The sequence below is a fragment of the Cibotium barometz genome, chromosome 48 (assembly GCF_041138505.1).
Source record: "Cibotium barometz isolate CiBa-2024 chromosome 48, ASM4113850v1, whole genome shotgun sequence".
Classification (NCBI taxonomy): domain Eukaryota; kingdom Viridiplantae; phylum Streptophyta; class Polypodiopsida; order Cyatheales; family Cibotiaceae; genus Cibotium; species Cibotium barometz.
The window spans coordinates 45,113,928-45,258,106 of NC_141093.1; the positions used below are offsets into that span (position 1 = coordinate 45,113,928).

The 144,179-nt window shown below is 42.0% G+C and overlaps 1 protein-coding gene across 1 annotated transcript; it reads left to right on the forward strand.

The window, feature by feature from the left end:
• Nucleotides 1-15,521: 15,521 nt before the first annotated feature.
• On the forward strand, nucleotides 15,522-70,855 carry LOC147611211 (WD repeat-containing protein LWD1-like). Its single transcript, XM_086785878.1, has 2 exons — nucleotides 15,522-15,855; nucleotides 69,474-70,855. Exon 2 carries the CDS (start codon nucleotides 69,494-69,496, stop codon nucleotides 70,517-70,519), a length of 1,026 nt encoding a protein of 341 aa, XP_086642004.1. The 5' UTR covers nucleotides 15,522-15,855; nucleotides 69,474-69,493; the 3' UTR covers nucleotides 70,520-70,855.
• The last annotated feature ends 73,324 nt before the right edge of the window (nucleotides 70,856-144,179 follow it).

A 144,179-nucleotide genomic window follows, 5' to 3' on the forward strand; every position in this document is an offset into this window, starting at 1 on the left:
TTAGGAAAAAAGTGTTGATTCCTTCAAGTTAAGTCTGTTATAGTTTTCTTTCTATCCGGTTTATTTAGATGAAGGTTAGTTCAGTCTTGACCTCGTTAGAAAAAATCGTTAAGAAATTCAAAATGGTGGAATCGTCCCCGCTTTTCGAGCATGGGAAATTTTTCGGTTTCGGTTTTCGGAATGACCACCAGCTTAGTCTCGTGCCCGGACATTTTAGGGCAAGGCCTCGAGTGAGAAACCCTGCCCCGCGCAAGAGGGAGCTGCTTCTGCTCCCAGCAATCGGGAATCCGGTGCATGGGGAGGAAATTAGAATGAGAAAAATTAGAAAGGTCAGCCATACAAAGGAGGTTATGGTAAAAATTTTCCAAAATTTTGTGGAAAAGAAAGTTTATTTTTTATGTTATTCCAAAAGAGTAATTCCCACCGTTTGTGCATTCTAAAAGAAATATTCTAATTACTCCATGTACATATTCACCTATGAATATGCATGGATATCACTGATTTTATGCATAGAAAGATGCATAAAGGATTTATTTTTATTTCAAAAGTGCTATTCTCATTAAAATTGATTTTATGCATAGAAAGATGCATAAAGGATTTATTTTTATTTCAAAAGTGTTATTCTCATTAAAATTGATTTTATGCATAGAAAGATGCATAAAGGATTTATTTTTATTTCAAAAGTGCTATTCTCATTAAAATTGATTTTATGCATAGAAAAAATAGAATTCTCTTAAATTCTATGTTAAAATTTTATGAATAGATGTGATGAGATGTGATGTGAATCAGATAGATGTGAATGAATGGATGGATGGATGTGATGTGAATAGAGGTGATGAGATGTGAGGTGAATAGATGTGATGAGATGTGATGTGAATCGGATAGATGTGACTGAATGGATGGATGGATGTGATGTGAATAGAGGTGATGAGATGTGAAGTGAATAGGGGTGATGAGATGTGATGTGAATCATATAGATGAAATGAATGGATGGATGGATGTGATGTGAATAGAGGTGATGAGATGTGAGGTGAATAGATGTGATGAGATGTGATGTGAATCAGATAGATGTGAATGAATGGATGGATGGATAAGATGTGAATAGAGGTGATGAGATGTGAGGTGGATAGATGTGATGAGATGTGAGGTGGATAGATGTGATGAGATGTGATGTGAATCAGATGGATCTGAATGGATGGATGATGGATGTGATGTGAATAGATGAAATGAAATGTGAGGTAAATAGATGTGATGTGAATCAGATCGATGTGAATGAATGGATGGATAGATGTGATATGAATAGAGGTGATGAGATGTGAGGTGGATAGATGTGATGAGATGTGATGTGAATGAGATGGATGTGAATGAATGGATGGATGGATGTGATGTGAATAGAGGTGATGAGATGTGAGGTGAATAGAGGTGATGAGATGTGAGGTGAATCAGATAGATGTGAGTGAATGGATGGATGGATGTGATGTGAATAGAGGTGATGAGATGTGATGTGAATAGAGGTGATGAAATGTGAGGTGAATAGATGTGATGAGATGTGATGTGAATCAGATAGATGTGAATGATTCATGTGAATGAATGGATGGATGGATGCGATGTGAATAGAGGTGATGAGATGTGAGGTGAATAGATGTGATGAGATGTGATGTGAATCAGATAGATGTGAATGATTCGATGGATGGATGCGATGTGAATAGAGGTGATGAGATGTGAGGTGAATAGATGTGATGAGATGTGATGTGAATCAGATAGATGTGAATGTGAAAACATTCACATCTATTTCACATTCACATCTATCTGATTCACATCACATCTCATCACATCTATTCACCTCACATCTCATCACCTCTATTCACATCGCATCCATCCATCGAATCATTCACATCTATCTGATTCACATCACATCTCATCACCTCTATTCACCTCACATCTCATCACCTCTATTCATATCACATCCATCCATCCATTCATTCACATATATCTGATTCACATCACATCTCATCACCTCTATTCACCTCACATCTCATCACCTTTATTCACATCACATCCATCCATCCATCCATTCACATCTCATCACCTTTATTCACATCACATCCATCCATCCATCCATTCATTCACATCTATCTGATTCACATCATATATCCATCCATCCATCCATCCATTCATTCACATCTATCTGATTCACATCACATCTCATCACCTCTATTCACCTCACATCTCATCACCTCTATTCACATCACATCCATTCATTCACATCTATCTGATTCACATCACATCTCATCACATCTATTCACCTCATATCTCATCACCTCTATTCACATCACATCCATCCATCTATTCATTCACATCCATCTGATTCGCATCACATCTCATCACATCTATTCACCTCACATCTCATCATCTCTATTCACATCACATCCATCCATCCATTCATTCACATCTATCTGATTCACATAACATCTCATCACATCTATTCACCTCTCATCTCATCATCTCTATTCACATCACATCCATCCATCCATTCATTCACATCTATCTGATTCACATAACATCTCATCACATCTATCCACCTCACATCTCATCACCTCTATTCACATCACATCCATCCATCCATTCATTCACATCCATCTGATTCACATTACATCTCATCACATCTATCCACCTCACATCTCATCACCTCTATTCACATCACATCAATCCATCCATTCATTCACATCTATCTGATTCACATCACATCTCATCACATCTATTCACCTCACATCTCATCACCTCTTTTCACATCACATCCATCCATCCATTCATTCACATCTATCTGATTTACATCACATCTCATCACCTCTATTCACCTCACATCTCATCACCTCTATTCACATCACATCACATCCGTCTATCTATTCATTCTCACATCTATCTGAATGGATGGATGTGATGTGAATAGAGGTGATGAGATGTGAATCAGATAGATGTGAATGAATGGATGGATGTGATGTGAATAGAGGTGATGAGATGTGAGGTGAATAGAGGTGATGAGATGTGATGTGAATCAAGTAGATGTGAATGAATGGATGGATGGTTGTGATGTGAATAGAGTTGATGAGATGTGAGGTGAATAGAGGTGATGAGATGTGATGTGAATTAGGTAGATTTGAACGAATGAATGTGATAGATATGAATGAATGTGATGTGATGTAAATGGAGATAGATGTGATGTGTGATGTGAACGAATATGATGTGTTCGATACGGATAAATGAGAAAAAGATGTGATGAGATGGAAAATGATGTGATGAGAATGGGAATATATATGAAATAAATGAGAATTGATGTGGAACAATATTGAAAGACAAGAGTTCGTTATAGAAATTGTATTTATGACCTGTTTTTAAATGACTGTTTTATGTCAAGAATGCTGGGGACGCATTTTGACCGTCTTGTGAATGAGGTCGTGGAGACCTAATCTGATTAAGTTGCAACAGCTGATGGAGAGTCAATGGAGGACATCTTGCGTAGCAAGGTCTCGGCTGAGGTCTTGACCAACCTCGGTTTGATTTGAATGGTGAGCTTCCCGGTACGATGGATGAGGGACCAAGGATGTGGCCTATGAGTGAAGGGCTAGGTGAACTACGAAGGATCCTAGGGGGTGCTGACCATACAGTGCTCGGGCTTTGGGTCACCCACACGTGCGTCGGGGAAGATATTAGAACAAGGAGTAAGAGTTGTTTTTTGAATTCGGGCATGGGTCTGGTTGATTGACCTTGCTGGTCCTCAACGGATAAGTCCATGGCTCTTTTATATGGATCTATTGGTTGATCTTGCTGATCTTCAATGGAGATTCCATTTTGATTTTTATAAGTGAAAATATTTCCGTTTACTATGAGCTTGGAACTATCGAAAAGGCCCCTGAGTGGACAGGTGGTGAGCATTCTGGTTGCCAATGATGCCATAGGTACACCCCGATGAAGAAAAAATTAGAAATTAGGATTCAACCAGATATTCTGGAGGATTATGATCAGTGACACTATGGTTTCATTAAATGATTGTTTTAAAGACAACTGATTCTGTGAAAAAGGCAATTTCATATTGGGTGTGTAAGTGGTGTGACTAGTTTTAAGTTTGCATGAATATCTGGCTAGGGGACCTAGAAACTCTTTTCCTTAGTACCCAGGACAAAACCTAACCAAATTCTTAAATGGATCCCATCACTACAGCGGTTGGGTGGTTGGCTAACCTACGGGACTGGATGGGGTTAGGCTGGATTGATGGGTTCCTAAAATGAGACTCAATTATGTTATGGTACGATAGATGAAGTAAATCCCAGATAAAAAAATTGTTCTATGTAAAAGAATCAACGGCTGTGCCTCTCATTGAGGAAAAAAGCGTTGGTCTCTATGATCCGAGTGCAATCTTTTCCTTGATCTGACTATGGGACTTACTGGTTCGATCAGATCACTTCAGTTAGTTAAGGCTTTTGACAACGTTAGAGTAAAATTATCCTGGAGGAATCGCCCGTGCTTTTCGAGCGAGGGAAGTTTTTCCGGGTTCGATTTTGGAAGAACCGAGGGATTAGTCTCTTGTCCGGATATCCGTGGGTGAGGCCCCAAGTGAGGGACCCTGCCCCGCGCAAGAAGTGCTACTTTTGTGGCTAGCACCCCTGAATTCATTGCGCGGTGGGGACAAGGATCTTTCACTCGATGTCAACTTGTGCCAGTTGCACTATGTGCTGGCATGTTAGGTAGTAACATGTGTGAGACTTAAATGACCGCGTCCAACTTGTCATAGTGTGTGGACAATAGCTAGGGTTAGCTGTGTGTGGACACAACAGAGAGAGAGAGAGAGAGAGAGAGAGAGAGAGAGAGAGAGAAGTTACATGTAAGATGCATTTATTTGAAAGTGAGCACAACTCACCACACATCCCTACCTATTAAAATTTAACTATTTAAAATTACATGTGTATGTGTGTGTATATATAAATTTATTTATATTTATAAATACACATATATATGTCTAAATATATAAAACATAGCATTATATATAATATATATATGCATGTGTGTGTGTGTGTGTGTGTGTGAGAGAGAGAGAGAGAGAGAGAGAGAGTGGGGGGGGGGTGTGTGTATGCATGTTGTGTAAGAGAGAGAGAGAGAGTGTGTGTGTGTTTCTATGTGTGGGAGAGTGTGTGTGAGAAGAGAGAGGGTGTGTGTGTGTGTGTAGGCATGAGAGAGAGAGAGAGAGAGAGAGAGAGAGAGATAAATTCTGTGTGAGAAAGTGTATGTGGGAGGAAAGAGTGTGGGTTTGCATTAGTACATGTGCGGGTGTGTACATGTGTGTGTGTGTGTGTGTGTGTGTGTGTGTGAGAGAGAGAGAGAGAGAGAGAGAGAGAGGGTTTCAACATTTGAGAGAGAGTGTGTGTGTATGAAAGAGAGAGAGAGAGAGTGAGTGAGATGGCAGTAGGCCTGGGAGAGAGAGAGAGAGAGAGAGAGAGAGAAACCGAGAGTGAGATGGCAGCAGGCCTAGAGAGAGGGGGGAGAGAGAGAATAAAAGTAGATTTTAATAAAATATATAAATTAACTTAAATAGATATATGTATATGTGTGTATACATGTCTGTGTTTTATGTTAAGAGAAGAAAATATAAATAAATAATATAACACAAAAATATAAGAATATATATTAAATAAGTATAATTTATATTTATAATATATATATATATAATAAGTAATAATTTTAAATAAATCTATTTTAAACTTATACTAATATTATAATATAATGTTATATATATATATATAAGAAAATTAAAGATATATAGTAAATATATAAAGTATAATGTAATATAAAAATATACAAAATAAAAACATTAAAATATATATATTGTAAATATATAATAATGATATATAAATAAATATATTTACATTGAATATATAATAATAATATATTACTACTAAGATATATAAACACACTCACACACATAAACGTGTGTGTACACACAGTCATACACATGCATGTGGAGAGAGGAGGTTGCGTGTACATATACGCGCATGTGAGTGTGTGAGAGAAAGAGAGACATTACATATAAGATGAGAGTGAGCACACCTCACCACGCATCCCGACCCATTAAAATTTAATCTAAAAATTTAATTAATTAAGATTATATGTGTATGTATAAATAAATTGATTTATATTTATAAATATAGATATATATGTACATATAGGTATATGTTTCTAAATATAATAAATAATTATATTATATATAATATATGTTTGCATGTGTTTTGTGTGTGTTGTGTGTGCATGTGCGAGAGAGAGAGAGAGAGAGAGAGAGAGAGAGAGAGAGAGAGAGAGAGAGAGAGTACATGCCTATACATGCATCTGTAAGAGGGAGAAAGTTTTTATGTGTGTGGGAGAGCGAGAGAGGGAGAGAGAGAGAGTGTGTGTGTGTGGGGGAGAGAGAGAGAGAGAGAGAGAGAGAGAGAGAGAGAGAGAGAGAGAGAGTGTGTGTGTGTGTGTATGTGCATGTGCATGTGCGAGCATGTGTGTAAGAGTGGGAGAGAGTTTTTATGTGTGGGAGTGTGTGTGAGAAGAGATGTAGTATGTGTGTGTAAGAAAGAGATATACATAAAATTTTGATGGGTGAATGAGTGTATGTGGGGGAGAGAGTGTGCATTTGCATTAGTGCATGTGTGGGTGTGTACGTGTGTGTGTGTGTTTGCACGAGAGAGAGAGAGAGAGAGAGAGAGAGAGAGAGAGAGAGAGAGACGGGTAGAAGAGAGAGAGTGCATGTGTGTGTGTTTGCACGAGAGAGAGAGAGAGAGAGAGAGAGAGAGAGAGAGAGAGAGAGAGGAGAGAGAGAGACGGGTAGAAGAGAGAGAGTGCATGTGTGTAAGAGAGAGAGAGAGAGAGAGTATCTATTTGTGGGAGAGAAGAGAGAGGCGGTGTGTGTGTGTGTGAGAGAGAGAGAGAGAGAGAGAGAGAGATTATTTATGCACAAGCGTGCATAAATAATTTGTACAAACATTTGGCACGTGGCCAACAAAAATAACTCATAAAAAACCTTCTGCACATTCGCACATTCCATTGAGCTGATTTTTGTACAGTTCTTTTGCACGTGTGTTTCTTTGCAAGTCCTATTTGCTGGTTTTTTTAATTTACAGCCATTCTTTCAGTGTGTTCATACCACTAACGATACACTTGACTAGACTCTAGACTAACTTTGAAATACCCAACAAACCCTCCTAAACGACACACTTGACTAGGGTGCTTACACCTATTGTGTTCATACCACTAACGACACACTTGACTAGACTCTAGACTGACTCTGAAATACCCAACAAACCCCCCATTGATGGTGGAGTTGCATGCATAACCTTCAAGTCCCATACTCTAACACAAGCAAATACTAGACTTAGACCCCGCAATTGGGCTCACTGGTCCATGAACATAGCTTAGAGGCTAAAAGCATGTCTTAGAGGTTCATAACACATAGCCTAGTGCAAAGGAATTGGGGGAAAAAGACCACTTACATCGGTATACCAAAACAACCTCCCCCCCTTGCCCACCTACTAAAGTAGGGACAAAAAGGGGATGATGGAGAGGAGCCTTTTATAACATGGAAGAGGGCTACCAAGTTACTTCATCTTGAGGTAAACCTTTCGATTCAATAAGTTATTCTTGCAAAGTACAGTTGCAAAGAACCCTCTCTCTCATGCCCAACACTTTCTTTGAAACATATTCAACTATACCATCCTCATTCATAGGAGGTAACTTATCCAAAACATGCAATTCCAGGCCTACATATTATTTCAAAAGTGAGATATGTGAGAGACATTATGTATCCTTGTGGTGGAAGGGAGTAGCAATTAATATGCCACTTCTCCAAGTTGCACTTCAAGATCTACATATTCTTTTCAAGTGAGATACATGAAAGAAATTCTGTATCCTTGTGGGTGGAAGGCAGTAGCAATTGATATGCCACTTCTCCAACTCTCCTCAACACCTTGTGTGGAGAAGGACCATAGAAACAGTGAGTAAGTTTAGTGTTGGTGCTACCCTTTTGAGAGATACATATCTTGTCTCCCCCTCTTTGAATTCCAATGGTCTTCTATGTGCATCTTCATGATGCTTCATCTTCATAATGCTTCTTGATGTTATCTTTGCATGTTTCCAAGAGGGTTCGCATCCTTTACACTTCATCCTTAGCATGATGATTCATATTTTCTTGCTTGAAAGCCACATAGGAACACATGCACCTTGTAGCCATACATAGCCTCAAAAGGTGACATTCCAATGCTCACATGGTAAGTGCTATTATAAGCAAATTTTGCTAAATGCAACCACTCATCCCATGCATGCTACATCTCATAGTAGTAGTCCTCAAATAAGTCTCAAGCCACTTGTTAGCTCTTTCCATTTGACCATTAGTTTTTGGGTGATAAGCTATACTAGGAGTCAATTGGTACCCATGCTCTCACAAGTAGTGTATGCCAAACAGTGCCCATGAATTTCACATCTCGACTACTCACTATTTGTTACGGCATCCCATGCAACTTAAACACATACTCCATAAATTGGTGTACAACTTAAACATATACTCCATAGATTGGTGTGTAACCTTGGATGCCAAGTATCTCATCTTTCTAGGCATTGTGATCAACCACCACATAAACACTATCCCATCCCCTCTTGGTAAACAGGAAGGCCGATAATGAAACCCATTGCAATATGAGTCTACTTACCTTCTGGAATAAGTAAAGGTTGAACCACTGGGTCTTTATGTGGGATCCTTGTTGAGTTAACAAGGCATACACTCGGAGACAAACTCACATGTATCTCTCCATAGGTCTTGCTAATGAGAGCTCTTTCTTATTACATCATAGGTCTTAAAAAGACGTAAGTGTCTTGCCATTTGTGAATAATTTATGTTAACCAAAACTTCTTGTTTAAACGCTGAGTGAGGTATAAGATACACTCTTTCCTGAAGTATAATAGTCCATAATACAGCTGAAAATGAGGTAAATCATCACATTTACCATGCTATAATTTTTGTACCATATGTGGTGCCTCTTCTTCATAGCATGTACCCATCTTGGATACAATCCTTATGAACTTGTGCAATGGGTGCCAATGAACATGCCCACATCCTTGAAAGTGAATTGACCCACCACATTGTTCTTTACCTTCATGTAAGTGATCTTAAAGTCATAATTTTGAAGGGTTTCCAACCATCTTCTTTATTTGGGGGAGAGATTGGGTTAAGATAAGAAGTACTTGAGCACCCTATAATCACTTCTCACGTAAAACTTGCTTCCATAGAGATAGTGATGCCACTTCTTGATTGCATGCAAGATAGCAATCATCTCTTGATCATACACATGCATCTCTTGATCATACACATGCATCTCCATCTCTGTCATCAAGTTTGCGAATCTCAAAAATGCAATCACGCCATGGTCTTGATATAACAAGGCATTAAAGCCTCTTCCACATGCATCCGCCCTTATACTAAAAGGCTTGGAAAGGGGCAGTATGGTAAGCATACTTTTAAGCTCTTATGGGGTTACAACATGCTAAAAGAAAGCTTCCCTCTTAAGCTTATCCATCTCAATAGAGCCACAATGTCAGCATACTTCTCAATAAATCTCCTATAGAAAGCATACTTTTCAGCTCTTATAGGGTTATAGAATCCTAAAAGAAAGCTTCCCTCTTAAGCTTATCCATCAATGGATCTGTAATGTAAGCATACTTTTCAGCTCTTATAGGGTTATAGAATCCTAAAAGAAAGCTTCCCTCTTAAGCTTATCCATAAATGGATCTGTAATGTAAGCATACTTCTCAATAAACCTCCTATAGAAATATGGTAAGCCTAAGAAACCCCTCAATTGTGTAATCAGCCCTTTGATGTACTTAACAATCTTGAAGTTCCCACTAAACCCATCAACATATATCATGTGTATTTTCCTCATGCAATCTATCATCATGTACATCATCCCCGTGAAACCTTGAGAAATGTCCTTTATGACTCTGATTACCATAATAGAAAGAAGAATCAAAGGCAATGCCCTTGCCCTTGGCATACCCTAGAGATAAAGAATGCATTTGGTGATGCAAATTTCCCATGGATGACGGAAAATGTGGCTAATTTTTTAATCAACCTCATCCAGGTCTCTAAACACTAAGCTCTTTGATGGCCTATCATAATCTCCCATGTCCCTGCTTGGGTTGGTGCATCCTAAATTCATGAGAAACTCTCTCCTTATCCGAGCCTTGCAAAGGAGCATCGCCTTTGGATGTTGCCAACCTAGCATCTTGGCTTGGCTATGGCACACCTCCATTCTTGAATTCACTTCCCAAAACTGACATCTCACTCTTAAAGCCTCTAGAGAAGAGCTTAAATTTGGGATTGTTGTTGATTGAAGTTCTCCATCATAGATCTCACCATTAACATGACTATTTGCATATCATTGGTAATGGAAGGACAAACATTTGCATATCATTGGTAATGGAAGGACAAACATTTGCATTTTATACACCCACATTGGTATGTACATTACCTTCATTTGCATGCTTAGCATCACCCACATTGGCATGTGCATTGCTTTCATTGGTATGCTTAGCATTTATGCATACATTCTCACCTTCATTTTCAACATATTACACAACCTCAACGTCATCCACATAATCTACATTGTCATGATGCATGAGCTCTTGAAGTATGTCCGGATTCTTACAAGCTCTACCTCTCGACATGGATACAAATTTGTATCTCCTAGATGACCAATGCAAGGTTGTCAGAATTCAAAGATCTAAGGCTTGTTCCTTTTTGTTTCAAACAATGTAAGGGTGTCAAAATTTAGAGATCTAAGTCTTATTCTCTTGGTACCTATTTTCCAAATATGTACTCCTTTTTGTTTCAGTCAATGGCCTATATGCCTCTATTTTAAATTTTAGGAAAAGTCAACCGCTTCAAGTCATACTCAATTAAACTATCTCCCATTGACCTAGAATTTGGTGTGTCCAATTAGTAAGGTTGATGACTCATCTTGTAGCTCTTAGGTAGTACTTTCCAACCATCATATGCATCTCATAATAAACCCGAAGCATCTGTTGTACTAAATTAGGGTTTCGTACCTTAGCTGATATGAACGATCTTTGCCTTTGTTCATGAGCATCCATACATTCCCATGTGAACCAAGTATGTGATGAGGACAAGTTTTGGAGTTTAACGTTGATGATGAGGTCAATCTCGTCTTCCTCCACAACTCTCACCTACCACCTTTTCCAAGGCACTCAATGGTAGCGAAATTCAAGAAAACTCTCCTACTTGGCTCCTCTTCCCCCTCTAGCCAAGAGTACCCTCACAATATACTAAATTCTATGAGCTTGGAATTGAAGTTGTAATGTATAGAGATCGCAAATGAGATTTATATGAGAGTTCACTTACAATCCGCAGAGCTCCTCTTCCCCATCTAGCCAAGAGTACCCTCACAATATACTAAATTCTATGAGCTTGGAATTGAAAGTTGTAATGTACAAAGATCGCAAATGAGATTTATATGAGAGTTCACTTTACAATCCCTAGCATGGACTCATGCTTCATGGTTTATGAATCAATTTCTCTAACCATTGATCACCACACTCAACTAAAAGTATGTAGATCAACTCAAATGCCCTTGCTAAGGCATGTACAACCATAAGCATCAAATCAATGGCTCAAGTAGATTCAAGAACCAATAGATGATGCATAGAAGCCATAAAACTGCATTTTCCCCATCCTTATGCTTGCCAATGCAAAGCAAGACTAGATAACACCAAAAGGAGAAAAGTGATTTTTGAATTTTGCCATAAGCTAAAAAATTCACATGGGCAGCCATGGAGAGGTTCAAGCATATGTGGTTGAGTTAGGGTTTGAAAGAGTAGCCAAAAAACCTCATTAATGTGCTAAAGGTAGTTACTAAGAGCTTGATTGAAGACTAATCTCTATTAGGGTTTGTAAAATGGGTGAAAAGCATGAAATGTTCAAAAATTAGGGGAAATAAAAAAAAATAGAGCTCAAGAGTATCAAGAAATACCCTAAAATGCTCCCGAAAATTGCCCCATAGCTATTTGCAAGAGGTAAAGCTAGGGTTGCAATGTTTGTGAAAAATCTTGGAAAGAAATTAGGGTAACACAAAATTTTAGGTTCCTATGGGTCAAGAGCATGACTCTGATACCATTGCAAGAAAGTGATGAAGGAGAGGTTGCACTTACAACATGGAGTACACACATGCACTATCTCATGAGGGAGGTGGTCATGCTTAACTAAGAAAGTGATTATTAAAATGATTAGTGATTATGATTTAATTATAATTAGGGCTTATACTTGTCTTATATATGCTTGTCCCTTTTCACACTCACTTATTCACTTGGTCCCCACATTTGGCCTTGTGATTATGAGTTAATTATGATTAGGGATTTTACTTGTCTTATATACTCTTGCATCACTTATTCACTTGGCCCCCCCATTTGGCCATGTGCATGGCCAAATTGGCCCATTATTTACAAGGCTTGACCACCTTTACAAAGCATATGAATTTGCTACATAACACCAGTAACAATACTAAAAGCTCAAGGCTACTATGAAAATGTAGCACAAATTTAGATACTAAAGCAAAAAGAAGATCAAAGGGTCCCCTAAGCAAAAGTACAACCAAGGAAGGGAGACCTAAAACCAAGCTGGAGAAGAAAAGTGCTCACAAGAACCTCAAAAGATATGGAGAAAAAATGCACAAGAGCGTTCTTTTGCAGAATACAAACTAAGTAAAACATGTAAATGCATGCTCCAAAAAAGGAAAGGAAAAGGTAGTAGAAACACAAGGAATGGAACCACGACAAGAAAGTGCTACAATGTTTATGGACATCTTAATATAATGAATGGAGGAAGAGATACATTGTTCAAACAAGAGTTCAAGAACCTTCAAATTACAATCACCATTGGTTGGGTCCAAATACCCAACATAACCATAAGGATGTCAGAGATCCAAAGAGAACACGATAAAAAACATCATGAAAAACTCACTTTTACGACTCAGAGGTTTACCACACCATAAGAGGAAACTAAAAAAAGTTATATTGAAAGCCTCCTTAACCTCTTCATCACTTTAAGACACTCAAAAGAAGAAAATGAAGCAAACGATCAACTGTAAAAAACTAGTTGGTTTTTCATGGCCATGAAAAACAAGGAGTTTTTCACACCTTTAAAGGCCAATAGGATGTTCAACACACTAACACTTTCTAATTTTAACCCCTCAAAGTCATAACATTAAAAAATCTTTATCTTTTTGCACCGTTGAAAAACTCATAGTTTTCATTACCATGAAAAACATACTTGCGTTTTCACATTTCCATGCATTCATGATTTTGGCATATATTTTGAGATGAATGCATTTCATGAACATTAAATCAAAAATCAAAAGGAAAAGGGTAGAAAAAATTTAAGTTTTTCATTTCATGGAAAACTTTGGTTTTTCATGATCATGAAAATGCCGAGTTTCGAATGCAAGCTGACATGTGTCAATGAATTTAAAAAAGGGTGTTGCCTACTAGCCACTATAAAAAATATGTCGCCTAATCATGTCATGATTTCTAAAACTAGCAATTTGATTCTTCGTTTCCTTCAATATTTTGCTTCTTGCTTCATTGCTTTCTTTCATATTTTGTCATCAAACATTCGCCTAGTGCTTGCCGTGCTTTCATTTGTTGGCTTCCATCACTCATGAGCGGTAGTTGGTTCATCATCATCATGGTGTGGAGTGACATCACAAGCTCACCATACACTTACATCGCGTAGGAACATATCGCCTCATTTTCTTGTTTTTTGATTTTTTTGCAACTTCTCTTTTTGCAACTTCTCTCTTTTGTGGCTATATGCTGCATGCCAAAAGGTTATCTATTGCATATCACAAGATCAAAACATCAAAATCCCTAAAAATTGAAAACTCTGATATCAAAATCTAATATCATTTCTCATGTTTCTTCTCTTCTTCGTGTGCAAAAGACCTATCTACATGATGCTAACACTCTCAAAACATCTATTACAGTTACATGATGCTAACACTCTCAAAACACTTATACGATGCTAACACTCTCAAAATCCCTAAAAACTAAAAACCCTGATATCAAAATTTAATAACATGCATCATTCCCCATGTTTCTTATCTTCTTCATGTGCAAATCACCTATCACACTTACATCATGCTAACACTCTCAAAACACTCATAGGATGCTAACACTCTTAGAAAACCAAGAAATAGAACTAACATGTTATGCCGTGAAAATCCAAAAAGTTTTTTTATGCATTAAAAAATTGATTGGTTTTTCACGTCAAGATCATTTCTTCAGGTCCAAAATCAAAATTGACATCACAACCAACTAATTGGAATTGCAAATTAGCAAATTCCATGATTAAAACTTATCGTGAAAAAATAATGGTTTATCACGCCTAATCGTGCTAACCCATATAAGCTTGCAAAAGTGTCAAAATCAAGTTCACTTGCTATCTTGAAAAACCAGGTGGCTTTTCACACCATGAAAAACATGAGATTTTCACGTTACATACTAACTTTTTTTAAAAAACCTTTAACCTTGCTCCTTTACATGTATAAAAACTTATCATCATGAAAAGCATATATTTTTCATGACGGTGAACTTGTTTTTTCGTACCGAGGGAAATTCATCAAAAACAGGTTTCACAAGTTTGTTTAGTGCTTCCCACATGATGTGCATGTTCCAATGTGTGTTTCCAATGGACCACATACAATTCCAATGGGGTTTCCAATGGTATGTGTTTTGTTTCAAAACAAACCGTGTATAACTTCATGAAATATGAACTAAGTGGGTCATGTCTTCACATTCATATGTTTTGAAGACTGGTGAAAACTCTGGCAAATTTGTTCCAACTCTCTAAATGCCTACAAGCCATCTTCAATCAATCCTCATCCCATCTTTCTTCGCACGTATCAATAAAACCCTATTAATATTTCCCTTTGTTACATTAGAAACACATCCAAAAAGGGGGATTAGGGCCTCTAAAAGCTTCCAGCACATCACTTGGATCAAGGCAAATCATCATCTTCATGAAGAGGAGGAATATTACAATGATGAGCCATGGAGATCCACAAGCCTCAAAACCATTGCCGTAAGAGCAAGGACAACAATAAATCCAAGAGCCATCGCAACAACCAAAGTTAAGTACCTAAGTAAGCCACACCACAAACGACCACTTCACAAAGTGGGTGTTAAATAATCCTAGTGTATGTCCCCATGACTTGTGTCAAAGATCGTAACCTTGGTTTTTTTGGGATTCACCTTCAATAGTGTGTGTGTGTGCGCGCGCGCGTGAGAGAGAGAAAGAAAGAGACAGAGAGAGAGTGAGTTTTAGCATTGTAGCCAAGCCAATGGACCACATATGATCCATATGGCGACATTGATATGCATTTGATCCTGCTAGCACTTCGCTCTATGTGTGTGTATGTGAGAGAGAGAGATGTGCTTGACTCGTGCAAGCACCTACCTACTTATATGCATCACAAAAGAACGGTGCAAGAAAGAATGAGGGTCCTTTTATAATGAAGCCAGGACCGTGTCCGCACTGACCAACGTAAAAAAAGATCCGAATATTCGATGGGGCTGCTGACTCTATGAAGTGCGAAGCTATGTCCGAGGGTCAATGAAAAACAGAATTATTGAAGCGGGGGACCTGCGTTTCAGCACAGGCTCAGCAGAAACCTTAAGAAGCCACAGGGAAATCTCATCTGCAGCAGTTCTACGTGCAGGCTTCTTCATCTCCTCTATGGTCAAGCTCACTGCACCTCTCAGGTTCGTGTTTCTTCAACCTCTTGGCTCTACGCAGTTTGTTTATGGAAATTGGTGAACCGCAAACCGGAAGCTTTACGCAATTCACACCTAGGCATATATATGTTTTGGTACTTTTGTGTTTTTTCAAAATGTGGAACCCTAAAAAACAGTAGGAACTGTTCGGTTTTTTCTGGTATAGACCTTGATTGATTGTATATGTTTCCTAAAGATACCTTTTAGGCGTCACCCGTCTTATGCAGAGTGTTTTTCCTCTTGCCTGCACTATTGTGATATCTCATGTGCATTTTTTATGTTCAAGCACCATGGTAAGTCTCCAAAGTATTCTGTCTCTCTGGCCTTCTTGATGACTACCTTAGCATATTTCACTACGGATCCTTATAAAAGTGCTAATGGTATTTTGTAGCGCTTGAGATGAGCACGAGCAACAAGAAACTATGATTAATGAGCCAATGGGCACGTAGTGTACCGGTGTGGGCTTGTGATTTGGGGAGGGGAGGTCCCCTGTTCAGATCGTTGCAGGCCCTTGTTGGTATTGTGTCCTGTTTGTTGTAACGCCTCCAGGTGGGAAGATCAAGCCACCTTTAGGCGGGTACCAAATTGTGACGACGTAGGGATCTACTCAAGGGGAAAAAAAACTATGATAAATTGATAGTAATTTTAAAAGGATGGAAAGATTGGAGTCTGGACATGGAGTGATAATGAGCGTGGGACAATTTTGTAATGGGAGCATGCCATCATATATCTCAATTATTCACTTAATCAAGCTACACAATGCAAGATGGCATGGATGCAAAGATAATGACAGCTACATGTGTTGTGTTGTACACCACATTGGGCCCCAAAGATGGGCCAACTTGCCCCCACCCCCTTTCCCTGCACCTACATACCTACGTACCTCCGTACCTTTTTGTCTTTTAATTTCTAGAGAGAAGTTACAAAGCTCTAAAAGAACTTGGTGATTTCTCACCCAAGCACCATAATTTCTACGATAAAGTAGAACAATCGACAATAGTTGCCAATGTAGATTCCTAGGTCCACCAATAGTTGTAACTACACCAGCTAGGTGTGAACGCCATCTCGTGAACAATATTCACGTCACACTTAAAATGTAAAAGCCACATTGCACATAACAACTAAATGATACATCATTGCACGAGATAATCTGCAAAAGAGACAAGCATTGCATGGTACACCACCACTCAGGCCGCAAACGGGCCGATCCCACGGCGCATTGAACGCAGGTCTTTTTTCGGAACCCTTTGATTTTGGAGGTGCCCACCAATTTTTAATGGTGGGCACCTTCCTTTAGAGCTCACACACTAATGTGTGTTTATGTGGTCAAATGGGTACCCAAAGATTGGGTTGCCCATACAGAGCCTTGGGCACTGGCTAGTGGCCGGCACCCAATTTTAATGAATGTGAACTGCTAAGGTTATAAAGTCTTAGAGAAATAAACAAAGGTTTAAATGAATAATTACCACCTGTTCACATGCCAGAAACCATGTCAGAATATAGGACATTTGCACTTCCGTTGCTCGTGAACTGGACACGTCATAGTAGGTAGTGTTTGACATCATCTCCTTCTTGCTAGCTTCCTGTTTGGTGTCCTATTTTAGCCTCTAGGGCTGACCATGTTAGTCAGAGGGGTTGGTCACCCCTCACATATATTTTCCCACATTATTCCCCATATTATGGAGTCTTGGGTATTTTCCCAGTCGTGGAGGTTTTTTATCACCAGTCGGTTGCCTACTCATGGGCGTATATATAGCTGGCTTGTCTCCCTCATTTCTCACTGCTTGCTTAGCATTGTTTGCTGCAGTCCCTCACATACGAGGTTCTCCCCTCTTGCTCGGGACATGTATTCCTTTTGGTGATGATATTGAGAGCAGGTTCTCACCTGTGTTTCCTCTCTCTCTCTCTCTCTCTCTCTCTCTCTCTCAGGAGTTGAGTAGATGGGCAGAGAGAGAGGGCATACGTGCATCAGGGCAGGCAGGGTTCAGGAGAGGTTTCTCCACTCTTGACCATATCTTGACACTCAGAGCTATTATTGAGGAGGGTAGATTATATGGCAGGAGGATTTACTGTTGCTTTGTGGATTTCCGCAAAGCTTTTGACACGGTACCGAGAGCCAGACTGATGCGCAGACTACAGGAGATGGGAGTGCCCACAGAGCTGATTTGGGGAATCATGGCTTTATACAGGACAGTTGTGGGGCAGGTACGTACTACCCAGGGTGTATCTGAGATGGTTCACTCCACTATTGGGGTGAAACAGGGCTGCCCCCTTTCCCCCACCTTATTTGGGATGTATGTGGATGAGGTTTCGGACTATGTAGAGCGGGCGGGTGACAGAGGAGCACAGCTAGCAGGGACATGGATTCCGCTGTTATTGTATGCTGATGATATTGTGCTGATCTCAGATTCTCCAGAGGGGATGCAGCGTCATTTGGATGCATTGCACATGTTTGCAGAGGACAGTGGATTGTCTGTTAACCTTGGTAAAACCAAGGTGATGGTGTTTAACACCACAGCACAGTGGGTTAGGAGGTCAATGCCCACCTTTACATATGGTCAGGAGACAGTGGAGTATACAGATGCATATACTTACCTTGGTGTGGTTTTTAGTGGCCCACTATTTTCCTTGAGGAGAGCAGCGGAGACCAGATTGACCAGAGCTTATGCAGCATTGGGGAGACTAGAGAGGATGTGTTCGCAGGTTCAGTTTCAGGAACCTCGAACAAAGCTCTGGCTCTTTGACACTTTGGTCACTTCAGCCATGCTGTATGGAGTGGAGATATGGGGACCCTCAGTGGATCACCACAGCCGAGCTGGTAGCACTGATGGATGGAGACGTATGGAGAGGTCCTTGGTTTCTATGATTTCCCGGATGATTAGGGCCAAGGCCTCCGTACCACATGATATTATCCGTGCAGAGATGGCTGCCCCCCCATTGGTAGTAGAGGCACTCACTCGATCAGTCTCCTTTATACATAGCACTTGGGCTCTCCCTAGAGACAGATATGCTCGCTTAGCCCTGGAGTCTTCACGACAGTTGGCATCACAGGGAGACGAATCATGTTGGTATGCACAGATGACAGCTTGGTTCCAACTGCATGGCTTTAGTATGGACAGGCTACCTCCATTTCAGTACTCCCTGGATGCACCCTCCCTCTCTCTCACACGGGCAGAGATTACCAGACTTATCAGGCTAGACTTGACTCAGCTGGATACTAGGAGGACATGGATACAGCCGACACACGAGCTTGGTACGAAGATGGCTTTCTATAGAGATCATCTTCTCCAGCTCACGGAGGATGGGTTTGTGATTAGACCCAGCTACATGGATACTCATCTTTCTCATGGGGTACGGTGTGCTATTGGTCAGATGCGCACATCCTCACACCAGCTAGAGATTGAGACTGGCAGATTCAGAGGAGTACCAGCTGAGGCCAGGATTTGTCAGCTGTGCCAGATGGAGCCAGAGACAGAGTTACATTACATATGTCACTGTCCGGTATATTATGAGATACGAGGCCGTTTTCACTGCCTGTTCAGAGAGGGCTTTGGACCACTTTCTAGAGTCATGAGATACCAGGATCAGAGATGCCTCGGATTGTACTTGCTAGAGCTGCGTAGACATAGAGAGGGTCTCCTGAGAGGGAGGGGATCAGAGAGGGAGAGACACCTACAGAGGCAGATTACAGACTTCTTTCGACCAGAGATTGAGCAGTCAGGTCAGCAGGCATTGCAGCTAGCCCCAGAGTACAGCCGCACCAGAGGTACACTGATTGATCGGGCTATAGAGCTGGGGCGGTCCAGGCGCCCCAAGATGAGAGGTCCATCTCGACACCGGCGGAGACTACAACAGAGGATCAGGACCATACTAGCACGGCATGGGAGACGTCTAGTCAGAGTACTCACCATGGAGGACATTGAGGATATCCGCCATCGACCGATGAGAGACATCTTTGGATAGTGATGTGTATGATGCTTACCTTTGTTGCTGGAGTTTTCCTCCCACATGTTATCCATTAGGAGCTCCTGGTACCGTACTTTTCCTCATAGTTGTTTCAGTTTCAGTTAGTTGTTTAATTGTTTTTAGCTTTCCTTACACAGACATTGTATCAGATCCACCAATTGTTGTAACCTTTTTGGTCTCATAGGTCATTTTGGCCTTTTGAAGACGTTAATATATCATTTCATTTCATTTCTCTCTCTCTCTCTCTCTCTCTCTCTCTCTCTCTCTCTCTGTGTTTCCACTTTCCCTTCTTCCGTTGCATCAGAGCGCCGGTGATCTTCAGTGTTGGATGCTCCCTTCTCTACCTCCTGCGTTTTTGCGTTTTTCAGTCGGTGGACAGATCTGTGTTTTCATGCGAAGAAGCTTGTGTTTCAAGGCAAACGAGGGCAGATTCATCCCCAATTTAGTGGGCTGTAGACCCTCTACATCAGGGTGTCGGTTGGCAGCCTCCAGGTGGACTGACGGGTGTTTTTTCCATGGCGACAGACCTGTTCTTCAGGCGGCATCTACCAGGGTTCCCAGGCGGCTGTTTTCAGGGAGTGGGCGGCAACTGAGTGTCCCAACCGGCTGCCTGTTTGGCCTGCTAGGGCCTGCCTTCCCTCGCCCTGTTCTTGGGGCTCTTTGGGCTCCCCTTTTGGCCTCTTCAAAGGGCCTTCTACTAGGCCCTAGGCAAGCGCCTTTCCTTTTTGGTTATCATGTGCCATCGCCCCCCTGATTGTACTTGTTCTTTGTAGCAGCTTTTGATCTGAGGCTTCAACGTTTCCATACTCTGCCCTTTCTACTGTCCCGAATACCTCTGTGTTTTCAGATTTGCAACCATGGTTGCTGCGTTTTTCTAAACTGCTCTTGCTGGTAGCTCTACCTTCACTTGGGCTTCATCTGATGGACCCGAAGGTACCTTCTCTTCAGCGTTTTTCCTCATAGGAGGTGTGGACACTGGTTGGCCTGAATTTTCAGGTTTGTAGCCCTTGATTGTGTTTTCTTCTCTAGTAGACACATATCACTTGCAGAGGGGGTTTCTTGTTTGGATTATGGCTATGGAGGCAGTTTGGTACTTGAGGAGGATTCTGAATTTCTGATTTCAGTCAGCGTTTTGCTGATTTTGGAGCATCTATACCTGTGTTTTGTTCCTGGCCTACACGGTTTCCCGGTTTCTTCATGTTCCTTGCCTTTTGTTGGCGGTGGAGTTCTGTTTTTTGCTGGACAGCAGTGTTTTGTCTACGTTTCGCTTCCCAAAGGAGTTTTCTACACTCAGAGGGGGCCTATTTCCAGCTACTTCACTTGAGGATCAGTTTCGGGAGCTGTTTTGTATTTGTGGAGACTTTCTTCTGTGACAAGAGTTTACAGATTTTGGAGGAGAGCAGTGATCTTTTCAGAGATCCCGAGTAGAGTTTATTTTGTCTGAGTCTATGTTCTTTGCAGTGTTTTCAAAACAAGGAGGGTGTTTTGCCCTTGAGGTGTGATCCTCTCACATGGATCATTTATTTGTTGCTGATTCTACTTATGGAACAGTCTTCTGCTCTCAATGATGCTTTTGAGGACTTTGTTACCACTCCGGTTTATATTCTTGCTTCCCTTTCTCATTGTGAGGAGTCTCCCTCTGCCTCTCTTTGTGATGCTTCTGAGGATGCCCCTCCCCCTGCCAGTTCTGCAGGTTTGTTGTTTTGGAGGATGGTTTTTTGGACCCAGTGGGATGCTTTGGATATGTGGTTGCTAACTGTGCTTGGGGCAAAGTGGTACTTCCAGAGTTTTTTGGATTTGGATCAGAATCAGGTTGGGCTTGTACCAGTCCGACGACATTTTTTTTTTAACAGAGGAGGATGTGGAGTCCTTTCATCTTGCGATGCCTACCTCAGTGGCATGTACTTATGTACAGCATTGGGCAACTCATGGTACAGAGTTTGGGCAGATGGACCCCATCTTTTCTACAGAGTCTTTACATCTTGCAATGCCGACCTTTTCAGAGGATGCTTTTGTACAACATTTGGCTACTCTTGGTACAGAGTTGGAGCAGATTGACTCTTTCTTTTGAGGTTTCCAGTGAGGAGCAGTTTGCTTCTCCCAAGATTGATTATATACAGGATCTAATCTTGGTTGGTTATGAGGTTTTTCATACCTTCTCCAGGCTAGATACACGACATTCAACTTCGGGGAGTGTTCTTACACTTGGGTTTGGAACCATTATTTGGAGCAGCACGTCGCAGCCTATATGGTTGTTTTCTTCCAGAGGAGCGGTGTACCTGGCAACTTGTTCTGTTGCTTTTGTAGCTAAGTTGGTGAGGAGATTGCTTGTGGACCTTTCTTGGTACCTGTTTCTACAGTCTTTCATCTTTGATCGAGGACGGCGTCTCTGGCTTCTTGGAGTTCACTCAGCATTCGGTGCTGAGAGGGGGTGTTAGACATCATCTCCTTCTTGCTGGCTCCTGTTTGATGTCCTATTTTAGCCTCTAGGACTGACCATGTTAGTCAGAGGGGCTGGTCACCCCTCACATATATTTTCCCACATTATTCTCCATATTATGGAGTCTTGGGTATTTTCCCAATCGTGGAGGTTTTTATCACCAGTCGGCTGCCTACTCATGGGCATATATATAGCTGGCTTGCCTCCCTCATTTCTCACTGCTTGCTTAGCATTGTTTGCTGCAGTCCCTCACATACGAGGTTCTCCCCTCTTGCTCGGGACATGTATTCCTTTTGGTGATGATATTGAGAGCAGGTTCTCACCTGTGTTTCCTCTCTCTCTCTCTCTCTCTCTCTCTCTCTCTCTCCCGTGTTTCCACTTTTCCTTTTTCCGTTGCACATTCTATCAAGTAGTCACATGAAAACAAGTCATGCGAAATCAGTTTCAAGCAAGTAGAGATGTGTGCATATGTGTTGCAATGGATATAACTCCCATTTTGTAAATAGTAGGTATTTCTGAGCATGGAACTGGCTCAGTGGGAAGCCTAAACTGGGATCCTTGACAGTGGGTTCCACATCCTGGCCACACTACGGGTGACAAGAGGCCTAGCCTCCCGTAGGTGACAGGAGTCCTGGCCTCAGTACGGGCGACATGAAGCTCCCTAGCCTCCCATACCTTTGCACGAAATAGGGGAAGACCAACTTGGGTGGCGGGAGGTTATATAGAGGCAATTAACTATGTAGGTAGGAGGTTGTGGCAATCTCTTCCTCCCAATAACAGTTGCCCTTAGCTAAAAAGCCTCCAAATACACCTGAGGAAGCTGTGGGTTATCTTTGAAGTAGTCTTTATCAACCCATTTTGTGTCGATAGGCAAATAGTTCTTGAACTTCGCAAGGTATCGCCTTGGAAGCTTGCTAGCAAGTAGCTTTCTCTCCTTATGAAACATAATTTGTTCAAGCCTTGCTTTTGCCAAAAAGCTATGCTTTTGCTTTTGCTCTTTCCTTTTTCTCTTTTTACTTTTATTAATAAAATATTACTCACCTTTTGATAAAGTTCTCGTGTTTTGCTTTTCTTGCCTTGGTTTTTGGCCTTAGAGTTGCTTTCTGAGAAAGCGGCTTTTAGCTTTTTGGTTCGGCTCATTCTCCTCTTGCCAGTGGTGCCCCTGGCTCGCGGTCAACGCAGTTTGACTTTTTGCTTTTTCTTGCTTTTTGACCAAGTCTGGTGCTTTTTCTTGAGCAAACATTAAGGTCCTTGTTCCCATGTTTTCTAGTGTCCAGGCAAGGGTTCCATCATGTGAAATAGAGCTAGGAGGGCCAAATAGTTACATAAGCTTTGAAAGGCAACAGATAAAGAGAAGATTTAGGTCATGAGTAGGGCATAGGAGGATCCCAGAAGGCATCCTATGGATGCAAGAACTTGTCGACAAGGCACTGGAGGTGCTAGTGGGTTGGTCAGCAGCAAAAGGTATTTTATTGTCTCTTCTACTGGTGGACAGCAGGTCGGCTAGATTGGGGACTCTCATGGGGCCTATAAAAAGCTTTGCCAAGGAACCGTTTGGTCATCTGACATCTTAAAGGTGTTGGGTCATAGAATAGGGCATGCCTAGGGTTGCCAAAAACATGTACCTATGTACTATATGAATATGGATGCAAGAACTGGTCGGCAGGGCATTGGAGGTGCGGCTGGTCAGGAGCAAAAGGTATTTTATTGTCTCTTCTGCTGGCGGACAGCAGGTCGGGTAGATTGGGGACTCTCATGGGGCTTATAAAAGGCTTTGCCAAGGAACCTTTTGGTCATCCAACATCTTCAAGGTGTCACGTCATAGAATAGGGCATGCCTCGGGCTGCCAAGAACATGTACCTTTTTGTACTATATGAATATACTGAAAACACAGCTCTCTCTCTCTCTCTCTCTCTCTCTCTCTCTCTCTCTCTCTCCATCTCTTCTTTGCGATTTGCATTAGGTTGTTCTTATGAAAGGTGTTTAGGGCTCACAGACCTTCTGCACATGTAACAAATATGTCATGTCCACCCTAAATCGGGCCAAGTACACCCTAAATCGGGCCAGTTCCACCCTCAATTGGGCAAAGTCTACCCTCAGTTGTTCCAAGTCCCATATTTTGTCAAATCAGCAATCACCTTCTCCATACAGTTATAATCAGCAATCAAATCGCTAACAGAGGCTTTGGGCTGCGTGTTGTAGAGCCTTGCATTATGTGCAGGATTGTCTGTACAGCTCTGTCCATGCTAGAGAAACATACAGTTCTTTTGTACTTCTCTCAGATTGTGTGCGATTTTTTTTTCCCAGCTAAGCGCAGGTGTCAGGTTGCTTATAAGATGTTGGGCTGCTTTTCATTATTGCTTTACCCAAAATGCTTTTTCAATTTCTACTTTTCTTTCCCACTTTGGCTCAAGCATTTACTATTAGCTTTTCATTCTGCTTTACCCTTAGCACCTGCACACACACTCTTAAGGTTAGAACATAAAAATAACAATTGAATTAGGTGCTACACGCGGAAGCTTTGAGAGTCTTCTTTCAGCCCTAAACACCACTTAGAACATGCTGATGCAAAAACGCGGACAGAAGGGAGAGTAGAGCGAGAGAGAGATAGCTGGAAATTCAATATATTCATATGGTACAAAAAGGTACCTAGGTTCTATAGCCATAGGCTGCCTTCCATGAAAAGGTGGAAACACCCCAAAATAGTCCTAATGCTGATCCACTCCCTGGTGGAGTGAATGAATCAATCAATGAGCACATATGCCTATTTATAGGCCTCTTGGACACTTGGAGTGCTGGCCGACTACTGGTCGGCCAGCTGACTGGACTATAAATCATATATGTTGATGCGCCTGCAGCTGACACACCTCTGGTACAGCTGACAGCATCCTTCATGCAGCCGACAGTCCTTTCATGCAGCCGACAGCATTCATCTTGCTCTTCTACGCATGTCTGGTCCCCTTGGTCCTTCTCCTAGTCCAACGCTTGCCACTTCTGCACTTTACGCTCCAAGTCCTGGTTCTAATGATCTTTTTCTGGTTGCCCCTTCTGGACCAGCTCCAGAGAATGTTCATGGCAATTCTTGCACATGACATCCCCCTCTGCTAAACTTGATGACAGGATTCCAACTTGTTCTTGGATGACTGTCATCATCCCATTCTGTTCCCTGAGTCCCTCTGCATCCATCCATCTATGGCAACCCTTTTCACTGAAAACTCGGCCCGGTCTCCAAAACCACTTTGACTCTGAAAAAGATCTATGCATCTGTTCCATCCAGTCCCCAATCCGTTCTTGCCCCGACTCTGAACACCCTCTTGGTCTTCATTCCTGAGAGATGAGTCTGGCACTCCACCCCTTGGAGGATAATCCTCCCTTGGGACCATTGCCCGAGAACCTATCTGGCTCACAGGATTGCCATCCCCTCTGGCTTTGTGGAACATCAGCAACAAACCTCTTGGGAGCTCTTGCCGATCTCGTGTTCCTTGCCTTGGGCTTCGTACCCATGCACTTTCTTGTACCTTGGACGTGTACACCTTCATATGGGACCGAAAACAGCCTTTAGCCTTGTTGAGCCTGATGCTCTGATACCAATGTTACATGTGAAAGCTCTGAGAGTCTACAAACCTCTTGGGAGCTCTTGCCGATCTCGTGTTCCTTGCCTTGGGCTTCGTACCCATGCACTTTCTTGTACCTTGGACGTGTACACCTTCATATGGGACCGAAAACAGCCTTTAGCCTTGTTGAGCCTGATGCTCTGATACCAATGTTACATGTGGAAGCTCTGAGAGTCTTCTTTCAGCCCTAAACACCACTTAGAACATGCTGACGCAAAAACGCAAATAGAAGGGAGAGTAGAGAGAGAGAGAGATAGCTGGAAATTCAGTATATTCATATGGTACAAAAAGGTACGTAGGTTCTACAGCCATAGGCTGCCTTCCATGAAAAGGTGGAAACACCCCAAAATAGTCCTAATGCTGGGCCCACTCCCTAGTGGAGTGAATGAATCAATCAATGAGCACGTATGCCTATTTATAGGCCTCTTGGACACTTGGAGTGCTGACCGACCTGACTGGACTATAAATCATATATGTTGATGCGCCTGCAGCTGACACACCTTTGGTACAGCTGACAGCATCCTTCATGCAGCCGACAGCATGTCTGGTCCCCTTGGTCCTTCTTCTCCTAGTCCAACGCTTGCCACTTTTGCACTTTATGCTCCAAGTTTTGGTTCTAATGATCTTTTTATGGCTGCCCCTTCTGGACTAGCTCCAGAGAATGTCTATGGCAATTCTTGCACATGACATTAGGGTTCGGATTTATACCTACCTCCTGCAAAACATAAAGAGCAAATCTTTAGTGAACCATAAGGTTAGATGCACAGGTTTTTTGTTTTTCACAAGTCAGACACTATGTTGCCACGCTAGTTAGTGTCAAAGTCACGCAGCAGCAGCACGCACACCACCCTAGGGCACTGAGCAACGTCGGTGGCTAGGCTCCCATCTCCTAGTTGTTGCTCCCCCCCAAAATCTTGGCCGGAGGAGATATCTATGACAAGGTGCCACCACACCCTATATATGGCTCTTCGACTTCCCATGCTCTTGCATATGGGATAATCCACCACAAATTCTAGTCATGCGATAACCCGAGAGTAGCTACAAGAATTGCCACCTCCAACACCCTCCTTCAATTCAAGCACCACGATCCAATAGAAGTTAGGACTGCCCAGGACCACAAAGGCTGAGCTCTGATACTGTCATGTGCATACACATGTACATGCTAATCTCAGGGCTAATCCTGGAAGCAACATGATAAAGACTCACTAGAACCAGATATTTTGGAGCATTGAAGTGCAGGTTATGGCAAGGGATGGACTGGAGTGGACACAGGGACCTGTCGGCTGAGTGGAAAACCTGAAGAATTTGAGTCAGCTGTAGTAGAGTAGGTCGGGTGCTTCATTGAAGAGATTGGTGTCCAGGCGGCTGGCCGAGTAGCAGTCGGCTAGATCTCTAGTTGTTCCAAGGCCTATAAAAGGCACTTTTGCTCATCGTTTTGTTCTTTCACTCCCTCTTGGGTGTGGGTGTAACATGTAGCGAAAGTATTTGTAATTTAAGGATCCTGGCACACAAATTCTCACACCGTCTTCTCTGTATCCTGAGTTTCGCGAGTTTAGCAATCCACTTTTATGACTTCAAACTTTAAGAGATTTGAGAGAGAGAGAGATAGAAACTGTACGCCGTATGGGGTCCCGAATTACCCCTAAAGGGTCCCCTATCCTCTTACTGGAATAATATTTGCTTTATTTCTTTGAAGAGACTGACTATGGATTGACGATAAGCCAAACCCAAGATCTCTGAGGACCAAGAGTCGGGCTGAACTGTACACGGCTGTAGAAGCACCAATGATGATCAATCTCGAGCTTATGCACTCTTCCCAATGGATGTAGGAAGGCTGCAAATCTGAGGCTGAGAGAAGGGGCTGATTGGGACTGTTCTAGGCTATGTATGAATGCTGTGTTTTACCTTCACCAAGTGGCTGTAGCAAAACGATGCAAACAAGGATGCTGAAAACTGTATGAATGCTGAAAATGCAAGAGGATTTGTAGGCTGAATGCTGTAGATGCTGCGTTTTACTGAATGAAGGCTGAATTGCTCAAACGTTGATGCTCCTATATGTTGATGGGGAAAACGCTGAAGGTTGATGTGCTGAATTCTACAATCGCTTACACTCCTTGTGCTGAAGGCTGCAAGTGTTGAGGTCTTCAAGGCTGATTATGATATGAATGATGTGCGCAACTATTTATATGGACAAATGATGTTGGTCGGTTGGCTACAAAGCTGGTTGATTGCATCTGTCCTGGATAAAATGGATAAATGATGTAAAAATGCCCAATTATACAACTCTGGTTATCGCATTGGATGATTGTGGGCTCCTTCTGTGGAAACCCAATCTCGCCTAGCAGCCTCCGCAGCCACACAACCTCACAAGCAGCACCACAAGCAGCCCGGTACTCTGCCTCTGTCGAAGAAAGGGCAATAGTTGGCTGCCTCTTGCTGCTCCAAGAAACTGCTCCTGAGCCGAGGGTAAAACTGTATCCTGAAGTAGATCTCCTCGTGTCTGGATCTCCTCCCCAATCTGAGTCACTCCAACCTTGGAGCCTGACTCCATCCCCTCCTGTGTAAAAGAGTCCTAGATCCTTTGTACTTTGCAGATACCGCAAGATCCGCAATCCTGCATCCCAATGAGACTTCAATGGCGTCTGCATAAAAGAGCTCAACAGCCCCACGGAGAAGCTCAAGTCCAATCTGGTGTTCAACAACCAGATCAATGAACCAACCAACTTCCGGTACTGCGAGGCATCAACTGGCTCACAAGGATCAATAACGGTTAACTTTGTGTTCAGGTCCATCGGCGAAGTAATAGGCTTGCAGTTCTCAAGCAACTCATGAACATACCGCTGCTAAGAGACGAAAAACCCCCTTTGGGTCTGCCAGATCTCCAATCCCAAAAAGAAGTGGAGTAAGCCTAAGTCAGTCATCTCAAACTCCTTTGACAAGGCGGCCTTCGTCACTCCAATGTGCTCCACATGACTGCCAGCGAGAATGAGATCATCCACATAAAGGATGATAGTCGTGACCATGCCGCGTTCCCGAAAGAGATACAGGTTCGGATCTGCAACCGATCTCTGAAATCCAGTCCGAACAAAGAATGAATCAATCTTCTGATTCCAAGCCCTGGGAGCCTGCTTAAGGTCTTACGTAACCTGTAAACCATCCCTTTAGATTTTGGAGCAATAAAGCCTGGAGGCTGCTCAACATACACCTCCTCCTGCAGGTCATACAAGGCCTTACGTAACCTGTAAACCATACAAGGCCTTACGTAACCTGTAAACCATCCCTTCAGATCCTGGAGCAATAAAGCTTGGAGGTTGCTCAACATACAAGGCCTTACGTAACCTGTAAACCATCCCTTCAGATCCTGGAGCAATAAAGCCTGGAGGCTGCTTAACATACACCTCCTCCTACAGGTCACTACAGGTCACCATTAAGGAACGTAGATTTTACATCCATTTGATACACGGGCCACCTCTGAGAAGAAGCAAGGGCAAGAACTGTCCGAATTGTGGACATCCGTGCTGTCGGTGCAAAGGTATCCTCGTAGTCGATGCCTGGCCACTGAGCATAACCTTTAGCCACAAGTCTGGCTTTGTGTTTGTCCACCGACCCATTAGACGCATATTTGGTCTTAAAGACCCATTTGACACCAATGACTGACCGCTTCGACGGCCTCGGTACCAACTCCCAAGTGTTGTTCTTCTCGATGGCATCAAGTTCCACCTGCATGGCTTTCCTCCAAGTATCTTGTGAAAGGGCTTCCTTTACGGAAGTGGGCTCTTTGTCCCGCATAATACGAGACATCAAAGCATAGTTCACCTGAAGAAGCTCCGCTGTATTGCTTTTATCCTGGACTCTGTGTGATCTTCGAGGGCCGTCCTCTGTGGTCCACTCGGAGGGTAACTCCGTGACACCTGACTCCCGAAGGGTGTCTAACAACCACCTAGGTACTCGAACAGATCGTGGAGCCTCCTGCGGTCGCGGGGGCTCTACTCCAGCTGCGGGCTCAACCTCCTGTACTGACTGAGGTTGATCAACTGGAATGATGGTCTGGGAATCATCATCAGACTCCTCTGGATCTCCAAGAAGTGGCTGCTCCTCGACAGTGGATACTGGAACATGCTCGTCAAAGACCACATCCCGGCTAACAACAATCTCGTTCCTGTCTGGATTATACAACCGGTATCCCTTGGAAAGAGAATTATACCCCACAAATACAAGCTTGCGGGACTTGGAGTCAAGCTTCCCCCTCTGCTTCTTCGGAATATGTACATATGCGTCACTCCCAAAGACACGGAAGTGCGAGACATCAGGTTTCTTGCCAAAGTATGCCTCAAATGGAGTCATATGGGGTACTGAAGTCGTCGGAGATCGGTTGAGGGTATGGACAGCCATTGCCACAGCCTCTCCCCAAAGTGGACGAGGAAGATCACGATGCTCCAGCATGGTCCTCGCCATCTCCACCACAGTCCTGTTCTTGCGTTCGACAACTCCATTCTCCGAAGGCGATCCAGTATTGGCCAGTTCCCTTTTTATGCCATGATCTGCACAAAATCTGAGAAATACAGTCGAGGAGAATTCACCTCCTTTATCAGCCCTGAGAGTCTTGACCTGAAATCCAGACTCTTTCTCCACCATCACGTGCCAATCCTTGAACCGTGCAAAAGCTTGGTCCTTCTGGGAAAGAAAGTAAACCCACGTGAATCTGGTACAATCATCAACAAGCAGCATAAAGTAGAGAGATCCTCCCAAAGATGGTGTCTGCTGAGGTCCACACAAGTCAGTGTGAATCAACTCCAATGGTTTCGAAGCCCGCCTGGAAGCCTGCTTCGGAAAGGATTCACTGTGCTGCTTACCACGTATGCAAGAACTGCAACGCCCTTGCCTACTACCAACATTTGGCAAGCCAACCACCATTTGGTCTTGGAAAGCTCGCCTCAATGCATCCACATTTAAGTGGCCAAAACGAAAGTGCCACAAATCTCCGACCTGAGAACCTGTCAACGAGGAGAGTGCAGAGAGCTTGTAGATACCATTCTCCACACCGCCTTCCCAAACAACTTGGCCAGTCTCACGGTCCCGTAGAGCAACTGAATGCTCCTCAAATTCCACCCGAAAGCCAGTCTTGCATACTTCATGCACTGACAGAAGATGAAAGCCCATAGCAGGGACATAAAGAACACGGGAAGCATGCTTGCCCCCCTTGCCGTCGGGAATAATCTCCATCCGGTCCTCACTATGTATCGGAATAGTGGAGTTGTCGCCAATAAAGATGCGACCTGACTGCCGTTTCAGATGCAGAAAGAAGTCACGGGATGGAGTCATGTGCCTGGAAGCACCACTATCAAGAATCCATTCTCGGGTATCCTTCGTGGTGAAGCCAACTGCCTCCTCGCTCGAAGATGATGAAGCGTCGGAGTCCATCATCTCTAAGTGCACAAATGTCGGAGTCTTTGCAGCTGAGGCTGAGGAATCAGCACTCTTCCCTGTCCGCTTAGGGCACTTCCTCCAATAGTGGCCTTTCTCGTCACAATCATTGCAGAATCTTTCGGTCTTCAGCTTCTCTCGTTCTGAGTTAGGCTTCTTCTCAGAAGACTTCTCCGGTGAAGCCTTCCCTTTGCCCTTGTTGTTATTCTGGCCTTTTGACCGTTGGCCAGTTAAGGCCTCCGAACCGCGACTGTGAGGAGGGTTCGTGAAACGTTCCTCCTGGTCCAAGACCATTGGCACAAGCTCCTCCCAGGTAATGGTGCTGAGCCTGCCACTCGTAATCAACGAGGAATAGAAAGCAGAATACTGAGCAGGCAAGTGGGACAGCAAAGTGATGGCCATGTCTTCAGATGATATCTCTTTCCCAGCTTGTAGGACTTCCTGCTGAAGGGCCTGCAGCTTGTTAATGTGTTCCCGCATCGTCGAGGACTTTGCAGGGTTCATAACCCGCATCTGCACTTCCAAGGAGATCCGGTTCATGGGTGATACCCTGTTATAAAGAGAAGCCAGCCTCTCGCCAGCATCATGTGCTTTACATGATTGATCACTTGTGGTGTGCAGTTGAGGAAAATAAATGACCGGACCCTCGCGTTGACACGATCCCACATGTGTGCCTGTGCCTCTCGGTCCTTCCTCATCGACATTAACTCCCCTTCCTCTGCTTCCGGCCGTGGAACCCCAATGATGATGAAATCAGCACGATCATATGACTCGAGCACAGACTCCATCATGACCTTCCAGATGCGTCTATTGGACCCGTCCAATAGACGGTCCACTGGGAACGTGGGGAGAGTCGGAATCTTCATGTGCTTCTCAGCTATCTCTAGTAAATCTGCCATCGCGGGGAGTAAACTGAAAGGGTGGGTGGATGGGAAAAAAAAATCTGTAAAACCTGCAAGTGGCTGTCCAGCACCTTAGCCCGCCTTCCTCTTGCAACTTCTCTTCCCGAACAGTCCACCAATCAGCAACCTAACGCTCCCCCTCTTGCTCAGAAAACTCCCAAGATCTATCACGAGCCCAGGGCTCTGATACCATGTCAGAATATGTAGCGGAAATGATAACCAAACTTGGGTTGACAAGAGCAAGTAGAATGCAGAAAATAGACAGCACAAGAAACACAGAGAAATAGGTGTGTAAACTCTTCTCTATACACAAGATCCCGCAAACAAGTGAATGAGAAAGTGGTGGGGGGCATGGGGCCTATTTATATGCCCCATGCAAGCAGTCGGCCTGCTCTAGAGGTTCTCCACAACTGCATAAAGCAGTCGGCCAGCAGCAAATGCCTCCACGACTGCATGAAGCAGTTGGCCAGCAGAGAAAACTCCACGACTGCTGTTTAGGCAGTCGGCCAGCCACACGACTGCTGAATGGGCAGAGTCAGCCAGCCACCAGAGACTTCTGCCAAGACCTAGCATCCATCCCCACCACGGAAAAATGGGGAAAAATAGGGAAAAAATACGGGGAGTGAGGAAAATTGATAAAACACCTCATAAGGGCGGGCACACCCACAACAAAGGCCCTGGTGTATAAAAATAGACAGGAGATGACTTCTAACATGCCCTCATGGGGTTTTCACTGACTCATGTGCCCGATACAAAAATGATAAGAAATATGAAGGGAGAGGAAGATCCCCCTCTCAATGTGCGGAGGATGGTGGTGGTGGACCGATGCCGATCCGATTGCGAAGATGCTCCAGAATGGGACGGTTGACAGACTTTGTAAGGATGTCTGCATGGTTGTCTGCCGTGGGAATGTACTGGAGTCGGATGGTACCAAGCTCAACTTGCTCCCTGGTAAAGTGAAAATGGACACCCACATGCTTGGTACGGTTAGAAAAAATAGGGTTGCCAGCAAGGTCAATGAAGATGATAGAGGCGGTGTCAAGGGGGACGCACATGTCGAAAAGAAGCTGACAAAGATACATAGCCTCAGTGGTGGCGTCATAGAGGGCCCGGTATTCGGCTTCTGCGGAAGAACCTGCAATGGTGTCGTGCTTTTTGCTAGACCAAGAGAAAGGGGCAGATCCGAGGGAGTACAAATAACCACCATGAGAACCTCGGGAATCGAGATCACCAGCCCAGTCGGAGTCCGTGTAACCACGTAGGGTGATCCCACGACTGTAGTGAAGTCCATACAATTAGGTACCTGCTAGATAGCGAACATACCCTCATTGCTGAACTCCAATGTGGCCCCTTAGGAGCATTGAAATACTGACTTAAAATGGATGTGCAATAGATCAATCCAGCAGGAGAAGGAGAGTAAAACCCTCATGAGCAGTCCTGGAGTAGACGCCCAGATGATCAGTATTCGTGTGTGGGCAAAGAGATTTAGGAGGCGCCTCATATTTATATGAAGGCAGGGTGCTGGTCGGCCAGCATAAGGAGTCGGCCATCAGATAAATCAAATAAATGATAAAGTGGCCCTTTTTGGGTTGGGTTAAATACCCTTTTTGGGTATATTTTCACACACATGGGAGTCGACATACTGGTCTTTCATGCTATCTAAGTCCTTTCCCATGATTTCGAGAATGGTAGACTCTTGCACTGCCTGGATGCTGGCCTTTCGGCTAAGAGCATCTGTAATTAGGTTATGCTTACCAGGGATGTACTCAATCATTCCTCCAAATTGTTGGAAGAGTTAACTCCACTTGGCTTGCCGATCACTCCACTGGGCACTTGGCATGGTTTGAAGCCACTTAAGTGCTTGGTGGTCTGTTTTGACTGTGAAGACCTGTCCATAAAGGAAAGGCTTCCAATGTTTGAGCGCTGTGATCACACCCAAAAGCTCTTTGTCATAAATCGAATAATTCTTTTCGGCGACATCCAACTTTCGACTATAGTAGGCCACGGGTCTATTGTCCTGTTGGAGAACTGCACCTATGGCTACATTGCTTGCATCGGTAATGACCTCAAAAGGTTCATTGCAAGATGCTAACTTCAAAACAGGCGCTTTTGAGGCAGCTTTTTGGAGTGCACGGAATGCATCAAGTGCCTTGCCTGTGACTGAGACTTTTTGTTTACGAGTCTTCACCCCCTTGAGCAAGTCGGTGAGAGGTGCTGCAAGGTTAGAAAACTGGTGAACATGGGTGCTGTAGGCTTGACAAAGACCTACGAAAGAACGGATCTCTTGGGCGGTCTGAGGGATGTCCCAATCTAAGATCTCTTGAACCTTTGAGGGGTCCAATCGAATTCCATCGGAACCGATGATATAGCCCAAGTATTGAACCTCTTTAACGCTGAAGATAGGCTTTTTGGCGTTTATGTAGAGCCCATTATCTCGCAAAAGTTGCAAGACTTTCTCCACATCTTTCTCATGCTGCCCCGCAGAGCAGTGGCTGAAAATACAAGTATGTCATCAAGAAAGATGAAGACACACTTACTAATGAGGACTGCGAAAATCCTGGATATCATTTTATTGAAGGTTGCGAGTGCATTTGTAAGCTTTAAGGCATGACTACGAACTCGTAGTGACTACGCTCTGTCCAAAAAGTTGTTTTTGGAATGTCAGCTTCAAAAATGCGGACTTGATGGTAACCTCTCTTGAGGTCGATCTCAGTGAAAAATTTTGCACCGTCTAGATGCTCCAAAATGTACTCAAATCCTTGGCATAGGAAACTTATTCTTAATGCCCTGTAGTCTCCACAAAGGCGTGTAGACTTGTCCTTCTTTTGGACAAATAGGATGGGTGCAGCAAATGGTGAGGAAGAAGGCCGAACGAATCCGGCTCGGAGGAGCTCAGATAACTGTCTTTCTAGCTTGCCCTCTAAAGTCTTGGAAAGATGATAGGGGAACCTGCTAGGAGGTTCTAAGCCAGGGACCAAATTGATATGATGGTCCTGAGGACGTGATGGAGGGAGACTGGGTGTGGAAGATCATTCCTAAGCATAATATCCTGATGTCTAGACAGGAGGTCTGCTAACTGTGGGACTGAAGATGAGATAGTTGCTACCGATGAGGTAAAGGCTAGCTGAGCACGAACATAAAGTAGTGCCCCTTCCAGTGGATAGCTCGTCCGGCTTGGAAGTGCGAAATCCATGGGATGCCAAGAATGCTTCTATCCCCACGAATCATGACGGGCTTAGGAAAACCTTTACAGATAGTAAAAGTGTCTTGTCCCCAATCGGGAATAGGCTTATATTGACGAAACCGCTGGATTCCTAAGATCATGTCTCACCCCGAAAGAGGCGAGACAATGAAATCTCGTTGGAATGAGGCCTTTTGAACTTCAAAGGCAAACTGCTACGCCTTTTGAGATATGTGGGTGCAGAGACCAGGTGTGAACCCGTCCACATCCAAATGATATGGTACTAATGTGCAGCTCATCTTGTTAACCAACTGGGGAGAGATGGCATCCTCAGAACTGCTCATGTCAAACAGGACTATAAACTGCCGGCCCTTGGCAGAGCATAAGCTCGGATGAGGCTTTTCTGTGCAGCATCGCTCTCACCCTCTTGCTGAGCATCAAATACCACGGATGGCATCAGATGCATAGAAGGTGAAAACTGAACAACGTTTGTGGTAGTAGGCGGGGTTGGAGGAGCTGGTAATGCAGTGGCAACTGTGGCGGAAGGAGCTTTGGAGGCTTGCTCTGCTTGCCATTTGTGGAAATCCTTCTTACCATTCCCTATGGTATGACAGAAAAAGCATATGTTTTTTGATTGGTATTTCCTTTGCTTCTCTGGAGGAAGATAACCTCAAGTGATGCTTGCTTTAGCCTTTTCCTCGGGGGTTTTCTTAGGCTTGGATTCTTTATCCTTCTTACCCCTTGAACTGGAGCTATTCCTTCTTAGCATCTTTAGAAGATGCATTACCTTTCCCTAGCTGCGCAGTAGATTGTTGCTGTGGGGGTTTGGTACTGGACTGTGATAACTGCTTGGGCTTGCCTCCGTTCATCTTAATTTCTTCATTTTGAGCAAGAGTCAAAGCCCGGTCATATGTATTGGGTTCAAAGTTGCGAATTGTGAACCGGATGTTGGGATCTAATCCACGAATGAATTGATCCATTTTGGCTTGCTAAGATAACCCTAACTGTTGTGCTAAAGTGATAACCTTTTCGGAAAACTGAAGCACTGCTGACCCGTTCTGTTTGAGTCCATAAAACTCATCTGCCAGGATGGTCATATATTGGGGTGGGAGAAATCTGGTCTTAAGGTCATGAACAAATGTATCCCAGCTAAAAGCTGTGACACCTGTGGTTTGGTCTGTATGAAGACTAGACCAATGCTGCCGCCAAGTGACTGCCTCACCTGCAAGGTGGGGAGCCGCTACTTGGACTCTGTCCCGAGGATCTATAATCCTAGCTAATGGAAAATGAGCAGTAAATTGATGAATAAACTGATTAACTGCTAAATGATCACACTTACCATGTCACTAGCTTGGACATTCCTAGCTTTCGGAATGGGGGATTATCCTAGAATACAAAGGACCACACTCCTAAAATTTAGGAGAGTTGCTATTTTTGGCCCGACTCCGATGGAAATTCTGTTCGCGTCATTACATCTGGAATTGAGCAGATACCAAGAGTTGGCAAAGTGCCTATGACAGAATGTCTACCAGTTGGGATACTTTTAGAGATAAAGTTTATGGAAGGACCCATCTCTTAGATTGGGACATGTGGCAAGAAAGTGGAGCAAAGTGAGACCAGTGGCCTAACACTTGTTAGAAAGTGGATCAAAGTGAGACAAGTGGCCTCACACTTGTCACTTCAGCTATTGTGTGGCTCTCTACTTGTCATTGTAGCCTTCTCTTGCCATTTTAGCTCATGGGAGGCCCAAAGCTATAAATTGGAGTCCTCTCTTTTCATTGATAGATGCTCTCTTGCTGCACACTAGCCTCTACCACCGTTACAGGCTGCCCTAATGATGGCTACTCTTTTTTTCTCTCTCTTGAAGGCTGCCCATGAAGAATACCGGCTGTTGGGGACTGTTTTGGAGGCTTCCATCGCGAAGAAATACTGAAGGCAAGGGTATTTAATCATTTATTATGATTTCTAGCCATTGTACTTGTACCAGCCTTTGTACCTACTGTACCAGCCATTGTATTGGCTGTACCAGTCCTTGTACTTGTTGTACCACCCATTGTATTGAATGTACCAACTTGTGTACTTACTGTACCAGCCACTGTACCTACTGTACTAGTCACTGTACATATTGTACCAACATTTGTACTTATTGTACCTGTTGTACCAACAACCGTACCGATTGTACCTGCCATTGTACTTGCTATACTAGCCATTGTACCTATTGTACCGGCTGAATGGAGAGTTGTACTTGTTGTACCAGCTCTATTGCATGAAGACCCGTGGTTTTTGGGGAAGAATCAGTATCCACACGAAGGTATATGGATTATGTTGTCGGCTCGGCATTTCTACAGCCTATGTTCTGGCTAAGTTGCCTCGTGTTGGGCTGTGTTATGGCATTTGTATATGGATAATCCGGCATCTCCCGTGGGGAGAGTAAGGCCCCTCAAAGCTTGTACATGATATTATTTCTCCTTGGGTAATAAAATACTCCAAGGGGGGGGGGGGTCGGCCCATTCCGGCCTCTATGTGGTGTCACACGTGCAAGCTCCATTTTCAGCATTTGTGGATGTTTTGTCTAGCTTTTATGTTTTATGCAAAGTGATGATGGATATGTGTTAAGGCTGTGGCCATGTTTAAGTGTTTTCATATGCATTGATGGTATCAACAAGTGTGTCGAAGGCCCTAGTCCCCCGGGCACCGCTGCGAGTTACATTGGTATCAGAGCATAGGCTTTCTTGGAAGCGGAGGCTTCCTTCTATCAATAAGGAAGAGAAAAGATCTCAAGTCACTTACCATCATTGCTGTTAAGCATGGCCAACCGCTTCATAGTTTATGAAGCAAGAGCATGAGCAGTAGACAGCTTGTTGATCTAAGGATTTATAAATTCACAAAATTTTATCTTGGAAGTGTGGAGTTGGCTTTATGTGCACACGTTTAGGACTCTTTTCAGATGGATATTGTGGATTATATTATCAAGCTTACAGGCAAGCTATATGGAGATATATCTCGGGATATCTTAAGGATATGGTGAGGAGATATTTCTTTTGGCTTCATGACCAACCTGGCAAAGAAAAGCTAAGTATACTTTGAGTTTGCAAAGTTAGTGCTTTTGCTATGAAGTGTTTTTGATGTTCACTAACCCTTGTATAGTTATGCAACAAGAAAGGTGTTGTTGTTTGCCTTGAGATGGTTTCAGGGAAACATTGTTATGGCTCCCTTTAATGGGATGAATTCTTTTCATGGCTCCCTTTATTGGGATGGATTATATCTATGGAGATTTCTTTCTTGGACGAGATTTATATAGATATTGGGCTTCACAAGCAATTTCTATAGACGAATCTGTCGGAGTTTATAGAGAAGAAATCTTTGGATATCTCATGGATATGATGCTTTTATGGATAAAGTCCACCTCTACTCCAAGGTGTGTGGTTAGCACGGAGTATGTGGTAAGAGTTATGGTATACAGGTCTATGGATTCCTGGACTTCTTTTCTAGGGATTTGGATCCATCCTCAGGTTTATGGATTATGTTTATGACTCTCTTTTACTAGGATGGATTATTCTTTATAGCTTCCTTTATTTGGGATGCACTGGACTTATGAAACTCATGGTTCACATACCCTGTGTAGTGTTCTCTTGTCCTACGTGCTCTCTTGAAGATTGTTTCTACCATGTGTGGGTGGAACAATAGAGAGCAGATGAAAGGGAACATGGGCACTTCAGAGGGTAGTGTCGAGCACAACATGCCGTGTGTAGTGTTCTCTTGTCCTACGTGCTCTCTTGAAGATTGTTTCTACCATGTGTGGGTGGAACAATAGAGAGCAGATGGAAGGGAACATGGGCACTTGAGAGGGTAGTATGAGTTGGTGGCCGAAATGCCTAGAAACTGTGTGTAGCAGAAATGCTTACGGAACACCAGGTTATTTTATCTATGCCTGCGAGTGATTGTTTTATCTTGTTACTTGAGCCCACCTCTCATCCAAGGTGTGTGGTCAGAGTACCAACACGGAGTGCAAGTGGTAAAGTGGACATGACGCTTGGTTGGCACGGGACTTATGTATACGCCAAGGGTCATGTGGATTGGCACATGTTTGTGTGCTTTGAGCTTGGATTATGATATCTGGACTTATTGGAATCACTATCTCCGCATACAGGGCCAAGAGGTTCATTGTTCATCTCACCATGCATGTGGATTCATGTTGGGACTGTGAGAGGGCAATTCAATGAACACTCCACCATACACGTGGATTTGTGTTGCGATTGTGGAGTGAGTGTTTCATTGTTTCCACACCATGCTTGCTGATCAGAGTTGGGATTGTATGGGAGAACATGGGAACTGTTGGGATTGGGAGAAAGGATTGCCAGAACTATGGAGAACCAGCTTTTTTGTCACCATGGTTTGTGCTCTTGAATGGCACCAGTTTGTGTGCATAGCACATGTTTCTGTGCGAGGCACTAGTTTTTTGTGCATGGCACTTATTTAAGTGTCTTAGCACCTGGTTGGTGATTTTCATTAGCATATGATTATCTCATTGATATTGGTGATTGAGACACAATTGGCTCTTGTGCCTGTGTCTAGTATATCTTCCATGAAATTGTCGCCCATTTTTTTTGGGACATGATTTTGATATTGGTATTATGGAGACTTATTTAGTCTCACCTATTTCTTTGGGACACGGATTCTTCAGTTATATTGGATTTTTGAGACTGTCTTGTCTCGCCCACTTGATGGGACGTGATTATATCTTGAATATATGGCTTGAAGCTTAAAGTTGCGGACAACTTTTAAGAAGCTGGGGAGGATGTCACTAGCCTGGATATTTCCCAGTATGAAAGGGGTCTGGTGGACTCCAAGATGCCTAAATATTTGGAAAGTAGGAATGGGGGATTATCCTAGAATACAAAGGACCACACTCCTAAAATTTAGGAGAGTTGCTATTTTTGGCCCGACTCCGATGGAAATTCTGTTCGCGTGATTACAAATGGAATTGAGCAGATATAGAGTTGGCAAAGTGCCTATGACGACAGAATGTCTACCAGTTGGGATAGTTTTAGAGATAAAGTTTATGGAAGGACCCATCTCTTAGATTGGGACATGTGGCAAGGAAGTGGAGCAAAGTGAGACAAGTGGCTTGACACTTGTTAGAAAGTGGATCGAAGTGAGACAAGTGGCCTTACACTTGTCACTTCAGCTATTGTGTGGCTCTCCACTTGTCATTGTAGCCTTCTCTTGCCATTTTAGCTCATGGGAGGCCCAAATCTATAAATTGGAGTCCTCTCTCTTCATTGATAGAGGCTCTCTTGCTGCACACTAGCCTCTACCACCGTTATAGGCTGCCCCAATGATGGCTACTCTCTTTCTCTCTCTCTTGAAGGCTGCCCATGAAGAATACCGACTGTTGGGGACTGTTTTGGAGGCTTCCATGGCGAAGAAATACTGAAGGCAAGGGTATTTAATCATTTATTATGATTTCTAGCCATTGTACTTGTTGTACCAGCCTTTGTACCTGATGTACCTGCCATTGTACTGGCTGTACCAGTCCTTGTACTTGCTGTACCACCCATTGTACTGGCTGTACCAGTTTTTGTACTTGTTGTACCAGCCATTGCACCTACTGTACTAGTCACTGTACATGCTGTACTAGCATTTATACTTGTTGTACCTGTTGTATCAACCACCGTACCAACTGTACCAACCACCGTATCGGCTGTACCAGCCATTGTACCTATTGTACCGGCTGAATGGAGAGTTGTACTTGCTGTACCAGCTCTATTGCATGAAGACCCGTGGTTTTTGGGGAAGAATCAGTACCCACACGAAGGTATATGGATTATGTTGTCGGCTCGGCATTTCTACAGCCTATGTTCTGGCTCAGTTGCCTCGTGTTGGGCTGTGTTATGGCATTTGTATATGGATAATCCGGCATCTCCCGTGGGGAGAGTAAGGCCCCTCAAAGCTTGTACATGATATTATTTCTCCTTGGGTAATAAAATACTCCAAGGGGGGGGGGGGGGTCGGCCCATTCCGGCCTCTATGTGGTGTCACACGTGCAAGCTCCATTTTCAGCATTTGTGGATGTTTTATCCAGCTTTTATGTTTTATGCAAAGTGATGATGGATATGTGTTAAGGCTGTGGCCATGTTTAAGTGTTTTAATATGCATTGATGGTATTAACAAGTGTGCCAAAGGCCCTAGTCCCCCGGGGATCGCCGCGAGTTACATTGGTATCAGAGCATAGGCTTTCTTGGAAGCGGAGGCTTCCTTCTATCAATAAGGAAGAGAAAAGATCTCAAGTGGGGACCACACTTACCATCATTGCTGTTAAGCATGGCCAACCGCTTCATAGTTTATGAAGCAAGAGCATGAGCATGAGCAGTAGACAGCTTGTTGATCTAAGGATTTATAAATTCACAAAATTTTATCTTGGAAGTGTGGAGTTGGCTTTATGTGCACATGTTTAGCACTCTTTCCATATGGATATTGTGGATTATATTATCAAGCTTACACGCAAGCTATATGGAGATATATCTCGGGATATCTTAAGGATATGGTGAGGAGATATTTCTTTTGGCTGCATGACCAACCTGGCAAAGAAAAGCTAAGTATACTTTGAGTTTGCAAAGTTAGTGCTTTTGCTATGAAGTGTTTTTGATGTTCACTAACCCTTGTATAGTTATGCAACGAGAAAGGTGTTGTTGTTTGCCTTGAGATGGTTTCCGGGAAACATTGTTTATGGCTCTCTTTAATGGGATGAATTCTTTTCATGGCTCCCTTTATTGGGATGGATTATATCTATGGAGATTTTTTTCTTGGACAAGATTTATATAGATGTTAGGCTTCACAAGCAATTTCTATGGACGAATCTGTCCGAGTTTATAGAGAAGAAATCTTTGGATATCTCATGGATATGATGCTTTTATGGATAAAGTCCACCTCTACTCCAAGGTGTGTGGTTAGCACGGAGTATGTGGTAAGAGTTATGGTATACAGGTCTATGGATTCCTGGACTTCTTTTCTAGGGATTTGGATCCATCCTCAGGTTTATGGATTATGTTTATGACTCTCTTTTACTAGGATGGATTATTCTTTATAGCTCCCTTTATTTGGGATGCATTGGACTTATGAAACTCATGGTTCACATACCCTGTGTAGTGTTCTCTTGTCCTACGTGCTCTCTTGAAGATCGTTTCTACCATGTGTGGGTGGAACAATAGAGAGCAGATGAAAGGGAACATGGGCACTTTAGAGGGTAGTATCGAGCACAACATGCCGTGTGTAGTGTTCTCTTGTCCTACGTGCTCTCTTGAAGATTGTTTCTACCATGTGTGGGTGGAACAATAGAGAGCAGATGGAAGGGAACATGGGCACTTGAGAGGGTAGTATAAGTTGGTGGCCGAAATGCCTATAAACTATGTGTAGCAGAAATGCTTACGGAACACCAGGTTATTTTATCTATGCCTGCGAGTGATTGTTTTATCTTGTTACTTGAGCCCACCTCTCATCCAAGGTGTGTGGTCAGAGTACCAACACGGAGTGCAAGTGGTAAAGTGGACATGACGCTTGGTTGGCACGGGACTTATGTATACGCCAAGGGTCATGTGGATTGGCACATGTTTGTGTGCTTTGAGCTTGGATTATGATATCTGGACTTACTGGAATCACTATCTCCCCATACAGAGGCCAAGAGGTTCATTGTTCATCTCACCATGCATGTGGATTCATGTTGGGATTGTGAGAGGGCAATTCAATGAACACTCCACCATACACGTGGATTCGTGTTGCGATTGTGGAGTGAGTGTTTCATTGTTTGCACACCATGCTTGTTGATCAGAGTTGGGATTGTATGGGAGAACATGGGAACTGTTGGGATTGGGAGAAAGGATTGCCAGAACTTTGGAGAACCAACTTTTCTGTCACCATGGTTTGTGCTCTTGAATGGCACCAGTTTGTGTGCATAGCACATGTTTCTGTGCGAGGCACTAGTTTCTTGTGCATGGCACTTATTTAAGTGTCTTAGCACCTGGTTGGTGATTTTCATTAGCATATGATTATCTCATTGATATTGGTGATTGAGACACAATTGGCTCTTGTGCCTGTGTCTAGTATATCTTCCTTGGAATTCTTGCCCATTTATTTTGGGACATGATTTTGATATTGGTATTATGGAGACTTATTTACTCTCACCCATTTCTTTGGGACATGGATGTTAGAAGTCAACTACTGTCTATATTTATACACCAGGGCCTCTGTTGTGGGTGTGCCCGCCCTGTATAAGGTGTTTTATCATTTTTCCACACTCCCCATATTTTTCCCTATTTTTTTCCATTTTTTCTAGTGGTAGGGAGGGTTGCCAGAGGATGCCAGGAGCACACTAGTGCTGGCCGATTGCATATACAAGTCGTGGGCTACTGGACTGCTGGCCGACTGCAGTTTCTGAGTCGTGGGCACTTCTCTGCTGGCCAACTGCATTTATGCAGTCGTGGACACATTTTCAGCAGTCGTGGGCACTTTTTGTGCTGGCCGACTGCTCTCCCAGGGGTGTATATATAGGCCCCTTGCCCCCACCACTCATTCATTCAGTTTTCTCGGGATCTTGTGTATAGAGAAGAGTTTACACACCTATCTCTCTGTGTTTCTTGTGCTGTTTATTTTCTGCAGTCTACTTGCTCTTGTCTACCCAAGTTTGGTTATCATTTCCGCTGCATATTCTGACATGGTATCAGAGCCCTAGGCTTGAGATAGATCTTGGGAGTTTTTCTGAGCAAGAGGGGGAGCGTTAGGCTGCTGATTGGTGGACTGTTTTGGGCTGTACGCGAAGAGAAGGTGCAAGAGGAAGGCGGGCTAAGGGGCTGGACAACCACTTGCAGGTTTACAGATTTTTTTTCCCACCTACCCACCCTTTCAGGTTACTCTCCGCGATGGCACATTTACTAGAGATGGCTGAGAAGCACGTGAAGATTCCGACTCTCCCTACGTTCCCAGTGGATCGTTAGTTGGACGGGTCCAATTACGGCATCTGGAAGGTCATGATGGAGTCGGTGCTGGAGTCATATGACCTTGCTGATTTTATTATCATCGGGGTTCCACGGCCGGAAGCTGAGGAAGGGGAGTTACTATTGACGAGGAAGGATCGAGAGGCACAGGCACACATGTGGGATCGTGTCAACGCCAGGGTCCGGTCGTTTATTTTCCTCAATTGCACACCACAAGTGATCAATCATGTGAAGCACATGACGCTGGCGAGAGGCATATGGGAGCACTTGGCTTCTTTGTATAATAGGGTATCCCCCATGAAACGGATCTCCTTGGAAGTGCAGATGCGGGTTATGAACCCTGCAAAGTCTTCGACGATGCGGGAACACATCAACAAGCTGCAGGCCCTTCAGCAGGAAGTCCTGCAAGCTGGGAAAGAGATATCATCTGAAGATATGGCCATCACTTTGCTTTCCCACTTGCCTGGTCAGTATTCTGCTTTCTATTCCTCGTTGATCACGAGTGGCAGGCTCAGCACCATTACTTGGGAGGAGCTTGTGCCAATGGTCTTGGACCAGGAGGAACGTTTCACGAACCCTCCTCACGGCGGAGGTTCGGAGGCCTTAACTGGCCAACGGTTGAAAGGCCGGAATACCAACAAGGGCAAAGGGAAGGCTTCACCAGAGAAGTCTTCTGAGAAGAGGCCTGATCCAGAACGAGAGAAGCTGAAGGCCGAAAGATCTTGTAATGATTGTGGCGAGAAAGGCCACTACTGGAGGAAGTGCCCTAAGCGGAAAGGGAAGAGTGCTGATTCCTCAGCCTCAGCTGCAAAGACTCCGGCATTTGTGTACTTAGAGATGGTGGACTCCGATGCTTCATCATCTTCGAGCGAGGAGGCAGTTGGCTTCACTGCGAAGGATACCCGGGAATGGATTCTCGACAGTGGTGCTTCCAGGCACGTTCCAGCTGAAAGAAGAGGGAGATGTAGTCGGGGGTTGTTGGAGGTAGAGGACGATGTGCTGTTGTTACCTCCAAGAGTTGGAGACGCTCCATGAGAAGCTGGTTCTGAGCTCTGAGTAGAGCTATGGTGTTTGCTGTAGTCGGAAGAGCAAGGTCTCCTTCGGGTGAGACGTCTTCCGGCTGATGGGTACTCTCCTTTGTAGACATGATGCTGAAGTCGATGGTTGTGTCGGAACGCAATCTGACCATCCAAGGATGCCCTCACGCTAGGATACGGTGTGTGTGGACAAGTTGAATCTGATACCAATGTAACATGCAGCGGAAGTATTTGTAATTTGAGGATCCTGTCACACAAATGCTCACACTGTCTTCTGTATCCTGAGTTTCGCGAGTTTAGCAATCCACTTTTATGACTTCAAACTTTAAGAGATTTGAGAGAGAGAGAGAGAGAGAGAAACCATACACTGTATGGGGTCCCGAATCACTCACTGTGAAACTTGTGGCGGGTGCCTGGGGGACTAGGGCCTTTGACACACTTGTTGATACCATCAATGCATATTAAAACATTTAAACATGGCCACAGCCTTAACACATATCCATCATCACTTTGCATAAAACATAAAAGCTGGACAAAACATCCACAAATGCTGAAATCGGAGCTTGCACATGTGACACCGCATAGAGGCCGGAATGGGCCGACCCCCCCTTGGAGTATTTTATTACCCAAGGAGAATAATATCATGTACAAGCTTTGAGGGCCTTGCTCTCCCCATGGGAGATGTGTATTATCCATATACAAATGCCATAACACAGCCCAACATGAGGCTACCAAGCCGGAACACAGGTTGTAGAAATGGCGAACCAACAATATAATCCATATACCTCCGTGTGGGTACTGATTCTTCCCCAAAAACCACGGGTCTTCATGCAATAGAGTTGGTATAGCAAGTACAACTCTCCATTCAGCTGGTACAATAAGTATAATAGCTGGTACAATAGGTACAGTGGTTGGTACAGTTGGCATAGTGGTTGGTACAGCAGGTACGGTGGTTGGTACAGCAAGTACAATAAGTACAATAGCAGGTACAATGGCTGGTACAGTTGGTATAGTTGCTGGTACTAGCAGGTACAGTAAGTACAAGGACTGGTATAGCTAGTATAGTGGCTGGTACAATAGGTACAACAAGTACAATGGCTAGAAATCATAATAAATGATTAAATATCCTTGCCTTCAGTATTTCTTCGCGATGGAAGCCTCCAAAACAGTCCCCAACAGCCGGTATTCTTATGGGCAGCCTTCAAGAGAGAGAGAAAGAGAGTAGCCATCATTAAGGCAGCCTGTAAACGGTGGTAGAGGCTAGTGTTCAGCAAGAGAGCCTCTATTAATGAAGAGAGGGCTCCAATTTATAGATTTGGGCCTCCCATGAGCTAAAATGGCAAGAGAAGGCTACAATGACAAGTGGAGAGCCACACAATAGTTGAAGTGACAAGTGTGAGGCCACTTGTCTCACTTTGCTCCACTTTCTTGCCACATGTCGCAATCTAAGAGATGGGTCCTTCCATAAACTTTATCTCTAAAAATATCCCAACTGGTAGACATTCTGTCATAGGCACTTTACCAACTCTTGGTATCTGCTCAATTCGAGATGTAATGACGCGAACATAATTTCCATCGAAGTCAGGCCACAAATAGCAACTCTCCTAAATTTTAGGAGTGTGGCCCTTTGTATTCCAGGATAATCCCCCATTCCCAAAGCTTGTACTTTCTAAATGTTTAGACATCCTGGAGTCCACCAGACCCCTTTTATACTGGGAAATGTCCAGGCTGGTGACATCCTCCCCAGCTTCTTAAAAGTTGTTCGCAACTTTAAGCTTGAAGCCATATATCCAAGATATAATCATGTCCCATCAAGTGGGCGAGACGAGACAGTCTCAAAAATCCAATATAACTGAAGAATCCATGTTCCAAATAAATGGACAAGAATTCCATGGAAGATATGCTAGACACAGGCACACCAATATCAATGAGATAATCATATGTCAATGAAAATCACCAACCAGGTGCTAAGACACTTAAATAAGTGCCATGCACAAGACAGGAGGACGGGGGCCGAGTTTTGAGCTGACCAGATCAGTCCGTCAGGGGTGTCCTCTCGCCCCTTTCCTTTTTCTCTTCTTTGCGGAGGCTATGAGTATGTATTTGACGGCAGAAGAGGTTGGTTTGAGAGGACTGCAGCTCCCAGTCCGGGGGGAGGACCTGCTTGATGCTGAGTTTGCAGACGACACGGGCTTATTTTTGCATGGCCATGAGGCCAATCTTATTCGGGCTGAGCAGTCGCTCCAGGTTTTTAGTGCAGCTTCGGGAGCACTGATCAATTGGCGCAAGACAGTGGCCTTTTGGATCAGTAGTGCTCCCACTCCGGCATGGAGCCCGGACCCCGGTTTTAGATGGATTCCTCCAGGCATAGCAGTGCGGTATTTGGGATGCCAGATTGGCCTAGATTTGTCACCTGAGCAGCAGATTGCCCCGCTTCTTCTGAGCATTCGGAAGAAGCTATTGTATTGGAGTACAGCTAGACTATCCTTGGCTGGGAGGGTGGTGGTGGCAAATCAGGTGCTATTAGCGACCATGTGGTACATTACGTCTTGCTGGATTTTCTCGAGCTCTTGCATCAGCCAGGTACAGATGCTGATCAGGAACTTTCTGTGGTCCGGGAGGGACGGTCAGCCAGCTCGGGCAAAGGTTGCATGGGCAGTTATTACACTTCCGCTGGCTCAGGGCGGTTTGGGCATTATAGATCCAGTCGATCAGAGTAGAGCCTTATTGGGGAAGCTTATTGTTCGGGGGTTGCTTCCAGGCGCTGAGCCTTGGAAAGAGCTCCTCTTGCAGCGACTGCAGGCTCGGGCGCCCCCAGCAGGGGGTACTTGTGCACCAGAGATTCGCTGGATCTTCATAGAGATGAGGAGGACAGGCCTCAGTAGAGGATGGGAGGACAGATTTGCTTTGAGTATCCTGAGAGCTTGGGAGTTGCTGAGACCGGGGCTCTCTCAGCGGCCTCCTTCTTGTGTTGAGGAGCGGGCCAGACAGCCGCTCATCTGGAGCCCAGCGGTTCGCACGGAGCAGGGTCATATGCTGGGTTCTCGGCCTCGTCTAGCCTGGGGACCTTTAGCGGCAGGCCCAGCTCGTAGTTTTGGAGACTGGCAGGCTTTCTGCAGTCTACCAGAGGAGATCCAGGTGGAGAGGCTGAGTCACTTCAGAGGGGGGTTGATTATGAGGGATGATATACAGGAGGCACTCACAGAGGAGTGGTTCACGCCTCTCGAGCCAGTGGCCCCACGGTGGATGGGAGCCTTTACACAGTTGGAGATCCTGATTGCTGTCAGAGCTAGCACTGAGGATGGCAGATGCCTCTACTATGAGATTCAGGATGAGGGCAGACTCCAGAGAGTGGAGGTGGAGTTGCCTTTGGTTGCAGAGTGCACCTTTCAGAGGATTCGGGTAGTGGCCGCCACTTCTCGGAAGTGGCATATTGACCCCGACCCTGCTGATGTGCTCCCGGATTGGCGCATATGGGCATATGCAGCGCGCCCCTTGGCCCGGCTACAGTGGGACCCCGGGGAGTACGAGTGGCATGATCCTTATGCATCCCTTGAGGCCACAGAGATCACCTTTTTCCAGTATACTGTTCGGCTGGGGCGGCATATTTTGACGGCGAGGAGGACGGTTTCTCCAGCGGCAGCGGGGCATTGGCGACTACTACAGGGACTCTCACAGGAGTTCCTGGAGGATTTCTGGGCTCGGCTCTGGGCTAGTCGGCAGGCCCGCAGGATCTCGGCTTTTCAGTGGCTGGTCGCCCACAGGGGCTCAGCAGTTGGCACTTGGCTTGTTTACAGCGGTCTTCCGGCGGCCTGCGTCCGATGCGGCCACCCTATGGAGACACAGAGACATTGCCTTTGGGACTGCCCTCAGGCACAGCAGATTTGGCTGCGGATGCTGCGTATTCTGGCCCCCCTCTCTCCAGAGGGTATGTTTACGTGGGGTGCCGCTGCTTGGTCGACTTCGTCAGGGCCTGCTATGGGCTATGAGATGGAGCAGGGCAGTCAGGCCATCAGATTTATTAGGGGCCAGCCTCGCCTGGTTCCGGCACCGGATTTCTCGTCCGCCAGCTGGACACAGGAGAGGGATTTACGATGGGAGCTCCTCAGCAGCCTCACCATCTGGTTCACCTGGAGGGCCCGGTGCTTTACGGCCTTTGAGGGGAGATTGGAGCCACCAGCAGAGACTGTACGGGGGATTTGGCAGGAGTTGATTCACACCCTGCGAGGACAGTACGACCGCATCCGGACGAGGCGATCTTACGGCGCCAGGCCTTTCACACCACTTGGCGCTGTGGCCCTTTCTACACCTTACACACGGGATCCCCCTGTTGGCACTACAGGCCACCTGTTTGGCTCTTCTCCCCCCCTATTGTATGATTTAGCCGCTCAGTTCTTTGTACTGATGCTTGTATTTTGCAGCACCTAGGGAGAGTCTCCTGGGCTGCCATGATGTATTCGCTGCTCTATCTCTCTTAGGAGCAGGAGAGATCTTTTGTAGCCCTACGGGCGTTTTTATATAACTAATGAAAGGATCTTTTCTCGGAAAAAAAAAAAAAAGTGCCATGCACAAGAAACTAGTGCCTCGCACAGGAACATGTGCTATGCACACAAACTGGTGCCATTCTAGATCAGAAACCATGGTGATAGAAAAGCTGGTTAAGATATCCCGAGATATATCTCCATATAGCTTGCTTGTAAGCTTGATAATATAATCCACAATATCCAATGGAAAGAGTGCTAAACGTGTGCACATAATGCCAACTCCACACTTCCAAGATAAAATTTTGTGAATTCATAAATCCTTAGATCAACAAGTTGTCTACTGCTCATGCTCTTGCTTCATAAGCTATGAAGCGGCTGGCCATGCTTAATAGCAATGATGGTAAGTGTGGTCCCCACTTGACATCTTTTCTCATCCTTATTGATAGAAGGAAGCCTCTGCTTCCAAGAAAGCCTATGCTCTGATACCAATGAAACTCGCGGCGGGTGCTCGGGAGACTAGGACGTACAAGAAGTACAGCAAGTACAAATGTTGGTACAACAGGTACAATGGTTGATACAACTGGTATAGTGAGATTCCCCCGGTCGGGGTTGAGCACAATCTTGGCAAACACTTAAGCTATTAACATAATTAAACAATTTTAAATGGCGCAACACAATAGAGTAAGAAGCTGAATTTTATTTTGCACACTGCACTAGGGCCGGAAAGGGCCGACCCCCCTTGTAATAGGTTTTATTATCAAGGAAAACTGTTACAAGCCTCACGGGCATTCACATGCCAAACTGTTCAAGTGCATCCATGATCATGAAAACAGCATTGCAAACAAATTTGTCGTAGACGATGGAATCCATAGCTTCACTTGAGAGTAGCTTCGTTCCTTGATTCCTTGAAGCTTGTCAAACGCAGCTATGCTCCACTGGCATCCATACACATACACATGTGTGTGCCAGGACCGAGACATAGGAGACCATATTGACAAAGCATTCGAATCTCAAATTGAAAATTGCTTGCAAAATGCTCTTACCAAGTATTGGACGATCAATGTCGAGCTCCACCTCCGTGCGGACGAACTACAGCTTGAATGTGACCGTTTTCCACTTCCGGCTGAAATTAGGGTTTCTGATTTTTAGGGTTTTAAGCAGGTTATATGAGTCCAAAATTGGGCATTTTGGGCTCTTTAGATGCCTATGAGTGAGGGGCACAACTTGGTATGGTTTCCTCCAGAATTAGGGTTTCTGCAGAATTAGGGTTTCTGAAAATTAGAGTTTCAGCAGAATTTGGGGGCGGTAGAATGGTTAGGAGACTCCATATTCATTTAGAAGAGAGAGATAGAGTGAAAAGGTGAGCAACTGGAGGCTTAACTGTGAAAGGAAGAATCTTCAAGCTTTCCATTGGAGTTGGGAGCAAGAGGGAATGAAAATCAGCACTCTCACCAAGCAAAAAGTTGGAGAGAATAACAAAAATAGGCTCTCTTGAAGGGGGGCGCCTATTTCTAGAGAGAGAGTGTAGAGAGAGGTAATTTTCAAAATGAGTAATAGCATGGTGGCAGGTCCTCATACTGCCACCCAGTCCATAACCATCCCTTTTCCACACAAATTTAGTGGGAAGGGTGCCTGGACACTCGCCTAGCCGACCGGAAGGGAATTCTAGTCTATTCTTACTTATAGTTTGTCCGCCCGAGCTTTAATGAAGTGTGGACGCCCAATCTCACTTATAACTTGGGCGGACACACTTATTAAAGTGTGGACCTGCAAAACAAAGAATACATTGCTTTAACTCATAAAAAAGTAAAGTGGTGTACTTACCACCTGTCTACAGCCCACAAACGAGGTCAGAATACAGTTTCACTCGCACGGTTCACAAGAGGGCGTCCCCTACATGTGAACTACACAAACAAATCTTGCATGCAATCAAATAGTTCATGCAAAGACAGGATTTTTAAACTTGCAAACATGTTATGCAAGGATGCATTGAACAGTCTCCCTATTCATTTAGCTTGTAGTCCGTGGTACCACACTCTGGATTTGGGCGCAGATACACAATCCCAACCCATATATCCAGCCTACTGGCTCTCGGTGTAGACATAAGTCCCCAACCATAAGATGCCAGTCCATCCTACAGAACTCGTCTATAGGCCTGAAGCGCAGAGAATGCCCAAATAGTGACATCCTCCCCTGCTTCTAAACAGTTGACCGCAACTGAAATGCTTCCAAATATGCTTGGAGGAGCTGCGGATACTCCTGGAAGTATGTTTCATCCATCCATTTTGCATCCATAGGAGAATAGTTCTTGAATTTCACAAGGTAGCGCCTCTGGAGTTTGCCACGTGCAAACTTTCGCTCCTTATGAAACACAATTTGCTCTGGCTGCAATACCTCTTCCAGCTCTTCCACCTCTGGTGGATCTTCCATAACCGGTTCCAAAGGTTCCGGTCCCACATATTTGCGCAAGAGGCTCACATGGAATGCATTATGAATCTTCCAATGATCCGGTAAAGCAAGTCGAAAAGCCACATCATTGATCTTCTTGATCACCTTGAAGGGTCCATAATACCTGGTAGAGAGTTTTGGGCATGCTCTCTCCTTGCCAGACCTCTTCCTGAGTCTAGCTTTCTCAAATTTTAGCAATACCAAGTCATTCTCTTTAATGTCCAATTGCCTTCTATGCTTGTCGGCAGCTTTCTTATGCTTTGCTTGAGAGCGTGCAATGGCTGTCCGAACTTGTGAAAAGGCAATATCAAGGTCCCTGACAAAGTCATCAGCAGCAAATATCTCATCTTTTGTGCGTAAGATAGGTGGTAATACCACTTTGCCATAAATGATCTCAAATGGGGCCTTGCCTGTAGAAGCATGTACCGTATTATTGTATGCAAATTCTACAAGCGGTAGATACTTTTCCCAAGAAGATTTCTGATCTGTCACATAGCATTTAAGCAAATCCAACACAGCTGAATTTGCAGCTTCACTTTGTCCATCCGTTTGAGGATGATAAGCTGAAGAAAAATTCAGCTTTGTGCCCATGTTATCAAAAAGAGCTCTCCAAAAGAGGCTTGTTGTTCGGGGATCCCTGTCTCCCACAATTGATTTGGGCATACCATGGTGTTTAAATACCTGTGACACAAAAATTTTGACCATATGTTCTGGTTTTATGGTCTTTTTGACAGGTAGAAAATGTGCTTGTTTACTAAACCTGTCCACAATTGTCCATATTGCATCATTGCCATTTGGGGTGCGGGGCAAATCCATAATAAAATCCATTGCAATGCTTTCCCATGGCTGGTCCGGAATAGGCAAAGGCTGAAGCAAACCAGGAGTCTTTTGCCTATCAAATTTTACCTTTTGGCAGGTGACACATGCACGTACATAGGCTTCTATATCTTTCCTCATACCTGGCCAAAAGAAGTATCTCTCAATCATTTGAGTAGTAGGGAGTATCCCTCTATGCCCTGCATAAGGTGGTGCATGACATTCATCCAAAACTTTTTGTCTCATGTTTGAAACCACACATAAGCAGTTATCCTTCATGATATAACCATCTTTGACCACATAAGAAGCATGTGTATGACCAGTCATTAAATCAGCCCATAAATCTGAAAAATCAGCATCCAAATGGTACATTTCTCGCATAGTAGACAAGTCTTGATGAGAAGCAACCGAAATTGCAGCCACATATGGTTTTCTGGACAATGCATCTGCTACCACATTTTTCTTGCCAGGAGTATGCAAAATCTGAAAATGAAACATTGAGAGAAAATTGGCCATTCTCATTTGTTTCTCAGAGAGTTTAGTTTGCGTAAGAAAGTACCGCAAACTTTGGTGATCAGTTTTGACAACAAATTCAGCTCCCAATAAGTAATGTTTCCATACTGTGAGAGCATGAATGACGGCCAATAATTCCTTCTGATAAACATCAAGAGTAAGTTCAGCATTTTGCAATCTCCTGCTTTCAAATGCAATGGCATGTCCTTCTTGATTTAAGACGGCTCCAATGCAATTGCCACAAGCATCACATTCTACCACAAATGGCTTTTGCAAGTCTGGAATGATTAAGACTGGCCCTGTGATAATGGCATTTTTGAGCTTATTGAAAGCATTAATCTCAACCTCTGTCCATTTAAACATAGGACGTTTCTTGGTGAGTTCATGCAATGGCGAAGCAATCATTGCAAAGTGAAAGATAAATCTCCTGTAATATGAACATAGACCAAGAAAGCTTCGGACTTCATGAATAGATTTAAGTTCTGGCCAATCTTTGATGGTTTGGATCTTTGCAGGATCCATTCGTACACCATCCTTTGATACTATGTGTCCCAAGTAGTGAATCTCTGAAAGGAAAAATTCACTCTTTTTGGCGTTGATCATAAGCTTATGCTGCCTTAGTTCTTCAAAGACCACTCTTAAGTGCTTTTTGTGATCCTCCTCATTCTTGGAGAATACAAGAATGTCATCAAAGAACACACCTGTAAAAGTTCTATGATTTCTGAAAATTCGGTCCATCATGCGATTGAAAGTAGCCGGGGCATTTGTAAGACCGAATGGCATAACCAAATACTCATAGAGACCAAAAGAAGTGCGAAATGCTGTCTTATGTACATCCTGTGGCATCACTCGCACTTGATGATAGCCGCTTTTAAGATCAATGCGACTAAAACAAGATGATCCATCCAGCTTGTCCAAGATATCATCAATCCTCGGTATGGGAAACCGATTCTTGATGGTAATCTTATTTAATGCCCTGTAATCCACACACATACGGAATGAACCGTCTTTCTTTTGTACAAGAAGAACGGGTGAACAAAATGGCGAAGAACTAGGCCGCACCAAGCCTTTCTCAAGTAGTTCACCCACTTGTTTCATAATCTCTTCTTGTTGGCAAGCACTAACACGATATGCTGGCCTATTTGGAGGTGAATTCCCTGGAACTAATTCAATGCGGTGATCTTCTGGCCGTGAAGGAGGCATTACATTAGGTAAAGAGTCAGCAAAACAATCCCTGAATTCGCTTAAAAATTTCAGCCTCTCTTTAGTAAGAGTGTCCACATGTACATTACTGTGTTCCACATTATCACGTACAAAAACCAAGTACGAAGAAACACTCTTTTTCATTGCTTTATTGATTTGTATATGAGATACAACGGGGATAGTATCACCCGACACACCTGCATCTAAATGATGCTCTCTACCTTTATACATAAAAGTGATTTTGTTGGTCTTGTAATTCTTGGTAGGCTCAAGGCGTGCATGCCAAGGTTTTCCCAGTAATACATCACATCCACTAAGAGGGGCAACGAGAAAGTTCTCGTGGTCGAGGTATCCTTGGATATGCATTCGCAGCTTTCCAATAAGGGGTGTAACCTTCACATCTTTTTCCAGAAAAGCTGAACATGCATGAATTTCGGGTCCCATGTCACCTACTTCAATCCCCAAGGCAGCAGCCATATCAGTGGAGATGAAGTTGTCAGTGGAGCAGTCATCAAACATGAATAAAGCTGGCTGGTCTTTTAGTTGTCCCCATGCTTTGCATACCATTCTATGCATGTTTGCATGTCCCGTGTTGCCCTGTACATCATATACCATATTGACATGCACTTTAGGCTCTTCTGGCTTCTTATTCTTGTTAGGGCATTGTGGAGAGATGTGATCTTTACTACCACATTTAAAACATTTGCCTTCACGAATGTATTGTACCCTTTGTTGAGGAGTCAAGCCATAAACACCCTTTTTCTGCCACGGTTTCTTTTCTTTTGCATTTTCAGCTCTTTGAGGGGGCTTTACATCCTTCAAATCTGAATTTTCAGCTTTGTGCATGGCTTTGAAATCTCTTCTAAAGGGCTGTCCATCCTTTTGTACATTAAAACCAGCTTTCTCCTTACCCTTGCCCAAGCTTTGGTCAATTCTAGATTGCACCCATTTGACATTAAGCTCTTCGGAAGCCAAGACCGAGTTTATGAGTTGACGAAGAGTTTGGTTTGGATAGATTTGTAGTCCTCTTTGGAAGATGGGTTGCAATCCTGACTCAAATTTCCTCTTCTTTTCTTCTTCAGTAACGGTCATGAAGGGTAACACTTCCATTAATACCTCCCAAAATTTGGAGACGTAAGAGGTAATGGATTGCCCTTCTTTTTGCTCCAACCTGTCCCACTTCCTGCATATATCCTGAGTAAAATTTGGAGGCAAAAGTTGATCATAAAACTTTTGTTTGAATTCAGCCCATGTAGAAATGGTGTTGCCGGAAAGCTTCTCGGCCAACCACCAATGAGCAGCAGTGCCTTTCATGTACATGCCCACATGTCTGAGTTTTGATGATTCTGAAAATTCTCCCTCATGAACAGCAATTTCAAATTGGGAGATAAAAGATAGAGCTTTGGTAGAATCATATTCTCCATGAAAATACTCAAACTTAACTGTTTTGTCACCTGCAGTAAACTCTTTAGTCTTCTTCTTCTTATGTTGATGCGTTTCCTCTTCATCTCTCTCGATTGGTTGCTTATTTGCTTCATTAGTAGGAACATATCGCTCAATTCCATCATGAGGAGGGGCTGATTTATGAGTCGGTTCCTTGAGAAGACTTTCATGAGCTTTAATAGATGACCTGTGGGGAGGAGAAACATGTGCGGTAGAGGCATGATGAGAGGTAGCAGATGCCTCTTCTCTTTCCTGTCGCACAATAGATTTAAGCTTTGATGTTTCAGCTGCATGTTGATTCATAAGAGGAGGCTTTTTAAACCTAAGCCCTCCTTCCTTTCGAGTAACTACATCACCTTGTCCCATGAGGTAAGAGACAGCCATATCTCTTGGTTGAACCCCCAATTCCATGGCAACATTTTCCAATGCATCATTCACAAAAGGAGAATGCTTTGACACACGAGATACATGCCTTGACTGTGAGTCTTCATGCATATCCTTGAGTTGTTTTTGCATCATACATAATTGCCTTTTGAGGTCTGCAATTTCAGCCTGCATAGCATCATGTGCATCACTCTGTATAGCCTTCTCCTTACCACGGGATGGCTGTCCCATATATACATGAGTTGCATTTCCTTCCCTTCTAACATAAGATGGCTGTCCGGCATGTGCAATACCATCATGTGACCCAAGAAAAACATTTTCAGCAGTGTATTGTTCATGCATTTGAGTATCATCATGCACATTGTCTCCTCTTGGCTTCACATATGTACTCTTCCTTGGATTTACATCCCGTGAAGTACCTGTTTGGCTCGCCATAATGCTTAAGAATGCTAACAGCTAGTGTAAGCTAGATTAGGACCGTCTTCCACACAGAAAGGAGGAAGATCCTAGGCTCTGATACCAATGAGATTCCCCCGGTCGGGGTTGAGCACAATCTTGGCAAACACTTAAGCTATTAACATAATTAAACAATTTTAAATGGCGCAACACAATAGAGTAAGAAGCTGAATTTTATTTTGCACACTGTACTAGGGCCGGAAAGGGCCGACCCCCCTTGTAATAGGTTTTATTATCAAGGAAAACTGTTACAAGCCTCACGGGCATTCACATGCCAAACTGTTCAAGTGCATCCATGATCATGAAAACAGCATTGCAAACAAATTTGTCGTAGACGATGGAATCCATAGCTTCACTTGAGAGTAGCTTCGTTCCTTGATTCCTTGAAGCTTGTCAAACGCAGCTATGCTCCACTGGCATCCATACACATACACATGTGTGTGCCAGGACCGAGACATAGGAGACCATATTGACAAAGCATTCGAATCTCAAATTGAAAATTGCTTGCAAAATGCTCTTACCAAGTATTGGACGATCAATGTCGAGCTCCACCTCCGTGCGGACGAACTACAGCTTGAATGTGACCGTTTTCCACTTCCGGCTGAAATTAGGGTTTCTGATTTTTAGGGTTTTAAGCAGGTTATATGAGTCCAAAATTGGGCATTTTGGGCTCTTTAGATGCCTATGAGTGAGGGGCACAACTTGGTATGGTTTCCTCCAGAATTAGGGTTTCTGAAATTAGGGTTTCTGCAGAATTAGGGTTTCTGAAAATTAGAGTTTCAGCAGAATTTGGGGGCGGTAGAATGGTTAGGAGACTCCATATTCATTTAGAAGAGAGAGATAGAGTGAAAAGGTGAGCAACTGGAGGCTTAACTGTGAAAGGAAGAATCTTCAAGCTTTCCATTGGAGTTGGGAGCAAGAGGGAATGAAAATCAGCACTCTCACCAAGCAAAAAGTTGGAGAGAATAACAAAAATAGGCTCTCTTGAAGGGGGGCGCCTATTTCTAGAGAGAGAGTGTAGAGAGAGGTAATTTTCAAAATGAGTAATAGCATGGTGGCAGGTCCTCATACTGCCACCCAGTCCATAACCATCCCTTTTCCACACAAATTTAGTGGGAAGGGTGCCTGGACACTCGCCTAGCCGACCGGAAGGGAATTCTAGTCTATTCTTACTTATAGTTTGTCCGCCCGAGCTTTAATGAAGTGTGGACGCCCAATCTCACTTATAACTTGGGCGGACACACTTATTAAAGTGTGGACCTGCAAAACAAAGAATACATTGCTTTAACTCATAAAAAAGTAAAGTGGTGTACTTACCACCTGTCTACAGCCCACAAACGAGGTCAGAATACAGTTTCACTCGCACGGTTCACAAGAGGGCGTCCCCTACATGTGAACTACACAAACAAATCTTGCATGCAATCAAATAGTTCATGCAAAGACAGGATTTTTAAACTTGCAAACATGTTATGCAAGGATGCATTGAACAGTCTCCCTATTCATTTAGCTTGTAGTCCGTGGTACCACACTCTGGATTTGGGCGCAGATACACAATCCCAACCCATATATCCAGCCTACTGGCTCTCGGTGTAGACATAAGTCCCCAACCATAAGATGCCAGTCCATCCTACAGAACTCGTCCATAGGCCTGAAGCGCAGAGAATGCCCAAATAGTGACATATAGTAGCAGGTACAGCAAGTACAAGGATTGGTACAGCCAGTACAGTGGCTGGTACAGTAGGTACAACAAGTACAATGGCTAGAAATCATAATAAATGATTAAATACCCTTGCCTTCAGTATTTCTTCGCCATGGAAGCCTCCAAAACAGTCCCCAACAGTCAGTATTCTTCATGGGCAGCCTTAAAGAGAGAGAGAAAGAGAGTAGCCATCATTAGGGCAACCTGTAACGGTGGTAGAGGCTAGTGTGCAGCAAGAGAGCCTCTATCAATGAAGAGAGAGGACTCCAATTTATAGATTTGGGCCTCCCATGAGCTAAAATGGCAAGAGAAGGCTACAATGACAAGTGGAGAGCCACACAATAGCTGAAGTGACAAGTGTGAGGAAACTTGTCTCACTTTGATCCACTTTCTAACAAGTGTTAGGCCACTTGTCTCACTTTGCTCCACTTTCTTGCCACATGTCCCAATCTAAGAGATGGGTCCTTTGATAAACTTTATCTCTAAAAATATCCCAACTGGTAGACATTCTGTCATAGGCACTTTGCCAACTCTTGGTATCTGCTCAATTCGAGATGTAATGACGCGAACAGAATTTCCATCGGAGTCGGGCCACAAATAGCAACTCTCCTAAATTTTAGGAGTGTGGTCCTTTGTATTCCAGGATAATCCCCCATTCCCAAAGCTTGTACTTTCCAAATATTTAGACATCCTGGAGGCCACCAGACCCCTTTCATACTGGGAAATGTCCAGGCTGGTGACACACGGAGGGCCCCCTATCCCGTTACCGGAATAGTATTTGCTTTATTTCTTTGAAGAGACTGACTGTGGAGTGACGATAAGCCAAAGGCAAGATCTCTGAGGACCAAGAGTAGGGCTGAACTGTACAGGCTGTAGAAGCACCAATGATATGACCAATCTCGAGCCTATGCACTCTTCCCAATGGATGTAGGAAGGCTGCAAATCTGAGGCTGAGAGAAGGGGCTGATTGGGACTGTTCTAGGCTATGTATGAATGCTGAAAATGAATATGAATGCTGAGTTTTACCTTCACCAAGTGGCTGTAGCAAAACGATGCAAACAAGGATGCTGAAAACTGAATGAATGCTGAAAACGCAAGAGGATCTGTAGGCTGAATGCTGTAGATGCTGTGTTTTACTGAATGAAGGCTGAATAAGCGTTGATGCTCCTATATGCTGATGGGGAAAACGCTGAAGGCTGATGTGCTGAATTCTGCAATCACTTATGCTCCTTGTGCTGAAGGCTCCAAGCGTTGAGGTCTTCAAGGCTGATTATGATATGAATGATATGCTCAACTATTTATATGTTCAAATGATGCTGGTCGGATGGCTACAGACCTGGCTGATTGCATCTGTCCTGGATAAAGTGCTATAAATTATGGGAATAATACTGGATAAATTCTAATGAATGCTAGATGTTATCTGAAGGCTTCTGCAATGGTCTAAATGCAGTGGATGAATGCTATGCATTATGCAGAGTGCTTTCTAATGCAAACCCTAAGGCTTCTATTGACTCTACATGCACGAATGAATCTCTTCAAGTGGGTTAAGGGACTTGGATTGACTGCCTAACTGACTGTCTAAGGTTGAGAATGACCTACGTAGCTCGTGCTTGACTTATCCTGAACTGAGGATTACAATGGGGTCACGGCGCACAACAAATATCATCCTAAAAGGTACTAATAATGTACAATGTTGCACTGATGATGATGAGCCATCTTGTCACCATGCACTACAATGTAGAGTGCATGTGACAGTGGGTCTAGACAGAGGACTAGATTTAGGGAATTCTACCTTTTCCAGAAGGCAGCAAAGATTTATGTACCTTTTTGTACCATATGATATACTGAATTTCTAGCTATCTCTCTCTATTCGAGCTGAATACCATCAAGGAACAAATGAGGATCATTCGAGAGGAGGAGGAGCAACATAAAGAGAAGACATCTTCATGGGTGGAGGTGATCACAAAGACACAAAAGAAGATGGACGAGGCCGAGAAATGGATCGAGGTCGCCAAGAAAGGGAAAGGTAAAGAATCGCCACCCATCCCCACTCCCACCATCATCAACATGACCCTTGAAGAGGAGCAAAGGAGGAAGACCCGGGCCTTACATGTACGAGTGTCCGGTCTAAAAGACCATGATGATGCGGAAGGGGAAACCAAGGAGCTCTTCTCTATGATGGGCATTGAAGCCACGCACACAAAGGCATGGAGAGTGGGAAAGAAGAGAGAAGGTAGTGGCGAATCTTCTTCTAAGGAGAGAGCACTTATCATTCGTTTCCCCTCCATGGAAGCGAAGAAGGACTTCTTGAAGAGACGTCCTACACTCACGCAAACGGGAATATTTCTTGGAGATGACCTCACACTCTCGCAACTTGCCCACATGAAAGAAGTTATGCCCGAGATAAGGGCAGCCCGAGAGAAAGGGAAAGTGGCCTTCTATAGAGATGGTAGAGTGGTGATTATGGAGAGGCGCTCTTCATGACGGCGCGAGACCTATGGGACTACACTCAAAGTTGCTACTTGGAATTGTAATGGATCTCTACGCCTTGATGTAGGGGCTTTTGAGGATAGTTTCACTGGGAGGGACATCATCTTCTACTGTGAGACGCATCAGGCTCCTGGACAGTCCATGCCACATGTTAGTGGATACCGATGGGAGACAGCTTGTAGACAGGAGACTCGTTCAGAGCATAGAGGACGGGGCTCAGGAGGAGTGGCAGTATTGTTTAGAGAGGAGCTACAGCCACTGATACATATAGTCCGCAGAGATGAGCAGGCTAGGTACATGTGGGTTAGACTGAGGGCAGAGACCGGCAGATATCTCTACATTGCTATATGCTATTTTGCTCCTAGTACATCAGTGTATGCATCACCTAGCGGGCAGTCTCCCTTTTCTATTTTGGATGATGACATTTGGGAGTTCTCCAGGGATGGTGACATCATTCTCTTGGGGGACTTCAATGCTAGGACCGCCCATAACCAGACAGTATTCTATGATACCTCAGAGGAGATGTTGAGGGAGCTTGATGTTAGGGATATGGGCCTATCTAGACTCTCACAGGATGAGGAACATACAGTGTATGGGCGGTATTTGATAGACATGGGGACTGCACATGGATTGGCCATCCTTAATGGCCTACAGAGATTCCCGACATCGGGCGGTTTCACTAGTTTTCCACATCGGCATGGTGCTAGTACAGTGGACTATGTTATGGCTCAGCCTAGTCTCATTCCCTCTTTTCAGGATTTTATGGTAGGCACTAGGCCGGTTGGAATAGCAGTGGATCATGCTATCTTGTCCTTCACTCTCACATTTCAGTTCAGCACCGCTCCATTGGGACAGGTCCCCACACACACTCGTTATACCTTTACGAGGGAGACTGACACCGTGTACACGGATGAGATATACAGACGCCTATGTGCCGAGGAGCCGGGACGGCCATTAGATGAGCTCACTCAGATATTGATAGAGACGCTTCATGCTGCAGCATCAGAGGCATATCCCAATAGTCAGCCTACACGGAGACGATCTGGGAACATGCCCCAGAATAGTTGGTATGATGAGGAGTGCAGAGAGATGAGGATCAGATTACAGAGAGAGGTGCTCATGGGTGTTACCACTCACAGACAGTCATGGATTACCTTCCGGCACCTAGTGCGACGGAAGAAGAGGGCTTATCTTGCTCAGTTAGAGAGGGATTTGTACCAGTTATTTTATGAGTCAGGACTCAGGCGAGGCATGGAGACTATTCCATGAGCATTCACCATCACCAGCCATTACCTCCACAGAGATTTGGGGTGAGTATGCAGCATCCCTGTACACAGCACCAGGACAGCCGCCCCTGCCAGACCCATCGGAGCCATGCCCAGAGACATGTGCTTTCTTTACTGCTGAGATGGTAAGGAAAGCTATTGACAGGATGAGGACTGGGAGAGCATATGATCATGATGGTTTGGTAGCAGAGCACTTTATTCATGCCAGAGATATGCTTGCAGAGCTTATTGCTATGATGTTTAACCGAGCCATGTGTGAGGGTTTTCCTGAGACTTGGAATATGTCCACGATTGTGCCTATCTTCAAGTCAGGGGATCCCATGCTTCCTGGGAATTATCGTACCATCATGATTGGTCACACATTGGCTAGATTATATGCATCTATTCTTGAGCAGGAGTTGAGTAGATGGGCAGAGAGAGAGGGCATACGTGCATCAGGGCAGGCAGGGTTCAGGAGAGGTTTCTCCACTCTTGACCATATCCTGACACTCAGAGCTATTATTGAGGAGGGCAGATTATATGGCAGGAGGATTTACTGTTGCTTTGTGGATTTCCGCAAAGCTTTTGACACAGTACCGAGAGCCAGACTGATGCGCAGACTACAGAAGATGGGACTGCCCACAGAGCTGATTTGGGGAATCATGGCTTTATACAGGACAGTTGTGGGGCAGGTACGTACTACCCAGGGTATATCTGAGATGGTTCACTCCACTATTGGGGTGAAACAGGGCTGCCCCCTTTCCCCCACCTTATTTGGGATGTATGTGGATGAGGTTTCGGACTATGTAGAGCGGGAGGGTGACAGAGGAGCACAGCTAGCAGGACATGGATTCCGCTGTTATTGTATGCTGATGATATTGTGCTGATCTCAGATTCTCCAGAGGGGATGTAGCGTCATTTGGATGCATTGCACATGTTTGCAGAGGACAGTGGATTGTCTGTTAACCTTGGTAAAACCAAGGTGATGGTGTTTAACACCACAGCACAGTGGGTTAGGAGGTCAATGCCCACCTTTACATATGGTCAGGAGACAGTGGAGTATACAGATGCATATACTTACCTTGGTGTTGTTTTTAGTGGCCCACTATTTTCCTTGAGGAGAGCAGCGGAGACCAGATTGACCAGAGCTTATGCAGCATTGGGGAGACTAGAGAGGATGTGTTCGCAGGTTCAGTTTCAAGAACCTCGAACAAAGCTCTGGCTCTTTGACACTTTGGTCACTTCAGCCATGCTGTATGGAGTGGAGATATGGGGACCCTCAGTGGATCACCACAGCCGAGCTGGTAGCACTGATGGATGGAGACGTATGGAGAGGTCCTTGGTTTCTATGATTTCCCGGATGATTAGGGCCAAGGCCTCCGTACCACATGATATTATCCGTGCAGAGATGGCTGCCCCCCCATTGGTAGTAGAGGCACTCACTCGATCAGTCTCCTTTATACATAGCACTTGGGCTCTCCCTAGAGACAGATATGCTCGCTTAGCCCTCGAGTCTTCACGACAGTTGGCATCACAGGGAGACGGATCATGTTGGTATGCACAGATGACAGCTTGGTTCCAACTGCATGGCTTTAGTATGGACAGGCTACCTCCATTTCAGTACTCCCTGGATGCACCCTCCCTCTCTCTCACACGGGCAGAGATTACTAGACTTATCAGGCAGGACTTGACTCAGCTGGACACTAAGAGGACATGGATACAGCCGACACATGAGCTTGGTACGAAGATGGCTTTCTATAGAGATCATCTTTTCCAGCTCACGGAGGATGGGTTTGTGATTAGACCCAGCTACATGGATACTCATCTTTCTCATGGGGTACAGTGTGCTATTGGTCAGATGCGCACATCCTCACACCAGCTAGAGATTGAGACTGGCAGATTCAGAGGAGTACCAGCTGAGGCCAGGATTTGTCAGCTGTGCCAGATGGAGCCAGAGACAGAGTTACATTACATATGTCACTGTCCAGTATATTATGAGATACGAGGCCGTTTTCACTGCCTGTTCAGAGAGGGCTTTGGACCACTTTCTAGAGTCATGAGATACCAGGATCAGAGATGCCTCGGATTGTACTTGCTGGAGCTGCGTAGACATAGAGAGGGTCTCCTGAGAGGGAGGGGATCAGAGAGGGAGAGACACCTACAGAGGCAGATTACAGACTTCTTTCGACCAGAGATTGAGCAGTCAGGTCAGCAGGCATTGCAGCTAGCCCCAGAGTACAGCCGCACCAGAGGTACACTGATTGATCGGGCTATAGAGCTGGGGCGGTCCAGGCGCCCCAAGATGAGAGGCCCATCTCGACACCGGCGGAGGCTACAACAGAGGATCAGGACCATACTAGCACGGCATGGGAGACGTCGAGTCAGAGTACTCACCATGGAGGATATTGAGGAGATCCGCCAGCGTCCGATGCGGCACATATTATGAGATGGAGGCACCTCCATAGTGTACCCCTCCGTCCCACATGATATTGTATCCCCTCACTATATTCCACTCACCTCCATAGCATACCCCCCCCCCCCCCCCTCACTATATTCACACCCTATAAGGGTTTCTGTTTACCTTCCATTTCCAGTTTCATTTTCTAGGTGCCTGTAGTATCATCTTTATTTTTCATTTTCTGGGGTGTTTTTTATCCAGACATTGTATCAGATCCACCATGATGTAACTTTTGGTCTCATAGGTCATTATGGCCTTTTGAAGACGTTAATATAACATTTCATTTCATTTCATTTCATTTCTCTCTCTCTCTACTCTCCCTTCTGTCTACGTTTTTGCATCAGCATGTTCTAGATGGTGTTTAGGGCTGAAAGAAGTAGCTCAAAGCTTCCGCATGTAACATTGGTATCACAACATCAGGTTCAGCAAGGCTAAACATTGATTCAGTCCCATATGAAGGTGTATAGGTCCAAGGTACAAGGAAGTGCAGAAGTACGAGGCCCAAGGCAAGGAATACAAGACAGGGAAGAGCTCCCAAGAGGTTGGTTGTTGGTGGTGTTCCACAAAGCCCAAAGGGGATGGCAGTCTTGTGAGCCAGGAAAGGCTTTCGGGCAACGGTTCCAAGGGAGGATGATCCTCCAAGGGGTGGAGTGAGAGTGCCAGACTTATTTCTCAGGAATGAAGACCAAGACGGTGTTCACAGACAAGGCAGGAACGGATTGGAGATTGGATGGAACAGATGCATAGATCTTCTTCAGAGTTAGAGTGGATTTGGGGACCGGGCCATGCATTCAGTGGAAAGGTTGCCAGAGTAGGAAGGATGACAGAGGGACTTCAGGAATGGAATGGGATGATGACAATCATCCAAGAAGCAAATTGGAATCCCGTCATCAAGTTTAGTAGAGGGGGATGTCATGTGCGCACACATGTACATGCTAATCTCAGGGCTAATCCTGGAGGCAACATGATAAAGACTCACTAGAACTAGATATTTTGGAGCATTGACGTGCAGGTTATGGCAAGGGATGGACTGGAGTGGACACATGGACCTGTCGGCTGGGTGCTTCATTAAAGAGATTGATGTCCAGGCAGTTGGCCGACCAGCAGTCGGCCAGATCTCTAGTTATTCCAAGGCCTATAAAAGGCACTTTTGCTCATCGTTTTGTTCATTCACTCGCTCTTGGGTGTGGGTCTAGACATAGGACTAGATTTAGGGAATTCTACCTTTTCTAGAAGGCAGCCCATGGCTGCAAGGATTTATGTACCTTTTTGTACCATATGATATACTGAATTTCCAGCTATCTATCTCTCTCTCTACTCTCCCTTTTGTCTGCGTTTTTGCATTAGCATGTTCTAGATGGTGTTTAGAGCTGAAAGAAGCATCTCAGAGCTTTTGCATGTAATAGATACCATGAAGGACTTGGGAGATAGCACAGGCGGAAGCATAAACAATAAACTTATGAGAGAGTGCAAAGGAGATTGAGAGAGTTGGACAAGATCACCTTTTATAATAGCAATAAAGCTTTACAATGGCAATAGCTAGCAGTTGAGTGTTGAACAATGTGCGAGGGAAGTGGATGATGGAGAGAATAATTGGAAACTCCTTATATAGTGCAATAGGGACCTGGTCGACTACCTCTAGGGCTGGCCGACATGCCCTAGACAAAATAAATAGGAAAAAATGTATAAAATATCCAATAATAGGTATAGTTCCAAAACACAGAGATGCACAAAATCTAACACCCCCTCTGCATCTCATAGTGTGCAAGAGTCGGAAGAAGATAAGTCGATGAAGATGCAACCATGGACCCTCCAGCACCGCGAATACTGGAATCACCTCGGAGAGAGCACCCGCCAACTTGTTTCCTCGAAACAAGATGCCACCACGAACAGCCAGGAACTTTGCTTGGCCACGAATTCCTACACAAGTGTGCAGTGAACTCCAAGAATAGATGATGAGCTGCTGGACACACCGCATCCATAATCCCCAACAGCGGACGGAACACATCATGTCCCAAAAGCCTCGAACAATGAACTTGGAATAGATCCAGTTCATAATCTCTGCTGTACCAAAGATAACCATGTCTTGCCAAATGTCCAATGCTTGGAACTCCGAATCACGGTCCCCATGCACCAGTAAGTGGAGCACTTCTCTAGTACACATGCAGTTTCCCCCCATGTGCTTCCAGCCAAAAGAGGTTTGTGGGTGGAAGAGAGAGCTAATTGTAACACCATCTGGGCTCTCCTGAGCCGGAAGCGTCTTGGGAGCCCTAGAAGTGGTACTAGAATCTGTATCACTATCCTGTGTCGTGTCTTTGACTTTTCTCTGAGATGAAGCCTTGCCCTTGGTCTTGTCCTTCTTATTGGGCAAACAATCTTTGGACAGATGGCCTCTTTTCCAGAAGAAGTAAAGCACCGACTCTGACCTTTCTTTTGAACTGAGGAAAGTGCATGGTGAGAATTGTTGGCTAACACCTTCAACTTACCCTGCGAGACGAGAACAGACGACTTCTCCAATAGTAGGTAGCTAAGATCATCAAAATCCAACTGAGTGGATGTGACCTGGCACCGCAAAGATCGAGAAATCACATCTAGCCCAGAGGAAGCTTGGTGAGGATAAGAGCAGCTAGCTGAGAAGAGGACAAAGCAGCACCCATAGCCAGTAACTGGTCATGAACAACCTTGGCCTTCATGAGAAAAGACCGCATGGAATTGTTTACAGGGAATGACAAACCATAGAGTTGCCCCTGCAAGGTAACTGCCCTCATCGATGAATCTCGTGCAAAGAGATCCTCCAATTTTGACCATACCTTATGAGCATTGGTGAGAATTTGCATGGCCGGTGAGACCTCCTCTGTGATGGTCCGCACAAGCACAGAATGCGCCTTTGAGTCTTGATTCTCCCAATCTTGTAATTCCGTAGCAAATTCATCCTCATGATCTTGAGTCCACCTCCTAGAGTTTTGAGGATGCTCGGGCTTCCTTTCAGTGCCCTGAACAATGTCCCACAAACCCTTGTGGATGAACCAGATCCGCATCTGAAGCTTCCAATGAGCATAGTTGGGTCCTTTTAACTTGTCATCCTTGTTCGTATAGGGGGGAGCCATATCCACAACAACAAAGAACAAATCTCAGCTCTCAAATACTTCTCTCAAGTGCTTTCCAATGAAGCGAGGCACGAGGAACAATCAGCACCCTCTCAAACCTGAGAGAGAGAGAGGCTGGACAGCAGCAAAACAGTCCAAGATCCACCGGGAACCTCCTACCGGAAGGGCAGGGACTCGTGGAGGAAGAAGACAATGTAGGACCACTTGTCTGGCAGCACCAATTGCAAAGAACTCACCAAAAACAGATGCCGGTGCATAAAACACAGCCACAACAATAAATTGCAGTCGGACAGACAAGGGAGTAAAAGAAGTGCCTGGGTTTGGATTGGTTGATAGTGAGCTTGAAAACAGTGTTGACTGCTGTGATGTAGTTTCTGGTCTCGTCATAAATCTTGTACTTGAGATGCTTTTGCAACCCTGTGTATGCTTGTACAGTCTCGACTCTTCACAGCATAGGTTTTTGTGTGCAAGAAACATGGGCTAGTGCGGAAGATCGTAATGTTGGTCTGGTGAAGGTTTACTCTTAGGTCTTTTGTCCTTGCAAAACTGTAAGGGCTTCTCAATGATGCTGCAGCCCCAAGAAAGTGTGTGATGAAAATTTCTATTACATTATCTGTATTATGTTTGAGACTAGAGCCAACTTTTTAAAAATCAACAAGTTTATCTATTTGGAGACTAAAGAGTGCAGGAGGAGAGTGAGTCTTCCACTGGTATATTCTCTGTTGTGCGACCTCTACCAGTAACCAATAACTTGCTTAAATGGGCTGTGTGAAACGCTTAACGGAAATTTGGAAAGGAACATTTTTTTGGCCACGTGATGCGACTTCATCTTATGTGTGTGTGTGAATGCGTGTGGAGTGGTGTGGCTGCCTGACCTGTAGCCCTTACTCCTTTATTGTCAGCCCAATCATTCAAATGTGCCATTAGTGCAGCATTATAGATCTTGGCTATCAAGTGCCCAACCAAGAAGGTGGGTTTACTTTGCAGGTGACAGGTTTAATGGGGATAATCATGCTGGTCATCCATGTTTGGGAAAGCAATAATAAACAGTCTTATGGGAGAGCTTAGCTAAAACTAGTGCCAAAGGCTTGCAGTCATGAGGGAAACACTTTGAATGAAGTTTTTCGTGGTCCTTGGCTCTTCCATTAAAGAATACAATGGTGTAGGCTGTTTATATGGTTCAGTAGGTTCAGAGCACTGAGCTTAATGGGTATTTATGTTCTGTTTTACGCACCATTGCCATGAAAGTAGTGCAAATCTGACCATTAGCTCCTTTGTTGTCACAGCATTCTTGGGATTTGTTGAAATGGCGAACGATCAGGATGCGTACTCTCAGGAACCACAGAAAAGGTCTGAAATCTATACTTATGAAGCTTCATGGCAGATCTATGGAATGAATTGGAGTGTCAGGAAGGACAAAAGGTTCCGGTTGGGGATAGGAAGTTTCGTTGAGGAGCTCAATAACAAAGTGGAGATTGTGCAGCTCGATGAGAAGACGGGGGATTTTAAGTCAGATCCCCAGCTCTCTTTTGAGCATCCTTACCCTCCAACAAAGATCATGTTTGTTCCCGATAAGGAGTGCCAGAAGCCAGATTTATTAGCCACAACTGGAGACTTCCTTAGGATATGGCAGGTACATGATGATAAGGTGGAGCTGAAGAGCATAATGAACAACAATAGGAACAGCGAGTATTGTGCCCCCCTTACCTCATTTGATTGGAACGAGGCGGAACCAAAGAGGATAGGCACCTCTAGCATTGATACAACTTGTACCATTTGGGATATAGAAAAGGAGGCTGTGGATACGCAGTTGATTGCACATGACAAGGAGGTTTATGACATTGCTTGGGGTGGAGTGGGAGTCTTTGCATCCGTATCTGCAGATGGCTCTGTACGAGTATTTGATCTGCGGGACAAAGAGCATTCTACCATTATCTATGAGAGTCCTCAACCAGAGACACCCCTGCTAAGGTTGGGCTGGAACAAGCAGGATCCTCGATATATGGCCACTATTCTCATGGACAGCTCCAAGGTGGTAGTACTGGATATTAGGTACCCCACAATACCAGTAGCAGAGCTTCAACGACATCAAGCGAGTGTTAATGCTATTGCTTGGGCACCTCACAGTTCTTGTCATATATGCACTGCAGGAGATGATTCACAGGCTTTGATCTGGGACCTCTCATCAATGAAGCAACCTGTTGATGGTGGCCTTGATCCAATACTTGCCTACACAGCAGGTGCTGAGATTAACCAGCTTCAGTGGTCATCGACTCAGACTGACTGGGTGGCCATAGCTTTCTCTTCAAAATTGCAAATTCTTAGGGTGTGAGGAGATTGCTGTGGCATTTCCTCTACTGCATAGGGGATTACAAGTCAAGGCTTTCTCTGAAGGTGTGCTCACCTCCTACCTTACATTTTTTAAATTCAAATAAAGGTAGCATGGGGTTCCGTCAGTCGAAAACTTCCATGTTTCCTTTCAGTTGAACTACTCTTCTGTAAGTGTTGTTTGATGTGAATACACTTTCATTGGATTTATGTGATGGGGTAGTAATGTTTTGTCAGGGTAGAAGAGTGTAACCCCATGACTTGTAAACATGTGGTAGGCCTTTAGTTGCTTCTGCATTTTGTACAACTTTTGGAATTTATATTATGTTTGTTTGTCCCTTGGGGGGTTGTGTTGTGTTGTTTCTTAACTCTCCCCTTTGAAGTACCACAATGCCTTTAACTCTCCCCTTCGAAGTACCACGATGTGTTTAGAGTCGTAAAAGTCATACACTCAAAACTCTTCTGTAGTAGCTCCCACCTAAATCTGTTAGCCACCCTTTTCCCCTTTTAACATTTATGTATACAAACAATTAAATTGTGTTTTTGTACCCTAATGAGTCACGAGTGACCAAGAATCTACTAGAAATACTCACATTGGAAGTCTTATGGATGGGTGTTTTGAAAGTCAATCCTTGTGACAGTCGGCAAGTTGGGAGTGGCAAAGGTATTATGACGTACTGAGGCTTGAAGTTTCTTAGCTCTCCCATTTGCAATACTGCTATGCCTCCTAGAGGTCAAACACTAAGAACTGCTCTGTAGGAGGTCCCACCTAAAGTTATTTACCTGCACCCTTCCCCCCCTTAACATCTTTGTATACTAACTTTTGAATTGTGATTTTGTACCCATTAGTCACAAGCAGCCAAAACTTCACTAGTAATACTCATATTGGAGGTTTTGTGGATCGGTGTTATGAAAGCCAGGTCCTCGAAACATTATTGCTACAGGTAAGATGCCATACTGTATTATGATTTTATCCTTGCTACAGTTTGCAAAAAAGGTATGATGCCATATTGTATTATGAGTTCGATTTTTGATAACCATTGCGTGAGTATATCACTGAGTCTCAAATGGGATGCGCGTACCCCTTGTTGCAATTTCTTGGCAATTTAAAAAGTAAATAAATTCGTGTTGCAGTTTGGGAGTCGGATATACGAAGGCCTGATGCCATATCGATCATGAGTTTAATTTTCTGGCACTACAAAGTTAAATAATAATGGCATGCGTATATTATTGACCCTTATGGGCGATAGCTCAATGGTAGTTTGACAAATTATTTTGCAAGATTGTGATGTGAGATCAAATATTGCACTCAAACGTTCAAGAAATGTAATCAGATGCAGCCAAACAACGTAGTGGTGGCTTACTTTTTAGAACGTGGTTAACTGTGCATAAGTTGCCTTCTGTTTTTCCCTGCATTTACCTAGAATTTTCATCTGTAAGTGATTCGTTTTGAAAGCGTCAACAAAATAGTGATGCGCTTTTCCTCCCCAGAAAGTGGGGACTTGCATAAGCAGCGACATATTTTTGGAGGGAGGCAAATTTGATCCATTTATTCACGGGCCGTCATGGGGACCATGAATAAGTGTTCTCTTGGGGGTTGGGGATGTGAACTAGGGCATACTTACTTTAGCTAAGCTAAAAGAAAGATAGAGATAGTGGAAAATTCATGGGAATGCCTACAAAGAAAAAGAGGTAAGTGGGTGGGAATCTTTGCTATGGAAATCCAAGAGTATGCTAGGTGCAAAGCCTAGTTGTCCATTAAATCTACAATGCTCTTTGCTGGGTGCAAAGCCCAGATGTCCATTAAATATGAGAAACTGGCCTGGGCAGGGAATAAGATAGCTAGATGGATCTCCTTCAACAATTAAAAAACCCCCTCTAAATAAATAGTTGTTCAGGTTTCTGACTGAGTATAAAGGCAAGGACATACTAGATCACGTGAAAGATGAGAGGGGTCAATCTTTGTCCAATCCTAGAGAGATTGCTAAAAAATGGGTGTCTTATTTTGGTTCAACTGTCAGTATGAAGGACGACACTTCTAGGGTCAGATTCCAAGCCGAGTCTGAAATGTTGAATGAATATAGATCCCTAAAGGAGTTCATCCTAATAAAGCTACATGGATTGAAAGACCTATAGACCAAGAAGAGTTGGAATGTTGGATAATGATCTAAAAGGGGGTATCATTAAATTTGTCCCCAAATAGGTGGCATGTGACTTATTCTCCCATTGGAGACCCATAACTCTGTTGATAATGGTGTACAAGATTATTGCCAAGGTGATTGCAGGGAGGCTAGTACCAGTCATTTAGGATGTGGTATCCAAAGGATAGTATGGGTTCATTAAAGGGAGATCTATATATGGCAACATATATTTTGCTTTGATATATAAGAATTTGGAAATAACCTCTAAACATAAATGTATTCTGATGCAACTAAGACTTGAGAAGGCCTATGATAGGATTCATTGGTCTTTCATTTGCTAGGGTAATGGAAAGAATGGGGTTTGGTGTAAGAATTACTACTGTGGTCTTTTCTCTTAGTTTTGGGACTCACTGTTGAATGGACATTTGGTGTGAGGGTCTGGAATATACAGATTTGTGAGGCAAGGATGCCCGTTGGTTCCTCTACTATTTACTATGGCTACCCATCCTTTGCTACTTGCAATTGAGAATGCCATTAGCAAAGGACTGATTTGTGGATTAAAACTTAAAGGGGGGGACCATGGGACAGTGCAATGCTTTGTTGATGATTCCCTATTGTTCTTGCAAGCTAACAATGATAATGTTAGGAAAGCTTTGAGCATAGTACAATGTTTTGCTGAAGCATTTGGGTCCAAGTGCAATATCCACAAGTTTGGGATTATCAGACTCACAGAGGATGAAGTGTCAAGTAATAAACAAAAGAAACATAGTTAGACATCTAGGGGTCCCTCTTGGAGTTGGGGCATCCAACAAAGGGATAACTAACTGGGGCTTATAGAAAGTCCTGGGGAAGATTAAAAAATGGGAAGGCCGAGTAGCTTCATTCCAGGATAGAGTGGCTATTGTAAACTCTATTCTCGATGTGATGTTTTGGTTGTACTACATTGTGAGGTGCCATATGCACTTTTGTCCCATTGGGTTTTTTCTTGTGGCCATCCAGGTGTGAACGGGCACCTTAGGGCTAGTTAGAGCGCCTAAAATAAGTTCTACAATGCCAGCATAAGTAGGACGCTGCGGACAACATGCGATGCTCATAGCTAAAACATGGTGAAGGGGATGAAACTGTAGGTAGAACAGGTCCACAAAGATGGCTCCACAACATCTCTTCCCTAGTGCAAAAAAATAGCATAAGTGAGTTTGGAAAGGAGGAATACTTAGCTGCCCTTAATAGTACCAATCCAGACAATCCGAGTCTAGGATAGGATCATTCGTATCAATCCACGAAAAGTCCATGCTCACGGCTTGTAGTAACAGCATAGTCGCACTTCATTCTCTTATTTTGATATGGACTCTTTCTCATCATCTTTATAAAAAAAACATTATCACAATCTAGGCTTCAGAAGAGGCCAGGATGAGAAGGATCATATCCTAAGCTTTCTCCTCGCTATTATACCTGGAACAAAAAGTACATTTTTAAGACTAGGATTTGCACCACTAACAGTAGTGAGACACGTAACAGAGTGGTCACTTTGTGTATTCTCCATATGTTTGATGAATTTTCTTTGAGAAGTTATGTGCTTAGAAGCACCACTATCAAGAAACCAACTATGAGCAAGTTACACTGAGACATGCATCGTATTTAGGATTATAACTGCAAATAGCCATAAGTGAAGTCTTGATGAACAACCACATCATTAGCTGAGTCCTTTTTCTTGGAACTCTTATCATCAGAGATAGAACTGCTGGAACCCTTATTGGATCCTTCTTCTTATTTTCTTTGTTTTGAAGTTTAAAGCAATTTTCAATTGCGTGGCTAGGTTTTTTGCAATACCGTCAAGTAACCTTATTTGGTTGTTCAGAATCACCTTTAGCCTCGGAAGTTTTGTTGAAATTGGTCTTCCACTGAAATTCCTTGCCCTTATCCTTGGTTGCTAAAGCTTGATCATTTCTAGAATTCTCAAAAATATTTTTTCTGGACTATTCCTCAGAAAGCTTACAAGCTTTTGATAGGTGAGAGGGGTTGCATTTCCTCTCAATGAAAGAAAGAGGAAAGTATTGAAATCTAGATAAGATCCGGGCAAATTATTAAGGGTGATGTTCATGTCCTTTTTAGGAATGACTTCATCAATATTGAGATGTTTCCCTTTTCTTGCATGTTTTCATTATCAAGTTACCTTCTGAGCTAGGAAATCCATGCATTATTTTTAGCTGATACATAACTTCTAGAGTGTTCCAAGCAAGCATAGATGTTCTAAGAGTAAATATGCAAAACAATATATCTTTTAACTGACAAGGCAATCAATGCTAAAGCTTGAGCATCATGAGAATCCTATCTTCTTTGGTTAGTAGTAATTTGAGGAACTTGTTGTTGGATATATTGGCCCTAACCCCTTAGAGGAGCAGCAAGAGCAATTGCGACAAGGTGAGTATTATCACCACTAACATGCCCCCAGAAGCCCTTTGCCATAACAAGGACATTTCTCACCACATAAAAAGTCATAGGGAGTATTTTGACCCATCTAATTTATCCTCTTTGGAAAGAATACCAAACAAATCATTTGCAAAGTTGTTGGCCATACGAATTGAAGAAGGAAAGATGCTAAAATAAAAGTTGATTTAAAGTCAGCACTAGCCTGCTCTGATGATGAACTTTCTAAAAAGCTGCAAAAAAATCTCAGTGAGATCATGATTGTCCATACCATATTGCTGGAGAATTGAAGAAGGAAAGATGTTAAAATAAAACTTGATTTAAAGTCATCAGTAGAGCACCAAGCTGCTGGAGAACTCTTTGAAAAGCTACTAAAAAATCTCAGTGAGATCATATTTGGAGTCTTTGATCGGATTATTGGAGATTGTGAAATTAGATGGCTGAATCGAATGATCGAACAAGATGAATCGCCAATTGAATTATAAGATCGAAACGATTGGAGGGGGTATAATCATTTGATTGTTGAAATCATTGATCGAATGATTGGAAGACCACCAAACGAGCGATTAGAGAAGTAATGATTGGACTAACGATTGCTTAGTCGAGCGATTAGAAAACTTGCGATTGTACAATTGAGTGATTAGAAAAACCTACAATTGTATAGGTAAGCGATTGGACGTTGATGACTGATTGAAAAATTGTAAACGATTGCAGATTTTATCTACCAAGTGTCGCACTGCAATAAAGCGGTGGAAAAAATGACGAAATCCTTGACAGATTTCTGTAGTCTGTCGACATAAATTGTCAACCGTTAATTAATTGGCAGAAATGGACGCTGCAATCGACAAAACTATAGTAGGCTGCCTGACTACACAATTGCATTGTAGTCGATTGTTGTGTAGCTTTGCCGATTGGAGAGTGTGTTTCCCAACTGTACCCGATTGTTTAATTGTCTACACTCAACTGGAAACCACTAAACAAGCTACACAATAGTTAAAAACTTCAAGCAAAAATTGAATCACACCTCTTGAGCTCCACTCTACGGAAAAAGGAATATGTAGGAGAGCAACAAGCTACGAAAAGCTTGTGGCAATGGAGAACTTGGCTATGATGGAGGCAAAGCTACAAAAACTCACTCACTCAATATTCGCAGATTAAATAGAACACAAGGGGGAGAGAGTTAAGGCTAGTTCACTTGGAGAGCAATAGCTCAAGGTACAAAGAAGTACAAAAATGAACAACCCTAAACTGAGGATGAGGTTGCTTATATTGGCGCTATTCTAAAAACAAACCTCTATTGTTTGAGTGGTAGTACCACAAATATCACAATATTTGGTCACCTTACACTTCTCCTTTTGCTGATATGTTGATTTGAGCATTTCATGCACCATACATCTGAACAAAAACCAAATGCCAAAGATCCAAGAGTTGTGAGCTTATATAAGGCTACTAGCAACTAGTTCTTCCACTTCCTTACCCTTCTCTTCTTTTTTTAGTTTTTAGGTTAGCTATCAAAATTTAAATCAAAATTGGGTACACTTTTGGTTTGCATCTCAAAAGGTTTCAAATTAGACAGTTCTGGGATAGGACTCTTGCAATCCATGGTAGGAGAGACACCACAATGACATGATAATGTGAGTGTACTTTACCTAGTGGGAGGACCCTATCAAGTAACAAATGCACAAGAAGAGCTTGTAGAGCAAGGGAGGAGGGAAAGAGCTTATGCGATTACACTGTCATTCTATGAAATAATGTTATCGACTCCTTTTCCTTTCTAGAGCATGGTGGGTCATTTCCTAGTAGACATTTTAGCTAACGGTAGCTACTTAGCTCACTTGTCTACAGCACTGATGCCATATTACAGTGAGAATACACTCAGCCTGTTGCCTCATACACCAAAGAAGGCATATATATTAAAAGCAAACGGTGAGGGTGATGAGCTTAGTGACACTGAGTCTGACCCAATGTATATGAGTTATGGCTATGTGATGATGGTCTGTTGCGCTGATTTTTGAAGATTTTTTAAGTTTCACAAGAAGAACAAGGGAAGTTCTCAACATTACAAGTACAATTCGCAAGACTGACTTCACAGCCATACAACTAACCAAATGTATTCTAAACCCATCCTCAACTCATGCTATTATTTTAAGTTTTAATATTTTTTTAAATTATCCATTTAATGTTTGTTTGGGTTCTTGCTTGCATCGTTTTGTGATTAGTCTATCACTTTTCTAGTTATTACTTGTATAACCATTCAGGATTTGGTTCTAGTTCAACCATTTCAGAGATCTACTTTAAAGTACACCAAAGGAGTACACATACACATATAATTTTCAATAGTTAAATTTTAATTTTGATTAAATTTTAGGCTATGTGGTGAGGTGTGCTTGCTCTCAAATAAATGCATCTTACATGTAGTCTCTCTCTCTCTCTCTCTCTCTCTCTCTCTCTCTCTCTCTCTCTCTCTCTCAAAACCATACACACACATACTTTTTTTTAGTAAAAATGCACACACACACACACACACACACACACATGTACACACACACATATGCACTAATACAAATGCACAACCCCTTCCCCCATGTACTGATATGAAAATTACTCTTGTTTACTGAGAATTATATTTTTTATTTCATATTGGGGATGCCCATGTGTACCGTGCCTGTTGGTACACGTAATTTGATTTTATGGTTGCCTATATCTCATGACAACGTTGGGATCAATTGATGTGTTCAATTAATTGTTTAACTAACGTGGATTACGTCTATGATTATAGGTACTTAGATGTGCAAGGGTATCGAATGAGGTGTCACACCATACGAGGGTACCGATTGAGGTGTCGTATGGCATGAGATGTACGAGGGTACCTATTGCGGTGTTGCACTATACGAGGGTACCGATTGAGGTGTCGTATGAATGGTGGATTGAGTGGTAAGATGAGATCATTTGTAAATCATATATTAGAATTGCATTAATCATTTCTAGTCTTTCATGTTGATAGGTATCGCACATAAGGGATCTTGTTTATATTATATTATCATTTGTGATTTGATGATGAGTGTGAGGGTCACCAATTTAGGTGTCGCACGAGTTTTATTATTGCAGTTCATGCTCACCAGAGCCTCTAAGCCATGCTCGGATCTTTAAGTTTACCTTGCAGGTTATGATGTCGATACCTACGAGCATGATGTTGTTGTAGCATTTTCTTCTAAACAACTGAGAACAGTTGTTTCCTCAAATGGGAGGACTGTTTTACAGGTATATATTTTATCATATTGTTGATGCATAATAATCGTAGAAAATAAGAATAGCTGAATAATGATGTGCTAATGATGCAAACCCAAGCCACCTATTTATAGGTTGAATAAGAGCTGCTCGGCCAGTATAAAAACAGTGGGTTGGCCGATTATGCAAAAAATACTAGAATAATGTCCAAAAAATAGACAAAAATAGCAAAAAATATCTAAAATAAGATGAATGCATGACCTCATAAATCTGGCCAGATACAGCATGAAATATGCACATATATGTCCAATCTGGAGATGATAATGCCAACACCTCCTCTTCAGCGCCAGATGGGCAGACCAACTCCAGCACGCTGAAGAAAGACCTCCAAAGAGTCTGAAGGAACAACCTCCTCATAAAAGGCACAAAGCTCGCGAAGATATGGTACATCTGAATACCGAGAAGTATCGGGACCAAAGTAGACTTCTCCTCTCAAGAAGAAGTAAATGAAACAACCATTGGAACAAACTGATCATCAGTGTTAGTAGAAGTTGTTAGGTTCAAAGTAGGGACATGCTCCAAGATAGTGGAAGATGCCTCCTCTAAAACATAGGAAGGAGAAGCAACTGCCAAAGTAGAAAGCTCGAGAATATGTGAGGATATCTCGGCAAAATCATCCACCTGCCTAGTAGAAGAACCACTATCCTCCTCCTCTGAAAGAGACGAGAGAAAATCTGCGATAATAGCATCAGCATGAAACAACACAAGGGAAGGGAGATACTCATCCAAAGGGATTAGAGAAACTAATAAGGTCTCTATCAGAAACTCCTGTAAATAATCCTCTGTTGCGGATAGGGCACTGACTTCTGAATCAGAAGTCTCCTCTGTGACCACCAAGATGGACTCATCCTGCTCCTGTGAAAGATGAAAGAACAAGGGGATCATAGACAACAAGAAAAGCCATCTTAATGAGACTTCGTATCCTCCTCTGTCGTTGGCGAAGTATCTAAACCATCTGTCGTGGGTGAAGTGTCTGAGCCATCGGAGAAGGACTCCTGTTTTGCTTTAGCTTTGCGGGAAGTAGCTTGTCTGGCAAAACATTTGGCCTCAAAATGACCAAGTTGGCCACAAAACTCACAAGATTCCTTCATCCTGGAACCCTTGTTGTTGCTGTCAGAATCGTCATCATCACAGAAGATGACTTTGTGTGGTGACTTTCTGCTTATTGTTGTTGGAGTTCCTTGTTCTGCCTTTGCCTTTGTCCTTGCCCTTCTTAGAGGCAACAAAAGCAGACTCTGACTTGCCTTTTCCGCGAAGCATGCACTTGTCGTGGTGGACATAACTCATGACTTTCTCAAAAGGGGAGAGAGGCTCACAGAAGTAGATGTGATCTTTGAAAGAGTCTAAGGATGATGGCAGCTTACCAAGCAATTTATGGATCAGGTTGTTGATCGAGCTCCCATACTCCTCAAGCTACCTCTTGATCCTTGTGAATTCCCCAATCTTATTGAATGAATGTGTTAGCATGTGAATCGGGATGTGAATGAATGAGATGTGATGTGAAATGGATGTGATAAGATGCGATGTAGACTGGATAGATGTTAATGCATGTGAAGTGATGAGATGTATGGGTAGATGCAAGTAGATATGATCTGATGAGGATAAATGAGGAAATAAGTGATGAGATAGAAAAAGATGTGATTAGATGAGAATGGGAATACTTATGAAATGAATGTGGATTGATGTGTGGGTAATGTGGATTGATGTGGATGGATGAGTGGATAATGTGGATTGATGTAGATGATGTGGATGGATGTATGGATGATGTGGATTGATGTGTGGGTAATGTGGATTGATGTGGATGGATGAGTGGATAATGTGGATTGATGTGGATTATGTGGATGGATGTATGGATGATATGGATTGATGTGTGGGTAATGTGGATTGACGTGAATGGATGTATGGATGATGTGGATTGATGTGTGGATAATGTGGATTGATGTGGATGGATGTATGGATGATGTGGATGATGTGATTGGATGTGATTTGATGTGGGAATGATATGATGTGATAGGGATCGATGAAGAAAAGAAAAATTGTGGGAAGATGAGAAAAGATGGGGACTAATGTGAAAGGATGTAGAGTGATGAGAAAAAATGGAAATATTGTTGGAACTGTATTTGTATGTGAAATCTGTTTTTAAATGACTGTTTTATGTCAAGAATGCTGGGGAAGCATTTTGACCATCTTGTGAATGAGGTCGTGGAGACCTATCTGTTAAAGTTACAACTGCTGACGAAGAGTCAACGGAGGACGTCTCGCGTAGTAGCAAGGTAGACCGAGGTCTTGGCCAGCCTCGGTTTGATTTAAATGGTGAGCTTCCGATATAGTGGATGAGGGACCAAGGAAGCGGCCTATGAGTGAAGCGCTAAGTGACCTGCGAAGGATCCTAGAGGGTGCTGACCATACGGTGCTCGGGCTCTAGGTCGCCGAAGATACCCACACGTACGTCAAGGAAGATATTGGAACAAGGAGTAAGAGTTGTTTTCTAAATTCGGGCATGGATCTGGTTGGTTGACCTTGCTGGTCCTCAACGGATGAGTCCATGGCTCTTTTATATGGATCCGTTGGTTGATCTTGCTGATCTTCAACGGAGATTCCATTTTGATATGTGAATATATTGCCGATTACTATGGGCTAGGAACTATCGAAAAGGCCTTTGAGTGAATAGGTGGTGAGCGTTCTGGTTGCCAATGATGCCATAGGTACACGGATGAAGGAATGATTGGAAATAAGGATTCAACCAGAGATTTTGAGGATTGTGATCAGTGACACAATGGTTTCATTAAATGATTGTTTTAAAGATAGCTGATGCTGAGAAAAAGGCAATTCCATATTGGGTGTGTAAGTGGTGTGACTAGTTTTAAGTTTGCACGAATATCCGGCTAGGGGACCTAGGAACTCTTTTTCCTGGTACCCGGGACAAAACAAAACCAAATTCTTAATTGGATCCCATCACTACAGTGGTTGGGCGGTTGGCTAACCCACGGGACTGGATGGGGTTAGGTTGGACTGATGGATCCTTAAATTGAGACTCAATTCTATTATGATATGATAGATGAAGTAAATCCTGGACAAAAATTATTCTATGGAAAAGAATCAACGGCTGTGCCTCTCAATGAGGAAAAAAGCATTAGTCTCTATGATCCAAGTGCAATCTTTTCCCTGATCTGACTTGGGACTTACGGGTTTGGTCAGATCAGTTCAGTTAGTTAAGGTTTTTGACTACGTTAGAGAAAAGTTATCCTGGAGGAATCACCCGTGCTTTCTGAGCAAGGGAAGTTTTTTTGGGATCGATTTTGGAAGAACTGATGGATTAGTCTCTTGTCCGGATATCCGTGTGCGAGGCCCCGAGTGTGAGACCCTGCCCCGCGCACAAGAAGTGCTACTTCCGCTGCTAGAACCCCTGAATTCGATGCGCGGTGGGGATAGGGACCTCACATATAGCGACCTAGTTGATTTAATGAGATTTGTATAAATCTAGAAATAGTACCATTATTCCTTTGTTGGAGTAGGACTTTAGTGTCATATGCTGAGGTAGATCTCTTTCTTGATGAACTCATGGTACTCACACCTTGTTAACCACTATGTAGGTTAACATGGTTTCACCCACCTGACCTACCGTAAGGTGCTTGTACTCCAGACGGGCACTTATCTTTTGTAAGATGGTGCTGGAACATATAAAGCAACTCTAACTTGAGCTTAATGTCAAATAGGGAAGGTCTAAGGACTCCATGTACATACTTGCTTAAGACTAGTAATAGAGGCTATACCATTTTTAAGTTTGGTTGGCCTAATATGAAAATTATTTTTGACACTAAGGACTAGTAATAGAGGCTATACCATTTTTAAGTTTGGTTGGCCTAATGTGAAAATTATTTTCGACACTAAGTAATACATAATATTTTTTGACACTAAGTAATATTTTTTGACACTAAGTAATACATAATATTTTTTGACACTAAGTAATGCATATTCCCTTATAAGTTTGGCCATCCTAATTATTTTCGACACTAAGTAATACATAATATTTTTTGACACTCAGTAATGCATATTCCCTTATAAGTTTGGCCAGCCTAATGTGAAAATTTGTCACTTGTATATAAGTCATTTTTTATAGCAAGTAATGCTTAATAATTTCCTTGCAAATAGAATACTTATGAGCTCCCCTGCTCTTGCTTGCTTGTGCTCCATTGAACCTTGCACGCTTGTTAAGGATGCTTGCTAGATTTGTTTGTTTGTAGGTTTCCCTCTTGAATTACCTTCTTCTTCTTCCTCGATCTTTTGTGAGGGAGAGCCATTGAGAAGACGAATCTCTATTTGCCTCCATCTAGGTTAAGTGAGCTCTTCCTTCACCCCCTTAGCAAGGAGCAATCTAGTGTGATAGACGAGCTAGTGTACCCCCATTAGGGAGTTGCATTGTGGCTCCAAGGCAAGGCCCAACGACATATGATTCAACAAGGCTAAGGTATGCTCTTGACTTGAACATATTCCGCACAATCGATGAGGACTGGCTTAGCTCTATCCATTTGTCTATTCCAAGCTATTGGGATCACTTGATATTGCTCAATGTTGATTAGGATGTCACACTATAAAAAACACTTGGTTTTGGATCCTTGGATGTGTTTAAATGGTTGTTTTTTTATGTTGGTTTGAAGTGTGTTGCATTAGGGCATTCTATTTTCATATCTTGGAAGGGAAAAACTCGGTTTCTTAGTGATATGCATGATTTTGAAGGCCACAAGACTTAGATTTCATTGCATTGAATCAAGAAATAGCTTAGTCATTGTGGTTAGGAGTGGAATCCACTTTGAAAACATAAGCATTAAGCTTATAGATGTGGATTAGTGTGGAATAGTTAATTTTTATTCATGTATTTCATATTTTTTCATGCATAGTTTGAATTAGTAGCTTAAAAGCATGAAAATTTGATAAATAAGAACAAAAAAATACTTGATTACTTTTATAACCATTATTAATTAGGATTAAGATCCTTAATCATTCCCATTAAGTCTCCAAAACCTCAAAAACTCTAAAAGTAGGCTAACTAGCTCTTGGGTTAACAAAACCATTATCATGCTTAAGGACCGTGCATCAAGAAGTCACACCAACATAGGTATGGGTGCCTAAAAAGCAAGAGCAAAGGGAAAGCTAAGATTGAGCACACATGAACTATGGAAGAGCAAGAACAATTCTAGAAGAAAATCCAAGAACTACCCTCTTCTTCAGCTTTACACGAAATCTTAGCATCCTTACCCATCAAAACCTTTGATGATGAGCACAGTAGTGCAAGGATTATTCCAGCATCAGAAGGGCCAAAGACCATCAAAGTCTCATTCCCAACCATGGGTTAACGGTAGAAAATCTCTGACGTAAGAAATGGTTTGAGCAAAACATGCAATGGATGATAAAATGCTTCTTCATCGATTCATTGAAAGGTTGGATTCTCCACTAGATAGGCTGGTGTTAACCACAATGGTTAACATTATTTCAAGTGTGGTTACACTTCATGTAATTCATTTTTATGTAAAACCATGCTAAGCGCTTCATGTAAAAGATACGGGATGATCGAGATTTCTCGACAAGTGTAATGCCGACCATGAGCAACAACCCTAGGTGTACATACAGCTAGAGAACCAATTTTGGGGCCTCAATTGTTAATTGGGTAGCCGACCATTGGAAAAAGAGAGCTCATGTATATAAGTGACTTATGAAATATGAAAAGGATATACAATCCCATTATTACAATTGATTCTTCTTCTTCTTCTCTCTCTCTTGCTCTCTTGTGGCTATGGTGGTGAGCTTGTGTAATGCATGCTTGCTTACTTGATTATATGTGTGTGCTTGTAGGTGATGCTCCCTTGCTTGTCTCTTCTCTCTCTCTCTCTCTCTCTCTCTCTCTCTCTCTCTCTCTCTCTCTTTCTCTCTCTCTCTCTCTCTCGTACACACCAAGGCATTGAATTAGGAGTTGTGTTCACTCGCACTTGCATAGACCGTCAATGATAGCTCACGAGATGAATCGCGACTATGAGGTCCACTCAATGGACTCGCGTCGTGAGTCCATGCTAAAGAGGATGATGAGAGGTAGTGAAAAGATGCAAGGGAGAAGAGACCTTGAGCTCTTGCAAGCACACACACTCACACAAACCCTATAAGAGAACACACAAGGTGAGAGGCTGAAAATTCTTCTTCTTCTTCACATAACAAAACAGGTCTACAAAGAAGAAAAAGTGACTAACACACATAATAGAGTATATACAAGTGGTCCATAATGTGAACACGCTAAGTGGAGTGGGTAGATGTGGACTGATTGGTGTAGTCCAGCTGTAGAATCTCTAGCGAAGATATGTCGGTGTGCCACCTACCAAACCCGCTAGTGATGTAAATGTCAAAGGGTCATGTAGGCGCCTCGTGAGTGTTAGCTCATGTTGAGACTGACATCTCAACACTCCTCCTCAAGCTCTCCAACTCATGAACTCCAAGCATATCTCAAAATCTGCAAAGCTTCTTAGATCCCAAGGCCTTCGTGAAGATGTCATCGATCTGATCTTGTGTGCTGACGTAGGCCAAGTTGATGTCACTTTTGCCAAGACTCTCTCTGATGAAGTGGTAATGTACCTCAATGCATTTTGCCCACACATGGAAAACTGGGCTCCTGGTGGCCAAATGTATACTGCTGAGATTGTCACAATATATGACAACCTTTCTCTCCACATGCAACCCCAAATCAGCAAGTAGCTTGCGTAACTAAGCTACCTCACCACGCTGCCACCGCATCTCCTCTATACTCTGCCTCTGTAGTCGACAAGGCAATGGTGGGCTTCTTGCTACTCCATGTCATTCAATTTTGATGATAATAACTCTTTTAAAATAGAAATAAATTTCTTTATGCATCTTTCTATGCATAAAATCAAAATTAATGAGAGTAACTCTTTTGAAACAAAAATAAATTTCTTTATGCATCTTTCTATGCAAAAAAAATTAAATTGATGAGAATAACTCTTTTGAAATTAAAAAAAATTTCTTTATGCATCTTTCTACGCATAAAATCAAAATTGATGAGAATAACTCTTTTGGAATTTAAAAAAAAACTCTTTATGCATCTTTCTATTCATAAAATCAAAATTTGATGAGAATAACACTTTTGGAATAAAAATAAATTCTTTATGCATCTTTCTATGCATAAAATCAGAATTTGATGAGAATAACACCTTTGGAATACAAATAAATTCTTTATGCATCTTTCTATGCATAAAATCAAAATTTGATGAAAGTAACGATTTTATAATAAAAAAAAATCTTTTATGCATCTATTTATGCATAAAGTCAATTTTAATGAAAGTAACACTTTTATAATTAAAAAAATCTTTATGCATCTATTTATGCATAAAAATCAATTTATTAGTGCTAATCACTTGTTCTCTCTTGCTTCTTCCCTCCCTCTTGCTTGAGTGATTAGGCTATCATTTGCAATCGTCTTCCGCGGAGATTCCACACGATCTTTGTGAGAGAGTTACACCACCCATTGGATTAGAAACTGCCTCGATGTGACAAGTGTGGGAGGATTAGCGGACGAGTGACTATGGTGGAGCTCTTGAGCATAGCTCGACCTTGACGGACAGGTGATGGGACTAAGGATAGATGGTGGGATTAAGGAGGGGTTAGTAAAACAATGGTGTTAGTAAGCAAGTGGCAAGGGGGGAATTCCGGAGAGGGACAAGGAGGTAACTCGCATGGAAACTACTTGCGCTTCGAGATGCTGTATTGGATGGCAATGTACATGTAGCTCTAGCATCTTCATGAAGACACGGTAATGGGTATCTTGGCTCTCGTGGGGGTATTGAGGTATTGGGGTGTGGTGTTCTCTCTTTTTCTTTTTTTAGTTTGTCTTCTTTTGTCATTGTAGCACATGGAACTAGGATCCTGTGTTGATAAGAGTGGTAATTGATGGTGAGGATCCAGAGATGTTGAGCATAAGAAGAAGTTATGGGTAGGATTGATTCAGAATAAAGCACATTTATTCAGGTGAAGCGAGGGTGATTAAGATGATCCAGGCGATTGTTTGTACCATTGACCAGGCTTGTGTCCTCCATGGTCCCCCCATCTAGAGATGTACCTGGATGGTTGTCAATGCTGAGGCTTTGTGTAGTGTGTGCGCATTGTCAGAACCGTGTGAGAATGCAGGTGTTATGCATGGGCGAGGGCAAAAGGTGTTCCCATGGTACTAATCACCTAGACATTCCTAATCACCTAGAGACCTTTTTTGGGGTCCTCATGTGGGTGAGGACTTACATATGCTTATTGGTCAGCACCCCTAAAGAGGGTTTTATACTGAGTAGCCCATTGGGCTAGAGTTGTGAGCTTACCATTGAGTTTATCTTTGAGTGGTTGGATAAGCTCTAACATTTGTAGCACTGCCCCTTGGTTCGGTGACAAAGTTGAGGGGCCGGGTGGAGCATCGTGGACAAGGCTCTTGTGGTTGAAAGGGTTGGGTGAATTGAGCATTTGAGTGCCCATGGGTTGTGTGGGAAAGTCCATAGGATTTAGTTGATGAAGAGGGGACTTGCTTGCCCATTGGTCGCTAAACCATCTATGTCGATTGGATAAGTACCGGCTTGGTTTGTGTGGTTTGGGCCAACTGTTGAGGGTTATTCCATGGGATACAAATGATGGAGTTGCCATCATTGAAGCCTTGGCCTTCCAAGAGATGTTTGGGCACCCATTGTTACTGAGTGATGAAGGCCCGTGGTTGACAAGGCTTCTTGGTTTTTGGTTGATGAGGCTTTGAGCTATGAGTAGGTTATCGACACCGAGGATAGGCTTTTGATTGTGGCTTTGGGAGCCACAGTTTTGTGTTGCCTTCATGGAAGCCTTGAGCATTGAGGATGTTGGTAGGCACCCACCGTTGTTGGCTTTGCTATGCTTGGGGTTGCCTAAACTTCGACCGTGGGGCCTTTTGTTATCACAGCGTCTTGGGGAGTTGTGGTGGATGAGCATAGGCGGCATTCTTGGGTAGCCAAAGGTGAGTGTTGCCTTCATAGTAGCCTTGTGCTCGTAGTAGGAGGTTGGGGACTAGCCAACATTGAAGCTTTGGCTTAGGGTTGGTTTGTGTTGGCTTGGTTTACTTCTTGCTCCTTTGGTTTCTGAAATGGCCATTTGGGGATCCAGAGTTCTATGTAGCCATCATAGAATCCTTGAGGTACAAGAAGATTCTTGGGCACCCACCATTGATTGTCATGATAAAGGTAACAGGTTGGGGTGCTTGAGGTGGGGGTGGTCGAAAATATAGAGTCAAGGGGGATTATTGATAGCGAGGCTTGATTGTCATTGTTGGAGGGTGTCGACAATGCCCTTTTGACCAGCTTTGGTGAGGCATGGGGTGTGGGAATAGGGGAGACTACCTTGGTGATGAGGATGGGACATGAGGGGGGAGGGCAGTCGAGGGTGAGGGTGTGTGTATGATGTCCTCTTGGGGACACAAGAGGATTGTGGCCTTTTTGTCGTTGACTTCCATGGTGGCCATTTCTTCTTGCCAATTGATTTGGTAGAGGCATCAATCCACTCTTTTGTTTCCAATAATAATTTGGCCTTCGAGTGCTCATGCTTCTATGACATGAAATTTGCACTCCAAACTAGTTATTTCCTATAGAAATTCTAGGAATGAAATACCTAACACTCATTAGACGCGTTTTATGTGAAATTTGAATGTAAGTATTTTCTTGTGTAAGTGTGGGTTTTCCACATCTCCAAGAGTATGAGATTGGTGTGGACCATAGGGTATATGTGGGCTTGCCACCATTGCACTTGAGAGTCCAATCCATATTCTTGGTGGGTTTAGTTCTGGTGGAAGTTCAGGAGTGGTGGAAGACTTACCAGTTATTGATGGGGGTGAGAGAGTACCCCCTGTGGAAGCAATTTGTATGTGAGTAGAGGATCGGATTTGCTACACTCCCCGTCCCCCACCACAGAATTATCGTTACCTTGCCCTTGGGAAGCTTGAGGGTGGCTGTGTTGTCAGCTGAATTGGTTGTACTTGGAGCATGCTTGACCCAGCTCCCTCCAAGGATGACTGCTTCATTTGTCTCACCTATGGGAACCATATAAAACTTACAAGCCAATGGGTTAGAGATAATATGTACAGTTTGTGTAAAAGACCCAAGGCTTTGTATACGGTTTCCACTAGGTAGTTGAATTTTGGCATGGCCAGTGTGAAGAGATGGTTTGCCTAGGGAGACCCAGGTTTCCCATGGCAAAAGATTGTGGCTAGCTATGGGAGACATCAAGGCACATTTTATTTGTGAGGTACGGTATGCCCGTGGCTTTGGGTACGGTACACATGTGGCTTTGGTATGGTATACCCATGGCTTAGGTACGTTATGCTTGTACCACCATTTCTTGAAGTTGCTCTTCTCATCTTGTGATCAACTGATTGGTTGGGGGCTTCACTACTAATCAAGAATCAAGCCAAAACTTAGAGGTAAGATTGATTTTTATGGTTTTTTTTTCAATTTTCTCAATGACTTTCTTCTTTTCAACCCCTCCAAAGCTTGATAAGCTTACAAAATGATTATTTTTATTCAAATCAAGCTTTCCCTAAGATTCTTAATGTTTAATTAGAATTAAGTTAATCTTTATGCTTATTTGTAATGCTTTTCTTAAGTAAATCTCTCTCTCAAAAAGAATCGTAATCTTTATGGCTAAATCTTTAGCAAAAGAATGTTTCTCAATGATAATCTCTTATTATAGAATAGTCATCTTTATGGCTAAATCTTTAGCAAAAGAATGTTTCTCAATGATAATCTCTTATTTCAAAACTAAACTCTAGGCTTGATGAGCTAGAGATTAAGAAAATGATATTTTCATGATTTTGTGCTAGTAAAAATAATGGTTATTTCTTTTTAGATTGTTTATGAGTAGATAAAAATTACGTTAATTCATCAAAAAAGGATTATCTTAGTAAATTGGGAAAAGAGGAATGTCTAAATTAGCTTAATCTAGTGAAATAATCATAATTATGCTTATTATTATGGTTAAAATTATGATTTGAATACCTAATTTAAATTTAAGCTTAAAAGAAGAACTTCTATCATATTTTCATTACAAGCTTTTATTCTTTTAGGAAAATTGAGAATTATTGAGTTATAGTAGCGAAGCTATGGCAAAATTTTCAGAAAAAAATACATATCTTATTTTTATACATAATACTAAAAAAGGAGTTCTTACCATATTGTAGGTTTAGAAAATTTAAGCAAAAAGAATGATTTTTACCATATTCATGAAAGAATACTTTTTTTTGTATTTATGCATAATTATTTAATTAAGAGAAAAGATGAATTTTTGATAAAATTTATTTTATGCATAAGAATTTCTAAATGTTAAAAGAGGAATTCCCATGACATTCGGGATTCAATCACTTAAATCCAAAAAGAGGAATTTTTGGTATATTCCAAAATATAGATATTTTTATTTAATTTAAAAAGAAGAATTTTCATGGTACTTAAGTAGAAAAAGGTCTAAATTAATTTTGATGATAAAAGAGGAGTTTTCATCATAATTCCATATAGAAAGTTAGGGTATACTAATGTTGATGATTAACTTAGTGGAAAGAATATTTTTAGATATTTTTATGTGGATAAATCAATAAATTGATTTATACACAAAATTGGATTAGTGGAAGAAAAGTATTTTTATAAAATCTCGATATTATCGTATAAAACTAATTCTTAAGTCTATTGTGGTTAGGAAGGAATGAAATTTATAAAGTTAGAATTTTCCTTACAATTAGAAGTTCAGTAAATTTATCTGAAGAAAATCCTTAGGAATCAAAGTTATAGGTAAATCGAATAAATTTTGGTTAGACCATGACGGTGAGAATGGCAGCCCCAGTAAATTACTTGCCCATCTCTCGAATTTGAATCTAGCAAAAACCTCATGAGATGACCAATTCCAAATCTTGACACAAAGAATAGTCTATTGTTGAATTAGAGTAGTTTTCCCTTAACCGAAATCACCAAGAATCAAGTTGGAAATTCAGTCAAATGATGGGTAGATTATCCTGATGAGAGATCAATGATTCTCATTAAGAAAATGTAGATTGTGGAATAAAAAGGGTCTTGTGGAATCAAACTTAAACCGGGAATTCTACTTGCATAGAATCTCTGCTTTTAAAGGACTGTTTTTACGCCAGAATGCTAGAGGAAGCATTTGGTTTGTGATTAACTAAGGAGAGACTCGTTTTGCAACAGCGGCATTTGGTTTGTGATTAACTAAGGAGAGACTCGTTTTGCAACAGCGGGGAGTCGTCGAGGGATGTCGCTCGTCGTAGGCAAAGCCTGTCGAGACAGGCTTGACTAGCCTATCGGCAAAGCTTGCCGACATCTTGACCAGTCTCGGTATGGTTAAAATGGTACGCTTTTGGTTATGATGGGCGAGGACCGATGAAGCGGTCCCTGAGTGAAGTGCTAGGATACCTAAGTAGGATCCTAGAGGGTTCTGACCATGTGATGCATGGGCTCGCGGTTGCTAGGACACCCATACGTATGTCAAGGAAGATATGGATGAACTGGAGAGGAATTACCTTTGTGAACTGAATTTTGATATTAGATCTCGTTGGTTGATCAATTGGTCTTCAACAACGGAGAGTCCGGATGATATATTTTTGTAAAATAATGGACTCAATATTTTGGAGGATTATGATCAGTAATACTATGGTTTCATTGAAAGATTGTTTTAAAGACAGCCAAATCTGTTAAAATAGAAATTTTATATTGGGTGTGTAAGTGGTATGACTACCTTGAATTTTGCTTGAAGCGCTAGCTAGGGGGCCTCGAAACTCTTTTCCTCGCTACGCGGGACAAAATATAACCAAATTTTTATATAAAGAAATCCCACCAATACAATGGTTGGGCGGTTGGCTACTAACCCATGGGTTGGTTGAGGTTAGGCTAGATCGAGGGATTCCCTGCGATACAAATAGATACGATTAAGTTACGTTAGTTAGATTAAGCCCTAGGAAGACCCTTGTTATGTGGGAAGGAATCAGCGGCGGGCGGCTGTGCCGCCTCACCTAAAGGGAGAAAAAAGCGGTGATTCTATGGACCAAGTGCAAGTCTCTTTCTTGATCTGACCATGTGACTTACAAGTTTGGTCGGATCAGTTTGGTTAGTTAAGACTTTGACTCGATAGATTAATTCTTCCGTTAGATGATTTCATGGTGGGATCGCCCGTGCCTTCCGGTCGAGGGAAGTTTTTTTGGGTTTGGTTTCAGAGGAACCGCCGGGCTAGTCTCTATTGTCCAGACATCTGTGGGCAAGGCCCCGAGTGTGAATCCCTGCCTTGCATGAGAGGCCGAGTCTACTTCCACCGCGTTTGCCCCGGAGGGGGCAATTGCGATGGGGGCGAGGGTCTCACAGCTGGTATCAGAGCGTTGTTGGAAGCTAAGAAGGAAAAATGAATTATATCAGAAATTTATAATAAAAAATCAGAAAGAGCATTTACATATTGTGTTTTCATTCCTTAAAGCTTCATTAATGAATACTTTTAATCCATGAGTTTTGTTTTATAGATGGAAGTTCCATGTTTATCCGGTATTCCCAATCTCACTCAGTCTCAGGATATGACTGCTGCTTTCGCCTTCGAGCATTTCGTCTCCTTCGCTCTACGACTCGAACGAACAGAGCCAAACTTGCAAACCCTTTTGAGGATTTCTATTTCCCAGACCCAGTGGAGAGATGGCAGAACAAGTGGTTTGTAGGGCAGTATGTCCACGCCTCTTGCAACCAGCGTATGACGCTGAGGGAGAATATCTCGTTGGCCATGGTCTTGATGAGGTTAAAAGTGATTCATGGTGTTATTATTGTATCACCCCACACCTCGAGATTTCAGACTTTCTTGCCATATCTATAGACTTCTTAGCCGCTTTATTCCAAAGAGTAAGATAGTAGCTCCTTTGGCAGTGAGGGAACATTTGTATCAGGGCATGTGTGTAGCCCAGTATCACCATCTTTTGCATTTCCCGTATGGAGGTTTTTATTTTCTGGAGCCGAGATACTCTATGTACATATTGCAACCTTTATATAAATAAAGAAATGTTTTGTGAAAATTCCCTGTTATATAAGTGATTGTTTATTATATGATGAATTGAAGAAGCAAGATCTGTTCCTCGGACATATATCATAGATCTCCAAAAGATCGATTATCTTGTTTAAGCAATTATTTTCCGAACCTCTTAAGTCTCAGGATCTCGACGAAATCAAATAAAAATTTAATAATGTATCATTTTTGATAGAATCATGAGGCGCGCGAACCGTGGTGGCCGACAACCAGATCCTCTCATTGATGAGGAAGAGCTTGACCTGATGTTTGCAAAGCCCTTCACAGAACTCAGTCAGGTCCCTTTAAGGATAAAGGGGAGAACTTGTGCGAGGCTATGGAGAAGTGGGTCGAGGTAATGGAATAATACTTTGATGTCATCGAATATAATGAGAGGAGCAAAATGGCTCTTGCAAGGCTGAAGATAGTGGAAACAACCAGGGTGGCATGGAGAAACCATTGCAAGACCAACCATCTGGATAGGAATACCCAGTCCTGGAATAATCTCAAGGCTTATCTTAGGAAGAGATTTTGTCCCCCCAGATTTTTGGAAACCAAGATCAATGAATTCGTAGAGTTAACCTAGGGGAGCAAAACTATTGAAGAATATCGCCAGGCGTTCGCTCTTCTCCTCAAGTACTCACCACCGCTAGACGAAGAGCAACTTATGGCTAGGTTCATTCAAGGAATGAACGAACCTTTGGACACCCTGGTCAAGAATACCAAGCTAGTTTCAATGGCTGAAGTAGTAAGGATGGCGAAGGACTTCGCCAAAGCCTTTATCGTTAAAGTCCCGCTAAAGCCAGCTCCCTCATCCTTCAAGAGATTCCAAACACCGGGAAGTTCTTCCAACCTTCCACCTCCAAAGAGACACCAAGGTCCCAATCAGAATTTAGAGACAGGAAGTTTCAGAAATGAAGGAAGACATTTTCCTCGAAGCTATTTCTTAGGAACTCCGGCTCTTTCTAGAATGTAGAGGGAAGAGCTTCGAAGTGAGAACAGGTGTTTCGGTTGTCAGGGGATTGGGCTCCAGCTCAAGGATTGCCCATCTCCTTATGTGGGCCAAGGAAGCCAGGGTCCCAGAGTTCAGAGACAGACTCCTTCTATGGGCCAAGGAAGCTAGGGTCCCAGAGTTCAGAGACAGACTCCTTCGTATCAGTCCAATTAGGGTCCCCCACGCCAAAATCAGGGCAACCCCAGAAGAGTGCCAGCTCAGCCTACAGCCTCCTTGCAAAGTAGTCTCTAAACTCCCTCCGAGAATTGGGGAAACCAAAGAGAGAGAGTTTCACCGTAGACTGTAGCAGCTAGAGCCGTCACTATAGCTAAGGAAGTGGAGGAAGAAAAAGGACAAATCTATGCCGTGATTGAGCATCAGGGGCAGAATCGTCAATTCTCAGTCCTCCAAACTCTAGCAGAGTACCAAGGTAAGCAATTCAAGCTTTTGATTGATTGAGGTAGTACTCATTATTTTATTTCCCTAGGATGTTTGCGTAAGTTGGTCCTAAATCAAAAATCAAGGAAACCTATGCAAGTGGAATTGGCATGTGGAAAGATTCTTTTCACACACCTTGAGACAGACCCTATTCAGTTTAGTCTAGATGGGAATGTAACAGATTGCCAGTTCAGGTCCTACCCTTGGGAATCTATGATGGAATCCTTGGAATGGATTGGCTCCATAAGAATCAGGCTGACATTCATTGTCACAATGGAACCATCTCTTTCCTTGACCTTCACGGGCATAAAGTTCAAGGAACTGGAATTTCCGGATCCCCAGTGCTGCAATTAGTCAAGGCTTCTAAATTGTTAAAGGGGCTCAAAAAGAGGCAAGCTGTTTATGTCGTTAAGAGGAATTCAGTAGACATAAAATGCAAGGCTAAAGAACCAGAGTGGTTAAGTGAGTATGTAGATGTGTTCCCTGAAGAGCTAACTGAGATGCCTCCGACTCGCGAAGTAGATCATGAGATCAAGTTAACCCTTGGAGCTTAGCCAGGAGCCCAGCGTGCATACAAAATGCCAGTCCGTGAAGCCATAGAACTTAAGGAGTAGTTAAGACAACTGTTAGAGTAGGGTTTTGTCAGACCCAGTGTTTCACCTTGGGGTACACCCATTCTCTTTCAGAAGAAAAAAGATGGAACGTTAAGACTCTATATTGATTACAGAGGATTGAATTAACAATTAAAAATAAGTATCCTATCCCTAGGATCGATGAACTTCTGGATCGATTAAGTGGAACCCAAATGTTCACGAAGATAGATCTCAAATCTGGGTACTACCAGATCAGAATCAAGGAGCAGGACATCCATAAGACAACATTCAACACTCACTATGGGCATTATGAGTTCACAGTTATGCCGTTTGGATTGACTAATGCCTCGACGACGTTTAATCGTCTTATGCAGGATATTATCAGAGAATACTTGGATGATTTTGTTCTTGTCTTCTTTGATGACATCTTGGTATACTCAAAGAATGCTGCAGATCATGAAGATCATGTGCGCAAGGTCCTGGAGATCCTAAGGAAGCACCAACTCTTTGCAAAAAAGAGCAAGTGTTCTTTCTCTGTTGAGACCAGGTGGAATACTTGGGATTCATAGTGTCTAAAGATGGGATTTCTCTTGACCTTGCAAAGATCCAAGTAGTCATAGATTGGCCGAAACCCAAGATGGTAAAAGAAGTTAGAGGATTCCTAGGATTAACTGGATGGTATAGAATCTTTATACCTAGGTATAGGATTAACTGGATGGTATAGAATCTTTATACCTAGGTATGCTCAGATAGCATCCCCTTTAACTAACCTTCTTAAGAAGAGTACCCTATTTCAGTGGACTGCTATATGTCAGAGTGCCTTTGATAAGCTGAAGGCAGCCTTAGTAACCAACCCTGTCCTTAAATTGCCAGATTTTACTAAACCTTTTGAAGTAGTTACTGATGCCAGTGGTTTTGCCTTAGGCGGTGCTCTTATGTAGGAAGGTCATACAGTGGCCTATGAATCCAAAAAGCTCAGAACATATGAGAGAAATTATGCCGTCCATGACTTGGAGTTACTCTCAATAGTTAGGCAGTGCTCTTATGCAGGAAGGTCATACAGTGGCCTATGAATCCAGAAAGATCAGAACACATGAGAGAAATTATGCCATCCATGACTTGGATTTACTCTCAATAGTTTATGCTCTGAAGTTGTGGAGACATTTTCTTTTGGGACAGAGGATCACCTTGATGACAGATCATCAAAGTCAGAAGTGGATCTTCACCTAAAGGGATCTCAACATGCGTCAAAGGAGATGGATGCAGACCTTGTAGGAATTCGATTTTGAAATCAAGTATCAGCCAGGGAAAGAAAATGTGGTAGCAGATGCACTCAGTAGAAAAGCCTCCTTGCTTGTAATTACATTGGTGTTAAATCCATTGATCAGTGAAGCAAGGGAGAGAATCATGCAAGACAAATTCTTTGCCCCTATTGCTACACTTCTGATGCAGGAAAGCAAGACTCCTTAGGAAATGACTCGAGTTCTTGGGTACAAATTGGATGAAGGATGCATGTATTATAATAATCGGCTATGCATTCCCAATGATGTGGGAATAAAGGATAAGATTCTGAGAGAAGCCCATGATAGCTTGATAGCTGGACATCCAGGGTTTATAAAAACCTATATGTCTATGAAGAAAAGCTTCTTCTAGCCACCACGACTCAAAAAGGATGTACTTGATCATGTGCGGCAATGCTTAATGTGTCAGAGAGTCAAGGCAGAGAGAGTCAAGATGCCAGGAAAACTGTAGCCCCTAATCATTCCACAAATGAAGTGGGAATGTATCAGTATGGATTTTGTCATTGGACTACCTTCAGTGCAATTAGGTTACAACTCCATTTTTGTGGTAGTTGACTGACTAACCAAAGTTGCCCATTTGATTCCAGTGAAAGAATCATACACTACAGTGGTTGTTTCCAAAGTTTTCCTTAAGGAGATCTTCAAATTACATGGCTTACCCAAGAGGATAGTAAGTGATAGAGATCCTAAGTTCACATTGAAATTCTAGATTGCAGTAGGAACTTTCTTTGATCTCAATACATCCTATCACCCCGAGATAGATGGCCAGACAGAAAGAGTGAATGAGGTAATAGAAGATAATAGAAGATATCCTTCGGTCATGCTATGGCAGGAAACCCAAGAAGTGGTTAAGCCATTTGCACCTGGTTGAATTTGCTTACAGTGCTTCTTATCATCGAAGCATCGGAATGAGCCCTTTCAAAGCTCTGTATGGACAAGATTGCCTTACACCATTGACTTGGTCCGATCCGTTGATCAGAGTCGAGATGTCAAGATAAATGCTTGATGACATGGACCAGTAAATGTAATCAATCCGTAAAGATATTAAGGCTACCCAGGATAGACAAAAGCAGTATGTAGATAAAAAGAGATCATAGAGAGTGTTTGAAGAATCAGATATGGTCTTCATTTGAGTATGACCCAAAAGAAGTTCCTTATCTTTAGGGAAGGATAAGGAACTTTGTCAAGTATGGCTCAAATGTTTTAAAAACTGCTTTTGAAAATGAAGGTGGTCCATGCCAGTGTTTCTTGTAAACTACATTTCCTTCAACCCTCTACAAAACACATACTTCCTGACAAATGAACTGACAAATTTCTCACTCAAAACACAACCAAAAATAACTCACACATGCCAAATTACTCTGTGAATAGAAAAAACTCCATTTCATCTTCAGAAATTCATATTACAGAAGTACATCGAAAGGGAAAACACTCGACTGACAAATAACTTGACAAAACAGACTGCCAAAGACTGCAAACTGCTTACAAAACATCATTCTCCTTCCTCAGCGATTACATGTGTCGATTACATGTGTTGTGTCCACTTCTACGCCAAAATAACTATCTTTCCCCAAAACTACTTCACACGACTCACGACTTTCTAACTTCCAACCAGATTTTAAAAGACACTTCACACTACACCCGATTATGACAATTTAAAAGACTAAGGTTTTAGACAAAAATATCATCCAATATTTAGCCCTTAAACATCCTTGTTCCAATATCTTCCACGATGCATGTGTGGGTATCTTCGACGACCCCTAGAGCCCGAGCATCGTATGGTTAGCACCCTCTAGGATCCTTTCGCAGGTGACCTAGCGCTTCACTCATAGGTCGCTTCCTTGGTCCCTCATCCACCATACTGGAAGCTCACCATTTAAACCGAATCGAGGCTGGTCAAGACCTCGGCCGACCTTGCTACGCGAGACATCCTCCATTGACTCTCCGTCAGCTGTTGCAAGTTTATCAGATTAGGTCTCCACGACCTTATTCTCACAAGACGGTCAAAATGCTTCCCCAGCATTCTTCACATAAAACAATCATTTAAAAACAAGTCATAAATACAGTTTCTATAACGAACTCTTGTCTTTCCACATTGTTTCACATCAATCCACATTATTTAAATCACATCCATTTCATATGTATTCCCATTCTCATCCACTCACATCATTTTCATTCTCATCACATCTTTCCTCATTTATCCTCATCAGATCTCATCCACTCGCATCTACCCATCTCCACATCTCATCCACTCGCATCTACCCATCTCCACATCTCATCACATCACATTCATTCACATCTCAATTCACATGACATCAGCTATCACATCCATTCTCATCACCATCCTATCACATACATAACATGACATCACATCTATCCACATCATATCTCATTCATACACATCCATCCAACCGTTCACATGTACGACTACCCACATCTATTCATACATTCATATCTATCACTTCACATCCGTATATATTCATGTCACATCACATCTCATTCTTTCACATACACATACACATCCACATCCATTCTTTCACATACATGTCCACATTCATTCTTTCACATACATCCACATCCATTCTTTCACATACATCCACATCCATTCATCCATTCACATCTATCTGATTCACATCACATCTCATCACATCTATTCACCTCACATCTCATCACCTCTATTCACTTCACATCCATCCATCCGTTCATTCACACCTATCTGATTCTCATCACATCTCATTACATCTATTCACCTCACATCTCATCACCTCTATTCACTTCACATCCATCCATCCATTCACATCTATCTGATTCACATCACATCTCATCACATCTATTCACCTCACATCTCATCACCTCTATTAACATAACATCCATCCATCCATTCACATCTATCTGATTCACATCACATCTCATCACATCTATTCACCTCACATCTCATCACCTCTATTCACATCACATCCATCCATTCACATCTATCTGATTCACATCACATCTCATCACATCTATTCACCTCACATCTCATCACCTCTATTCACATCACATCCATCCATCCATTCACATCACATCTCATCACATCTATTCACCTCACATCTCATCACCTCATTAATATCAGTGATATCCATGTATATTCATAAATGAATATGTACATGGAGTAAATTAGAATATTTCTTTTAGAATGCACAAACGGTGGGAATTATTCTTTTGGAATAACATAAAAATAAACTTTCTTTTCCACAAAATTCTAGAAAAATTTGCCATAACCTCCTTTGTATAGTTGACCATTTCTCAATTTTATAATTCTATTTTTAATTTAAAATTAACCCCAATTAGATGAATAGGACTCTAATCTACACAATTTTTAATTTCCAAGAGAGTAAATAATAAGAAAAGTTTAATTAATCTTTTTGTTAAACATTCTAGGATAAAGAAAGGCTGAATTGAAAAGAAGAGAAGGGGGTGGCCTTTTCATCAAGGCATAGCATTAGAATTTACTTTAATCAACTAAAAAAACAAGAAAATCAAGAAAACCATAGATTTAAAATTAAAAAGTAAGAACAAATTTAGCTTACATGGAGTTGTAAGCTTTCCTTTGGCTTGAGGGATTGAGGGTTCTACTCTTGTTTGGATCAAGAGTGGCCACCAATTACTTTGGAGAGGATTAAGCCAAAAATAATTGAATTATCAAGAAAATTTAATGTAATTGGCTCTAGGTAGGAGTAGAGTAACAGTGCATAAACACTATTAATCTTTTACAAAGAGGGAGGCTTCTATTTATAGGAAAAAATGAGCCTCTAACCAAGCAAAGTGATTCTAGAATTTTCCAGATCAGTTTGGTCAATTTTGGATCATTTTGGGTCAGTTTAGCTTACTTTTTGGATCTAGTTAAAATGGGAGAGAGGAGAGATGAAAATATCTCATTATTTTTGAGTTTAAAACTCCTCCACACATGTGAAATAGGTGCCTCCTTCATGAGGGGAGATCCCGTGTCAAAAATGCATCATTTCCTCTAAATATCTCTTCTTTTTTAACTAATAAACCTTGTCCTTAGTCAACTCTTCATCTTATGTGAGCATTTACTCATTTTTGGGGGATTTTCTTTTATTCTTCAATTTATCTCCTCCCTACATTTGGATTAATCTTATTGGTCCATAGGAACCTTAATTGGAGCATAATTCAAATTTTTTTAAAAATCTAGACCTTAGGCTAAGGTCATTTATACCTATTTTTAATTAATTCCAATTGCACATTGAAAAGTTTTTTTTCAATTTCTGTTTTAGTGGAAACCATTTTAGACACACTAGAAGGAATTTTATATCAAAAAATATTTCAATTTTGAATTACCTCCCTCTAGACATTTTCTCTCTCTAGACCAAAACAGGGTAAAACAGGATCTTTCTTTTATTTCAGAGAGGAAAAACCTCAAAAGGCGGAGGGAGGAATCTTACAACATCGTCTAGAGTATGTCATAGAAAACCAGCCATGCAAGAAACAAGGTAAGAGATTAAGCTTTCCACCCACTATTCCTTCAACTACAGGTGGTCAAAAAAATGCAGAGGGAGAGACAACTGAAGTAGAGCTATAGGAAATTGTGAGGAGTGACACACATGATTCAATGTGGGCTATACGGTAAACATCTCTACACAACTAGGTAACTTGCCAAGGATGGTTAGGTGGCCAAGATGACAAGTGCAAAAAGAGCATCAAGAACTGCGGGCAAGGTGTTCCAGCTCCTTCTTTCTATGGTATGAGAGAATGGTCTGGGGGGCAAAGGTGTCAATTCATGTGGTTTTGTAGTAGCAAAGGTGTCAATTCATGTGGTTATAGAATGCGGTTGGATGATGCAATTAACTTAATTTCTTGTTTTTTTAGGATGTTGACAATGCTTGTGTGCCACACATGCCGACCACTAATTTAGCATAAACGAAGCATGTAAGTTGGTTAGTAGGAGAGGGTTTCAAGGGAACCATCTTTTTATATGATGCAGTTTTTTCAGAGCTCGCTAATGCCCTCTTTAAATCCACAAAGAAGCATGCATTCATGCAAGGCAAATATCATGGAGTAGGCCCAACAATAACAAAGTTGATGGAGAAGGCCAAAACATCAAAAGCTCCAAGTCCATCAAGCACTAGAAGATTGGTGGGGGAAGCAGTGAGTGGCACACCAATGCACATGCAACCAAACCTTTTTTGGTGATAACATTACTATTAGCCGGCGTCGAAAACCGAGATAGTTATAAATCTTGAGGAAGATAACTCATCACATCTGAAAGATCCTTGTCCCCACCGTGCAACTAATTCAGGGGTGCTAGCAACGGAAGTAGCACTTCTTGCGTGTAAGGCAGGGTCCTTCACTCGGGGCCTCGCCCAGATATCCAGACAAGAGACTAATCCATCGGTTAATTCAAATCCAAACCCGAAAAAACTTCTCTCGCCTGAAAAGCACGGGCGATTCCTCCAGGATAATTTTTCCCTAACGTAGTCAAAAGCCTTAACTAACTGAACTGATCTGACCTAACCCGTAAGTCCCATAGTCAGATCAAGGAAAAGATTGCACTTGGATCATAGAGACCAATGCTTTTTTCCTCATTTGAGACCAATGCTTTTTTCCTCATTTGAGACCAATGCTTTTTTCCTCATTTGAGAGGAACAGCCGTTGATTTTTTTCCATGGAACAATTTTTATTCGGGATTTACTTCATCTATCGTACCATAACAGAATTGAGACTCTTTTTAGGGATCCATCAGTCCAGCCTACAGACCCGTGAGTTAGCCAACCGCCCAACCACTGTAGTAATGGGATCCAATTAGGAATTTGGTTAGGTTTTGTCCCGCAGGTACCACGGAAAAGGGTTCCCAGTCCCCCCAGGCAAACTTAAAACTAGTCATACCACTTACACACCCAATATGAAATTGCCTTTTTCATAGATTCAGCTATCTTTAAAATAATTATTTAATGAAATCATAGTGTCACTGATCATAATCCTCAAAATATCCGGTTGAATCCTTATTTCCAATCATTCCTTCATCGGTGTACCTATGGCATCATTGGCAACCAGAACGCTCACCACTTGTCCACTCAAGGGCCTTTTCGATGGTTCTTAGCTCATAGTTTTTGGCAGTATATTCACATATCAAAATGGAATCTCTGTTGAAGATTAGCAAGATCAACCAACGGATCCATATAAAAGAGCCATGGACTCATCCGTTGAGGACCAGCAAGGTCAATAAACCAGATCCATGCCCGAATTTAGAAAACAACTCTTACTCCTTGTTCCAATATCTTCCACGACGCAGGTGTGGGTATCTTTGGTGACCCAGAGCCCGAGCATTGTATGGGCAGCACCCTCTAGGATCCTTCGCAAGTGACTTAGCGCTTCACTCATAGGTCGCTTCCTTGGTCCCTCATCCACCGTACCTAAAGCTCACCATTTAAATCGAACCGAGGCTGGTCAAGACCTCGGCCGACCTTGCTACGTGAGACGTCCTCCATCGACTCTCCGTCAGCTGTTGCAACTTTATCAGATTAGGTCTCCACGACCTTATTCACAAGACGGTCAAAATGCTTCCCCAGCATTCTTGACATAAAATAGTCATTTAAAAACAGGTCATAAATACAGTTTCTATAACGAACTCTTGTCTTTCCACATTGTTTCACATCAATCCACATTATTTAAATCGTATCCATTTCATATGTATTCCCATTCTCATCCACTCACATCATTTTCATCTCATTACATCTTTCCTCATTTATCCTCATGAGATCTCATCCACTCGCATCTACCCATCTCCACATCTCATCACATCACATTCATTCACATCTCAATTCACATGACATCATATCTCATTTATTCACATCCCAATTCACATCACATTCATTCATATCTCATCCATTCACATCCCAATTCCCATCACATTCACTTAAATCTATCACATCCATTCTCATCACCATCCTATTACATACATGACATCACATCACATCTATCCACATCATATCTCATTCATACACATCCATCCAACCGTTCACATGTACGACTACCCACATCTATTCATACATTCATATCTATCACTTCACATCCACATATATTCATGTCACATCACATCTCATTCTTTCACATACACATACACATCCATATCACATTCTTTCACATACACATCCACATCCATTCTTTCACATACATGTCCACATTCATTCTTTCACATACATCCATATCCATTCTTTCACATACATCCACATCCATTCTTCACATACATAACCACATCCATTTATCCATTCATCCATTCACATCACATCTCATCACATCTATTCACCTCACATCTCATCACCTCTATTCACTTCACATGCATCCATCCGTTCATTCACACCTATCTGATTCTCATCACATCTCATTACATCTATTCACCTAACATCTCATCACCTCTATTCACTTCACATCCATCCATCCATTCTTATCTATCTGATTCACATCACATCTCATCACATCTATTCACCTCACATCCATCCATCCATTCACATCTATCTGATTCACATCACATCTCATCACATCTATTCACCTCACATCTCATCACCTCTATTCACATCACATCCATCCATCCATTCACATCTCATCACATCTATTCACCTCACATCTCATCACTTCTATTCACATCACATCCATCCATCCATTCACATCTATCTGATTCACATCTATTCACCTCACATCTCATCACCTCTATTCACATCACATCCATCCATTCACATCTATCTGATTCACATCACATCTCATCACATCTACTCACCTCACATCTCATCACCTCTATTCACATCGCATCCATCCATCCACATCTATCTTCACATCACATCTCATCACATCTATTCACCTCACATCTCATCACCTTTATTCACATCACATCCAGCCATCCATTCACATCTATCTAATTCACATCACATCCATCCATCCATTCACATCTATCTGATTCACATCACATCTCATCACATCTATTCAACTCACATCTCATCACCTCTATTCACATCACGTCCATCCATCCATTCACTTCTATCTGATTCACATCACATCTTATCACATCTCATCACCTCTATTCACATCACAACCATCCATCCATTCATTCACACTTATCTGATTCTCATCACATCTCGTTACATCTATTCACAGAATTTAAACATAGAATTTAAAAGAATTCTAATTTTGATATAAAGACTCTTTACGCATCTACTTATGCATAAAAATCAACTTCAGTGGGAATAACACTTTTATAAAAACCCTTCTATGCATCTTTTTATGCATAAAAATCAACTTTAATGAGAATAACACTTTTGAAATAAAAATAAATCCTTTGTGCATCTTTCTTTGCAAAAAACCATTTTTGGGTCAGTTTAGCTTACTTTTTGGATCTAGTTGAAATAGGAGAGAGGAGATATGAAAATATCTCATTATTTTTTAGTTTAAAACTCCTCCACACATGTGAAATAGGTGCCTCCTTCATGAGGGGAGATCCCCACACTGAGGTGTCAAAAATGCATCATTTCCTCTAAATATCTCTTCTTTTTAATAAACCTTGTCCTTAGTCAACTCTTCATCTTATGTGAGCATTAACTCATTTTTGAGAGATTTTCTTTTATTCTTCAATTTATCTCCTCCCTACATTTGGATTAATCTTATTGGTCCATAGGAACCTTAATTGGAGCATAATTCAAAAATTTCTGAAAATCTGGACCTTAGACTAAGGTCCTTTATACCTATTTTTAATTAATTTCAATTGCACATTGGAAAGTTCTTTTTGAATTTCTATTTCAGGGGAAACCATTTTAGACACTAGGAGGATTTTTATATCCAAAAATATCTCAATTTTGAATTACCTCTCTCTAGGCCAAAAATAGGGTAAAATAGGATCTTTCTTTTATTTCAGAGAGGGGAATAATTATAAGATGAGAAGGGGAGGTTCTTACACCTGCACACCTCAAAAGGCAGAGGGAGGAATCTTACAACATTGTCTAGAGTATGTCACAGCAGAGAAAACCAGCCATGCAAGAAACAAGGTAAGAGATTAAGCTTTCCACCCACTATTCCTTTAACTACAGGTGGTCAAAAAAATGCAAAGGGAGAGACAACTGAAGTAGAGCTATAAGAAATTGTGAAGAGTGACACACATGATTGTGGGCTATACAATAAACATCTCTACACAACTAGGTAACTTGCCAAGGATGGTTAGGTGGCCAAGATGGCAAGTGTAAAAAGAGCATCAAGAACTGCGGGCAAGGTGTTCCAGCTCCTTCTTTCTATGGTATGAGAGAATGGTCTGGGGGGCAAAGGTGTCAATTCATGTGGTTTTGTAGTAGCAAAGGTGTCAGTTCATGTGGTTTTGTAGTAGCAAAGGTGTTAGTTCATGTGGTTACAGAATGCGGTTGGATGATGCAATTAACTTAATTTCTTGTTTTTTTAGGATGTCGATGATGCTTGTGTGCCGCACATGCCGACCACTAATTTAGCAAAAATGAAGCATGTAAGTTGGTTAGCAGGAAAGGGTTTCAGGTGAACCATCTCTTTATATGATGCAGTTGTTTCAGACCTCGCTAATGCCCTCTTTAAATCCACAAAGAAGCATGCATTCATGCAAGGCAAATATCATGGAGTAGGCCCAACAATAACAAAGTTGATGGAGAAGGCCAAAACATCAAAAGCTCCAAGTCCATCAAGCACTAGTAGTAGCAGATTGGTGGGGGAAGCAGTGTGAATAGAGGTGATGAGATGTGAGGTGATGAGATGTGATGTGAATCAGATAGATGTGAATGCATGAATGGATGAATGGATGTGGTTATTTATGTGAAGAATGGATGTGGATGTATGTGAAAGAATGAATGTGGACATGTATGTGAAAGAATGGTTATGGATGTGTATGTGAAAGAATGAGATGTGGATGTGTATGTGTATGTGAAAGAATGAGATGTGATGTGACATGAATATATGTGGATGTGAAGTGATAGATATGAATGCATGAATAGATGTGGGTAGTCGTACATGTGAACTGTTGGTGAACTGTTGGATGGATGTGTATGAATGAGATATGATGTGGATAGATGTGATGTGATGTTATGTATGTGATAGGATGGTGATGAGAATGGATGTGATAGATTAGAGTGAATGCGATGGAAATTGGGATGTAAATGGATGAGATATGAATGAATGTGATGTGAATGGATGAGATATGAATGAATGTGATGTGAATAAATGAGATATGATGTCATATGAATTGAGATTGAATGAATGTGATGTGATGAGATGTGGAGATGGGTAGATGTGAGTGGATGAGATCTGATGAGGATAAATGAGGAAAGATGTGATGAGACGAAAATGATGTGAGTGGATGAGAATGGGAATACATATGAAATGGATGTGATTTAAATAATGTGGATTGATGTGGAACAATGTGAAAAGACAAGAGTTGGTTATAGAAACTGTATTTATGACCTGTTTTTAAATGACTGTTTTATGTCAAGAATGCTGGGAAGCATTTTGACCGTCTTGTGAATAAGGTCATGGAGACCTGATCTGATAAAGTTGCAATAGCTAACAGAGAGTCAATGGAGGACGTCTGTGGTAGCAAGGTCGGCCGAGGTCTTAACCATCCTCGATTCGATTTAAATGGTGAGCTTCCGGTACGGTGGATGAGGGACCAAGGAAGCGACCTATGAATGAAGCGCTAGGTCACCTGCGAAGGATCCTAGAGGTTGCTGACCATACGGTGCTCGGGCTTTGGGTCGCCGAAGATATCCACATGTGCGTCGTGGAAGATATTAAAACAAGGAGTAAGAGTTGTTTTTTGAATTCGGGCATGGATCTGGTTGATTGACCTTGCTGGTCCTCAACGGATGAGTCCATGGCTCTTTTATATGGATCTGTTGGGGTTGATCTTGCTGATCTTCAACGGAGATTCCATTTTGATATGTGAATATACTGTCGAGTACTATGAGCTAAGGACCATCGAAAAGGCCCCTGAGTGGACAGGTGGTGAGTGTTTTGGTTGTGCCAATGATGCCATAGGTACACCGATGAAGGAATGATTGGAAATAAGGACTCAACCAGAGATTTTGAGGATTATGATCAGTGACACTATGATTTCATTAAATTATTGTTTTAAAGATAGCTGAATCTGTAAAAAAGGCAGTTTCATATTAGGTGTGTAAGTGGTGTGACTAGTTTTAAGTTTGCCTGCTGGAGGGACTGGGAACTCTTTTCCCTGGTACCCGGGACAAAACCTAACCAAATTTCTAATTGGATCCCATCACTATAGTGGTTGGGCAATTGGCTAACCCACAGGTCTGGATGGGGTTAGACTGGACTGATGGATCCCTAAAATGAGTCTCAATTCTGTTATGGTACGATAGATGAAGTAAATCCCGGATAAAAATTGTTCCATAGAAAAAAAATCAACGGCTGTGCCTCTCAACAATGAGGAAAAAAGCGTTGGTCTCTATGATCCAAGTGCAATCTTTTCCTTGATCTGACTATGGGACTTGCGGGTTTGGTCAGATCAGTTTAATTAGTTAAGGCTTTTGACTACATTAGAGAAAAATTATCTTGAAGGAGGAATCGCCCGTGCTTTCCAGGCGAGGGAAGTTTTTTCGGGTTCAGTTTTGGAAGAACTAATAGATTATTCTCTTGTCTGGATATCTGTGGGGGGCGAGGCCCCAAGTGAAGGTCCTTGCCTCCCACGCAAGAAGTTCTACTTCCGCTGCTAGCACCCCTGAATTCGTTGCACACGGTGGGGACAGGGATCTTTCAGATGTGATGAGTTATCTTCCTCAAGATTTATAAGTATGGGTTTTCGATGCCGGCTAACAGTAATGTTATCACCAAAAAAGTTTGGTTGCACGTGCATTGGTGTGCCACTCCACTTCACATCCATCCATCCGTTCATTCACACCTCTATTCACATCCATTTATCCGTTCATTCACACCTATCTGATTCTTATCACATCTCATTACATCTATTCACCTCACATCTCATCATCTCTATTCACTTCACATCCATCCATCCATTCACATCTATCTGATTCACATCACATCTCATCACCTCTATTCACATCACATCCATCCATCCATCCATTCACATCTATCTGATTCACATCACATCTCATCACATCTATTCACCTCACATCTCATCACCTCTATTCACATCACATCCATCCATCCATTCACATCTATCTGATTCACATCACATCTCATCACATCTATTCACCTCTATTCACATCCATCCATCCATTCACATCACATCTCATCACATCTATTCACCTCACATCTTATCACCTCTATTCACATCACATCCATCCATCCATTCACATCTATCTGATTCACATCACATCTATTCACCTCACATCTTATCACCTCTATTCACATCCATCCATCCATTCACATCACATCTATTCACCTCACATCTCATCACCTCACATCTCATCACCTCTATTCACATCACATCCATCCATCCACACATATTTGATTCACATCACATCTCATCACATCTATCACCTCACCTCACATCCATCCATCCATTCACATCTATCTGATTCACATTACATCTCATCACATCTATTCACCTCACATCTCATCACCTCTATTCACATCACATTCATCCATCCATGCACATCTATTTGATTCTCATCACATCTATTCACCTCACATCTCATCACCTCTATTCACATCACAACCACCCATTCATTCATTCACACTTATCTGATTCTCATCACATCTCGTTACATCTATTCACAAAATTTAAACATAGAATTTAAGAGAATTCTAATTTTGATATAAAGATTCTTTACGCATCTACTTATGCATAAAAATCAACTTCAGTGGGAATAACACTTTTATAAAAATCCTTTTATGCATCTTTTTATGCATAAAAATTAACTTTAATAAGAATAACACTTTTGAAATAAAAATAAATCCTTTATGCATCTGTCTATGCAAAAATCAATTTTTATGAGAATAACACTTTTGAATTAAAAATAAATCCTTTATGCATCTTTCTATGCATAAAATGAATTTTAATGAGAATAACACTTTTGAATTAAAAATATATCCTTTATGCATCTTTCTATGCATAAAATCAATTTTAATGAGAATAACACTTTTGAATTAAAAATAAATTCTTTATGCATCTTTCTATGTATAGAAATTAAATTCAATGAAAATAACACTTTTATAATTAAAAATTTTCATTATGCATCTTTCTATGCATAGGAATAAAATTCAATGAAAACAACACTTTTATAATTAAAAAAATCCATTATGCATCTTTCTATGCATAGAAATTAAATTCAATGAAAACAACACTTTTATAATAAAAATTTCCATTATGCATCTTTCTATGCATAGAAATTAATTTAAATAATTAATATCAGTGATATCCATGCATATTCATAGATGAATATGTACATGGAGTAAATTAGAATATTTCTTTTAGAATGCATAAACGGTGGGAATTACTCTTTTGGAATAACATAAAAATAAACTTTCTTTTCCACAAAATTCTAGAAAAATTTACCATAACCTCCTTTGTATAGCTGACCATTTCTCAATTTTATCATTCTATTTTCAATTTAAAATTAACCCCAATTAGATGAATAGGACTCTAATCTACATAATTTTTAATTTCCAAGAGAGTAAATAATAAGAAAAGTCTAATTAATCTTTTTGGTAAACATTCTAGGATAAAGAAAGGCGGAATTGAAAAGAAGAGAAGGGGGTGGCCTTTTCATCAAGGCATAGCATTAGAATTTACTTTAATCAACTAAAAAAACAAGAAAATCAAGAAAACCATAGATTTAAAATTAAAAAGTAAGAACAAATTTAGCTTACATGGAGTTGTAAGCTTTCCTTTGGCTTGAGGGATTGAGGGTTCTACTCTTGTTTGGATCAAGAGTGGCCACCAATTACTTTGGAGAGGATTAAGCCAAAAATAATTGAATTATCAAGAAAATTTAATGTAATTGGCTCTGGGTAGGAGTAGAGTAACAGTGCATAAACACTATTAACCTTTTACAAAGGGGGAGGCTTCTATTTATAGGAAAAATGAGCCTCTAACTAAGCAAACTGATTCTAGAATTTTTCGAGATTAGTTTGGTCAATTTTGGACCATTTTGGGTCAGTTTAGCTTACTTTTTGAATCTAGTTAAAATAGGAGAGAGGAGAGATGAAAATATCTCATTATTTTTGAGTTTAAAACTCCTCCACACATGTGAAATAGGTGCCTCCTTCATGAGGGGAGATCCCCACACTGAGGTGTCAAAAATGCATCATTTCCTCTAAATATCTCTTCTTTTTTAACTAATAAACCTTGTCCTTAGTTAACTCTTCATCTTATGTGAGCATTTACTCATTTTTGGGGGATTTTCTTTTATTCTTCAATTTATCTCCTCCCTACATTTGGATTAATCTTATTGGTCCATAGGAACCTTAATTGGAGCATAATTCAAAATTTTTTAAAAACCTGGACCTTAGGCTAAGGTCCTTTATACCTATTTTTAATTAATTCCAATTGCACATTGGAAAGTTCTTTTTGAATTTTTATTTTAGGGGAAACCATTTTAGACACTAGGAGGATTTTTATATCCAAAAATATCTCAATTTTGAATTACCTCCCTCTAGACATTTTCTCTCTGTAGGCCAAAACAGGGTAAAACAGGATCTTTCTTTTATTTCAAAGAGGAAAATAATTATAAGATCAGAAGGGGAGGTTCTTACACCTGCACACCTCAAAAGGCGGAGGGAGGAATCTTGCAACATCGTCTAGAGTATGTCATAGAAAACCAGCCATGCAAGAAACAAGGTAAGAGATTAAGCTTTCCACCCACTATTCCTTCAACTACATGTGGTCAAAAAAATGCAGAGGGAGAGACAACTGAAGTAGGGCTGTAGGAAATTGTGAGGAGTGACACACATGATTCAATGTGGGCTATACGGTAAACATCTCTACACAACTAGGTAACTTGCCAAGGATGGTTTGGTGGCCAAGATGACAAGTGCAAAAAGAGCATCAAGAACTGCAGGCAAGGTGTTCCAGCTCCTTCTTTCTATGGTATGAGAGAATGGTCTGGGGGGCAAAGGTGTCAGTTCATGTGGTTTTGTAGTAGCAGTGTGGATCATACTTCGAGAGTATGTAACACCATTTGTCAATCACTTGTTGCTAGACCCTCGGTTGGCTAGTGGGACGAGGTGGTACAAACCTGACTGTGGATGAGATTTGAGAATTGGAGGCAGGGGTTTTGTGTTGCAAAAGGGACAATGTCAGGAAGAAAATGATATAGGCCAATAGTCAACAAGGTACAGAAGTGGCATATCAGATATGGCAACCAAGCGAATAGATTCGGCAATTTTAAGTACAGCTACGGTCTTTGAGCATTTGGTCATTAAATTTGGGCAGATGGAAGTTTTTGTAATTGAGCATTTGGTCATTAAATTTGGGCAGATGGAAGTTTTTGTAATTGAGATTGAGGAATCACTAGTGTGCAATAAAAAATACCGGGTGACTATGAGAAAGAATCCATCATGCACATGTCTTGATTTTCAAATCAGGGTAGATGCTAGATGACCATATTGTGGATGCAAGCACCTTTACTTTGTATATTTGCATATCTTTGGGCTAGATGTGAACCATAATATGTTTATACATCAACCCACTCTAAAAAAGGAGGACCTAATGAGAATGTTTAATAGCAGGAGAACAATGTAAAAGGGATCTAGTACTGTTGAAGACATTGTACTGTAGTTTTGAAAATATCCTTCATGTTGCAATAATAAAATGTCCGACTATTTACTCTTTTTTTTAAATGTTTTAGCAGGACAATTAATATGGTTACATGTCAATGCCTTGAATATGTTCATTCCATTTATTTTTTTTAAAAAAAAAGTGGATAGACATGCATCTACTTTTCTAAATTTAGGGAAAAGCCATGCATCTACTTTTCTAAATTTAGGGAAAAGCCAAGCATCTACTTTTCTAAATTTAGTGGGTAACCATGTAAAGTAGCTTTTTGCTTTTTACTTTGTGTATCTATAAATTTGACCCCTGCCTCTTACTCTAATCCTCACTTCCAAATCTTGTTGCCTCCCTTGCCCTCTCATTGTATTTCTCTCCCTCTCTATTGTTCTCTTTCTTACAATCCTCACGACCATCAACTACCTTTGTTCATCTCTAATGGCTTCTTCTAATGGCCCTAGCTATACCCTGAAGGAAACCCTGGAAAGGGTGCGGAGATGCAATAGAACATGTCAGAATCATGACAGAGGCCCACAATATTTGGACAAAGATGCTAGCAGCAGATGAGCCTATTGATTCAGGAGATTTTTTCGTGTGTGGAACATGAAGATTGGAAGTGCCATCGGTACTTGGCGAAGTTTTGGATATATTGTTGAAGAGACGAAGGAGCCCTTACGGGAGGAGTTAAAGAATAAAGTAGCTAAAAAAAAGTGTATAGGATCCATAGGTAGTTATAGTATGTTTTCAATTTTAAACAATGTTAGATTGTAGTAGCCCATGTAATAACAAAGTGGTTTCAACTATAGATCACCATGCCTTTTGTATTAATTGTGGGTTTGTTGTTGTTATGATTAATTATATCAAATTATTGGTTTATTGTATTTTTTGAATAGCAGCATTATGTTCTTATCTCTCTCACTCCCTCCTTCTCTCAAATAATCAGGCCATGATCTCAATCAGAATTGAAAAATTATTGACCTTAATAAATTTACATTCTTCATTTCTTCTTACGCAAGGCATTCTAGATAGCTTGTATGTATTAAATCTTGAAATTATTCACCTTGTTAATTGTACTCACATGCAAAGATATGCTGTCACATGCAAAGGCTTTAAATGCTATGAAATCACGTGCAAAGGACATGGAGTACCATATAATTACATGCACATATAATAACATCCAGATGCAATAACATCCACATGTAATAACATTTGGATGAAGAGATTATGTATAGGGAGGGTGGGACAAGGAGAGAGAGGGAGGGTGGGAGAAGGAGAGAGAGGGAGGGTGGGAGAGTGAAAGGGAGGGAAGAGGGTGGGAGAAGGAGAGAGAGAGGGTAGTGTGGGTTGGCCGGTGGTGGGACAAGGAGAGAGAGAGAGGGAGAGAAGGGAGAGCAAAAGGGAGGGAGAGAGGGTGGGTGGGAGAGAGAAAGGAAGGGATAGAGGAGAGAGAGGGAGGGTGGGAGAGATGAGAGAGAGGGAGGGTGGGAGAGTGAAAGGGAGGGAATAGAGAGGGGGAGGGAAGACGGTGGGAGAAGGAGAGAGATGGTAGTGTGGGCTAGGTAGTGGTGGGACAAGGAGAGAGAGAGAGAGAGAGGGAAGAGGGTGGGAGAAGGAGAGAAGGGGGAGAGAGAGAGAGAGAGAGAGAGAGGAGAGAGAGGGTGGGTGGGTGGGAGAGAGAAATGAAGGGAGAGAGGAGAGAGGGGAAGGGTGGGAGAGAGGAGAGAGGGGGAGGGTGGGAGAGAGGAGAGAGAGGGAGGGTGGGAGAGTGAAAGGGAGGGAAAAGAGAGGGGGAGGGAAGAGGGGGGAGACGAACAGAGAGAGTAGTATGGGTTGGGCGGTGGTGGGACAAGGAGAGAGAGAGAGGGAAGAGGGTGGAGAGGAGAGGGAGGGAAGGTGGCCTGGGCTAGGCTAGAGAGAGAGGGAAGAGGGTGGAGAGGAGAGGGAGGGAAGGTAGGCTGGGCGGTGGTGGACAGAGATGGTGGTGGCAATAGTTAGAGAGAGATAGTTCAAGTAGAGAGAGAGGATAGTCAAGAAAATCTCCCTCCAATCTCCCTCAAAAATCACACTCCCTCAAAAAGCATATGAAAAAATAATGCGTAATCAGTTTGTTGTTAAGGACACTGATGTTATGACTATTGAAAGTGGTTTGGAGGACGAGAGCTCCAATGCTACCTACCTTGCATAGATAGTGAGCGATCTCCTGCTGCTGCTGAAACTTTCTCTTCAAGAAGCCCATTGATTATGAAAATATTATGAAGAAATGGAAAGAGTATCCCAACACCGTGTTGGAGAAAGAGAGAATGAAACAAGGCCAAGAGATTTTATGGAAGGTGTAGGCTAAACTAGAGCAGTCCTTGAGTAAGTGGTTGAGTATGAAGCACTAACCTCATGGTAAGTGTATGTATTAGAGCCAATCGTAGAACCTAGAAGAAGGAAACCTCATAGTGTACCAAAGGCCTTAATTGAACCCATAACCCATAACCAAGGGACATAAGAGAGCCAGTTCTAGAGCCTCTACTTTTAGAACCAATTCACCTAGACCCCCACATTACTAGATGAAGTGAAGAAGGACTTAGTGGGAGGCACAAAAGTTGGCCTTCCATGGAGGGTCATCATAGTCTCATCATTTTGTCCCCTTCAGACATTATGTCCTAGGCAAGTAACAATGCACATCTTTTACACATTGGGGTAGCCCACCTCTCAGAGTGAGTAAAAACCAAATGAGTGCAACTATCCCCATGGGACATAGTATGCCTCACAGCCTTCTTGTCCTTGGCTTGAGTTGTTCCAATTAGTTCTCTTTTGCAAGGAAATTCTCAACTTTATAGAGACTTACGTGACTTGATGAATGGGAACTTAAGAGCCCACATAGCTGAACGTGAACTTGGAGAGGAGGACACATTGAGCACCCTCCCTCCATAACCAAAACCAAAGGGCATATAAAGGTGCCCATGAACAAGCTGAGGTACTATTATTAAAGCGACAAAATTAATGTCGTGTTACCTATTATGTACAAAGGAATATGATAGTCTCTTTGCAATCTTAGATGGTGGTGTTGGTGTTGTCAGCATACTGGTGGTACTGGTATAACCTATCATGTACAAAGGAATGATAGTCTCTCCGTGATCTTGGATGACGATATTGGTGCTAGCATACTAGTGGTACTAGTTTTAACTATCACATGTACAAAGGAATGACATTATGGGTTAGGCTTGCCGCAATGAGAACACAACTAACCCCTTAGGCATCCCTTCAAGGTGCAAAGTTTAAGATCTTGGGGCTAAGTTTCCACCACATATTCATGGTGGTGGATTTTCAAAGAAGAGGGCAATATAACATGATCCTTTTAGAAGGCCTTACATCATTTGTCAAGGCTAAGATAAGCTTTGACTTGACCATGTTTGGCGTCGCTCTATTGGGGAAGTGGGTCATGCACACCATGATCCTCAGAAGGTGTTCATGTCAAGAACCTTCTTTGTCTCTCTAGCAAGGAATCATGGAACTTGTGGTTAGGCCACTTGTCTTGGATCATGAAAAGTCCCTTTGGAGAGGCTAAGCAAGCCAAGAGGTGTGTCAATGTCTCTTATTTAATCCCTCTCTCTAATCACTATAATCAACTAAACAATCCTTTCTAAAGGTACTGATTAAGCTAGGAAGCCCTAACCACCCTCCTGTCTCACTCAAGCAAGCACGCATGTAGACTCCATACACAACATCAACACACACAAGCATACACACTACAATCAAGCAACCAAGAAGGTAAGAGCTCAAGAGAAGAAGATAAATTTGTACTTGTTGAGAAATGATAAAATTAATTATAACCTGTTCATCTCAACCTCTTAGATCACTCATTCAATGTGTAGTCTTTTCTAGTCAAGAGGATAGAAGGATTGGTTGACTATGTTTACACCATGCAAGTGTCATTCACAAGGTAAGTATATAATTCAATTTATTAAAAATTCTCTTTAATTACAATATACAACGGAGGAATTTGTCCGAAAAGCTTAGATCTCCTCTTTATTACATTGGAAAAAGTACCAATCTTAAAGGTAGTTGAATGGGTATGCACCCCTCCTTTAGAGTTTTCCCTCAAGCTTGGGAAAAGGGTCCTTGGTTAGTTAGGGAAATCCTTCCTTAGATGGTCCTATTGTTGATATCTAAAGCATTCATCTTTAGGAAAAAACTAGTTACGCCACTCCCCATGCCTATGCTAATTAAGGGCACACATATAAAAAATTGTGATCCTACCACATCTTGAGAAACTATTTAAAATTGGATTTTAAGAGCTTTGCCTCTATCTTAAACATTACAATAGGAGCATAATGGACATAAAGGGCATCATTGAATCAATCAAATGGATAAGATTTTAATCAAAATATGGTACAAGAAGTTACTAGATGCACAACTATTGATGGGTTAGAAATTTCTAGTACTGGCCCGTGCCTAAGGTGAAACTTGAGTAGATCAACTGTCTAGTCCACCCTCATATCCACGAGGTGATTCTAGATGTGAAATTCAAGGGCCTCAACCGCTTAAGAAATCAAGACAACTTTAAGGCAAGTGTTGGTGACTAGGATGGTCAAATTAAAGTAACTAGAAGTAGACAAAGAGTCCTGAGATCACATGTGAGGAACTAAAAGAGAATATCACCCTTAAGCACAAGCATGCATGGAGGAAATAAAAGTGTGTATCACCCTTAAGCATAATCACACCCTTAAACATAGGGTGGATTGTAGCAACTTTAAGTAACCCAATTACTTGGCCCCATTAGAATTGAGGCCTACTTTGGTGACCAAGTACTAAACTTCGGTGTGAGATCCCTACCCCTCTATCTATAGCAATGGAATCATACTAAGGGTAGAGTAACTCACTTTGGGCCTTATATCACAATGTCCTAACACTTTGCATCCCCTCAGTTTCTCTTAGTGTCTAATTAGAATAATCCTTACGTAAGAAAGGTGAATGATTCCTCTAGGTGTATTCCCTTCATAATTCTCACAAGTATGTCACATCAAGCACCTCCTCTGAGCTCAACAAGATGTCCTAACTCCTTGATTATGAAGGTAATACATCTATGCTTATTCATGATTTACCGACTAAACTATTCATCCCAGGTCTTCTCGCTCTAAAAAACATATATTTATTTTGTTTTGAAAAGTATCCGCTTCTCAAGTCAACTCGGTCACCCACTTTCTAGTGTTTTTTTAATACTTTGGTAAGATCCACAGCCCCATCCAGTTGCATGGGTCTAGCCAACTTCCCTTCACTAGACCTATGAAGTCGGTGTGAGCTCACACCCATGATTGAAATTTCCAATTTACTCACACATATCACTTAAAAAAATGAGAGTTCACACACAGTCCTTTAAAAAAAAACATACATTAGACTATACTTTCCAAAACCATGCATAGATCATATATCCACATTAGATAATAAATATCCAAGTAACATATTAGTGTCACCTCATGAACATAAATCACCGTGATCCTTAGACTTGGGATAATATGCACCAATGAGAGAGCCTAAATAATTCTGGACCACCGTGAGATGATCGGATGAGCCCTATAATGTCTCACATCAACCTCAACACATGTGCCAAATAATCCTAGGATTTGCTTCTGTTGTCACCTATCCTAGAAACACAAACATTATAGGCCTCAATGTTAGGAGCCAAATATGTGACACGTACATCTAAATCACTAGAGGGTGGAAGCATGGTAAGATGGACCAAATCATTAGAGGGTGGAAGCATGGTAAAATGGACCAAAAAGTAGTGTCTCAGCTATATAGCAACTCCAATGATATTTACCAATTTGTAAGAATGTCAATGAATTTAAATTCTTTAACATTAAAGAAATCAATTTAGTTACTTCTACAAAATGTGCGCATGTAGCGCCTTCACTCTGAATGGTTCACTACCTCTTCCTCTCTCTTTATTTGTTTGGTGCCTTGTTGTTTTGCTCTCTAGACTTTCCCTCTACTATTTTCTATATTCATAGTTGTAATCGAATGCTTCCCTATTGCTGGTGTGGACAAATAGTTCAACATTTAGAGTGTGATGCACAACCTCAAGATACCTCCACTCGACAAGATGCCTCCACATCCCCCTGAGTTGAAGATCATAAGGGACTATGAGAGAAGATGAAAGCAGGAATAGAGGAAAAGAGCAGGAACTTGGGAAGAGAATGTAAGATTCTTATATTAATGATGCAAAGATTAAGAAGATTGTAAGTAGTATTGTAAAAATAATTTTGACGAAGACAACAGGTTTTGATAGAGAGACTATGAATGGAGTATTATCCTGGATGTTTTCAATAATCCTCATATTGCACCATACATTGGGGATCATGATTCATAATCCTTTATAGTTTTAGCCCTTAGGAACTCCTTACAAATGGTGAAGAATCCAATATCAAATGATGAGCTCCTATTAAAGAAGTATTTTGAACATGGTGGTAAATGCAATGGAGGAAATGGAAGGCTCAGCATGCATAAGGTTTGACAGGAGCTTCTAAGACTTCCAAGAACCACATCCTCTGATAGCAAACATAATATATTTCGGAAGTTAAAAACAGGCTCCCAATGCCCAAGATTGAGTATATTCTTGAGCGACTCAATGGTGCTAAGTTCTTTTTGAAGATAGATCACAAAAGTGGCTATCATTAGGATCAGATCTTTATGATTGACTGACATTCCAAAAGCAACCTTTAGGACTGAACACTATAAGTTTATGGTCAGCTTGACCAATACATCGGCAAAAGATAGATCACAAAAGTGGCTATCATCAGGATCAGATCTTTATGAGACTGACATTCCAAAAGCAACCTTTAGGACTATACACAGCCACTATAAGTTTCTAGTCAGCCTCACCAATACATCAGCATTGTAACCCTAGTGCTTTCAAAAACACAAAAATTGGAACCAAAAATAGGGAAAAAGTCTTCAAATGAGCCAAAAATTGTACCAATTAGATTGCACCAAGCAACTCCTATGATAGTGAAAAGAGCAGAGATAAAGAAGAAGAAGCGTCGCCAAAACCACAAGCCCTTATTAGAGAATTTCTAAAAAAGAGAGAACCTCTAAAAAAGAGCTGAGAGACTAGCAAAAGTTAGAGCTAGAGACCCACCAAGCGTCAAGGTGAAAGAACAATACTTGTAATATGTGGAAACCTTGAAGCAACCGAGGAGTTCTACTCTAGCTGGAAGGATCTAATGAAAAGACCTAGTGTAAACATCATGAAGGGTGACCACACAAAGGTCATATATCCCAAGGATACTACTAAGAAAGAAGCTAAATCTGGGTTCCAAGGATCCAATCCATGCAAAGATGCAACCCCTCCTAGAGAAATAAAAGAAAGGTTAATAAAACCATCATCATGCTCAAGGACCATCCATTAACAAGTCACTTGATGATAGCCACTTTTGTGACGAAAATAACTTAGCACCATTGAGTTGCTCAAGACTATACTCAATGGTGGGCATTAGGAACCTATTTTTGACTGTGAGCTTATTGAGTGCCTTGTAGTCCACACATAACTTGTCTTTCTTTTACACAAATAAAATAGGTGCAGAAAAGGGGAGGACGAGGGCGCTGTGGACAAATCTAGCTTGGAGATCGACACTTCCTTTGGAATCCATACTTATGCAGCTTTTTGTTCTTGGTCTTCTTTAATGTGATGACATTTTAAGCACCAATATGAGGGATCTAGTTAGCGAATTTTGGACAGAGCAAACATGGGTGTCACCCAACAAGAAGGATGTTTGTCATTAATGAATTACAATAAAGCAATACATAATACACCCTATGCATTATCTTGATGAAATGTAAGTAACCCATTTTACTCTATTCTGTACTCAGTACATGCCAGTAGATGCTACGTAGACCTTAGCTTCTGTAGTCTATTGAGGCTATATGTCAACAACCATAAGCCATTGGTTGCCACGTATCAGTGAGACTGAGTTATTCCTTGTAATGGTGGATAGCCAGTTACTGCTATTTGGTACTATAACAATGCTTTAAAAGTAACTAGCATTGGACTAATAGCACCATACAACTATAGCACTTCATCATTCTATAGCACTATACCAGTATATACTACTTTGTGTAGCAATGTGTAACAATACTATACCATTATATATAGTACTTCATACCACTATATAGCACTGTATGTAGCAATATATAGCGACACTTTTAACACTATATAGTACTTCATACTACTATATAGCACTATCTATTAGCACTATATAGCATTATACATACAATATATACTATTGTTATTTAGCAGTGTATAGTGCTATATATACGTAGTAATATATAGCACATATATATAACACAATATAGACTATTGCTATATAGCACTGTATAGTACTATATATATGTAGCATTATATAACATATATATATAACATAATATATATAGCACATTATATAGTTATATAACACTATTGTTATATAGTAATATATAGTGTCAGTATACCACTATACAGTATTTTGTACTACTATATAACACTATTTATTAGCACTGATAGCACTATGTATTACATATAGCACTATATATAATATATACTATTACTCTATAACACTATATATACAATATATACTCTATAGTTATATTGCACTATCGTTATATAGCACTATATATTGCTAAATAACAATATATACTATTACTCTATATCACTATTATATAATGTTATATAGTATATGCTATATATATTATGTTATATATATATGTTATATAATGCTACATATATATAGTACTATACAGTGCTATATAGCAATAGTATATATTGTGTTATATATATGTGCTATATATTACTACGTATATATAGCACTATACAATGCTAAATAACAATAGTATACATTGTATGTATAATGCTATATAGTGCTAATAGATAGTGCTATATAGTAGTATGAAGTACTATATAGTGTTAAAGTGTCGCTATATATTGCTATATACAGTGCTATATAGTGCTAATAGATAGTGCTATATAGTAGTATGAAGTACTATATAGTGTTAACTGTATATATTGCTATATATAGTGCTATATAGTGGTATCAAAGTACTATATATTACACTATCGTTATATAGCACTATATATTACACTATTGTTATATAGCACTATATATTGCTAAATAACAATATATACTATTACTCTATATCACTATTATATAATGTTATAGTTATAGTTATAGTTATACAACACTATTGCTAAATAGCGCATGTATAGATATATAACATTATTTCTATACAACACTATAATATATACCACAATATATATAAATGTAGCACTATATATTACTCAATATATATAGCACATTATACAGTTATATAATACTTTTGTTATGTATAGTGGCACTATACCACTATACAATACTTCATATCACTATATAGCACTTTTTGTTAGCACTATACCACTATATAGTACTTCATACCACTATATAGCACTTTTTATTAGCACTAAGACAACACTATATAGCACTTTTTATTAGCACTAAGACAATATGTAGTAATCTATATGCAGTATGTAGCACTACACATACAATATTTACTATTGTTATATAGCACTATGTATAATGTTATAGTACTGCATACCACTATATTTACTATTGCTATATAGCACTATATATAATGTTTTAATTATATCACTACTGCTATATAGCACATATACATAAAATATTTGCTATTGTTGTATATAATGTTATAGCTATATCACTGTTGCTATATAGAACTATATAGCACATATATATAACACAATATATACATACATACATACATATATATATTATAGCACTATATAGTAGCAGTGTTATATAGTTATATAACACTACTACTTATAGCACATATTTAACACAATATAATCTTCAAGTCTTCCTCAAGTTGCTCACCAATCCTAGGTTGTGAACCTTGAAGTCTTCTTGGACAATGTCTAGAGGAAGTTGTTGAGTATTGTCATTCGTTTCAACCAAATTCCCATCATCCACATGGTCAGATATCCCATGTTGTTCAACATCATTGACATGATGGGGCTCATTGTGGTATGCACATGCTCATTCCCATCAATTTTAGTGTTGTGCCCAACATCTACATGGTTAGATATCCCATGTTGTTCAACATCATATACATGCTTAGTAACATGTTTCTCTACATCATTCACATGATCAGGTTCATCAACATGTACATGCTCATCCCAATAATTTTGTGGGTCATGCCCAGCATCCATATGGTCAGGTATCCCATGATGTTCAACATCATATACATGCTCAACAACATGTTTCTCCACATCATCATCCATATGATCAAGATCATGCTCATTCCCATCAATTTCAAGGTCATGCCCAACATCCACATCCTATGGTAACCCATGATCCACAACTTATTCTTCACTCCTTTATATTTCATGTGTCTATGATTACTCACATTTCTTATCTACCCGTTTTGGCATGACACGGTAGCATGGAAAACATAAACACATAAGGGCACAACAACATTCAAGGGCACAACAACATTCCACAAAAATATAGAGATTTGGAAAGAAGCACAATTTTTTTTTGTAATGGTAGCAATGCCTTTGCGTCAAGAAGAAATGAACACCCACAACCACTACACTACAACATTACACCATTCATGAAAGAAGCATAGAAAATGGTAGCAATGCCCACATGGAAGACTTCCATTTCCTCTCAACAAGAAGAAATGAACACCCACAACCACTACACTACAACATTACACCATTCATGAAAGAAGCATAGAAAATGGTAGCAATGCCTACATGGAATTGAGATGGCTTCCATTTCCTCAAGAAGAAATGAACACCCATAACCACTACACTTTGATTCATTTCCAACTCGTCACAATATCCCCATGCTCATGTTTAAGTGGAGGAGGACATGGTGAAACCGTGAAAGGCATCTTACAGGCTAAAAGCATCTTCATACTTAGGCAAAAGTTATAATGTTAGGATGCATCTTCATACATCTTCTCTACATCATTTAATGTGTCCTGCAACAAATGAGACATGTCAATTGATCTGTTATATAATACTAAAGTAAGTGATATATATCATAGAAAATTGTGATACATTAGTGTATATTACTATAAAGCACTATTGCTATATAGCAAACTTTGTATGGAAATGCTATACATGTACAATTGCTATATAGTAGACATTGTTACTATATAGCTCGAGGAAAATGCTATAGACCATTGTAACAATTGCTATATACCTTTTCTATGATCCAAGTGCAAGTCTTTTCCTTGATCTGACTATGGGAACTTACGGGTTCGGTCAGATCAGTTCAGTTAGTTAAGACTCTTGACTACGTTAGAGTAAAAATGTCCTGGAGGAATCGTCTGAAAAGCGATAAACTGAGCAAAACCATAATGAGGATGAATGAGATGAGTCCCTATGATGATGCTCGTAACTAGAATGACGATAATGACTTCAACAAATCACTATGAGATTAGTGGATTGTGCTGACAGATTGCTATTGTTAACACTTGACCCAGTGGATCAAGTTAAGGGATGACAAATTAAAAACCTGTATAATTGAAATTCCCATGGAGGAATGTTTAGATGGAAATTTCGGTCTAATGGACCATTATTGTGTTAAGGATATGAATGATATGATCTAAAAGAATTGTTATCTGATGATGAGTTCTATATAAGGAATCTTTATCCCAGGATTCTGTTGGGTTCACCAAACTATAAGGAATCCCAGAATCAATTGGATCTTAAGGGAAAGAGTTGTCCTCTAGTTTGCGAGATAAGAACATCACGCATTTTTTTAGTGGGGTAGGATGTAAGATTCCTCCCTCCAGCTTTTGAGGTGTGTAGGTGTAAGAACCTTCCCTTCTGATCTTATAATTATTCCCCTCTCTGAAATAAAAGAAAGATCCTGTTTTACCCTGTTTTGGCCTGGAGAGAGAAAATGTCTAGAGAGAGGTAATTCAAAATTGATATATTTTTGGATATTAAAATCCTCCTAGTGTCTAAAATGATTTACCCTGAAACATAAATTCAAAAAGAACTTTCCAATGTGCAATTGGAATTAATTGAAAATAGGTATAAAGGACCTTAGCCTAAGAGTCCAGATTTTAAAAAAAAATTAGATTATGGTCCAATTAAGGTTCCTATGGACCAATAAGATTAATCCAAATGTAGGGAGGAGATAAATTGAAGAATAAAAGAAAAACCCCCCAAAAATGAGTAAATTCTCACATAAGATGAAGAGTGGACTAAGGACTAAATAAAACAAAAAAAAAAGATTTTTGACACCTCGGTGTGGGGATCTCTCCTCATGAAGTAGGTGCCTTTTTCTGATCATTACCCCAAATTTTTAATCAATAAAATGAGATATTTTCATCTCTCCTCTCTCCTATTTCAAAACTAAATCCAAAAAGTAAGCTGAACTGACCCAAAAATGGTCAAAAATTGACCAAACTGATCTAGAAAATTCTAGAAGGAAAAGAATCAACGGCTGTGCCTCTCAATGAGGAAAAAAGCGTTAGTCTCTATGATCCAAGTGCAAGTCTTTTCCTTGATCTGACTATGGGAACTTACCGATTCGGTCAGATCAATTCAATTAGTTAAGACTCTTGACTACGTTAGAATAAAAATGTCCTGGAGGAATTGCCCGTGCTTTTCGGGCGAGGAAAGTTTCTCTGGGTTTGGTTTTGGAAGAACCGAGGGATTAATCTCTTGTCCGGATATAAGTGGGCGAGGCCCCGAGTAAAGGACCTTGCCTTACACAAGAAGTGCTACTTCCGCTGTTAGCACCCTAGAATTCGTTGCACGGAGGGGACAGGGATCTTTCATAAAGTGAACTAATAGAAGGTGCATGAATCTTACTTTACATAAACCATTCACCAAAAACCATCAACAAAATACCATGGGTAGATAAACCACCACCTACCAACCTAATCCACCTTGTTTTGGGGCAAACCATGGTATTTCTAAATCTTAGAAGAATTATCCTTAGCTCAATTAAGTAAATTAATGTGCACACACACACACATGTAGTGGTGCATATTGATTTAGTTTTCCAAGGAGTTATCCTTGTAATTAAATACTCTAATATTTTTTTAATTATTGAAAGTAGATTTAATTATTTATATTCTTTTTTCAATTAATTTTTATCATTTTACCTTTTTGTCCTAGTTTAATTACATGTGTGCATTCTAATGTACACATATGTAGGCCCCTAAGTCATCCTTTTTATTTTGGATGATAGGCTATGTGAGAGCCATTCTAGAGACTGGCATAGTTATAGCGCCAGCTCATTTAGTTGGGTTCACACTATAGAGAACCCTAGTATGTAAATGGTTGAGTACCTTTCATATTGTGTGTACTCTTATCTTTGTATATGGTGTGTTGAGTGTTGTGTGAAGAAGAAGATTTTCAGCCTCTCACCTTGTGTGTTCTCTTTTTTAGGGTTTTGTGAGTGTGTGTGCTTGTAAGAGCTCAAGCTCTTTTCTCCCCTGCATCTTTTCCTGGTATCAGAGCCTGGTTCATGCTAAGGGCTGAGCTGCAAGCAAGAGAAGCATAGGAAGCGGTACGAGGGTAAGAGCTTCATCTACTCTTCCCTATTTGTGTTGGGTGGCGACTATACCCTTGTCTCGGGAGCTTCATCTACTCTTTCCTATTTGTGTTAGATGGCGACTATACCCTTGTCTCGGGAGCTTCATCTACTCTTCCCTATTTGTGTTGGGTGGCGACTATACCCTTGTCTCGGGAGCTCTACAGGAGGCACCGGTAAATGAACTCTAATTGAGGAGCTTTCTTCGCGGGAGTAAAGCTACAGGGCAACTATATCGTCCTATTGGATAGCACTTTTCGGGCCGAAAATGCATTTCGGGTGCGTTAGGACCTCCGTTTTTCAGAAAGCAGGCAATTTCGAGCACTGCCGGGTAAGTCATCGTTTCTATGCAGAACTCTATTTTAAGAATTGCAGGAATACAGATTGGTTGTGCAGACATTGTGTGTGCTGCAAGGAGGTTAACAGTTGCCATTGGGTGTATGTATGCACATTGAGGTCACTGGCTTTTGTGACATTGAGGTCACTGGTTGTGACATTTGAGTGTAGTACAGTACCGCTACAGAAAATACAGCAGTTTGTGTAGGACAAACCAGAGTGTTGTTTCTGGTAAATTTGTGTGTCTGGCAAGATGTCAAATGATGGCATAAACCAGATTGTTGCTAAGAAGCTTGATAAGAACAACTTCCATGCTTGGAGGTTCAGGTTGACAAATTTTCTGATGGGAAAGGGTTACTGTTTGGGACTATATAGAAGGTGACCATGAAGAGGCACTAGAGATACCAGAGATTAATCCAACTACTGCAGATGTGAAAGAGTTCAAGGATTGGAACCAAGGAGCCAAAAAAGTTATGTATTGGCTCTCTATCAGTATACAGGACACCATGATTGGGCACATACAAGATGCCAAGTCCCCCAAGGAGGCGTGGGACACCTTGGTAAAACTCTATGAAACGAATACTAAGGCACGAAAGATACAGTTGAAGAATGAACTTCATACTGTGGAGAAAAAGAGTATGTCTGTGAATGACTATGCATTGAAGATCAAGGGTATTGTGGAATCCCTTGCATCTATTGGCGTTTCAGTAGATGATGATGATAAGGTGGAAGCCTGTCTATGTGGTCTCAGGCCACAATACAAGGTGTTCAAGACGTCTATTCAGACTCAAGAAAACATACCCAATTTCACAGATTTGGTGTCTATGTTGATTATAAAAGAGAAGAGCTTGGGTGAAGACCAACAGTCTTCACAAAACAAAAACAATTTAGAGCAATAGGACGAGGTAGAGGAGGCCGTGAACATGGCCAAGGAGGTGGCCGAAGAGGTAATCAGAATTATGGCCAGTAGTAGCAGCAACAACAACAGTCCCAGAATTCACAACAACAACACACAGGTGGAAGAGGCCAATGCAGAGGCAAGGGGAGTCAAAGAGGTCGTGGAAATTGGCAACGGCAGTATAATGATACACGTGGATGCTTTTATTGTGGTAAGCCTGGACATGTGTAGGCAGATTGTTATAAGAAGCAAGTTGACATGCAAAATAGGAAATTATAGCAAAACAACTATGCGTCCTCGAGCAAAAACAATGAGAATAATAAAAGGTTGTTTGTTATGCAGCATTTTGTTAATGCCATGTCTGAAAATGTTGAAGCAGCACATAAAGATAATGTATGGTACGTTGATTCAGGTGCTTCAAACCACTGCTCATCCAATTGCCCATGTTGGAGATGTGCCATTGTCTATGCAGGATGGCAAAGTGAAGTACCTTGCAGATGTACTTCATGTTTTGAACATAACAAAGAATCTGGTTTCAGTTGGTCAGATGATTAAACAGGGTTTGATTGTTCGGCTTAACCCTGATGGTTGTTATGTTGAAGACAAGTGTAGGTTGGTTGCAAAAGGCAATAGAGTGGGTAGAATGTTTACATTGAATGTAAACATGCCTGAAGTGAGTGCTGCGATGTTTGCAAATGGTTCAGGAATTGTTGCAGACGCAAACATTTGGCATAAAAGAATTGGACATGTGAATGTGCAGAGAATGAAGTCTATGTAGACTAAAGGAATTGTGACAGGACTGCCAAAGTTTAAAGTTGAAGGTATGCAGAAAATATGTGAAGCATGCCAATTTGGAAAGCAAACAAAGCATGTATTTCCACGTAACAAAAATGTGAGCTCCACTCTGATCAGTGTGTCAGACCAATTCAAGGGCATTATGCAATCTTGTTTACAAAGTGCCTAAGTAAATTCTACCAAATACAGATAGTTCATCCATCTTTTGGGTTCTAATCCACAAAATTCTCAAAGAATATCTTCAATTACCTGGTTCACACTCTCTGTTTGGCCATCAATCTGGGCAGTACTGTGATCTAGAGAGGTTCCCATAACTTTTAGGTTCTCATTCACAAAATTCTCAAAGAATATCTTCAACTACCTGGTCCACACTCTCTGTTTGGCCATCAGTTTCTTCGGAAGTCAAATCACCCATAGGGTAATTTATCATAAATTGGGCAACTACTAGACTTGATTTCTAGAGGCAACGCTTTTTTCCTCATCCATGCAAGGCACAGCCGCTGACCTAGTCTTCTAGAATAGAGTTGCCCAAGAACCTATTTATCTAGCTTAGGGCTTTCACTTAATCTGTTGGAAAGCTACCCGACTAATCGGGTCCACCCGCCGTCCGTAGGATGGTGCCATCGGGGCATTCCGTCCTCCCACTTTCCACCCTACTCACGCGTCAATTGGTTTTCTAATTAATCCTACCACACTGTTTGACATAAATAAACATGTTCCTTAATTATGGCCCTTTTCACAAGGTTTGTTAAAACAGCCCTTTTACACAATACAATCATGCCAAAAGACAAGATATATATATAAAAGTTGATACATGAATCAATTTTGTACAAGCCAAACTGGCTCTCTTATTCTTTTTCTTTATTCTGCCGATGATCTAGAATTCGGCCTTCCAGCCTCTACATGCTGGGCAAAACCCTACGGGACCATACACCTCATCGCCGGCCCGTTGTGGACTCAAGCCGGCCTATCGCCCTCTCAGGCTCCATCGCTCGATCCTCCCGCCCCTCAGAGGGATGTCTGCGCACTAGGGTGGGCTTATTCACCGCACTAGCCTGGGCCCTCAGAACTAGGCAGCATCATAACCTCTCGCCTCAATCAGCGAACCTTATTCTCCCAATGGTATGAGGGATACCTTGGGCCAATCCCGAGCTTTGCTAATGACGCCGCCCGGCTACACAAGCACGAAACAGAGTTAGCGTTGAAGCCAGGAAATCTGCACTCTTTAAAGATAACAATTTCAATGCAATTTATTGAATACAACATCACACAATTCATAACTTCATACAACTTTATGCCATTGCTTTAAAAGGAAAAGATACACATTTATTAGCACTAATAAGAAAAAAAATGCTTCTTTGAAATATAACCAAGCTAACCTGGCCACCATTTACTTGAGGAGCTTGAAGCGGGAGGGTTGGAGCCGTATCGGGAGCATCTTCCCTAATTTCATTGTTGCGTGCTCCTCTCGGGGCAATATTCTGACGTTTTTGGGATGGGGCTATTTTGGATGTCGACTTGTAGAGCTCGCTCTGCTGCGGTCGAAACACTTCAGTCGGATCTCAATTCTGAGATCGTTTGCTCACCGTATGAGCAAAAGACTATAGCGTATGAACTCTATCTAAAGGCAAAAATCCCTTATTAAAGTCTACGCAAATGGGGGGGGGGAATTGAGAGATGTCCTTAAGACCAAAAATGTGGAGGAGGGCTAAGAGGGTTGCTGTAAGTCTATTCACACGGGGAGGGGGGGGAGAATAGTCAAGGACACTGAAGGGCAGCTGTACTGCAGCAAGTACACTACGTAGGGACGAACGACGGTACGACAGGGCATACGCTGCACAGAAATGCGTGCTGCCTGTGGAGCATCCTGGGGGTTTATATAGCCGAGGGGTGGGGGTACGGGCGCCGCGCAAAGCAAGGACGAAAGGACGGTGTACCGTCAAAGGCTATGGATCAGTGGCCTGCATGGGTTTAAGGGAAAGGTACGTTGTCAGTTGTCCGGGGAGGGAAGGAGTGGTACGCATGTACCTTATCTGGTCTGGGACAGCATGAGTGTCCACGTAAGGGTACGTGTGGACCACACAGTGGGCGGCCATCCTTTGGTCCTTGGGCGGCCATCGTACAGGCGTCCTAGTTAAGTGTGTACGGACTAAATTTTGGGGCGGGGTACCCAAATTTGGAGCGCCCGCCTGGATTTGCGTGCCGGACCGCCCCGGGGGACGAATTTGTTTTTTGTCCGGGAGGTTCTCCTGGTCGTTGGGGTTTAGACCGTTCGTCAATCGGACGCCCGGTCGTGCATTTATTAAGGTTTAAAGGTCGTCGCTTTTTAACTAAAATGATTGAAATTCGTGTATAAGCTTGATCCGGTGTCCGTTTTGGATGCTGTAAAATCCCATATTAGGGTTAAATCGCACGCAGATTCCAAATTTGGACTCAAAATTTGAAGATTCTAAGTAGAAATGACTCAAATAATAAAATCATTGATTTTTATACCATGAAAACTCATAAATTTATCTATTACATGGACATTTCTTTATTAGTGAAGATGGGTATGTTACATCCTTCCCCCCTTAAAGAAATCGAGATGTCCTCATCTCGTCATGAATTGGGGATAATCCCTTAAGAGTGTAGCTTCATCTTCCTAAGTTGCTTCTTTTTCAGGGTAATCTTTCCACTGTACTAGATGTTCTACAAGAGTTCTATTTCGGAGTTGCCTTTTCCTAGAATCTATGATGCTATTGGGCTGTAATTCAAGGACTCCTTGAGTAGGGATTACAACTTGTTCATCATCAATAATATGATCGAGACTGGGTACATATGGTTTTAATAAACTTACATGAAATACATTGTGGACTTTGATATGGGCTCGGAGTTGGAGTTTATAGGCACTTTTACCTAGACACCTGATAACTGTATAGGGACCACAATACCTAGGACTGAGTTTCTTGTATTTCCCAAGTGATAGAGAACTTTTTTTGGGTCGCACTCATAGAAGAACTTTATCTCCTTCCTTGAAGATCCTTTCAGACCTCTTAGCGTTAGCATAATGCTTCTGGCGATCTTGGGCAGCTTTAATATCCTTTTGGATTGCCTTGGTTTGTTCCTCCATCTCTTCGAGCATTTTCCTGGATGCCTCAACTCTTATAGTCGGATCAGAGAAATTTAGAGGAGACAAGCATTCTTGCCCATAAAGTGCTTTGAACGGTGACATTCCTATGCTTTGATGAATAAGATGTATTGTAGGCAAATTCTACCAGAGGAAGGTATTGAATCCACCTTCTTGGTTCCTGTCCACAGTATGCTCTGAGAATGTCTTCAATTACTTGGTTGACTCTCTCAGTTTGGCCATCGGTCTCTGGATGATAAGTTGTGCTAAAGCAAAGTTGAGTTCCCAGGGCTTGAAATAAGGACTGCCAGAACTTTGAAGTGAAGTCAGAATCCCGATCACTTACTATCCTTTTCGGGAGACCATGAAGTTTGAGGACCTCCTTGATGAATATTCGAGCAACATCAGAAGCTTTAAAGGTCTTCTTTTGCTAGTATAAGGTGAGCTACTTTGGTAAGCAAGTCCACTACTACCAGGATGGAGTCATATCCTCCTTGAACAGTGGGGAGACTTGTGACAAAATCTATACTAATGGGTTGAAGTTTTCCAGGCATCTTGACCCTTTCAGCTTTGATCCTTTGGCATGAGAGACATTGCTTCAAGTACCGAAGCACATCATTTTTCAAGCCTGCCTAATGAAAGCTCCTTCTTATGGCATTTAATGTTTTTGCATAGCCTGGGTGTCCTGCAACAGGGCTATCATGAGCTTCATGGAGGATTAGTTTCTTTAAAGCAGGATCCTTAGGGATACATAGCATGTGATTGAAGTAGAGGCTTCCTTCATGAGTGGAGTATCCCTTGATTAGATTCTTCTCTTTCTCTGAATGTCCTCCTTCTTCTACTAACTTCATCATTCTCTGATAATCTGGATCATGAGATGAGACTTCTTCCACCTTGACCAGTATGGGATTATTTGGCATTGAAAATGCACTCAAGAAAGATTTGCGGCTAAGTGCATCTGCTACCACATTATCTTTCCCAGGGCGGAATTTGATGTCGAAGTTATATTCTTGTAAAATTTCAATCCATCTCCTTTGCCGCATGTTGAGGTTAGGCTGGGTGAAGATCAACTTTAGACTATTGTGGTCAGTTACAAGCTGGAATTTGCCCCCCAAGAGATAATGTCTCCATAATTTGAGGCAATGAACAACTGCTAAAAGCTCCAAATCATGGGTGGCATAATTGGATTCATACTGCTTCAGCTTGCGGGAAGTATAAGCGACTGGTCTTCCTTCTTGGCCTAAGACACCACCAAGTGCTAGACTACTAGCATCGGTAAACCACTTCAAATTCCTTGGAGAAATCAAGAAGCTTTAAGACTGGGGCAGAAGTAATAATGACCTTCAGCTGATCAAAACTGTTTTGATGGATTGGCAGCCACACTATTTTGCAATCATTCTTTAGAAGATCCGTCAAAGGTGCAGCTACCAAGGCATAATCTTTGATAAAAATCCTATACCACCCCGTGATTCCCAAAAACCCACAAACTTCACGAACTAATTTAGGGGGTGGCCACTCCAGAATATCCTTGACCTTGGTGGGGTCTACTGAAATGCCATCTTTGGAGACGATGAATCCAAGATATTCAATTTGATGATGAGTAAAGAAGGTACATTTGCTCTTCTTGGCATAGAGTTTGTGTCTGCACAGCAATTGCAGAACTCTACGCACATGCTCCTCATGCTCTTCCATTGATTTGGAGTAGATTAAGATGTCATCAAAGAAAACAAGCATAAATTCATCCAAGTAAGGACGGAATATATCTTGCATTAGGCGGTTGAAGGTTGCAGGAGCATTAGTTAACCCGAATGACATTACAGTAAACTCATAGTGGCCATAATGGGTATTGAAGGCTATCTTGGGTATATCTGCTTCCTTGACTTTGATCTGATAGTAACTAGACCTCAAGTCTATTTTTGAGAAGACTTTGGCCCCATGAAGCCTGTCAAGAAGTTCGTCGATGCGAGGGATAGGGTACTTATTCTTGACAGTGACTTGATTTAGTCTTCGATAATCTATGCAGAGGCGGAGAGTTCCGTCCTTCTTTTTTTGGAAAAGAACAGGTGCCCCCCAAGGAGAGCTACTGGGGCGTACGAATCCTTGCTCAATGAGTTGGAAAAGTTGCTCTTTAAGTTTGATGGCTTCAGGAAGGGACATTTTATAGGGCGTTTTTGAGACGGGTTGAGCTCCAGGGATCACCTCGATTTCATAATCGACTTCTCGAGGAGGCGGTAGCCTTGTAAGCTCGTCAGGGAAGATGTCAGAGAATTCTTGGAGCCAAGAGGGTTCTGTCTCCATACTAGGTTCAATGGCTTTGTTAAGCTTGACTAAAAAAACTTGCTGACCCTTACGTGTTCCCTTGAGAAGATGTTTTGCCTTGACTACCTAGGTTTAGGTTTTCCTGTTATCCCTTGAATAGATGTTACTTGGCCATGCTCATTTTCAAAAGTGATACTCCCCTGGTTACAATGAATGCTAGCTTTGTTTGTAATTAACCAATCCATCCCAAGGATTCCATCATAAATTCCTAATGGGTGGCAAGACTCTAAAGTGGCCATGAGTTTGCTCATTACCCAACTCAAAATCAAGCTTCCCTATAGAGTGGCGAGATACTACTTCTTTCCCACTGGCTAATTCTACAGTCATCCTTCTAGCTGTTTTTTGACTCAAGTTTAATTTTTGCAAGCACCTAGGAGAAAGAAATGAATGGGTACTGCCACAATCAATCAAAAGCTGAAATGGCTTACCGTGATGAGTGGCTGGGGTTTGGATAACACCAAATTGTTTATTCGGACCTTGGTGTTCTACTGCCACATGGACAGTAGAACACATGGACCGTGATGAGTGGCTGGGGTTTGGATTACACCAAATTGTTTATTCGGACCTTGGTGTTCTACTGCCACATGGACAATGGCACGCTCTTCTTCAGCCATTTCCAAGGTCGGTTCTTCACTTATAACACAAGCGGTTCTAGCAACTGCTCCTCCGCGGCCTCTGCCACGCCCACTGCCTCTTGCACCTTGGTTGATAGGGGTTTCACGGCCTTGATTTCCTCTGCTACCTTGGGGAAATGATGTTGCCATTTTGGGACAGTTGGCTCTAAAGTGTCCTGGCTTATTGCACTCAAAACACAGAGGGCCTTCTCTGGAAGAAGCAGCATACGAGCGGGGGACAAAAGAATTGCCTTGTCGCCCTCTGTTGTAGTAGGGGAAATTCTATTGGGGTTTCTTGTAGGATTGATCTTTAGGATTTGCCTTAGGGTAAGTTCTCTTTTAATGCTTAGGTTTGACATTTCTTTCACAAGGGGCTTTGCTCGTATGAGAGCATCCTGTAATGTGCTTGGCCTCATTGCTTCAAGGTGGGAATCTAAGGATTCATTTAGCCCTTGGCACAAACGAGCCACTTGCTGGGAAGTAGTCATAGCTAGGGCGTACTTCCGAAGAGTGATAAATTTGGAATAGTAGTCCTCAAGAGTTAAGTTGCACTGCCTAAGACTAAAAAACTCATTCATCTTTATGGATTCATGGGATGGGGGAAGATATCTTTCCTTCACTGCCTGCTTGATGTCTTCCCACGTTTGAGAATGCTCGGTGATCTCCTTGTCATAGCACCACTGTTTCCACCAGAGTTTAGCATCTCCGATGAGGCGAAACCGTGCAAGCATAGACTGATTTGCTACTCCAGTACCGGCGGCAGAGAAATAATCGTCCATCGCCTCAATCCAGACTTTAGCATCCTTCTCAACCTTTGAAGCTTCTCCTTTAAAGGAGGGAGGTTGCATTTGCTTGAGCAGGAGCTTCTTCTCCTGGGTATCAGTGTAAAGCGCATTGGGAAGTGGAGGGTGATCGTCCTGGCCAACATTGTAAAACAATTTTAAGATTACAAGATTCATATTTGCACAATGCTTATTTTTGGAGAGTAAAACATTGAAATTACTTTATTTCCAAATATTTACAAGGACGAGTTTTATTACAAAGATCTGAGACTAATATAATTAGTCTTATTTGCTATCAAGGGAAATTCCTAGGCTTGACTATGACATAAGGGTAGAGCGGTCCACATAGGTGAAATATGGGGGTTCCATTGTAGTTTCTAAGACTCTAAAAACTGATGGCAAGGGTGGTAAACTTTGGATTGGGGTAGATCCCAACACAGCTACTCTATCAGCAGGTAAGACCTGCATCACTTTGTCATACACCCAGCGATCCTGAGGTATGCAAACCCCATCTATAGTCACGGAGGTGTCGGCCTTGGGGGTACCGACGAACCAAAATAAACGGATCATCTTTAACTTTTCAATCCAACGAATCCGCTTAAGGTCGGTGGTGAGGTTCCCAATTTGATCTGCTCAGATGAAGAAATATCTCGGCCCACGACTCCAGAAATCTCTACCCCATCCTCTTTGAATACGAGAGAAATGAGGGAGGGACATCTTCTCTAATATCTGCACCATGGTGTCGCGGAACTCAAAATTCGAGGAGTGACTAGCAGTCTGGAAGATGCATTGGAAAACTAGAAACTTGGAGTAGGCATCTTCCTCTTCCTACAATCATTCAAACATCAATTCAACTTATTTGTTTTAGTAAGATGTTTTTATTAATTAGCATTATGTTAGGTAAAACATTCATTACAAAACAGTCCTTAAATGGCAATTCCTAGGAGCTAAACTCGGCTCTGATACCAATTGTAAGGTTCCCCCTTCTAAAATAGGGGAAACACTTAAGATAGTCCACTAAGTCTTAGCTTGGAGAAAATTTCCTATTTATCGACACCTTGACCATGCAGAGATTTAAGGATACGACTCATAGGTAAGACCTAGTCCTATCCCACAGGGGAAGCGTGATCTTCTAAAAGTCAAATCACCCATAGGGTAATTTATCATAAATTGGGCAACTACTAGACTTGATTTCTAGAGGTAACGCTTTTTTCCTCATCCATGCAAGGCACAGCCGCTGACCTAGTCTTCTAGAATAGAGTTGCCCAAGAACCTAATTATCTAGCTTAGGGCTTTCACTTAATCTGTTGGAAAGCTACCCGACTAATCGGGTCCACCCGTCCATAGGATGATGCCATCGGGGCATTCCGTCCTCCCACTTTCCACCCTACTCACGCGTCAATTGGTATTAATCCTACCACACTGTTTGACATAAATAAACATGTTTCTTAATTATGGCCCTTTTCACAAGGTTTGTTAAAACAGCCCTTTTACATAGTACAATCATGCCAAAGACAAGATATATATATAAAAGTTGATACATAAATCAATTCTGTACAAGCCAAACTGGCTCTCTGATTCTTTTCCTTTATTCTGCTGATGATCTAGAATTCGGCCTTCCAGCCTCTACATGCTGGTGGGCAAAACCCTACGGGACCATACACCTCATCGTCGGTAGCTGGGGCGAGGACTCAAGCCGGCCTGTCGCCCTCTCAGGTTCAATCGCTCGATCCTCCCGCCCCTCAAAGGGATGTCTGCGCACTAGGGTGGGCTTATTCACCGCACTAGCCTGGGCCCTCAGAACTAGGCAGCATCATAACCTCTCGCCTCAATCGACGAACCTTATTCTCCCAATGGTACGAGGGATACCTTGGGCCAATCCCGGGCTTTGCTAACGACGCTGCCCGGCTACACAAGCATGGAACAGAGTTAGCATTGAAGCCAGGAAAACTGCACTCTTTAAAGATAACAATTTCAATGCAATTTATTGAATACAACATCACACAATTCATAACTTCATACAACTTTATGTCATTGCTTTAAAAGGAAAAGATACACATTTATTAGCACTAATAAGAAAAAAAATGCTTCTTTGAAATATAACCAAGCTAACCTGGCCACCATTTACTTGAGGAGCTTGAAGCGGGAGGGTTGCGGGAGCATCTTCCCTAATTTCGTTGTTGCGTGCTCCTCTCGGGGCAATATTTTGACGTTTTTGGGATGGGACCATTTTGGATGTCGACTTGTAGAGCTCGCTGCTGCAGTCGAAACGCTTCAGTCGGATCTCAATTCTGAGATCGTTTGCTCACCGTATGAGCAAACGACTATAGCGTATGAACTCTATCTAAAGGCAAAAATCCCTTATTAAAGTCTACGCAAATGGGGGGGAGGGGAATTGAGAGATGTCCTTAAGACCAAAAACATGGAGGAGGGCTGAGAGGGTTGCTGTAAGTCTATTCACACGCGGGGGGGTGGGGGGGTGGGGGGGAGAACAGTTAAGGACACTACCTCCTAGCAAGAGGGGGATGGAGGAAAATTGGCTTGTCTGCAAAGAGGCAAATGAGGGGGTGTGAGAGGGGTGGCTGTAAGGGTTGCTGTACTGCAGCAAGTACACTACGTAGGGACGGACGGCGGTATGACAAGGCATACGCTGCACAGAAATGCGTGCTGCATGTGGAGCATCCCAGGGGTTTATATAGCTGAGGGGTGGGGGTACGGTCGCTGTGCAAAGCAAGGACGAAAGGACAGTGTACCGTCAAAGGCTATGGATCAGTGGCCTGCATGGGTCTAGGGGAAAGGTACGGTGTCAGTTGTCCGGGGAAGGAGTGGTACGCATGTACCTTATCTGGTCTGGGGCAGCATGGGTGTCCACGTAAGGGTACGTGTGGACCACACAGTGGGCAGCCATCCTTTGGTCCTTGGGCAACCATCGTACGGGCGTCCTAGTAAGTGTGTACGGACCAAATTTTGGGGCAGGGTACCTAAATTTGGGGTACCCGCCTCGATTTGCATGTAGGACTACCCCGGGGGGCGAAATTTTTTTTTTTGTCCGGGAGGTTCTCCTGGTCGTTGGGGTTCATGCCGTTCGTCAATCGGACGCCCGGTCGTGCATTTATTAAGGTTTAAAGGTCGTCGCTTTTTAACTAAAATGACTAAAATTCGCTTATAAGCTTGATCCGGTGTCCGTTTTGGATGCTGTAAAAGCCCATATTAGGGTAAAATCACATGGAGATTCTAAATTTGGACTCAAAATTTGAAGATTCTAAGTAGAAATGACTCAAATAATAAAATCATTGATTTTTATACCATGAAAACTCATAAATTTATCTATTACATGGACATTTCTTTATTAGTGAAGATGGGTATGTTACAGGTGATGGGCAGTACTGTGATCTAGAGAGGTTCCCATAACTTTGAAGAATGCAATCCAAAAACGGGATGTGAACTTTGCATCTCAACTTGCATCTCAACACTGACAATCCTTCTGGGCAATCCATGAAGTCTGAATATTTTTGTAATAAAGTAGGAACCTTAGTCAGGGCATGGGCATGGGCTCAACTATAAAAAGAGACTCATGGAACTTCATTTGGAACTTTTTGATCATATGACTTTTGGAACATACATTTGAGCCTTGAGCTACCAAACTTGGCTTATAGAAGGCTATTTCCATCCTTTGGTGAAAGGCTAAATCACTTAGGCATTAAGTGTATTTCTATCCTTTGGTGAAATCACTTAGGCATTATGTGTATTTCTTGCTAATTCACATAATGATTTATCCCAAATCTTAGCTTGCGGTTGCTTCATTTCAATTGGTATCAAAGCTCTTGTATTTTGATCCATGGTTCCATTGATTTTTGCCAAATTTTTGGTGAGACTATGGTTCTTGGACCAAATTTGAGCACAGTTAAAAGGCCATGGAGCAAATTTGAACTAAGTGGGAGTGATTAGTGATAATTTGAACTAAGTGGGAGTGATTAGTGATAATTTTTTAATAATTACATTTTTACTTTCTCTTCCACTTTTCTTCAAGCTTTCCATGGCTAGGGTTCATCACACAGTTTGCGCACACAACCTTGGGGCTTTGGTCGAGGACATTTTTAGCAACACATAGAGCACTCTTTCGAGGTATTTTTGAAGCATGGATTTTCTTATTTTTCTCCTTCTTCCAATGAGTTTAAGAAACCCTAGAAATGGTGATTTCTAGCTTCCAAGGTGTTCAAGAATCATTAGGCACACCATATTATGAGTGATCTTGGCTTTTGTCTACATATTATGAGTAATCTTCTCTTCCTAAGCCCACTAGGAGCTGGCAGCAATTTTAGCTTGGGAGGCATTTTCTTTTTCTTCATCCACTTACATTATGCAACATTTGATGGTTTCTCTAGTCTAGCCATAGCATTGGGAGGTCAAGAAAGGCATTCTTGGAGATTTTGGAGTTCTTGGAGCTTTCTTGAAGAGGACTAAACTAGAGATTGGGCCTCACAAATCTACACAAGGAAGAGGCTTTTTCTTCATCAACACACAAGTTTGAGGCTTCATGGTAGTCATTGGTTAATTTCTACACACTGTCTTGCATTTCTTGAGTTTCTTGAATCCATTATTAAGATTTATGGTTCCCTTGAAGAAACCTTAATCTCATGGATTAAGCCTTGATTACATGCTAATCAACTTGCCAAGAAAATCATGGAAGCCACATTATGGACCTTATGCATGTGAAATGGCTTCAATTTGCTATTGATAAAACCATATATAAATAGGTTATGGTTTTTTGAGCTATCACAATCTATAGCAAGTATTGAAAGGTTTCAATGGTGCCATACATGCCATTGGAAATGCTACATGCATGATTTCAAGCTAATGGGATGTGTTGTTGCTATTATTAGCTATCCTTTGAGAAGAGTATGCAATCATTGATGCTTCTTGTGTTTGTTATACCTTGGTGAGGGCATTGCTTGCTTCTCTTGGTTGCCTTAGTGAGAGCATTGTTATTTCTCTTTGGTTGGGTGACTATTGCAAGCTTTGGAGCAAAGGATTTTAATGAACAAAGTGTTTAAGGAGCATAATGCAAGCATGATCACATGCTAAAGTTGTAATGTTCATGAGCATGAGTATATGATTAGAATTGTAAGCCATCAAACACTCTACTCTCTTTACATTTTTAGATTCTCAATCAAATTGTACAAGTTTAATTCAATCAAGAACTAGAATCTAGCATGTTGAGAGGGTACCCTTGGCATTGGTGGAGAGGCCAAGGGGGAACATGGCTTGAACTCTCCTTGTCGTGAGTGAATGCTTTTGGAAAAGTGGCAAGGAGAGGGATTAGGTCCATGGTGTTCAAGACATGGCCTCAACTCTTACCATTGGATTTTAAACTTTGGTAAGGGGGTGAGAAGGCTTAGCCAGGAGATCAGCAAGAAAAATCTCTCTATTGACTTGCTACATCGAATGAAATGGAAAATGGTTTATGCATACAAGTTATTTGAAATGCAATTGACAATCAATGGGAGTTAAGGCATAACATCAAGATTCTATCAACTAAAAAAAAAAACAAAGAAATCAGAAAACCATAGATTAGAAATTAAAAAGTAGAATTTTTAGCTTACATGGAGTTTTGTGAGCTTTCCTTTGGCTTGAGGGATTGAGGGTTCTACTCTTGTTTGGATCAAGAGTGGCCACCAATTCTTTTGGAGAGGATTTAGTCAAAAACAATTGAATTATCAAGTGAATTCAATGTATTTGGCTCTGGGAAGGAGTAGAGTAATAGTGCATAAACACTATTAAACTTTTACAAAGGGAGAGGCTTCTATTTATAGGAAAAAGTGAGCCTCAAACCAAGCAAACTTATTCTAGAATTTTCCAGATCAGTTTGGTCAATTTTTGACCATTTTTAGGTCAGTTAAGCTTACTTTTTGGAACTAGACTTGAAATAGGAGAGAGGAGAGATGAAATATCTCATTTTATTGATTTAAAATGGGAAGCAATGATGAGAAAAAAGGCACCTCCTTCATGAGGGGGAATCCCCACTCTGAGAGGTGTCAAATTTTTATTTTTTAAATGTTTCCTTTGGTCCTTAGTCCACTCTTCATCTTATGTGAGTATTTTCTTTATTTCTGTTGGAATTAGGGTTGCAGGAATGCACACACAACTTCAAGAAGATGAGGAAGCTTGAGCACAACACAGTAGTGTATTATGAGTGCCAAAAATGAAAGATAACCAGCCCTAGAAGATAATGGGCGTATATACAATGCACGGGGGAAAAAACCTCCTAGTGAGGGAAAAAGTGCCCCGGCGGTCCTAAGTGTGTTCACACACATCACTACTATAATATGGTAACAAATCCCCCCTGGAGTGATGCGGTGAACAAGAGCTAGCACTCATGTATAGGAAAGTGTCTAGCTATGTGGACGAATCCACAAAAGGGAGTAAGCCCAAAGCTTTGCGAAAAGCTTCGAACTTCTCACGAGGCAGAGCCTTTGTGAAAAGGTCTGCAAGGTTATCCTGTGTTGGCACATAAGCCAAACTGATCTCTCCTGCAGAGAGTCTCTCCCTGACATAATGGTAGTGCACCTCAATGTGCTTCATACGAGCATGGAACACTGGGTTCCGCGCAACTGCCAATGCGCTCTGACTGTCAGTGAAGATGGTGGTGGCAGATGGCTGCCCAACACCCAAATCAGCCATAAGGCGTCTGAGCCACACACACTCAACCGTAGCTGTGAAAGCTGCCCTGTACTCAGCTTCACAACTAGAAGTGGCCACAGTAGGCTGCTTCTTGCTCAACCATGATATGCATGAGCTTCCAAGCATGAAGCAAAAACCACTCGTGGACACGCGTGTGTCATAACAACCAGCCCAGTCAGAATCTGAAAAAGCATGTAAATCTGGCGGCAATGATCCCCCCTTGGGATAAAACAACCCAAGATGCCGAGTACCACTCAAATAGCGAAAGATACGCTTCACTGCCTGCCAATGCTTAATGCCTGGGCTATGCATAAATCTGCTCACCTGTGAGACTGCAAACTGAATGTCTGGCCTCGTAATGCATACATAAATGAGGCAACCAACAGCTGTCTGATAGAGTGTGACATCAAAGTGATCTCCAGCATCATGAAGACTCAACTTCAAACCTGTCTCCATTGGAGTAGCAATAGGCTTGCAGTCTTCAAGGCCAAATCTCCGCAACAATGTTTCAATATACTTTGTCTGACACAAAGCAATACCTCCATCACACTGCTTAAATTGTATCCCCAAATAATGATGCAAATGCCCCAAATCTGACATCTCAAAAGAGGCATTCAAATCAGCCTTAAAATCAGCAATATGACTCTCATTTGGTCCTGTGAGCAGCATGTCATCGACATAGAGAGCAATGATTAGATGTACACCATCCACACGTTTAACATACAAAGTGCTTTCTGTTGGACTATTCTGAAACCCATGTGCAGTCAAATATGCATGTATTTTTTCATACCAAGCTCGTGGAGCTTGCTTTAAACCATATAAAGCCTTTTTTAACCTGCACACTTTGTTTTCCTGCCCTCTTTGAACAAAACCACGAGGCTGCGATACATACACCTCCTCATGCAAATCTCCATTTAAGAACGCAGTCTTTATGTCCAGCTGATGTACATTCCAACCATTATGAGCTGCTAATGCACAGATGCTACGAACAGTGGTCATACGACATGTGGGAGCAAAAGTCTCATCAAAATCAATGCCCTTCTCTTGAGCATAACCTTTTGCAACAAGCCTAGCCTTATGGCGATCCACTGTGCCATCAGGCTTACGCTTCAATTTGTATACCCACTTAGTGCCAATGGCCTTCTTGCCAGGGGGCAAGTCACATAAAGACCATGTACCATTCTTCATAATAGCATCGTATTCTGATTGCATAGCAGCCATCCAATTTTCTGAACTTTGTGCCTCATCAAATGAAACAGGCTCACTTTCATCGCACATACTAGAAACAACCAATGCATAACAATCTGACGCATAAGAGGCACCATGAGAGCCAGAACGAGTGCGACTAGACAAAGGGGCATCCAACTTGCTGTCACGCAAAGTCTGCACCAGCCATCTAGGCATATTCCTAGAGCCCTCAATCTCTTGTCTCTCATCCTCAAGTGCATCATGCACATCTGCATCAGATATAGGCTGATCTGTGCCATCATTTAAAACCTGCATAGGCTGAAAAACTGCCTCATGAGGTATTGCACTTGACTGTGCACCACTGAAAAGAGGCAACAATGTATCATAGACATCACGTGAGCTGATATCTGTCTCCTTAGTACATGAAACCAAGGGCTGAACTGCATCTTCCACAAATACAACATCACGGCTAACCAAAATGCGCTTTGTCTGTGGATGATACAAACGATAGCCTTTGCTCTCAGCACTATATCCAACAAAAATACATTTGACAGCTTTGTCATCCAATTTTCTGCGATGTTGCACAGGCACTAATGCATATGCCAGGCAACCAAAAACACGTAAATGGCCAACAGATGGCTTGCGGCTATGCCAAGCCTCATATGGAGTGACAACCTGTAATGCTTTGGTGGGACACCTGTTTAGTACATAAGTGGCACACATGACAGCCTCAAGCCAAAAACCATGTGGTAGACTTTGACTCTTAACCATACATCTTGCCATTTCCATGAGAGACCTGTTTTTTCTCTCAGCCACACCATTTTGCTGTGGTGTATACGGCACTGTACAGTGGTGTTTTATCCCACGCTCAGCCAGAAATGCATTAAATTCTGAAGACATATACTCCCCCCCTCGATCTGAACGGAGGGTGCCCATCTTACTTTCTGACACATTTTCAGCCATAACCAAAAACTGTTTGAAGCACAAAAACACTTCGGACTTTGCCTTCAAAGGATATACCCATGCATGCCTGGTAAAATCATCAATGAAAGTCACGAAGTAAAGGTAGTTTCCAAATGATGGAGTTTGCATGGGACCACAAACATCACTGTGAACAAGCTGCAATCTGCGTTCAGCTCTCACTGATCCATCTTTGGGAAAGGAAGCACGCTGCATTTTACCCAATATGCAGCCCTCACAAACATGCTTGATAGGTGCCTCAAGCTTAGGCAAAGAAGACACCATTTCAGATTTCTGCAGGCGCAGCAAACTTGCAAAATTCAGATGACCAAAACGTGCATGCCACAGTTTTGCATTTGAAATAGCCTGCGTATCCATAATAGCACATGCTGAATCCTCTACACATTTGCCATCCATATTGAGCTTATACAGCCCTCGACATAGTGAACCAGATGCTACAATGATGTCACCACAAGAGAGATCATGAACAGTACATCTGTCATCCACAAATTTTACAACCAAACCTGTTTTGGCAAATGCGGAGACTGACAGCAGATTCTTTTTGATCCCTGGCACATACAATGCATCAAAAAGTGTAAAGGTGTTGCAATTTGCAACATTCAGCACAATCTGTCCAACTCCTTTAACGGGATAAGAGGAGTTATTGGCACAAGTGACAGTATTCCCTGTGGGAGCAGACTCAAGGAAAGTGAATAAACTGCGCTGCGAGGTGATATGCTTAGTGGCACCACTGTCAAAGTACCATACATCTGAATCTACTGCAGACATACATGTGTCATGCAAAGATGGGTCATAACTGCACTGCGCATTGAATGCCCATTCTGTATCTTGAACAACATTAGCAGATTCATTGTTAGAAGGAGAGGCATCTGCAACAGCCATACCAGCCTCTTTCTTCTTAGCCTCTTTCGCAGCCAGCTTAGGACACGCTTTGATGACATGATCATTTCCCTTACAGTACCTGCAAAATGTCTTCTGTTTGTCACCCTTCTTCTCATCTTTGTCTTCCTTCTTTGGTTGCGCAGCATTTGCAGATTTCTGCTTACTAGAAGAAAAGCCAGCTTTACCTTTCCCGCTTCTCTGATTAGCAACGAAAGCTTGATCTGCGACACGCATAATATTCCTGTTTTGCCTTGACTGGTCTTCTTGCAGCAGAACAGAAACTAACTCCTCAAATGATAAGGCATTGGGATTGCCTTTCATCATCAAGCGAAGAGTGGAAGCAAAACCCTGATAAGAATCTGGTAGACCATTCAAAACAGTCTGCACAAGTGAACTGTCTGACAGGATTTCATCTGCAGAAATGAGCTGCTCTTTGAAATCCTTGATCTTTGTCAAAAAGCTATCCATAGAATCACCTTCGTTC

Excerpts from the sequence above, each read along its gene's own strand:
- LOC147611211 (XM_086785878.1), top strand. The coding sequence starts at position 69,494 with ATGGCGAACGATCAGGATGCGTACTCTCAGGAACCACAGAAAAGGTCT.